The following is a 131127-nucleotide window of genomic DNA, read 5'->3' as shown; positions in this document are numbered from 1 at the left end:
TCCTCGGTAATCCACGTCAATACATAACGGATTTCAGTCCAGAGTTGTAATATTCCTCGGTAATCCACGTCAATACATAACGGATTTCAGTCCGGAGTTGTAATATTCCTCGGTAATCCACGTCAATACATAACGGATTTCAGTCCGGAGTTGTAATATTCCTCGGTAATCCACGTCAATACATCGTACTGGTTAATCCTTATAATTATGCAGAAGGTTGGGTATGTTATATTAAAACGATTTTGAATATGTAAATCAGCAAGGTACCTGACGACAAAATCCTGTGTAAAGGCGTTTCGTTCATGTAGAGTGTTGTTACCGAAACTTGTTCACTTTTTGGAAAGGTATGTAATAGCCCTTTCACACACTTAGATCATAAATATGTACTATAGATCATGGATTTTAAATTTACAATGCAAGGCTACCTCTTGTATATAGTGGAATTGGAAAGAAAGAAAGTCGATCGTCTCGAAAAACTACAGTTTCCTTCACGACATATCCGTCGAACGTCGCAAACTTTAATCGACTGGAGAAGAAAACGGGTATTTAAGAGAAAGACATATTAGTCAAGTCGCCAATTGATTTCTGTGTATCATGTTATTAACATTGACACTGAAAAAACCACAGTCCTTGTGCACTGTAAGCATTATGGAAAAGTCTGGGAGAAGTGGTGCTGTCTGGACATGATAGATTTTTGCCACTGAAGCTCACTGCATGGCTTTGGTTAAAATACACAGTCGTTAGGTAGAACATGACTGGACATGGCGATAGGGAATGTAACGACATGGTGACAGCCCTATATTGTTTAGTATAACATACTCAATCTCCGTAAATTAGAATATCTCTATATTGTTTAGTATAACATACTCAATCTCCATAAATTAGAATATCTCTATATTGTTTAGTATAACATACTCAATCTCCATAAATTAGAATATCTCTATATTGTTTAGTATAACATACTCAATCTCCGTAAATTAGAATATCTCTATATTGTTTAGTATAACATACTCAATCTCCATAAATTAGAATATCTCTATATTGTTTAGTATAACATACTCAATCTCCGTAAATTAGAATATCTCTATATTGTTTAGTATAACATACTCAATCTCCATAAATTAGAATATCTCTATATTGTTTAGTATAACATACTCAATCTCCGTAAATTAGAATATCTCTATATTGTTTAGTATAACATATTCAATCTCCGTAAATTAGAATATCTCTATATTGTTTAGTATAACATACTCAATCTCCGTAAATTAGAATATCTCTATATTGTTTAGTATAACATACTCAATCTCCGTAAATTAGAATATCTCTATATTGTTCAGTATAACATACTCAATCTCCGTAAATTAGAATATCTCTATATTGTTTAGTATAACATATTCAATCTCCGTAAATTAGAATATCTCTATATTGTTTAGTATAACATACTCAATCTCCGTAAATTAGAATATCTCTATATTGTTTAATATAACATACTCAATCTCCGTAAATTAGAATATCTCTATATTGTTTAGTATAACATACTCAATCTCCGTAAATTAGAATATCTCTGTATTGTTTAGTATAACATACTCAATCTCCGTAAATTAGAATATCTCTATATTGTTTAGTATAACATACTCAATCTCCGTAAATTAGAATATCTCTATATTGTTTAGTATAACATATTCAATCTCCGTAAATTAGAATATCTCTATATTGTTTAGTATAACATATTCAATCTCCGTAAATTAGAATATCTCTATATTGTTTAGTATAACATACTCAATCTCCGTAAATTAGAATATCTCTATATTGTTTAGTATAACATACTCAATCTCCGTAAATTAGAATATCTCTATATTGTTTAGTATAACATATTCAATCTCCGTAAATTAGAATATCTCTATATTGTTTAGTATAACATATTCAATCTCCGTAAATTAGAATATCTCTATATTGTTTAGTATAACATACTCAATCTCCGTAAATTAGAATATCTCTATATTGTTTAGTATAACATACTCAATCTCCGTAAATTAGAATATCTCTATATTGTTTAGTATAACATACTCAATCTCCGTAAATTAGAATATCTCTGTATTGTTTAGTATAACATACTCAATCTCCGTAAATTAGAATATCTCTATATTGTTTAGTATAACATACTCAATCTCCATAAATTAGAATATCTCTATATTGTTTAGTATAACATACTCAATCTCCGTAAATTAGAATATCTCTATATTGTTTAGTATAACATACTCAATCTCCGTAAATTAGAATATCTCTATATTGTTTAGTATAACATACTCAATCTCCGTAAATTAGAATATCTCTATATTGTTTAGTATAACATACTCAATCTCCGTAAATTAGAATATCTCTATATTGTTTAGCATAACATACTCAATCTCCGTAAATTAGAATATCTCTATATTGTTTAGTATAGCATACTCAATCTCCGTAAATTAGAATATCTCTATATTGTTTAGTATAACATACTCAATCTCCGTAAATTAGAATATCTCTATATTGTTTAGTATAACATACTCAATCTCCGTAAATTAGAATATCTCTATATTGTTTAGTATAACATACTCAATCTCCGTAAATTAGAATATCTCTATATTGTTTAGTATAACATACTCAATCTCCGTAAATTAGAATATCTCTATATTGTTTAGTATAACATACTCAATCTCCGTAAATTAGAATATCTCTATATTGTTTAGCATAACATATTCAATCTCCATAAATTAGAATATCTCTATATTGTTCAGTATAACATACTCAATCTCCATAAATTAGAATATCTCTATATTGTTTAGCATAACATATTCAATCTCCATAAATTAGAATATCTCTATATTGTTTAGTATAACATATTCAATCTCCATAAATTAGAATATCTCTATATTGTTTAGTATAACATACTCAATCTCCATAGATTAGAATATCACTATATTGTTTAGTATAACATACTCAATCTCCATAGATTAGAATATCACTATATTGTTTAGTATAACATACTCAATCTCCATAAATTAGAATATATCTATATTGTTTAGTATAACATATTCAATCTCCGTAAATTAGAATATCTCTATATTGTTTAGTATACCATATTCAATCTCCGTAAATTAGAATATCTATATTGATAAAAAGGTGCGAAAATGAAGTAAAAGCTAGGATGGCTAATGATAATCCTTCAAAAACAATACAAACAAGATAGTAAGGATGACATTAGCATCATCTCTAACGTTACAGCACAGGCACACAAAGTAGTAGAACATTAACAAAGGAAAATAGAATAAATAAAATTAGTTGTAGTTGAATAGTCATATATATATATACATATATTGCTAGATGTTACTTCTTGCCTGTGCTGTCAAGTAGAGATGATGAAAGTGCCACAAATATTATTTTTGTCAAGGTTTTATGTACATAGGCTTGGATTCTTTGGTGTCTTCTACAGTAGATGTCTGTGTTTGTGACTTGTCGATAAATTCGAAAAATAAACGGACACCACATTCCACTTGTTTTCAAATAATATAAATACACTGCTGGCCAAAATCTAAGATCCAATGAACATAAAGAACAAATATGCATTTTGCGATCTTAAATTCGACCGCTCATTTGAGTAGAGCTTCGAAAGATGAAAATAAGAAAAGGGAAAATAAAAAAAATAAAAACTTTTTTAGCATTTAATAGGGAAAATGTGAACACTATGAAATTAGCCTAAATACTAGCTGGTCAAAAGATTAAGACCATACCAAAAAGAAGTCCTAAACAGGGTAGGAAATGCCCAACAAGAGGTCTCAGTAGTGAGTTGAACGGCCGTCATTGCGAATAACTGCAAACATTCGCTTTGGCATGGTCAATATAAGCGTTTGCAGAAGGCTGGCTGGAATGTTATTCTAAGTGGTGAAGATGTTTGGAATTGACGTTCATTTCTATAGACTTTCCTTGCCATCCACCCCCAAACATTTTCAATAGGGTTCGGACGAACACGCTGGATGGTCCAAAAGAATCACTTTATTCGCCATGAAAAAGTCCTTTGTCCTGCGGGCATTGTGGATTGCAGTGTTGTCTAGCTGAAAGATCCAGTTTTTTCCACGCAAGCGAGGGTTTTCAGTCAATGAGGATACTCTCTCCAACATGCCAATGTAGCTAGCTGCTATTTGACGCCCCTGTATAACCCGAAGCTCCATTGTTCCATGGAAGGAGAAAGCACCCCAGATCATGATGGAACCTCCTTCACTGTGCTGTGTAGAAAACGTCTCTGGTGGAATATTCTTATCGTGCCAGTAACGTTGGAAGCCATCTGGACCATCCAGGTTAAATTTTTTCTCATCAGAGAAGAAAACCTTCGTTCACTTTTCTACGTCTCATGTTTGGTGCTTTTCAGCAAAGTGTAACCGAGCTGTTTCATGGTGTGGAAAGAGGCGTGGCCTTTGAAGACTTTACGGATTTTAAAGCTTTTCTCTCGTAGATGCCGTCTTATTGTTCTTGAGCTGCATTCTGCGTCCGTAAGGGCCTTAATCTGGTTCTACGATCGGCTGGTGTTTTGCCGGACAACCGATCGATTCTTCCTGCTCAATGCCGGCGAAATTTTCTTGGGCCGACCACTTGAAATTCTCGTTCCGTATCCCTCAGGGTCTGTTAAGAAATTTGCAACAGCAGTTTTACTTCGCCCAATCTCACCAGCGATGGCACGTTGACAGAGACCTTGCTTTTGCAGCTCGACAATTCTGCCACGTTCAAACTCTGTTAACCTTTTAGCTTTTGCCATGTTTTTACCGAATGTAATACAAGAGATGTCGACAACGCTAATGCCTGAACACAAATGACTAAATTTCGTTACGAGTTTATCGATTAACGCTTCATTTCAGTATTGTTTAAAACTTTTGACCAGCTAGTATTTAGGCTAATTTCATAGTGTTCACATTTTCCCTATTAAATGCTAAAAAGTTTTTATTTCTATTTTCCAGTTTCTTATTTTCATCTTTCGAAGCTCTACTCAAATAAGTAACAATGCAAAATGCATATTTTTTCTTTATGTTCATTGTCCTTAAAATTTTGGCAAGCAGTGTGTATGTTCCAAAAAGTGAAACATTTGTAAAAAAATTCTTTACCTTAGAGAATATTAAAGTTGAATCTGAAACTCTAAATAATTATCTTTTCTTATCAAAAGTCCACCTAGGCTGATTTAATTACTTTAGAATTCAACTGACAAGACGAACTATTTTTTTCTTCTTTGTTGATTACTGTACGATTTTAGAAAGATTCACTTACGTTACTCAGTTTCGAAATTTAAACAATTGTTTCCTTTTCGTCAAAGTCTACACAGATAGGTTCAGTGACTTTAAAACATCCTTTGACAAGACAGGTTATTCTCCTTATCTCTGTTAAACTTAAAATTCACTTTAAAATATCACTCTCGTTATAAATAATACTCAAAATCCGTCTAACTTCACATTTTCTAACTTTGTATTTTTAAGATTGACCTTGACTCATGCTCATTGGGTACTCATATATATTTTTGTTCATTGAGTCCTCAAACTACTTATAAACTACGCGAGTGACGCTATAACTGAACACTACTCACTTAATGTAACGAGAAAAGAACACCAAAGATTCGAGAAACTTGGTGCCAACGATACTACAATAATTGAACCACACACACAATGTACGGCTTTTACCGAGTTGTTGTTGTTAATTAAGCACAAAGCTACACAATGGGCTCTCTGTGATCTGTCCACCACGGGTATCGAAACACGGATTTTAGCGTTGTAAGTCCGCAAACATACCGCTGAGCCACTGGGAGGCCTTTACCGAGTTAAGCAACCAAACTAGCCATAACTATTGTCTTTGAAATAATTACATTTAACTCTCTCACCAAATAAATCAAATAATAACTGTTAAATTAGACAGTCTTGTATATCCAAAAGTCTTGTTTGCATTATTTTCGAAGGATTAATATAAGTAAACACTATATTTATTTCCTTTTTATACTTTTTTCTTTACTTGTTTAATGCAGTATTTCAATACATATAGGAAGGTTATATTTATAATCAGATCTTAAATTCAGTGAGGTCCCAACTATAATATTTATTGTTTATCAATTATTGGCTGGTAATTCCTGTTTCCACTTGTATGTAAATTTTAAAGGAACATCAAAATTATGTAACAAAACTAAATTCAAAGGGTCTTGATAATATGGTTAACACTAGAATTACGATTTCTCTTCACCACTACTAGTTATTAATAATACTTGGAGAGCACTTGGTTTGAAACTATGCCACCTCAGTGAAATTGACTGACATCATTGTTTTGATTATTGTTATGATTAAGTTATTATATATTAAACAATAAGCTAAAGAAAGAAAAACAAGAAATTCAAACCTTTTGTTACAATATTTACAGACGTTTCCAGAACTTGTGACTCAGTCATTAGACAGATATTGTTGTAAAAGAAAACGCTGTATAGTATTTTAACATTGTTACGACCTATTCAGGAGATATTTAAAATATCATTTTGATGAACAATTGGTACATAGACAGTGGTATCATCTTTCTGATGAGTTTGATTTGGTTTGGCTTTTTTAAACATAAAACTATACAATTGTCCATTTTTACTCTCTTCACCACAGGTGTTCAAACTCAAATTTTAGTGCCCTAAGCCTACAAACGTACCGCTAAGCTATTTTAGGTAATTTATTTGAGGAAGGGGCAGATCTGTATCTGTGTATATATAATTGCCGTCTTTTTTATAGCCACTGCTACTTTCTGTCGGATAAGCATTATTTTTAATATACAATATACATGAAGAACATGTTTTTATTTAAATACAATGAATTTTTTTCATAGTTCTGCAATAAAAAAAAATTAGCTTGATTGTAATTATTTTCATGTCTTAAAAAAGAAAAATAAACTTAAAAGTAGTTTACGTTATGTTAACAGCTTATTCTTCTGTTTTTAAAACTAAGAAATTTTAATAAAATCATATTCTAAGCTTTATGAAAATAAACACATCTACAAATGATACTTATAAGGTAAATAATTAATTTTTAAGTATATTGTAAATATATGAAATTAACTCGTTTTCAACCATGAAAAGTATTTTGTTTCCATATTAACATTAAAAATATTCGTGAAAGCACTTTAGCTTCATAACATAAAACGTTGACAATTGATATATTTGAAAGCAAAGTTACTTCATATTTTTGAAAGCTCTCCATAGTATTTTTTTTTCCATTCCCTTTTAAAAGTTCCGCCTAGGAATAAAGTACTCGCCACATCCTTACCAGTGGTGTACAAAATAATATTTAAAACGCTTTTGTTTGTTTGTTGTGAAGCGCAAAGCTATTCAATGCCCACCTGTGATATCGAAACTCACTTTCATTGGTATAAACCCTTAGATTTAACGCTAAACAAAGGGGCAAAACGCTCTTAAGTAAGGAGTCTAGACTACTTATTCCTATGGTTGTTTTATCTTGTTTATTACCAGAAAGTTAAAGTTTCAATATATGTTTTACAATATCATTTATCCTACCATAATTGGTGAACTAGATAGCAGGACGTTTAATGAAGTTACAAAATCATTTCTCTTCTTGGTTTGGTCAATAGAATTGTTTTCAATGATATCTGTATTCGTCATTCTGTTACAGCAATTCAGTTTGAAATAAAATCTCACGTTATGGCAAGTATGAAATTAAGAAACATACTATAAAACACAGAAGGGTGGAATCTGTTGTGTTTTTTAACACGCGTGAAATTAATATAACACGTATTAACTGCTTTTTGGTAACATTTTATCTTTGTTTGTTTCTTCTTGCTTGATGGTTTGGGAAATTGTTATTAGAAGCGTTGCATAGTCTAAAAACAACGACTGCCTAAGCTAATAAAGGAATTAGGAAAAAAAAAACATAGAAGTGAGGAAAAACAAGACGGTTATACTTTTCACCAGTGCGTCATTTATTACGCTCGTCGTTTCGCTAGTACACAAATAATAGTGTATTTGTGAAACGTATAATTGTCTTGCTTTTCTTCAATTCTCAAATTATGTTTTTCCACCAAGTACCGACGGTTACGAGTATCAATTATATAAAAAAGTATAATGGATGAACCTTAGATACTCTAAGTGATACAAGTTTCAAACATTTATTTCCGTTGGTGCACAAAAAAATAAGTCTTTAACTAACAATGTAATAGCAATCTACGTATAAACATGCATATTCCAAAAGGAGTCAAGGTCTGATAATTTTGTTGTTCTGCATATCTAATGGTTGCTTTTTATTAGAGGAAAAGTAATTCATTTCCATTAATTCACCATTTTTAACTTCACATTCGTATTTTCTTTTAATGTGACAATAAGTTTGAAGTATTTGAAACAACGCCCACTAAGAACGTTTATGTAGGACATTCCCCTGAAGAAGTAATTTTTTTTATTTTACCAGCATAATTCATTGTCTTTAATTATACTTTCTGGGTTTTAGTAAGTCAAGGGACCAGCCTTTTTGTCATTAACAGCTAATTCTTTTTTTTACTTTTTTTCGATTACCAAACATTTAATATAGACTATAGATATACATTTAAAATGTAAATTCATGGATAGTTTGCCTTCAGTGTAGTTTAGAAAAAATAACCTAAATTTACTTGACGTGATTGGGAATTATTTGTCACCTTAAACTTAGCATCTGACAGCACTTGCTTTTTGGTTGTATAAATTGTCAATAGATGGCAACGCATCGATGTTACCTTGTATTACGTAAGCTGCACACAAAATGGTACGTCATTTGTTCTTGCCAGCTACTAAGGTGCTTGGTAATAGAGATAATACTCTATAGGTGTAATAATGGACAAATTGTCTTTCTCAAAATTGCAGAGAAAATTCCTTTCGATAACGTTAAGTTCTACTCCAGGGAAAATGTTATACACTACTCAGAGAATCTCGCTCTAAGATGACCAAAAAAAAGAATCATTGAAGAAAAGCTATGTGGCAAGATGTCTGAAGAAGATTAATTGACAATAAGTGAATGAAAAGCTTTCTTGAATGGTGCACGAACAAAGCCAACAATAATATATGGATTCTGTAAGTAAAATGTGAGATCAAATAAGTTGAGATATGAAGGATAAGAAAATCATATTGTAACAATAGTTGTTTAAAGATGGAACATGGCAAACGTCACTATGGAATTGATCCTTCAACTAGATTTAGGTATTCAAAATTTATCCTTCACATGAGTTACGATATCAAAGAGTAAAAAAAACAAACAGTTGAATGAAAATAAAAGCGGTATATGAAAAGAAGATAGAGATATCACATGATTCTTAATGTTTTCTTTTGCAAAAAAAAAAACTAAGATATGTGTATATTTTAAATATTTTTCAATATTCGTGTGGAGTACATTTTTTCACTAATTTTGTTGTTGAAACAGATAAATATTTCAGGAACAAAACAAAAGAAAATTTACATAGTCACAACAATATATAGTAAAAAAGAACAATGTGTTTTTCTTATAACAAAGCCACATCAGGCTATCTGCTGAGCCCACCGCGGGGAATCGAACCCTTAATTTTAGTGTTGTAAGTCTGTAAACTCACCGCTGTATAAGTGGGTGAGTGGCAAAGAACAACCAATAAGACATTTAGACATGAAAACCTTTTGTCTTAAACAGTGTATATATACATTCAATATAATCACACTTGTGAAAAAATAGGTTAAAATCCAGTAAAATTAAAAAAGCCGCTGTCAAAAGTTATAATCATTGTTAATCTCAAAAGAAGGATTTGGAGCCAAAATTAGACTTTAGCATTATTTGAAAAGGTTGTTTGTCCATATGTCTTCCCGAAAAATAAAAAATAAAATCATTTTTCAGTAGCTTTAAAGTATTCAAAATATTTTAGGCTTATCAATAACAAAACTACAAACTTGAACGTATTTTATTTGAGTATTATCTGTGGAGTATACTAAAAATACAATTTATGAGGGCATGTGCTTTCATTATTGTGGCCAGGTGGTTAAGGCACTCGACTCGTAATCGGAAGGTCGCGGGTTCGAATACCCATTACACCAAACATGCTCACCCATTTAGCCGTGGGGACGTTATAATGTTATGGTCAATCCCACGATTAGTTGGTAAAAGAGTAGCCCAAGAGTTGGCGGTGGGTAGTGATGACTCGCTTCTTTCCCTCTAGTCTTACACCCCTAAATTAGGGACTGCTACAGTATTTAGCCCTCGTCCTCGTGTAGCTTTGCGCGAAATTCAAACCAATACTTTAATTTATATATTTAAATGGTACTTGGTTGTGTTTTTGAAGCAAAAATTTCTAATATATTGTATCCTATTCCTTTAAAAATTATTAGTTTTGTTATGTTAAAAGCATGCAAAAAAAATTACGTTTCTCATAACTTTTATCTTGTAAACCTCTCTTTATTATAATAACTGTACCCCGCTGGTACAGTGGTAAGTCTAGAGATTTACAACGCCACATTCACCGCTTCGATTCTCCTGGGTAGACTCAGCCAATAGCCCGATGTGGCTTTAATGTAAGAAAATACATACATTGTAATAAATATTTTTCCGCATGAATAATTAATTTGGCGAGTTTGCTTTTTATAAATAAATATAATAACAGTAGACGATTTATAATGGTTTGGCTTGTTTTGAATTGCGTGCAAAGCTACTCGAGGGCTATCTGCTCTAGCCGTCCCTAATTTAGTAGTGTAAGATTATAGGGGAGGCAACTAGTCATCATCGTCCACCGCCAACTCTTGGGCTACTTTTTACCAACAAATAGTGAGATTGACCATCACATTATAACGTTCCGATGGCTGAAAGGGCGAGCAGGTTTGGTGTGACTGGTCGCCCTCAGATTACGAGTCGAGTGCCTTAACCACCTGGCCATGCTGGGACACTTTATAATGAAAGTGCGTAGTATGGTCGTTGTTCAGAATCACCTCTATAGATATAGAGTTGAGCACGCTGCAACAAAAAATTATTTTTGACGTACAAACTGGTTAGTTATAGCCGATGTAAAGCTGCGGGGAGCATATTTTGAATTTGTTCGGCGTTACGTAAGAATTGTGATACCACTGAAAGTTGATGTCTTTTATAAAGAGTATGTAACAACTTTCTACGACGAAAAATACTGATATCAAATTGTAAAAATGTATTACGATGGAGGATTTAAAATCTTTAAGACTGTGAAATATCTTGTATTTAATGGGAGTAGAACTAGGACCACTCACTAAAAGACCTGCAATAAGTCGTGCCCCAGTCGTGGTAAGGAAAGTACCATGTTTTGCAACAGATGAGAAGCAGCAACAGAAAGGTCAGTGATAAAAAATACTGTTCACGTCCCCAAACTAACAGTGCACAACATAATCAAAAAAGAGCTCGATTTGGAAAAATGGCCTATGACACGTATATACAAGTTTATTCTACAAAATATCCTTTGTACTGTTTCGTACTTTAAGATATACTGGTCAAGTATCCACATAATCTAGGGACTTTTGAATGCTCAGACTGCTGAAACGAGCATTGAGAAACCGTTGTTCTCACAAAGTGAATGGATTAAGGAACGTCAACATGAAGGAGGAGTATGTTTTGGATATGACAGTCTTACGATAGAGTCTTTTGCAATGATTACTGCGCCTTAGAACTTCTGTCACGATGTACGTTCGTCAGATAGAGGTTCAGAGTGTCTAAAGCTTGATCCCTAACGTGAAACTGATAACGTTTCACATTGGGGGTCCAAAGCTCGATTCCTGACATGAAACTGATAATGTTCCACATTCTTATTTATGAAGACGTTAACGTTATTATCGTTAGTCCTGTTATCCAGTTTAGAGTGAATTTCAGCTGACACATCACCTAACGGCTTTGGCCTACAAAAAAAAAAAAAAAAAAAAAAAAAGCGAGCATGTTCAAGGAAGTATCTCGCATATTGTTTGTTGCAAACCCTAACCACCAGGTCCTAAATATTAAAAATTTATCAAAATTTCCCAAATGCACAGAATTTCATAACCATTAAATTTGATGTTAAACAATTTTTACTTTGTTATTTTGGCATTAGAAACAAATACATTGACACCATGTTAACAGTTTCAGATAGGTTACTTTAACGTAAAGAACGATTTGAAGAAAACTGCACTTCAAAAAATCTAAAGTTTCTAGCATTTCAAAACTCATGCGCTAGGCCTTTGTTGTTTTTCCTTCTAAAATGAAAAATATGTATATCCGATAATACGAAATTATCTTGAAAATACACAGATTACGCAATTTGGTTTGTTAATTAGAGAACGCTATGAACGGAAACCTTATGTCTTTACAAAAACAGAAACATTACAAGTTTTTATGTAAATATAAACTCCAGATGCAGCGAATGTGACCCATAAATATTTGTGTTATTCAACGTACTTTCATTTAAATACTTAGGCCTGGCATGGCCAAGCGCGTAAGGCGTGCGACTCGTAATCCGAGGGTCGCGGGTTCGAGCCCGCGTCGCGCTAAACATGCTCTCACTCCCAGCCGTGGGGTCGTTATAATATGACGGCCAATCCCACTATTCGTTGGTAAAAGAGTAGCCCAAGAGTTGGCGGTGGGTGGTGATGACTAGCTGCCTTCCCTCTAGTCTTACACTGCTAAATTAGGGACGGCTAGCACAGATAGCCCTCGAGTAGCTTTGTGCGAAATTCCAAAACAAACAAACAAACATTTAAATACTATGTATAACTCTATTTTATTACTGATGTGACTGAATTTACCATAACATTTTGGTTTATCAAAATCGATCATGGACTTTTTATTAATATTTTACCAAGTAGCCACGCACTCAAACTCTTGGTCCATTGAATTGAAGTATTTCGTTCATGCAGGCAATTCAAAATGTATTTTCTTATGACACTGTGCTTAAGTTAGTATAAAAAAAAAGCAATATAAAAAATGTATTCTTTGTGTAACTGAAGTGTGTTTCTTTGTTTTTCGGTATTCAGTACTCCAGCGTTTGAATTGAGTTGATTGGATGTCGTGAGTTGTGATGACGTAACGATCTACCTTTTGTGTATAAAATGAGAGGTATAAGACTGAGTGATACGTAAGAGAAAACGTGAGAGCCAATCTGACATACCAGTCTCGTGTGCTACATACAGGTAACACTTTCAACATTGGAAACTCGAACGTGTCGTAGTGAAAGTCGTTAGATCAAGTGCGTTCTGTCCCCGAAAAAAGCTGTGTACTTCACAACACCACAAACATCGCTTCTATTTTATATCATATAACTACTAAATATATCATAGATTGTGACTCGAATCCATGATGAAAACCACTCTCGTGACTGTCACATTGTTGCTCATCCTGTTGGTGAGTAGCACACCAGTAAATTTCAGCTTTCGTGATACAGGTAAGTCAAACGTAATTCTTTAAGGTTCTGATTTCTTGGACGCAGCTTAGGAATTTGAAAAGATAAATTACTTCACTAGGAAAGATTCAACAAACGTTCTACTTTAGCGAAAAAAACAATTTGGAGTCTCTGCTCGAAAATTCATCTAACTACCCTAAACAAAGTCCCCCAAAACAAAACAATAAAATGTATCAAGAAATTCAAAAGAATGTCTAACAACAATATACGACTCATTAAATATCTATCTAAGTCATAGTTTTTACCAAAATTTCTCTGCCATCAAGATAAACGTGCAAATATCTATACTCACAATAGAAATAAGTAGCTTTGATCATGTTTTAAAATATTTTGAACTTTTCCCCAGTGGATTATAGATTGAGGTAACATAAATTTTCTTTGACATTACCAAATAACTGCAGAAAAAGGCGCCTCGGGAAAACCATACTAACTTACAGACACCACCACTTGTACTAGATGAAATGAATTATAGTTTGTTAAAAGGGTGTTAACTCATAAAACCTTGCTGATACATTTAGTAAGCTTTATCTTTAATTCGAACTGTAATGTGGTAGAAACCTATTCTTAGAGTGTCCCAGACTAATGTTTTAGTTATTTTTAGGATTATCATTTATACTTGGCTGTAGTTTAGATTTTGTGTTGCCTGTAAAATGATGATTAGAACATTGTTGATGATTCAGTTAATTAGCAGAATACTCTTGTTCTCGTCTATGTCTATTTCTTCACGTTCCCCGATGAAACAGCGACAAATTTTGCGATTTAATATGCTAACATCTTGGAGTAGATTATCTACAATGGATATCGCAGAGAGTCCAAGATAGTTTTGCTCTGAAAGAAAACTATTACTTCGCTTAAGGTCTTACTATAAAAACCGCGTAAATCTTGCTATTTATACAATACATATGTGTAAGCTCAATGTCTTTATAGGTCAGCTCTCCTGGTGACTCAATGATACGTCTGAGAGTTTATAACACTATAAATTGGGTTTCTTTGCATTCAGAAACAAATTAGGAACCGCTATTATAAATAACAAATACATTATAATAGTACTCAGACAGTGCATTTTTAGTTGCAAAGCGAACTTAATATTTGAGGAACAAATTATCCATTTGCTTGCAATAGCGGTTCATTTGTTGCTAAATACTTTTGTCAAACAGAAGTATAAAATCTAACCTCTGCCATACAAGCCAACCGAGCATCATTCAGTTTTAAGACGAAGACGGCCAAAAGGAATTCGTTCAGAATAATGGCGATTTAGGATAATTTTGACAGACCTTGTTGAAAGAAATTTCGCACAACTTCTTTAACGAAAAACAAAATAACAATGAAAAAATATAATATTGATAACAATATGAAATAATTAAATCTATGTAGATTGTATTATGATGGTACACTATTGGGAATTATGTTGTCCTTCTTATATTTATTCTTCATTGCATAAATGGCGTTATTAATTTGATAATCGCCAGGGAAATCATTTTGTAATGCATCGTGGATTTACAACAACTTCAATACTGCATCTTTTGGACTTTAGTGGTTTCTTATACATAATTTCAATTACCCTTTTTCAAGCTAATGATACAACTGTGCCCGTTGTTCTTTTCTATGTTTCGCCATCAGTACAGTTATATCTTCGATTCAGCTCGTATGTGAAATTGATTGGGAGATCTTCGAATAAGTTATTCTCTCATCAGATCCTGACATATGGTTTAACTTAATCGTTACACTTAAACCATCACATCACAACCATATTTCAAGCATGTTACACATGTTACATTTTCCATGATGAATTTCACAGTCTTCTGTTTTGTCAAATCAAAACAACCCAAAACTTTAGAAATCACTTTTTTAAAAAAAAAATTCACATCATGATGCGGGCTGACTTGTGTACCAAGTGTTAAAATTAAAGATAAGGCGTCAATTTATTTTTCACACTTTATATTCACACGCCTATTGTTAATGAAACTTGTCAGTATATTGTACATTTGTTATTGTTAAACTTATAAAAAAAACTGTCCTCGATCCCCAATCAGTTCGTCTCTAAATATTATTAAAACCGTTTTATTCTTACTTTGAACACAAACAAATTTCATTCTATGGCGTAATTTTAAGATGAATGGCCTCGCGTTGGTGCCAAAGAAGTGATTTATTTTTCACAATAAACATTCCAAGGCTTGAATGTAAATGTATAGATCTGTCATTGCTTTTTCAGCTTAACTAAATGATTAGCTGACTAGCTCAAACTACTTCAGTGAAACGGTTTTATTGTTTGTTTATTGATAAGCACAAAGCTACACAATGAGCTGTGTGTGCTGTGTCCATCACGAGTATCGAAATCCGTTTCTAGCGTTAGAAATCCGCAGACAAGCCACACTAGAAAAAAATAAAATTGTGTAGATCACCAACTTGCTTATTATTTTAAAGTTTAAAAGTTTTTCTTAAATTATGTTAAATGTCACATTAAAGGAAACACTCATAATCTAAAGTTTCAATAACTAATAAGTTTGAATGACATATGTCGAGTTTCTAGTTTTAGTTTACATGTAGTAGTACTACCATTTGGAAACGTACTTTAGTACAATACGCTACTTGCACTGTGTCCATAACTGGTTCAGATTCTAAATTCTTGAGTATTAGAATACAATCGTATTTGGAGACGAACTTTTCCAAGGGTTTTGTTATATTATGATCGATGAATAATATCATTATTCCTATTATCTTTTCTTTGGGGAGGTCTCATTCAGTAAACTATCTTCCCCCAGTAGTTTAGTGGTAAGTCTTTTAGCTTCAGATGCTGAACGTTTGGTTTCAAAAGCTGTAGTGGGCACAGCACAGATAGCTCAGTGTATTGCTTTACGCTTTATAACAACTAGTCAACAAAGTAAAAATAATAATAATAATAAACTGACAGTTATATCTAGATTTTAAATTCCAGTGATAATTATTTCTCAAATATTGTATCTCTACATGATTCCCTTAATACAAATACAGGTGGAGCCAGTGAGCCAAACAATATCCGTGAAGAATCAATGGAAGGAAAAGTATTTTCACCATGTCGAGGCCTAACTTGCAAACTGTAAGCTCAAGTAGGGTTTTTTTTTTTTCTCTTTGTGGATTTTTCTAACAATAAAATAGAAATTAACAAAAAATATAGATATAGCACAAAATAAGTGATTTTAAATAAGTTTTACGCAATTTTTTATAATTATACAATTAAAGCAGGTTAAGAGATTGTTGTATAAGTTAAAAGCACAGGATCTTTTACTGTGTTTCTCGCAAATTAACGTACCTTTTATTATATACATACATATAAAATATTGGTTTCGTTACCAAATTGTGAATAATAATATATTTGTTCTGTTTCGTATTGATTGTTTCCCCACTATTGTATAATATTTGTTTGTCGTATCATAAGATATTTTACAATGAGATAACTTTATGAGACCATCTGTAAGCCATCCTTCATTTTTTGTAAGTTATTGTTGAAAAGCATTCGACGAGCGGACTGATCGTGAGTTACAAAATGATAGATTATGGTACTTTCACCTGTTTCAAGAAATGATAATTTTAAAACAAGTTTGAAAGTGAAATAACAGGAGTTTTGAAATATCTGTGTATGTCTTAGAGAATATAGAAGGCAAAGTTGTCATATCGAGATTATATAAAACTTGGGATTCCGTTGTGCTTTATAATCTGGTTATCTTACGATGTTGAGGTGGTTTTCATAAACAATCAGGAGTGATATTATGAAGGCATAATATTCTAGAGATTTAGAATCTTGTTATTTTATGATGTTGAGGTGTTTTCGTTAAATAATCTAAATTCATAAGATGGTGACGACTTTATATCCAACTGCTTTGGTTCTGAAGTATCACGTCAAACTGTTTGGAGTCACGTAATAATGATGAGAACTTTATATTATATTAATTTAGATTCTGGTTACTTTGTGGTTTTGAGGTGTTTTCGTTCAAAACTTGAGTCATATAAAAATTATGACTTCATATTCTGGTGCTTTATGATGTTGAGATGTTTTCGTTAAACAATTCGGAGCCGTTTTATTAATGATGATTACTCGTTTAAATGGATTAAAAAAAAACAGTAACCACACATTTCACAATTTATAACTTCGTAATTTAAGGTCTGTATTTATAAATAGTTTAGTGACATCACTAAAATAAATCAATAAAATAACACTTTTTTTTGTTTGGAATTCATTTTCTCTAACGTTTCAGTTTCATTGCACTGCATTGTTTCAAACAATAAAGTCCACATTTGGTATAGAAAGGAATTATTCTTATGAAACTTTGGATCAAATAGAAACAGATAATAAAAAACACAGTTAATTAGATACTTCTGTATGATACTTATATTTAAATGTGCTCAGTTATAATACTATAAGTATTGATTACATGGACTTTTTTTCTAATTTTGTTGAATAGCACATTTCTTTGTATCTCAATTACAAATTTATTATTGCATATTATTTGTAAAAATATTTATAAGTTTCTATGTTCTATTTACAATTTCTGATAAATTTACTAAATAACTAATTATTGATATTCATCTATATAGAAAACGTCGTCAAATGAAATTTCCTGAAATGAAACATTTCGTCGACTTTGATAAGGGGCAAAATCGTCTGGTAGAAGATGGCTCTGCTTTTTACAGTGGATGGTGAAAGTAAACTTACTATATTGAGAAGAAAATTCTATAAAATGTAAAAAAAATATACAAACTTAAACAAATTACTGATGTAACTAATCAATAAATATGCATATAAATGACTTAATAATTATTCCAACAATTTGGGCAAAAATCAAAACACTCATCATTTTAGTGTATTTAAACATTGAATTAATCGAATTATAAGATTTCTCCAATTGCTATTCAGTTTAAGATTTTTTTCACTTTTGGATACTTTTAATTAGTAAAAACAACTATTATTTGGGATGAAAATTATTCCAAACCAAAGAGTTACATAAACAGTTGTTTTGAGTGAACATAACAAGTCATTCACAATAATTACTGATGTTATTTTCTTATTTCAGGTTTAAAAATAATTACTTATACTTGCTTTGGAATTTCAGCCCTCACTCCAATGGATAAGTGGTAAGTCTCCAGACTATTGCTTCAGGATTCGATGCTTGTGGTGGGTACAGCACAAATAGCCTTGTGTAGCTTTGTGTGTAAAAATAAGCACAATTTGGATTTCAAACCATTCAAAGAAAAAAAGGTTTTTAAAAGATGTTATGAAAGAGGATATTTTCAAAAGTATGCACAGTATTAATTGATCATGAGTGTATAGCTGTCTGTGTAAATCAATCTGTACAGCACGTCAGTACCTAATAGACAGCTTAGATTGACATTGTTATGGAAAAAAATATAAACTTATTTGTGAACATTTGGATTTTTTTATAAGATAATGTTCAAATTAATTATACTTTCAATCTGTAACTATTATAAGTTGTTTTACAAACAGATGAAAACAAATATGAGAATAAATGGGTAATCAATTTCTAAAATACAAAAACTGCTATATCTTTTTGAGCTACTTCATCTCAGTAGTTAAAGATAATACGTAAGTTAGTCATTTGTTGGCAGATGTGAAATTAAGTACACGAATTTATGTATCCTTCTGCTGTTATATTTGATTCAATGATTGATTTGATACGTGGGGGGGAAAAGGATGTAAATTACATTTTTGCTTTATGTTAACCGTGAACAAACTCAAACATTTTACCATCAATCGTACTCAAAATTTGATCCTGACGTACATTTCTGTACTTGAGTTTAACTTTTTTTTCAACAGAGGCAAACCGAAAAAAACATTTTTAAAGGTTATAGTTTAATAAAGGTGAAACTGTTTTGAAAGTTTAGTAATTTTGTTGTCGTTGATTGTGAAAATAACAGAAAATAAAATGTATACCTTCTAGATCCAAGCTGTTTTAAACTATTCTTTTTTTGTTAGCTTTGTTTGTTGGTGTTGATAAACTAAACAGTCAACAAAAGCAGAGCTAATGTTTTATATGTTTCTCAGAAATTTGAGAATGCTAATTGGAAACATGCCTCATCTGATAATTTTAATGAATTAATACAATTCTCTTTAACTTTTAGAGAATAGAGTATCATTCACAATATCCTTTCATTTAAAATACAAAAAAACACCAAAATGCTGTACGTTCATACCGAAAGTAACTCTCGAGCACTTAACTACAAAATTATTACCAAATGTACTCCTGCAGTGTCCTCAAAAGTGTTCTGTTTCAAGAACAGGAAAAAAAAATTAACAAAATTTTTTATATTTTACTTTTGAAGCTCATATGTCATGTTGTATTGCAGTCTACAGAGTGTGTAATTCTTCTCTTGATTCATGGCATACGCACATTTTACTAACGTCGTGAAAGTACAAGTTCCAACACTCAGTGCCCCTTATGTGATGCCATTTTAGTACTTAATGACTGACTGACAGACACACACTACAGTATAATGGTACCAATAGTTAAAGTAAATATCCTTTCTACGCGACCTTCGGCCTCCTTTCTGCGAAATTAAAAAAAATATTAAAAGCCTAGATTCAGGAAAATATTAAATTTCAACTACAGGGTGCATAACAAAATGTATTCAAAATTATTTATTATCTTGAAAGCAAATTCAACAAATCTTTATTCTTCTATCATTTAGCAGTGATAGACTACCCACTGTCAACTTTTTTACCAACAAATAGTGGGATTGACTGCAATATTATAACGCCTCCACGGCTGAAAAGGCGAGCATGTTTGGTGTGACCGGGATTACAAACAAAAGATTTTAAGACAACACATATAATATTCTTATAGCACATTTCATGTTTTGTGTAACATATTTATAATTTTCAAAGCTGATTGACTGTTTTGAATTAAACACAAAGCGACACAATGGGCTATCTGTGCTTTACCCGCCATGGGTATCGAAACCTGATTTCTAGTGGTGTGTTTCTGTATACATATCACTGTGCCATGTTCAAAGAAATGGAAATGTCGACCATGTAATGATAAAATGAGGTCTGGAAATTTTAGGGTTAGTTTAGAAATTTGACCACGTAAAACATGTCTAAATTCTGGATTTGAATTTAACAATGATAAAATATAGTTCTTTACATGGAGTTGTACAAAATACATATGATTAACGATAACTAATTAATGCTGGTCCGTTGAAATGTTCAGTTATAACAAACTACTGGTTTCTTGTTAATTTGTGGTAATTTTATATTCTTTAAAAGAAAAGAATATAATTAAGCTTGAGTGAAACATGAATAATAATGAAGTTTAATTTTTCAAATTTGCAAATCATGAGTGATATATTTATGAACATCTTATTTTAATTTTATTTATTTATTTATTTTTATTATTTATTCCAATTTGATCATACGGATACTGGAAGTTAATTATTCTGCATATATAACTTACTTCAATAACAACTGTCCCTTCTCTAAGAGTACCCTCTCAAGAAGTAATGAAAAAACAACAAAAATAACACTAGCTATGCCATAAACTCACTCTGTGTAATTAAGTATATAAAGTTTGTGTGTGTGTGTGTAGTGATTTAAATAGATCTTTTGAGTTTGTTTGTTTATTCAGAATCAAGCAAAAAGCAACACAATGTGCTGTCTGTGTTCTGTGCACCACGGGTATCGAAACCTGGTTTTTAGCGGTGTGAGTCCATAGACATACTGCTGTGCCACTGGAGGGAGAAACAAGTCTTTTGAGTATAAAGGACTATTAAAGGTTACAGCTTATAATAAATGGGTTCAATACGTTATACAAAGACTATTTTGAAGCCTGGTCATCGGCCCAGTGGTTACGGTGCTCGACTCGAAATCTGAGGGTCCGAATCCCAGTCACACCAAAAATGATCGCCCTTTCAGTCATGGGGGTGTTATAATATGACAGTCAATCCCATTATTCGTTGGTAAAAGGGTATTCCAAGAGTTGGAGGGTGATGAAAGCTGCCTTCCTTCCTAGTCTCACACAGCTAAAAACCCCTGTGTAGCTTTGCATAAAATTAAAAACAAACAAAAACTATCCTGTCATACTCTGCACGTAGATTGTATAAGGTAACAATCAGCGTGCAGCATACTTTATATCCTTTTCAATAGTAGAGTCACGGAGAAATTAATAGATGCTGCGTCCAGTGATGTAACCAACATCTCTTTGAATGGAACAGCAAGAATGCTCATTTTATTCTCTTGCTGCTTGATGTACGTGATGGTTGAACGATAGTTATGACTCAAAGACTTATGTTATTGATTCAGTGCTCTGTTGATCTTGTTTGCAAACAGAGATCCTTCTTTATTATGCTGCATACTGTTGCCTGAATCACATGGACGAATTTAACCAGTTATAAAATACTGCATTTTGCTTACACATCTGGGACATGACTTGTTGCAGGTCTCCTTTTGGATGATACTGTTATCCCAAATTGATTCATGCTCCTTTGTTTCCAATGACACTGAGTACAAGGAATATCAAATAGATGCCTGGTATATAGTGATCCACAAGCAAATTCATATCCTATGTTGCTGATTACTCTGTCCTGTATTCCCTTATACAGTACACAGTGGCAGTACATATCATGTGTCTAGTTAAAAGACATTTTTTCTTACCAGTTAAGCTATGTGAAGCCAGAATAGGACCTTTCTAGATACTGAATTGACAAAATCTAGTTAAAAGAACAATAAGAAATAAAGGCTTTCTGAAAGTTACTGTAGCCTCAAGCTCAAGGAAAAACAAAAAGGCCACTGTTTAGAATCTCTCACTGGTGACTTATGAATAATGTTTAAAATTAAAATGTATTGATACAAAATATGTTATATTTAAAGCTTCCAATTAAGCACCTACTTTGTGAAATAATTCTTGAAAATATTTTGGAGGAGGGTTCAAACGGACTATGTGATCTCATTGTCATGGTTATTAGGATTTTGTACTTGTAAAGATATTGAACTGAACCAATATATAATTTTTGAAATTTTGTACTCTGCAGGCTTTTAAAACTATACACACGAGACTTAAATGATGTCAACAAACACAATGATTCTATTCAAACTGTATTTGTTTATAAAGATATGTATGTATAGTTATCACTGAAATTATTGACTATCCTTACATTATATTTGAGAAAAAGTCACCACAATTATATGAACACAGAAAAAAAAAAAATACATGGGGATACGTCTAGCTATGCCACTGTAATCTGAAATTATAACCAACCTCTTTAAGTGCAGAATAAAGTTGATCACAGAATACAAACCCATGAGTGTTAATGAATACCAAAATGCAGAAAAACATCTAATTGTTTTTTTTTATCAACGTTTCAAGTAAAATACCAGATAACGTTTGTTACATTCCTTGTTAGAATTTTGTAATTCAGATTTTAAAACAATAATATATACAACTACCATTTTAAATTACTTCTTTTGATACCTTCTATGGGCTAATGTATTTTACTGCCAATTCCACAAAATCTCGTTACATCGAACTGGTGAAAAGTGATTTGCTGTATTGTGTAGGTTTTACTCATTTATTATTTTTATCTTCATACACGTTGGTTTTACCACTTGACTTTATAGCAGCTGAACATGTTGCAGTAATTTATCTCAGATGCTTGTTTGTTTTGAATTTCACACAGAGCTCCAAGAGAGCTATCTGCACTAACTGACCCTAATTTAGCAGTGTAAGACCAGAGGGTAGGCAGCTAGTCATCATCACTCACTGCCAACTCTTGGACTACTCTTTTGCCAATGAATAGTGGGATTGACTGTCACATATAATGCTCCCATGGCTGAAAGAGAGTATTTTTGGCATGATGGAGATTTGAATCTGCAATCCCCAGATTACGAGTCAAGCGATTTAACCACCTGGCCATGCTGAGCCAAGTTCAGATACAAGATATTCTAGTTACAATGTTGGAGTCATTTAACAGGTTACTATTTGGAAATAATAGATTCACAGACAAGAAATACAATGAGAGATGCTGAATCAGGATGATACACCACTTGATTTGATCACATATTTGGACAAAAAGAGAAATGCTCAACTTTAATGATTGATATAACAACAGTGACTTCCTGATCTTTGCCGAGTTACCAGCAGTTAGGAAAGTCACTAAATATTTAAAAAAAAAAATCAACTGAAAGGAATCGATATTTTGTGACAAATACCGAGTACGTAGTCTTAACATACAATGTTGTTCCAGGAAGCCACCAAGTTCTCTCTCCCATGTTACCATGCTAGGTTGCTTACATATATACACAGAGTCTGGAATACAATTCACATATGTCACATGTATTCTCTGAGCATTGCTGTGCTAAACAAATGTTAGCCAATCCAAAACTGGAAATAATTTAAAAACTACTTGAAAGTTAACAGGTAAAATACATAAAATTAATAATTTTATCTTGTTTACTTTGTGAAAGGCATCAACACAACACAGGTATGATTTACTTGGCCAATAACAAAGGAAACTCAGATCCATGCTATGTTTCAAAATGCAGATTATGTCTTAAGATACACCTTGCCTGGTATGTTTGGTTGGCATGTTACTTTTAATCTTATAAAAACACTGTATATTTTAAAGAGAAAAGAAGTCTGTTACACTTTTGTCTTTGTTTAGAATTAAGCACAAAGCTAAACAATGAACTCACTGTGCTCTGCTCACCACAAAGGTATCAAAACCCAGTTTTTTTTAAATGATTACACAGATATACTGCTGTGCCACTGAGGGGCTATTGTCACTTATAGAAATGATCATATTATTTTGTGCATATTGTGAAGAATTAGTATCAAAGTAGAAACAGAATCTTGTCATATGGATCTAATCAGAAAAAATATTCAAGTCTTTTCTGAACATTACATTTCCTCTCATATTGTCACAAAGAATATTCTTCAGTCTCTACACTACTATACAAGTTCAGCAATTTGAATTCTTATGTTAGTACAAACAGCTCAATTGCCTCATGTGGCTTCCCATATTTTCACTCTACCATTAGCACTGAAACATAGCAATTTACTTGCCACCTTTAGCATTCAAGCACCACTACAACTGAACTGTCCTCTTTGCATCTCATATAAGCTGTTTTTGAAGTGGTTGTTAGTGCCCTATTATTTTTTACATTCTTTACAATTAGTTGAAGTGTCATCATCACTGAAGCAATTTGTGGGAAGATTACTATTATGACTGTTTGACATTTTCTGCAGACAAACCATATGACTACAGCTCTGCATACATAGGATTCCAAAAACTTCCTGACACATAATCCAATATGAAAAAAAAAAAAAGTGAATAATCCAATGACAAAAGTATCTAAAGATAATCTCTGATTTTGGCAAATTTGTATTGTGTCACTTGTAGTTTTTCTAAAATATACACACCTCAATTGGTCTATCCTATAACACAATTATAAATTTTGTATAAAACTGTAAAATGCAAACAGATTTCATAAAAATGCAATTATGCTTTTAGTGCAATTTTTTTAAAGTGTAAATGACAAAGTAATACTTTATCCTTGTGTGAAGATAAAACTTAAAAACATTATACATGCACTTAGAAATAATAATTTATAAAATAAACTGACAAATATATAATCAATTTATTGTTCATAAATGCAGGATTTCCACTGCTAGAACTACATCTCAACTTCAAACAATAAATTTCAAATGTGTACATGTGTATGGAAAATAAAACAGGCCTGCCCCCCCTACAGTCTTTGTGCAGACCATTTTGTCCACCTAAAACCCCAAATATTTTTTGACAGCTTTAACAAGAGCTAACAAAATTTATTTTTGTGATATATAACTTTTATGCAAGTTCAAACTTATAATTTCTACACAGTATATGTGAAACATGGCACTTACAAGTTTTCCAGAGTAAACATTTTTAGACTACTTGCCTCAAAAAAACTGGCAATATTACTTTAAAAATATAAACATTATCTTATTTTAATAGCCACTAGAAACCTACTGAACTTGTAATAGATGTAAAATAGTATAAATTTAAAGAAGTATTTAACTTATAAGAAGCTGTATTATTTGGTAGTTTAATTTTGTTTTTTGCTAAGTTAGCATAGATAAATTTTACCAAATCACACTGTCTGTATTACAAGATGCTATAAAAACTTTACATAATGGGAGATTTGAGTGATAAAAGTTATATAAAACTTATTTAGTAGACTTAGTTAACACTGTTAATTGTTTTAGAAAGATCTTAACAAAAAGTCTTAAGAAAGAGTTGATGATTAAAATAAATAAATCCTCTTAGGTAGAGCAACTAAAGAACAAATAAGAAGCTAAAGAAATATTTTTGAGGGTAAAAATATACTTTAGGAACAACACAAAAATAAGAAATGTACACACACATGTACATGAACAATTTCTGTGAAGTGCACAAAAGTGAATTTCAGCCCAAAACATCCATATTATTTATGCTAAAACTAAGTACTTGAAAAATCTCAATTTCTTAAAAGAAAATGTTCTTGACAAATATTTCTATATGCTTTTTATCCATCAAAGTTCAATAACATTTTTTCTTGGGTAAAACAATGAAATTAATGAAAACTTTTAATATGCTCTCATAATATTTCAGAATATTCTATAATGTTTTTAATTTAAAAATATTTTAACAGTTTAAGAACAAATTTAAAAGTGGCTGGTAAACATTTGTCAGTTAGCAAATGTAAATACAAGTAAAGGTATCTGAAAAATATTTAAAAAATACATTGTTGTGTAACCACCAAGGTAATGCTGTTTTTAATTTTATGGTATCAATACAAACCTATAATCAGCTGGAAATATAAATATAATTCTTTCTGCATGTGGGTTTGAGCACATTTACAACATTACAGGACGAGTCAAAATTAAACATACTTGCAAGTATATAAACTTTAATTGTTACTAAGTTTTGTGGTATTCCACTTATGTATCACAGTGGGCTGTACTACCATTCCTACATATATATATATATATATATGACCATGTATCATATTCTTCTCCATAGGCCAAAATATTTCCTCCCAGTAGAAAATACCATGGCAGTAAGTCCCATTGTTTCATAACAGTCAAAGATTTTCATGTATAACTAACAGTCTTCTTATCAGTGAAAAAGGTTTTTAAAATGATGACCTGGCTAATGCTAATAAAGAGAATAACCACAGCTTCACCAGTAGACCAATACAATACTTTAGTATTCAGGTCCTCTGCAAACTTCCGACCTTGGGCTTCACGTAACCGATGATGCGTCTGATAATCAATAATGGTGTTTAAATTCTCGTGAACCTGGTTGCTCGAAGATTCCATCTGACCAGAAAACAAAAGATTAAGATGTTAAAATAACTTCACAGTGATAAAATCACTAAAATAAAAGTAGACAAACTTACTTCCTCAAGAGCCCAATTTAGTATCTATATTATATATACACACACGCACAATTTGTTATTCAGACAGGTATTTAATAGATTATATTGTTGGTTATGAAATGCCAACATAAGTTAAATTTCCTCAGATATAGCTTAAATAAATTGATTTTATGCCATACCTAAGTTTCAGAACAAGTCCAGAGCATTAAGCAAATTTATAAACCAGACTCTTATTTACAAACCAAGAACACAACAAGAAAGGAAGAAGTGAGAGTACAAAAACTTCACCACAAAATAATTAGAAAAACAACAACAAATCTTTATGCTAACCACACAGAGAAAAAACAAAAACTAGAGATAATATACAAATATGCCAATCAACCCTTCTGCTATAGGCTTGGTATAATATACACAAGTTCATCTACACATTTGCACATGTTAAGTATTTGCATAAAATCTTTTGACACAGCATGTGTAACTTCACAAAATTTGGTAGACTTTTAGTAAAGGTTTTAAGTATTTTGTACACAAAAGCCAGTTCCTTAAATGAAATATTTTTACTAAAGATTTGTTCGTGAAAATTAGTCTGAGTGAAGAGTGATTTCATGTTATTAAAAAAATTATTGTTAGTCCCAAAATTTTCGAATATTATTGGTGTAATCTCTAAAACCATCTAAATACATTTCAAATGTTTGTTTTCAGCAAAACTTTATATTTTATGTTATTTTCTATAGTCTACTATGGCAGGTCTGTTACTTGACCAACCTCGTAACCATCATATAAATTGGGAAATAAATATAAATTATGCTTTTTTTCTTGCTAGAATGACTACATATTATAACATGAAAATACCAATGTTTAGTTTAAGTAGCTTAAGTCTTATAACACTGATATTTAGATATATATTTTTTATTATATTGACCTTCCAGTCATACTTAGCTTATATTACATAACTTGTGCTGACACAGTGCACGAGCACTCAGGTCAGTATCCAATAATATAAAACTGACATTTTGTCTTCCCTGTCTTGGTTGCATTTTACTGGACTAGTATTTTGTAATACAGTCACATTTCAATTATTACACATTACATACGTATATAAATTATTACTATTTAGAAATAAATTAAATTTATTTAAAAAAAATACAGAATAGTAAATCAAGAACTAGAGCAAACAACCATCTCTTTTCACTATGACCTTTTTACTTGGTTGCTGCTGGACATGGGTTGCTAACTAAGCCTTTCCAAATTTTGCACGTGGAAAATAACAAAAAACTTTATCAGGTCTCTCTCACATACACTCGAATAACTAAAAATTCACAAGTAACTACAATGATACCATATAATTTCACTATAATTTATTAAGCTCAGTAAGTAAGATTTATTTAAATTAAAAAAATATGAAACTTCGAGCAGACTACAGACAACACTTACCTCATTGAAATCTTGGATCAAAAGAACATTGTAGTATTTTCAAAAATTAAAATGGTGGGAAAAAAAACACACTGAGAACATTTTAAGCTGTTGGTTGGTTATTCACATGTCAAATTTTGAAATAAGTGTATACGAGGGACCGTTTCACAAAAATGTAAAGAGTTGAATGGACCCACCATGTATGATTTAGTACACAAGCCATATCTCAGTAAAATAAAAAGATACGAGGTTCTAATTTTATATTCTAGATTATTACTGTTAGTAATTTGAGTTCCTAATTTGTATGAAACTATAGACTTAATATTTTGACATCACAAATATCTAATTTTAAACAGTGCTGCATTCAACATACCTTGTGACTCACTAAAATATACATTTAAAATGTTATTTTAATATTTACTTTTATATTGAGAAATTAACTTGTATATATAATATTAAATTTTGAATTACAATCTACAATTTGGTTCCAAAGTTACTGATATAAATTCATAAAACAGTAGTTCAATAAAATTTTGAATTCAAGTCAACGAATACAATGACATGGCCTTTGAACCCTGACCCACTGCAAAAGGGTTAATAACCATAAACACAATAAAAAACATTAATCTGTTAAAACTATCTCAATTTCTAAAATACAAAAGTATAGCAACAAAGATTTTACGAAGACAAAAATTTACTAGTGAAAACAGAGAAATGATCACAATATAACAAAGAAAATAAAAATAAATCTGACAAAATCTAATCAAATATTTATCAAATGATCTTGTACAGAAAAATAAAGCAAGATAACCCTAAGTAAAAACACGTGGTTGGAAACTTGAAAAAGTGTCAATAAGAAAAAAACACACATTCACCATGAAATACACATAAAACGAAACAAAACTGGAAACAGAAACAGATTGCAACACAGACACACACACACTAAACTAAATTACAAGAGAGAGGTAACAAGTGAAAACAGTATACAAACAGAAATCACATAACTAGGTTTACACCACTAAAATCAATAAATAAAGGTTTGAAGGAAGTAAAGAAAGTCAATTCTTTCTGACATTTTCTATTAAATTATTTATAATGAATAGCAATTTGAGTTATTGTATTTTCTACTAATCTAACTCATTCTGATAAATTACTTTGAATTATTTAGCCTCAGTTTCATTGTTTACAGATCAGCCTTACATGCTAAGTGAATTTATTTAACTTATTTACAGCTTAGTGAGTAAACCAGTTAAATCACACCAATTTTTTGGACATTCTACTTCTTGTGCATATTATTTTGTGTCCTGAATTATATACTTAAAATAAACACTTTGCTCACAAAAAAACATTGTGAAAAAGAAACAGTGTCTTGATCTGTTGACACAAAGTATAAATGTTAGGCCCAGGCATGATCAGGTGGGTTAAGGCGTTTGACTGGTAATCTCAGGGTTGCGGGTTCGAACCCCGATTGCACCAAACATGCTATCCCTTTCAGCCGTGGGGGTATTATAATATGACGGTCAATCCCACTATTCGTTGGTAAAAGAGTAGCCCAAGAGTTGGTGGTGGATGGTGATGACTAGCTGTTTTCCCTCTAGTCTTACACTGCTAAATTAGGGACGGGTAGCACAGATAGCCCTCGAGTAGCTTTGTGCGAAATTAAAAAAAAACAAAAACAAATAAATGTTAGATAAGAACACTTACATAAAATAAAATTACTCATGATAGCATGTGCATATCGTCTCATGATATATGAAGCATGATTGTAATTTAACTGTACATATTGATAACTTAATAATTTGTTTACACAGAGGCCTCTCCCCGAATTACACATCTTTTTTGATACCCTGAGAAGGGTGCAATTGTTAAACAATAATTTTAAAAGATCCTGAGATTTGAAAAGCTAATCAGCCTTGACTGTAAGAACACAGTGTGCAATTGTCTGTGAAATACAGTCATTCTAGAAAGCAAAACGAGTAATCTAGACTTATTTCACCTTCTTCAGGTTTTTATTTTACCCCATAATAGCTAATTTCACTACATAGTGTTAAGGGAGAGAAATGGTTTTACTGAAAAAAGAAAACTTCTGGTATTTATTAAAGAGTTTCAGAAATTATACAAATGAAATATAAATACTAAAAGATGAAAAGAGAGATTTTTATTCTTAATGTATAAATCACCTTGCATTCAGATTAGTCAGAGCCTAATTCAGACTGACTTTATTTTTTGAAACACTGGTATTTAGTGAAACTGCAGAATTCATAGAGATTTTTACTACAAATACTTTAATGAAAATTTCGTTTTTCATGTAAAACAAACTTGTAATGTTTAATAAAAGCTTGCCAGATATTAGGAAGACATACATTAAATTCAGAATTATAGTGCATATTGCTGTGTACAGATTCATAGAAACAAACTGTTAATACAATGCACCAATGCTGTACATGTAACATTAATAAACACTATAAAAACTATACTGATATCACTATAAATCCAAACACAATAAATAATAAGAACCATCACAGAAACATAATATAATTCATAAAATGTAACTTTGTTTTCTGTTAAAAAGAGATTATGTTCATCAGAATGAAAATTATTACAATTTTTATTAATCTGGATATGGAAATAAAAGTGCTAACGAGAAATCATCTTAAATGGAACAAATCACAAAAAGACAAAAGATACAAGTATGAAACAATAGAATGATAAAAAAAACTTTAAGAATCAAGTAATGAAAACTAAAATGGCAGGTACAGCAGAATAAACCATTAATAATATATAAAAGTACCACAAAAAAAACAGGGAGGTTCCTGACATGGAACTTTTACACATACCACAATATGATTTAGAAACCAACAATAGAGAGGTGAGAAAATAACACAGCTGAGATGTTAGTATGTATCAGTTCAAAGAAGAGTTTTGTATGATATTAGTTGACCTTTTAAGTTTAAATGCCTTTATTAAAACAAAGAAATATGCAAGCAAAATGACAATTAACCTTTGTCATGGCTGAAAGATGTTCTCCCACCCCTGGGAGAGGTTTCTCATCACCCACTTGGAAGTCCATGTACACTAGCTTGTGGCTAAAAGTAGAAAACTCGTTACTGAAACACACGGTATATATACCTGTCTGGGCAGCCGTCCACGTAAAACTATCAAACTGTTTCTTAATACCTTTGTATAGAATCTGTCGAGTTGGAGATTCTAGACTCATATCCACGTCATACTGCCCACCTGTAACAACCTGAGAATATTAAAAAAGATCACATAACATTAGCTATAAATATTAATTTTGATAACTCTGTTAGTTACTATGTTCTGCATTTATATTACACAAAATAAACATGTAATTCCAAAACTTGTAATGGTGTCCACCAATTTGTCATTTACTTTTTGTATTTGCTGATGCACTTCATGATTAAACAACTACCAATTTAAAATATTATATATTTTCAAAACATATTTTAAGCTCTACTTAAAAAAATACAGGATAAAACAATATCACAGATTATACTTGAAATGTAATAACGAAGCAACAGACTTATAACAACAAACTTTAACTCACTTTTGCAAACCATTACAGCCATAAATTATAGTTACATAATGATGAAATTCAAATTTACAAGTTGAAACAACAATAACACTAATGAACAATTCTTTGCTAGCCAGGTGTGACTGTAGTTACAGTTGTAACTGGTTAGAAGCTGAAAGAAGCACAAGATTAATTAAATTTAGATAAGAACAGGTAGATACTGAAATCTTAATGACAAATCCCGAATAGAATTTAACATGTAATGAGTTTTACACGTACTGACAGAAGGAACAGGTGTTGTTTTCTTTTTATCTGACAATTATATTTACTTATACTTGTTTCAACTAGAGAAGAATCTTATTTGAAACTTTCACTGGTTTTCTAAAAATCATTTTGGAAATATGTTGAAATGACTGTGTATCTGGTGATATTTTTCAAACTGGCCAAATAAAAGGTAAATATTTAATTCCTTCTTTAGCAGTACTATATTTTAAAATGTTCTTGAAAAATATTTAACTATGTATCAAAGTATCACAGTCTAGAATACAGAAAAACTACCTGACTTTGTAACATTTATTACTTGGAAGAAAAATGTAAAAATAAAATGTAATTTGCCACAAAATACCCTTTGTCATTCTGTCAAGCAAAACCCTATTCATTAAACAGTCATATATAATATATTTGTGAAATTCAATGCCACTTTAATACATTGTTAAATGTCAACTGCTATATTTTTTTATTTTTATTACAATAGTAATTTTTTGTCAATTCATATGTACCTAATCTGTAGAAAAAAATTGATAACTTATAATTTGATACTCTGTCATTTGTGATTCATGAAATAAGCATTCACTGTAATAATTCTCTGCATTAAGCAATATTGCTCTATCAGAAAGCATCTGAAAAACCTGTAATAATTTGCAATGCAACTGTATAATTATACATAAGTATAAAACTATGGTATTGAATTTTAATAATAAATCATGTAACATTTTATTTCACACTCAAGTTCTCCTAGTAAGGTCAACAAGACAATTAGTAACCACAAATTTTATTCAACTACACAATATTTTTACAATATGTTGCTACATTACAAGATTCCCAGAACAATTAAATCACTACTTACATGTTATTTATCAAGAAATAGCTATTAATGCTAGACAACAATTTAATCTCTTATTTTTAAGTTTTAATTGTTAACATTCCTTGTACCATTTTTTCCATTAAAATACAGATGAAAATGCAGGCTTTTTTTAAACCATTTATTTTTACTAGCTGTATTTCTATATCCTATTTAATCTCCACAAGTTATTAGTACTATTTAAGAAATTGTAGCACACACAGTTACAATTTTGTCTAAGGCAGGCATATGTTTTGCATCACTCAGAAAATAATCAACAAGTAATGATCCCTATAAAATAGTGTATTTATCTCTTATATGCCTTATTACACATTCTACATAAATCCTTCCGTGTACAATATTTCTTGTTCTCTGTATCTGATAGTTAAGCAACTGTGTTTTTCCTTTCATAGAACTTGTAATTTTGGTATCTGCACATACAATTCCAACATTTTCCTTGATAATAAAATCTCTGTTTGCCAACACTAAATTTCAGGCAACAGTTTATAAAGCAGGTCATTGTGTTCAGTTATATATATATTTGTTACTTAACTGCTCACTCTAAGAATGTGAAATAAAATCTTAGACCTACTTCATTGATCATAAATTAAACTTAAAGATGTTACACTTCAGAACTTTCTAACTGATAGTAATATCTCTAAAATATATTTGGTATATTCTAAGTTATTCTGTTCTCTCCTATTTTTTGTAGCTGTCAAGAGAAATTAATTATCTCTTTCTAAGAAAATAGCCAGAAAATTACTGATTAATTAACCATGAAATTTGAAATAACATCGAAAAACAAAAAAGCATTTAGCCCTGTAATAATCTTTAAATATCTCTTCCCAAGTTCTTTAAATAAAACTATTTAATTTGAAAAAAAAAAGTTTGATCGTAGATAGAACGATTACAAATATGATTATAAATATACAGGAGACAATGGTTAATGAAATATTGCTTAAATTATTACCTTTGGCTTTATTTACTCGTCAGTGACGACACTCACTGGACTTTATTGTTTAGAAATTAAACGAGTATAAATATATATATATATTAAATTCCTACCTGGAACTCCACTGTAGACAAAGTATCTTTGGTTATTTCCTCGTGAAAACACTGCTTCGCGTTATCAGGTAATTCAAAAGTCAACTCGACAGCACCAACCCTGTGCATAACTTCCGTAAATTGAAAGAAGCAACACAAATAAAAAAATTGACTTAAATAAATTACGGGCCACATTCTACAGAACAGATTAAAAGTAAGTGTTATATATTTACCTACGCTGTAATTTACCGAATATACCTTAATGTCGGCGTTTATTGAACAATGAAGCAAACTATTTACTTTGACTTTAAGACGTGTCAAAATTTTACACAACATACAAAACCAACGTGGCGGTATACGTACTAAGAAGAGGAGCCATCTAGAAATCAGTTCTCATATGAAAAATCAGCTGTATTTATCATGTAAAAAACCCTTAAAACACAAACAAACAAACTAGAAAACAATTTATACCATAGTTTATAATCAAAGAAGTGATCTTTTTCAGGAAAGAGTTTGATTTAAAATTATTTCGAAAGCAATACCTTAATGATGCTTCTAATATATTTCACCCGATACAGAAATTATTGTTAATATCATCATACAAACACAATATGAGCCTGGCATGGGCTAGCGCGTTAAGGCGTGCGCTTCGTAATCCGAGGGTCGCGGGTTCGCGCCCGAGTCGCGCCAAAACATGCTCGCCCTCCCAGCCGTGGGGGCGTTATAACGTCACGGTCAATCAACAAATTTATTGTGCGCCTATGGGTCAATAGGTTTGTTTGTTTTGGAATTTCGCACAAAGCTACTCGAGGGCTATCTGTGCTAGCCGTCCCTAATTTAGCAGTGTAAGACTAGAGGGAAGGCAGCTAGTCATCACCGCCAACTCTTGGGCTACTCTTTTATCAACTAATAGTGGGATTGACCGTCACGTTATAACGCCCCCACGGCTGGGAGGGCGAGCATGTTTGGCGCGACTCGGCGCGAACCCGCGACCCTCAGATTACGAAGCGCACGCCTTAACGCGCTAGGCCATGCCAGGCCCCCAATAGGAATTTATAGACTTTCGACGTCAAAATCCTTAATCAATTGCCCACGATGAATAGAGCACATGTAGCCAAATGTGTAGCTTCGCACTGAAATAAACAAACGTTTATTTGTTTGTTAAAAATAATAATAGTTAATAACACATCGACAATAAAAAAAAAAGAGTTCTGGTTCAAAGAATAATTTTGACTTACAAATATTTGTCATGTATATCACAATTCTTTTAAATAAAAGAGACTTTATAAAATTTAATGTCAAATAGTAAAAACAAGAGAAAAACCTTTGAATATTTTCTCACATCGAATAGTCCTCCAGTGCGACAGCAGTAAGCCGTCGAATTTATAATGCTAAAATCAGAGGTTCGATTCCCTTTAGTAGACACAACAGATAAGCCGATATGGCTTTGCTATAAGAAAAACATCCACACTCAAATCACATCGACTAAAATTGATAACATGTTTGAAATAGCTGAATGTGTTACGACTGTAAAATGTGGAACAGCTATAAATTTTATTCTTATGTAATTAGTATAGAATATATCTGTATTCATGTACATTAAGATATATATATTTTTAATTTACATGCAGTTTCTGCATATTTTTAATAAGATCTTTAGCTGTTTGAAAGTAATAAGCATGTGCTATTCTTTTTACACAGCAATAACTTACAAACTGCATCATCTGTTCTTTATTCTTGAATTAATGTGTACATGTTTCCATATGAAGTTTCGAAATCCCCGTCACACAAAACACGTTTGCCTTTTCAGCCGTGGAGGCGTTATAAAGTGACGGTCAACACCACTATTCGTTAGTAAAAGAGTAGCCCAAGAGTTGGCGGTGGGTGGTGATGACTACCTGTCTTCCCTCTAGTATTACACTGCAAAATTAGGGACGGCTAGGGCAGACATCTTTCGTGTAGCTTCGCGCAAAATTAAAAACAAACCAAAACAATCCATATGGAGTTCTAAAAAGGTAGCTTATACAAAGATGTAATACAGAAATCTGACAAGGTAGCTTGCTATAGCTTAGACCTATGTATAAATTATTTGTTAAATTTTGTAAAGAGAGGTCTTGTGGCATATGTCGCTAAAACTTTCGTTTGAGTGTCAAAGTTGGTTATATATACAGGTCACATCTATATGAACACAATGATACCATGACGACTCTTACCCCTTAAGACAAGTATGCGAGCTCATCAGAAATTAAAACCAAGTGCCAAAATCATAGCCGAGAAAATCAAAATACTTCAATGTGGCAGAATTTTCAATAAATCAATATCATCCAAAGGCTTTATATATTTTTCTTCATCTTGGAACTCTGAATCAGCATGTACAATGAATGTCCCTGCTATTAGCCACTACATATCTTGTTATTATTTGGCTGAGAATTCTATATCTTTTTATAATTATCTAAGAAATTAAGCAAGCTCTGTAAAACGACATTTCAACCGAAATTAACGCAGCTCACAGAATAAGATCCAGAAAGACCATTTTGTTTTCAGAAAAATAGTGGTAAAACGGCTGCTAAATATTTTGAGGTGAATACTTTATAAAGTATTTCCACTTTGGAGCAGAAAAACTATTATTGACAATGAGCACAAACAAGCCGGGGATCATAATGTCTATTCCACGCAATTCTACTACCGGAATGACGCCCAAAACTAAAGCTTCACACAAATCCAGGTGCTAAAACAGACCAATAAATTCGATACCAATCAAATAGGAAATAATCATATTCACTTCCACTGAGAAACCTTTCATTTTCAGCCGTTGGGTCAAGACTAAAACAAGAGTCCAAAGCAAATAAACAAATCCCAAACTATACACCCATAGATCTAAATAACTGAAATAATCAGAATATGATTACAATGCCAATAGAGAACACTGCATGACTATTAATGTTGTCTAACCACATGGTTTACACTCAAGTTTATGCTTGATGTAAACGACTACGACGCCAAGCGAGAAAACTCCAAAGATAGCTTAACCATACCACAGCTCTCCAAAATTCTTTAATGACAACATCAGTGACGCTTCCATTTTTCTAATAACTCGTAATGTCTCCCATTCACAAAACGTTTAAACTTCATTTTCGACATTACGAGCAAGGTAAATGAGAATCCTTCAAAATAACAATAATTGCCACATTTTAAGCTGTCATAAAGCACTTATCTTACAGACCTACTGATTGGACAGATAAATGCAGATGCACATTACTTACTAGTTCTTAACATATGAGATGATTTCTTTTTCTTTTTTTTATCAATGAGATAAAATACCACGAAGGTATTCTAGGTGATTATTTGTTGTAGTTGCTACTAGATGGCAGAAGTGATTTCCTTAAAATTCTTTAAAAGTTAATGTTATATAACAATAAATATAAAATTACAAAAAAAACAACAACCATCTTTGTGAGATGTAAAAATATCTGCATAGCGAAATAACTAAATGTATCTCCCCGTAGCATAGCGATATATAGTAAGACTAATAATGTTGGAAACAGGGGATCGATACCCGTGGAAGACCGAATGCAAATAGCCAATTATGTAGCTTTCTACCTACTCCAGAAAAAAATACACGCATTAAGTTATAGAAATTTATTCTTTGAGATCAAAAATAGTTTTTAATTAGACGTAATTACTTACTTTTTATTTAAGGTATGATGTGATTAAAGTTAATTTGTAAAGTTTACTGTGAAATTTAGTGAATTATTGCTTGTTTTCTTCTACGTGAAATTATACACATAATCGTCTGTGGTTCAGACACAGCCGATTTTTGTTTTGAGCTACAGACCAGAATGAAACAAGTCAGTTCATCACACTCATTATATAATACACCTTCTGCTTAAAATGTGAAACATACTCTCAAATCTTCTTTTGTTTTTTTTTTTCGCACAAAGCCACTCGAGGGCTATCTGTGCTACTAGCCGTCCCTAATTATGCAGGGTAAGACTAGAGGAAAGGCAGCTAGTCATCACCACCCCAGCTAACAATTGGGCTACTCTTTTACTTACGAATAGTAGGATTGTAAATAATTCTCTTTTATGTCAAAAGTTCATGTAGGCTGTTTCAATTATTTAAGAACGCAGTTGACAAAAGGAATTATTATTGCTTACCCTGTTTATTATAATAAAATGTGCGATTATGCCATTAAAAGCTGCTACTATATACTATTTATGACTAAACTTAGGAACGCGTTCTAAATCTATGCCTCACATTAACTTTGTCTTACTTTCACTAACTCAACTTGCAATAACTTGTCTCCTATATATTGCCCAAATGAGGCCTAGAACTTTCCACAAACTACGAGACACTACGATGTAATAACACTCACTTAAAACAAAAAGAAAAAAAATACAGACCGTTCTAACAGCGGGACATCATTTCACAACAGTGAAACTACACAACAAATGATTCATAAACTGTCAAAACAAACTTACCATAAGTACTGTTTCTAAAAATAACTTACTTTAATGCTCGCACAATATAAACTAAATAATACTTTCGTATTAATCTTAAAATTGACAGTCTTGTATATCTAACTCCAAGTCGTCTTCGATAAAAACATTTACACTATTTTTACAAAGACTGTTTTCAGTTCATACACAAGCTCTACTCATGAAGTCTGCATCAACATTTGTAGTCCCCTTAAAGACTTTGATGCAAAATCTATAGTTCTGGAGATACAAAACCCTCTTAATGATACTTGCATTGTCGATTTTGCATCTCTGATGTATGCAAGTAGTTCATTATCTGTCTGGATTACAAACTCCTTACAATATAGATAGTTTTGGAACTTTTTATATAATGGTCTTGCATTCTTGTTTGATCCCATAGTAGTTTTTTAACTGCTCAGTAAGTTTTACTTAAATACATTATCCGAAACAGTCACTCATGTCCTTTTATATGTACTGACCCAATTTTGTTGTTTTAATCATCAGCCTGAATGATTAACAGCTTGTTGAAGTCTGGCGTTCGAAGGATTGGTGAACTTCCTAACATGTTCTTTTACTTCTGGATTGCCATCTGTTACTGTTGTTTCCACTTTATCTTGTTGGGTTGGCCTTTCTTGGTCAGGTCAGTCAATGGTGCAGCAACTTCAGTGTAGATTGGGACTAACTTTCTGTAATATCCTGTTAACTTCACGAAGAATATGACTTGCTGCTTGGTCGTCAGAATGTGTTTGGAATTAAACACAATGCTGCACAATGGGCTATTTGTGCTCTGACCGTCATGGGTATCGAAACCCAGTTTCTAGCGGCGTAAGTCCACAGACATACTACTGTGCCACTGGGTGGAATTTGTCAGAGTTGATGCATCTTGTATGCAAGTTAGCTTCAATGGCTATCTGTCGGTCACCCACTTGTGTTCAACAATTCCACCACGGGATAGCTGGCGTAGCATCTAGATGATCTGAACAGCTCCCTAAGTCTTTTCAGATGGTCTTCCCATCTGATTGTGTGTGTCAGAATATCTTTCACGTAATTCCCAATGTTGGTGGTGTTGTATAAGATTTTCGTCATCAATGTTTCACAAGGTCTGGTTTGTATGATCTATCAGTGAAGATATCTGTAGACGGGCACAGTTGCTCTTGTAGATCTTTTTTTCTGATTATCAGTCAGTTCTTCACTTGGTGTCCTTGTACATCCTATCTCCAACTAGTGACCTTAGGTCTAGTAGGTCTTCTCCTTGCATGACAAAATCACTGTCTTCCAGTTCCATATCTATGACAACCAGACCTGCAACGTCCATCTTGGTAAATCTTGGTCTTCTCATACACTTTTATATTATAGTCAATTTTCTTGACCTCTTTCTGTACTTCAAAAGGTCTTTTCCACAGCAGGGTGAGTTTGTTGCTGTCTGCAAGTAGCAGAATTAAGATCTTCTGTCCGACATTGAAACGTTGATCCTTGGTTTTCTTGTCATAGAAGTACTTTTGACTACCTTAAGATGCATACGAGCTCTCTTGAGAAAGTTGACAGGTCTACTTCAGCCGGTTTCTTATTTCTGATCCATACTGGTATGCGCTCCTCACTTCTGTCCTTTTTTCCTGTCCATGGCTTTTTCAATATCTGCATTAGACCTTGTACTGTTCTTCTGCATAGAGACTTAAAGGTTGAAAAACTTATCATGCTTGCGGGACATCTTGGTTAGCAAATAATCGGCCTGGCATGGCCAGGTAGTTAAGGCACTCGATCTTTCAGTCGTGAGGCATTATAATTGACGGTTAATCCCACTATTCGTTAGTAAAAGAGTAGCTCAAGAGTTGGCGGTGGGTGGTAATGACTACCTGCCTTCTCTCTAGTCTTACACTGCTAAATAGCCTTCGTGTAGTTTTGAGCGAAATTCAAAACCAAACCAAGCAAATAATATTGCCTGCAGGTACCTGCCCCAGTCACGTGGTCTCTTGGCACATCATCTTCAGCATGTTATTTAAGACTTCATTGACACTCTCACAAATTCCATTACATCTATGGTTGTATGGAGTCAAGAGCTGCCTAATACTGATGAATCTGGAAACAACTTGCATCAGTTCTGAAGTAAATGAGGTCCTTCGATCACTCAAATCTTCTTTCGAAAAGCCTACTCTCCAGAACACTTCCAAAAAGTATTCTGCTGCTTTTTACATCTACACCTTTACTAGTGCTAAGGCTTTTGGATAATGTGTTTTATTAGCCAATTACTGTTAATACATACAAGTTTCCCTTGCCAGAAGCAGGCATTAGTGATCCAGTCAACTCTACAGTTATTCTGGTGAATGGCTCTGCTATAAGAGGTATCTGGCTACCTTTCCTCTAGGTACTGTCTTTTAGCAGATGTCACATGACTTTCCGGCCAATTGAAGTTGCTGATAATCATGTCTGCCATCTTCTATGCTTCTCGATGTCTTCTCACAGTCGACTTGTGAGCCAACTTCATCAGTTGTGTCAGGTCTTCTGCTTTGATAGATTGTATACAACACTCTCTTCTGGTCCTGTGTTTTATAAGTTCCTTTCGTCTTACTATTGTGCTCAAAATTTTCTTGATCACGATTTCAAAGTTTCTGCAGTGAATGGTCATTCTTCTATGCATCTTTCGATTCTTGTAGATCTACACTTGGGGAATTATCTTTCAAGTCTTGATGCTTTGTTATTCTTTTTTTGAGCTCTTGTGGTGATTGCAGATGGCGTATCTATCTTATTTCTGTCTGGTTCCTTCAAACACCTACTGCTTGGTATATTTTCAATCCCAAAGCCATAAATGGTTGCTTTAATACATATGACCTCAAGGTTTCCCATATAATATGAATTGTTCACTTTTTTCTTGCTATAGGAAACCTTCTTATTGTTCCATCACAAGTGTATTTTGTCTGTCATCTGGTTATCAGATACTAGATTGGTTCTTACTGCTGCACTATTACATCCAATGTCTTAAAGGACTTTCAAATTCTTGTCCCTAACATTGCCTTCACCTATTGGCATGTTGTAATTTGTTATCACCTCTCGATATTTGTCACATTCCTCAATTATTACTGTCACATTTGATCTATTTGCTGAGTTGGCTTGACCATCAGTCGTGCACTGATTAATCAAAGACACAACATTTCCTTCACGTAGTAAACTTGACATGCTGTCTCTATTCTGTTTTTGTTTTTTCTATGGTAGCAGCATCCATGGTAATAGTCACTCTTTCTTTGTTACCTGCCATCACCGTTTTTGCATGTAGCTTTGTGCTGTTGCTTGTTGGTATCAAACATGCACTCACTTGCACTGTGCCACAGATTACAAAAATATAGCATCTCTTCTCCCTTTTGTCTGTTAACCTCCTGTCACCTTTGATAGACATCTTCTTTTGGTCATCCGTTAATGTTTTTAATTTTAACTCGTTATTCTTGGACTTACCAGTTATACATCATTCATGGGCTTCCATACATTGTCCTATCAGCTTGGTCATCTCGTCGACCTCTTTTGATACTTTCTTTTTAAGGAACAGTGACATATCGGTTGGGCACTCGATCATGAACTGTTGACGAATTACTGATAATAGATCTCCTAATTCTTCAAAACTATATTTACGTTTAGCCGTGCCAGTCCATCTCGTGAAATATCGCTGTAGACATGCTAAAAACTGAAACGTTTTCTCGAATGTCAGGTTTCTCTAAACATCCAATGAAAATCTTCTTCAGTAATTGTAGCAAGCCCGTTTTAAATTTCTCATATTCCATGGCATCTTCTGACGTCATGACTGCACATGCTTATAACTTTTTACTGTGAGAAGGGTTTGAAACAGACTGCCCAATCATCTTTGTCCTATTCTTGAATCCTTCCTCTTTCTATTGGATGAGTTTGACAGTATCAACGTATTCTTATACTCTTTATTTCCAGAATCCCTTGTCTCTCTCCTTTTCTTCCTTCAGTATTTCTTCCTCTCCTCTCTGCTCATGCTGTTCTCTCTCCAGGTCTTGTTGTTATTTAACATATTCACGTAGATCACAAGTTGCTCACCTATCTCTTTTTAATTTATCAAAATCAGTCAGCATGGTTACACATTGTGAATGTAATCTTTAAACTACTTTCGTCATATATAGATAACACCTGTCATTCACGTCTTTTTTCTTTTTTAACCATCGTTTACCATCATATAATCCTGGCTGGCTCACTAAAATTAAGTTTTGTAGAGGGCCAGATTGTTCACAGTAGGTGTCTGTGACTTGTTAGCAATAGATTTGAACAATAAACGGACACCACACATTTCACTTGTTTTATAATAATATATATACATCCAAAACAAGTCAAACGTAAGTACAAAAAAATCGTTACACTATTGGTTATGGCAGTTTTATTCAGAACTTTAAATAATATTTTGTTTTTCGTCAAAGTTCACACAGGATCATCCTCAAGGAAATCATTACTTTTAACTTCCTAACATATTCTGTCTTCCCTCCATTTCTTCCATTGTTTCTTTATTAATTCATATTTCAGAATACCAAATACTTCCATTATTAATGGATATTTATTTTTATCACTATATGGTTTACTATAAAATATTGCATTGTTATATGTTAGATTTTTTAACACGTAAAAGATATTTTGCATTTTATTCTATGTTTCAATTCTATTACGTTTTAGTCTTAATAAATGTTTTAATTTTCATATTTATGCTTTGGATTGTTGTTTTGGATTAAGCACAAAGCTATACAATGGGCTATCTGTGCTCTGCCCACCACGGGTATCGAAATCCGCTTTTTAGCGGACAGACATATCGCTGAGCCACTGGAGGGCTTATGCTTTGGAACATGAATGATTATTTTTATCATAAGCCTACCTCTTTTACTTTGACGGCCCGGCATGGCCAAGCGTGTTAAGGCGTGCGACTCGTAATCTTAGGGTCGCGGGTTCGCATCCCCGTCGCGCCAAACATGCTCGCCATTTCAGCCGTGGGATCGTTATAATGTTACGGTCAATCCCACTATTCGTTGGTAAAAGAGTAGACCAAGAGTTGGCGGTGGGTGGTGATGACTAGTTGCCTTCTCTCTGGTCTTACAATATTAAATTAGGGACGGCTAGCACAGATAGCTCTCGAGTAGATTTGTGCGAAATTCAAAACAAACAAACAAACAAATTTTACTTTGACCGTCTTTCCGCTACTACGAGGTCTGTTCAAAAAATACGCGGACTGACGTCATAAAACAAAATGTACTTTATTTAGAAGTTACAGGTCTGGGACCCCTTCAAAGTACTCTCCTCCCCAACGCACACACTTATCCCAACGGTGTTTCCACTTGTTGAAACAGTCCTGGTACGCTTCTTTTGTAATGTCCTCCAGCTCCTTCGTCGCATTCGCCTTAATCTCGGGAATCGTCTCAAATTTTCTTCCTTTCAAGGGTCAAGAGTTTGGGGAACAAGAAAAAATCACAAGGAGCAAGGTCAGGTGAGTAGGGGGAGTGGGGAAGAACAGTGATCGAGTGTTTGGCCAAAAACTCACGAGTTCTGAGGGCTGAATTTCGCAGCAACGCGGTGCATCTTCAATTTTTTGGTCAAAATCTCGTAACAAGATCCAACTGATATCTCACACTCTTCAGCAAGCTCCCTGACAGTCAGACGTCGATTTGCCCGCACTAGGGTGTTGATTTTGTCGACGTGTGGGTCGTCAGTTGACGTAGAAGGACGTCCAGGACGCTCATCATCTTCAATGGACTGTCGACCATCCTTAAAACGTTCATGCCACTTGAAACATGCCGTACGATTCATAGCAACATCACCGTAAGCCGTGTTAAGCATAGCAAAAGTTTCAGTCGCAGATTTTCTAAGTTTAACACAAAATTTCACAGCAAGTCGTTGCTCCTTCAGGTCATTCATTCTGAAATCCGCCAAACGAAAAAAATCGCACTTCATTTAAAACCGCGTAGCTAATACATAAATGAAGATATCTGCAATCGGGAAATGCCGTCGTAATCAGCTGATCTGTGCAAACCTAGCGACACCAAGCGGATTCCCCTGTAACCAACTGGAGCCGCGCAATTCAAACAGTCCGCGTATATTTTTGAACAGCCCTTGTAAGTTCTATATAACACTATACACGAAATGGCCAGGTGGTTAGGGGTCTTGACTTCCCGTCACACCAAACATGTTCGCCCTTTCAGCTGAGGGGGTGTCATAACGTTACGATCAGTTCCACTATTCGTTAGTAAAAGAGCAGCCCAATAATTGGGGGTGGATGGTGAGAACTAGTTGCCTTCTCTCTGGTCTTACAATATTAAATTAGGGACGGCTAGAACAGATAGCCCCCATGTAGCTTTGAGCGAAATACAAAGGAAACAAAAAAAACTATATAACTTTATAAGCCGCTATTAAATAGGCTTAAAAAGTAAGTTTTTCTTGTTCTGCTAAGATCGTCGAACAGCAGTCATGAAACTGAAATATGTCGACGTGATTTGTGAAGAACTCTTTTCGAGCGAACAAAAGTTTTTGAGTTGGTTCAATATGAGAAATAAAAATTAAAGATAGAGTATTATTGAGTCAGCGAATTGTGTAATTCAAAGCAACTGTAAAATACAAAACTCCTGTCGATTCATAAATGTATGCAAAGGTGGCGTATTAAAGACACTTGTGAAAGCTTATTTTATAATTTAAAATGTCCCTTACCAAAGAACAAATATTATGCAATACATATTTGTGTAGGAATGAGGCGAAGGAAGGAGTGTCACCGAAGAGGTTTATTTATAGAAGAGATTGAACTAACTCCATCAATAGTGACTTCCATCTCACATACACACAAACACATAAGCACGTGACAGAATAGCTTATATAAACAAAAGATTTATGCGCCATCGATGTATATACACAAAGATTATACTCTTCAAAACAAGAAACGCAAAGGGATATTTCTTTATTTTAAAGAGAAATATATGTAATAACGTTACAAGCTCAGAGTATGTGATGTTACACGTGTTAAGGCACTGATTGTCAGACCAAAATGACAATAAAAGTTGTGCACTTTGAAAACGGAGGAAAACATCGGATTTTTCGCCAAAACGCATTCGTGTCCAATAAATTTGTTTAAGAGATCTGCATATACTGCAAGTGCAACATGTGCAAAATCCCTATAAAAGTGACGGGTTCTCGGTTTCCATAGCTCAGTGTTAAGTCACCGACACGCAATACAGTTACGCCAAGACTGACTGAAGCACAACGCAACAACGCCATTGGTTGCTTGGAAGCAGGTGAATCTCGATCAGATGTTGCCAGACCTGTGAATGTTCACCCAAGCACCATCACAAGGCTATGGAATCGTCACCAACAACATGGATCAACTCGTGACCGTCCACGATCTGGCAGACCTCGTGTGACCACGCCCGCACAAGATCGCAACATCCGGTTACGTCACTTTCGGAATAGGACCATTACTTCGACGTCTACTGCCTCAACCATACCAGGGTTGCGTAGGATTACCGATCAGACCGTACGTAACCGTCTACGAGATGCAGGAATCCGACCTCGACGGCCAGTCAGAGACGTCATCCTCACCCAACAACATCGTCAAGCACGGCTGCAGTGGACTCGGGCACATCGGGTATGGCCTCATCGACGATGGAGGCATGTTTGGTTTAGCGATGAATCATGTTTTATGCTTCGTAGGCAGGATAGAAGGACCCGTGTTTACCGTCGCTGAGGTGAACGTTTTGCAGCAAACTGTGTGCAGGAAGGTGACAGACTTGGTAGTGGCAGCGTCATGATGTGGGCTGCCATCGCCTACAATGCCAGAACAGGCCTTTTGCACATTCGAGGGAATCTTACGGCTCAACGATACGTTGACGAGATTCTTAGGCCCCATGTGCAACCCATGATGGTGAACGTCAACGACGTTTTTCAACATTACAACGCCCGTCCTCACACAGCCCGACTCACCACTGTCTTCTTGAGACACCACAACATCAACGTTCTTCCCTGGCCCTCCAGATCACCAGATTTAAACTCCATCAAACATCTTTGGGACGAGTTGGACCGACGTCTGCGACGGCGACAACCTGAACCGCAGACTCTACCTCAGCTTGCAGCAGCTTTGCAGGCTGAGTGTACAGCCATTCCACAGGATGTGATTCATCATCTCATTGCTTCCATGGGCAGGAGATGCCAAGCAGTTATGGATGCTCACGGGGGGCATACTCGTTATTGACGTTGAGTGACGTTAAACTTCAACTAGTGAGCGTGGACTTCGCCTTTGCAAATTTTGGATGTTCAGCAGTGAATGTGCAAAGTTTCACACATGTCATACAGAACTACCTGGAATAAACTTGTTAACAATTTGTCTCAAATTTTGCCTTTTGCGTTTCTTTTTTTGAAGAGTATATTTACGTTTTGGTCTATTTCGTAATTTCTAAACCTGTGCTTCCTGCTGCAACCTGCGATCATGATAATTAAAACCAAAAAAATATACACATTAAAAAAACAATAAGCAAATTCCTATTGCGTATTATTAGACTAAACAATAACTGTGGCATTGTATTTATGTAGAATTAAGCTGAAAACAATACAGCATTTTGTGTTAATTTTTTAATGTACTATAAACTCCTCTAACAGCACTTGTAAAACAGCTAAATATTTTGCTAACATTGAAATACTGTTTTTCCCAATAAGCTTCCAAAGTCTACTAGTTATAGAGGGTCTGGCACGACCAGTCGGCTAAGGAACTCGACTCGTAATCCGAAGGTCGCCGGCTTGAATCCCCGTCACACCAAACATGCTGGCCCTCAGCCGTGAGGACGTTATAATGTGACGGTCAATCTCCTTATTCTTTGATAAAAGAGTAGCCCAAAAGTTGGTGGTGGGTGGTGACGACTAGCTGCGATCCCTCTAGTCTTACACTGCTAAATTAGGAACGACTAGCGCAGATAGTCCTCGTGTAGCTTCGCGCGAAACTCAAAACAAACCAAACTAGTTACAGACATATTTCGATAAAATTGTTATACTTGACTGTGATCGAAACTAGCTTAAAATGTACATAATACGTTTTGGGAACATTAAATCAAAAAAAGAGAAAAGTAATAGTGAATTTTAATATTAATTATTCATGACAAAAACACTATTTGATGCTGTTATAAAACAATGTTTGAACAAACTTTCAGATAAAATAATTCTAAACCATTGTTTGAATTATTTTTTTATTGCTACCATACGTGTGTACCCTTAAAAGGGTAGAAATACACATTTTCTACAACGTTTCTATTGTACACCGAATTTAAATTACAATGATTTCCAAATGCTATTTAATACTGATGTAACAATACCTGTGATGTTCAGGAATGTTACTGTGTGACAGATTGTTATGACTATTGTTGTTTTCAATGTAGTTTTGTGTGATCAACATTAAAATAATTTTAACTATATTCACCAGGAAAATAAACCTTTAACACTAAACAACAATATATTAGTTACAATAACACATTGGCACTTTCTTACGGTATTCACAAAACAGTAATTAGCTGAGCATTTTTCCATTCATATTATATTCACGAGTTATTATTAAATTTAAGCTCCATATTATTTTCTTAGGGTTTTTATAAAACATTATTTAGGCTTAGAATTTCTTGCATCCACATTCCATTCATTAATTTTTACTTGATTTTAACTGCATGTTACTGGTACTATTTTTATACATGTTAGAAAACAGTATCATAGACTTAGTATAACTTCAATATTATATTTACAAATTGACATTTAGCTACCTGTTAATTTTTTATAATTATTGCAAAGCAATATTTAGCTTTTGCATTTCTTTCATTCATGACTCGTTACCTGATTTTATCTTATTGTGACCGGAACTTCCTTAGGATTTTTGGGAAATAATACAATAAACGTAGCATTTATTTAATTTACACGTTGTTACTCAATGTTAGCTTCATTATTTTTCCAATACAATATAACTGTCTTAACTTTTATTTCATGTGGACCCAACTCGCAAGTCGTTATTTAACTGTAGCCTCATGTTACTAGTACTTTCTTGTGATCTTATATATTTATCCTTTAGAAAATAACATTTCAACTTAGTATTTCTTCTGTTCATATTTCATTATAAGTTGCTAGTTGACTTATCTCCCATTTACACAGAGTTCTTGCTTTATTTAAATAAAGTTTTTAATTACAACATAAATTATATATTGACTGACTAGTGTTCCATTATAGCGAAATTTAAACTCAAACATTGCAGTACAACAATGAATATTAAAAAGAACTATCAACATTATTCAGAAAAAAAACTTAACTGTTCACATAGTGACAGTGGTCTTTACGAACAAATATTTGGTTGTATTACTATATATTTTAATAACTCAAAACAAATAACCATGAACAGTTAAATTTGTAAGAAACAATTAAATACAATCTTGATAAAGTTTCACTCGTGTCAAAAATGTTAAGAATTACAATAATTTTAACAACTATTCAACCCTTCCATGAATACCAAACAGACTTGAGAACATTATCTAAAAAGTTCATATATATATATATATATCTACAATCAACAACAACCTGTAACTTGTATTTCATTCTACGACCTTTCAGAAGTTTTAATGGATGTATGAAATAACTGACTAAATTCTAGCTACTTGTAGCATCAAACACAGTTTATATCATTATTTCTCATACATTTTTGCCAACGTATCGTTTTCCCTTTTAGTATCCTCAAATTATAAGAACGGTAAAAACTAAATATGAACGACAATTAGTACAGCCATAGCTCATTGAAACAGCAACAAAAATACAATAAAAACTCATTTTGTTTGTTTACTAAACAAATAAACTTTCTGCTTACAACTGTTTCGTTGGACGACAACGTTTTGATAACCTTTGGTATTTATATGGGCGATACCATTTTTATACGCTAACACACTACAGAAAATTTTATTAAAGTTTCACCAGATATCTCTCACTTACAATGTCAGTTTCCATTTGGGGACGCATCTAAAACATGTTACTTCCGCTTTGAAACAGTCAGAACTCGATAACGTTTTACCTTTCAGTTTTATTTGTTTCGAAAAAACCTCGTCGTCATGGTTCTTCCCTTTGGAGTTCGTAAGCAATTTTAGTCTTTGAGTACAGTTCTATTTTACTTTTATGGCCTTTCTTACTAGCAGTCTCAAGTAAAATAATATTATTAATAAACTGAAGATATTTATTTTACTTAACTGTTTCAAGTAGAGCCCCGAAGTTAACATTTTAAAACATCTTAACTAAGATTGAATCATAATTTTTACAAATCAAAATTACTTACTGACAACATATTACATATTAACTAACACTGAGAACGACAATTCAAGAAACAATGAAAGACATACAATGACTAACAAATTTCGACTGATCCTTATGAATACATTTTATTTAAGAAATTAAATATAGAAATGGTTCTAAAATTATATTTAGACTTTTTAAAGTTAAGTAAAAGTTTAGAATGACGAAATTAACATTTGTTTCTAAGTTATATTACCGGTATGGGTTTCTATAGTAACCGTATGCCATTTTTTGTTTCTAAGTTATGTTACCGGTAGGGGTTTCTATAGTAACCGTATGCTATTTTTTGTTTCTAAGTTATGTTACCGGTAGGGGATTTTTATAGTAACTGTATGTTATTTTTTGTTTCTAAGTTATGTTACCGGTAGGGGTTTCTATAGTAACCGTATGCTATTTTTGCATTGTTTTTCATTTAATAAAACATCTTGAATTTAATTTGTATTGCTAAGAGAAATTCCTCTTAAGAAATATGGCACCTAGAGTAGAAATATTTATTAAAAAAAACAACACGCTTGTCATAAATTACTAATAAATGAAAATAATTCCAAATCAAAACCAAAGAAGTTTCAAGTGAGACATATTGCAAATCTTTTTTTTTCACATCAGAAATAAACTGAGAATTTTGAGAATACAAAACGTTTTTAAATAAGAATTTACACCTCTTGTTGAAAATGTATTAAATCAAATATTGTTAAATAAATCGTCCATTAGAAACAGCTGTCAAATTAACATTATATTTAGATATTTTATTCTTTAAGATTATTTTTATAACAGCAAATCCTGTTATTTTAGCACTAAAGTAATCTCAGTTACTCGTCAGCGGATTCTAGTCTTTCAACTTTTGAGAGAACTATGGAACAACAACAATAACCATGCTTTTTATCTGAGAAAAGTCTTTGGTTTGGTCAATTTGGCACATAGAAACATACATACTATAGACACATCCATAGTGTTATACACCTAAACAATGTTAATATACTGTCAACAAGGAATAACGCTGACTTACAATATCTATCTATAGACGATTCTGGAAGACTTGGATCAGTTGTTGGCCAGACCTGTTTTTAATAGTCTGTCAAGGCCATTTAAAACTATTCAATTAATAATATTCACATTACTTACACTATCGAACTCTTAACATGCTAGTGTTGACACTTATAACCTACACACACACACACACACTTGTTAGTAATTTTTAACGATATTACAACTTAACAGAATATGAAACTACAGAAAACGCTTGTTCATTAAGCATGTCAAAAAGTGTTTTGTTTCATATGAACCTTCTAATTCGCAGCAAGGTTATTAAATACTTAATCAATATAATAATAACCTAAAACCTACAATTAGTTGCGAAGGCAACTTTACCTTCGCAGCTATGGTCTATTTCGGAACATAAATACACATAAAAAAGGAACTTGGAAACCGAATGTGTTCATTTATGAAACAAAATTACTTAATCTCACCTTTGTCTGATGATACAGACAGAGGATAATATGGAAAGTTTCGTGTTTTGAATAAAGGTCGTCAGATATAAGATCGAAATCACACATAAATCTGAAACTAAAATATAATCACAAAAATGTCAAATAAAGCAACAACAAAACTTCAATTTCACATGAGAAACTGAATGAGTAATACTTTAGTCTTTTAATATGCATTTCTAACAACCACACTATTAAATCTTTCCTATGTTTTAACACTAACAACACAGTTTGGCAAAAAGATCTGCGTTTTTATAGATTGTGTCCAAGACGTTCTAATTCATCCAACATAAAATTAATGTCTTCTTTTTTGACTCCTGGGTTAGAGATTATGGCGCGAAAAAAGTTAGGCGTATTTCCAAGCGGTTGATAACCAATCATCAACGTGCCAGCGTCCATCATCCTTCCTTTCAGAGTGGCTGTGATCTAAGAGAGAGAGAGAGAGAGAGAAAACATGATTAATCAGTGAGTGAAAAGTGGCAGATTTGAACCAGTTTCCACAATTATAGTGAAAAAAGGTTTGCATTTGCAACTGAACAAATGAACAAGTAAATATTTAAGGACAAAGTTATGTGACAGCGATTAACAACAGTTTGTAAGAAACGCATTAAAAGTTAAGCAAGCCACAAAGTGTGCTTTAAAGGGGACTCCGTCATTAACATACATTTATTGTGTGTGGAAATAGTATGTTTGTTTAATTACATATGTTGGTTAAGTAACAAAAAACGAGATAATGAATGTGTTACTATTTATTGTCGCACGTAACACGATCCACATTAGATTGTGCTCCACAGTTAGCTCTGAATATGTGTTCGGAAGTGAGAATAGGCATCATTGATATTATTGTCTAATAACTCCTGTGCAGTAAGAAAATAAAGTAGTCTTTTTTGAAATTCAAAAGTTAAAATGCAGCTCGAATTTTTTTTATTTAGACCATTTGTCAGTGGAATAAAATAAAAGCGACAATTATATATATGTCTATAAAGTAGCGGAACTGTTTACATGAATTTCAAACTATTTTATAATAATAAAAGTCTAAGATACCATTTTCCTTCTTCTGGTGTCTATTTGTTCTTTCACTTTTGGGCCCGGCATGGCCAGGTGGTTAGAGTGCTCGACTCGTAATCTGAGAGTCGAGGGTTCGAAACCCCGTTACACCAAACATGTTCGCTCTATCAGCCGTGGGGGCGTTATAATGTTACTGTCAATCCCACTATTTGCCGGTAAAAATGTAGCCGAAGAGTTGGCGGTGGGTGGTGCTGACTAGTTGCCTTCTCTCTAGTCTTTCACTGCAAAATTAGGAACGGCTAGCGCAGATAGCCCTCGTGTAGTTTTGCGCGAAATTCAAAATAAACCAAACCATTTTTTTAATTCTTCCTTGGATCTAACAAAAGTTTGAGAATTTGGTGTAACCCCTTGTTGCGAGTACAACCATATCTCTGAAACTCAGTCATATGTTTCAGCATGCATGTCGCTGAAAAAAAAGACAAAGTCACGGATAGAGAATAGTCCAAAATCTCTCAGACAATTGAATTCCTCGTAGACTACTAAAACTACATGAAACTGTTTGTAGCTGTTCACTGCAATTAGTAGCTTTCTCTTAAGGCTAATTAAGAAATCGAATAAGTGCAAAATCTTTTAAAAGGAAGGCAGATAACAAAAAATAAAGAAACGAAGAACCCTATTGATGGCTTCTGCTACTGTACGCACTATGTTAGATAAACGAAGAACCCTATTGATGGCTTCTGTCACTCTACGCACTATGTTAGATAAACGAAGAACCCTATTGATGGCTTCTGTCACTCTACGCGCTATGTTGGATAAACGAAGAACCCTGTTCATGGCTTCTGCTACTCTGCGCGTTATATTAGATATTGTTATATTAAGTTAAAAATTGGTTAATAAATAAATCCACTGTTATAGATATAATTATTTCTTACATTTATATATGAACGTGCATGTGTTAATAGACAGAAAGAGCGAACGAAAATCGAAAGGTTTGGTTTTTGAAATTTCGCACAAAGCTACTCGAGGGCTATCTGTGCTAGCCGTCCCTAATTTAGTAGTGTAAGACTAGAAGGAAGGCAGCTAGTCATCACCACCCACCGCTAACTCTTGGGCTACTCTTTTTAACAACGAATAGTAGTATTGACCGTCACATTATAACGCCCTCACGGCTGGGAGGGCGAGCATGTTTGGCACGACTCGGGCGCGAACCCGCGACCCTCAGATTACGAAGCGCACGCCTTAACGCGCTAGGCCATGCCAGGAAAATAGAAAGGGAATTAAACGTAACATAAGAACGAAACTTGTTTGACCGTTAAGACAGCCATAAAAACAAAATGAGAGAAAGATGGTTTTTGTGAGGTTACTTTTTCTTGTGACTGGCTGAGAGAGAGAGAATGAGAAAGAAAGACTTGGCAGTTCAAGCAGTAAACTACTCTGATTGGTTACAATGGTTAGTTTATTTTGCAATATTAAACAGCATAAATACAAAGAAATACAGCAGAGAAACAAGAAAAGAGCTTTAAATAATTCGTAAACCAAATTATTGGAAATTATGTTAAATTATTAGTTACAAAAATATATGTAATTATTTATAGTCTAAGGATAAATTATAATTATTCATATTTCGTTTTAAAGACAAAATTGTTCTTGCATCAAATTGAAAATATTCTACTCATAAATTGTTTGTTAGTTATGTCTACTTGATTTGTATGTTTTTCTAATACACCATTATTCCTCTATTTAAACATAAAATAAGCTCTTTAGGTTTATGCAGAATTTCTAAGTTTCTTTTCAGTTATTTATGTAAACTTTCTGCATATTTTTGTGTATTTCCCCTTATATTTGGGAAGATCTTGTAACAACTAGTGAAGTGCATGCATACCGACGTGTAATACATTAAGCCAATTACATACGTTCACCTTAATTTACGTTTGTTCGTCATAACACAGGATATGCAGGACGAAGACAGAATTGCAGCTTCTAAAATCTGATTATTATACAAAGAAAAATATTATGGTTAATTGGATTAATTTCATTAAACTATTTTAAATGTCTTGTAAGCTATCTAGGAGTAGTTTCAGAGGTAAGAACCTAATAGTGTGTTCCTCCGTAGGACAGCGGTAAGTCTATGGACTTACAAAGCTAAAATCTGGGGTTCGATTACCCGAAATGGACACAGCAGGTAGCCCACTTTTGCGCTGCTAAAAACAAACAACGAAATCTTAATGGTGAAATTAAAATATAATAGATAAAAACTGTCAAGCAAACGAAATATCCAGGGCAGACGGAATAGCTTAAAATTATATGTTAATGAAATGACAGCTGTCTTCCATCAAGTTTATATATTGAAATTAGCTCAGAATTACTTTTGAAAAGTTATCTGTTGGTAAAGTTACTTATGTTTATTGAAATCTGTACAGAGTGATGCAAGTGAAATTATGATTAATTACATAATGTTATTTTGATTACTAGTTTGTGACGCAGGTATTCTGTTCATTTACAACTGATACTAGAATGTCTGTGTATATATATATATATAATATATTAATTTAAATGTGAACACACTGATGAAAGGAAATATTTTATAGAAGGCAACAAAAGTAATTATTAGATTTTTTTCTACATTCCTCTAAGTTTCTCATTTTATATTCAAAATCATAGGTACGTAAACAAAATCAGATTTAGCTTTTGTGTTCTATATGTTACTGCTTCTCGTGGACAAATTAAAACGAATGGGAAAGAAAACAACTTCTACAGCTCATATAATTTTATCAAACTTTTTTTGTCATATTGATGTCTTATGTTTTACCAGTGTTTAGAGTTTAAACCGTAAAAATGAACTTTCGCTTTTTGAGTTAATTTATATCTCAAACACGATTTTACATGATTTCACAATAGATGTTCTGAGAAGTAAAATAGAAGCAATTTCTTACCTGGCCGAGTTTGATTTCTCTTTCCCTGTTATGAGGTAATTTTCTGAGGCTAGGAGGGACATACCAGAAACTAACGTTCACACACTCAGGCTGTAATAAAGATTTAACCGTTAAACTACTTTAAAATCACTCTTTGGCTATCAATTTTATTCAATGTTTATGGTAACTTCACATTTACAGTAACTAAAGTCGATTTTAAAAGTTCACGTAAGCATGGTAAAAAAAATTGTAACCAGAGAAAGTCAAGGCACAAGTAAAACTATAGGGTTAAAACGTATAGAATAGTATCGCAATAGAGGTAAGGTAAGTAACAGTTCATAGAATAGTGCAAACATAGAAGAAAAGTGCATAAGAATACAAATTATAGTGTAGGTGGGGAGAGAAGGTACACTTAGAGTAGACTTAATATTACAAGGATAGAGATAGGGTAGATTATAATATATATAATAGTGCAATTATAGATATTAGGTAGTTTAGAATACATATAATAGTGCAAGTAAAATAATACTTAGAATAAGGCAAATGCAAAGGAAAAATAGATTTTGACACAGAATAGTGCAAATATAGAGACAAGATATATAGAAATAATAGTACAGATATATAGAAAACTCAGGCTAAAATAAAGAGACAAATAAAGATATGGAGATCACGTATATTAGAATACACAAAATAGAAGATAAAGTTAGATTAAAGTATAAATAGTAATGTGAATATTAGAGAGAACACACGAATAGTGCAGATATAAAAAGGAAGCTACATAAAACATGTGCAATCTTACAGATATGGAGCTGAGTCTGGCTAGAACACAAATAATAGAGAACATAGAGAGAAAGGGTTGGTTAAAATACATATAATGGTAACAAAATAAAACTATGGTTTGTTTTGAATTTCGCGCAAAGCTACTCGAGGGCTATCTGCGCTAGCAGTTCTTAATTTAGCAGTGTAAGACTAGAGGGAAGGTAGCTAGTCATCATCACCCACCTAGGTAGCTAGTCTAACCGAAAATGTAAAGAACAGCACAACGACAAATAAAAATAGAGCATTTTCTGAAATAGACAACACATGGATTAATGTAACTTAAAATACATGTACATATTTTAAACAATTCGGATTAATCAAATATAAAAGCGCAAAACTAAAGAGAGTGTGAGCTAGCGTTTAGCAAAAAGTAGAAACCAAGAACACTGTGTAAAAGTATACATTATTACATATAAGAAAAGCAATGGCGTGCATCTAGGCCTTAAAAACTATACTCTCGGTACAGAATGTTTTTAATGAAGAAACCAGAATAAAATATGAAAAGAAAATGCGAAAAAAATGGGTGAATAAGTTCTCAGAAACATAAAAATGAATTTGTTTCTGTTCGATCAAACGAAAAAGTTGATGTTTCTTGTTTAAAGACAAACAATCTTATTTTTTATACTAAAGAAAAAAATTGGGCAAAACGAGAGGAAAAGTACCAAAAAACTCACCTCTTCTAACACCATGTAAAACCTATCGCCTCTTTCCTTTATTTTTTTCACCATATAACTAAAAAAATATGTTAGTTTTATGTTAAACGTATAATTACAAGAATAATTAACAAATATATTGTTGTTTTAGGGTTAGGTTAAAATTACAGAATATTCTTGTCGGTTTAAGTGTAGATTATGTCCATAAAAAAATTGAAAAAGGATTAAACAATGCCGGTGGGACAGTAGTGGTGTAACTTCGAATTTAGAAAACTAAAATCAATTGTTCTATTCTCTTCGGTAGACAAGGTGATAGTCCGATTTGGCTTTGCTATGATAAAACACACACCCTGTGGCCAAGAGTTCGTGAAAATAATATCAAGACTCTGATGCAAGAATGTTTAGTTTAACAACATGAATTAAAGCTTCGTTTACTTGTGCTTTACTGATAATTATAATTTAATAGTGAAATGAAACAGCGATATAAAATTCTTACGAGTAAACAAATAGTCCAGAAAAACAAATGTATATGCATATCTATAACAGAAAATACACGAGATAGGATATACAAAAACGAATAATCATTGAAAAATTGAAAATATACTTCATTATTTGTACACACAAGGGTTGAATGGCCATAACAGAGACCGCTAGGGTTTAGGTATAACTGTTCCTAATTTTAAACTACTGACCCAAGGATAGGTAGCAAGTTAGCAGTGCCTGAAACCCTGGAACCGAATAACGAGATTCCCTATCACCTTATAACAAACCCACAAATGAAGTGTAAAGCGTGTTCAGTGATATCATACTTCGAACCATAGACCATGAGGTATGCAGCCCGGTACGTTAACTACTAAGCCGTGCCTGTCTTTAAAATTCTAATAAATGTTATGCACATGCGCATTTTGTTCCACAACAAATCTTGTACACGTGAACAAAATAATGATGTTTTAACATTATTTAAATATTTATTTCTAAACGTAATAGTAAATGTTTAGAAATGATCAAACAAAAATGTATTGGTCGTATAACAAATAACTTTTAATTTTTAAGCCAGGGAATGAAAGAATCGGTTTTACTGGTTTTACTCTTTCCATTTTCTTGCTCAAGTTCAAAGAGGCTTAGCTGCCATATCATTTAATTTATAATAACCTACAAATTTACACCTGTATTAAAAAGAGAAAATAAAACTTGAAAACACAGAATGTTTGTGAGTAAGATTGTTCTTTCCTAAATAATGTTTTGTGAATAAAATATAAAACATTTATGGTTTGTGCTTTTGAAAGTCGTAGATTATATTTGCAAGTAATCTCTAATAAAGTACTTCTAGTAACGTAGTAAAACATAAGTTTTAAAAGATTTGTAGTGGGACAAATAAACATTTTATTTAAGTTTTAACTTTTAACATATAACTTATTAAAAAGTTGCAGGTAACGTGTCAAAGAATTCTAAGATATATCTGTTAATACCTTGTATGATTCCGTTCCGTTCCAAAAAATAAATAATTCCCGTCGGTTTATTCACTATTTGTATTGTATATTTCTCTGAATTTGAATTTTGAATTTTATTTTTACGCCTGCATAACTTTAAAATAATATTATTTGAAATAATTATTAAATACATGTGTTGATATACTTACTGGGCCATGTCAAACAAGTGGTCAATATGCTTTTCGTATCCTTTCATGCCCTATAAAAAAGTTAACATATTAATAGCTTAAATTTCTAGTTGTTGTTTAAAAATTAAACATGTCTTTTTCTTTAATATTATATTACTCACTATTGTTAAAGAGCAGAAACCAAAGTAAAGTCAGAATCGACGGAGATACTTTATTGATATGACATAATACAAGTAAATTGCCTTAATATTAACAAAATTATCGGCAAATAAAAATCAACATCGTTTATGTCTTGTTTCATATCACTATAGTCCGGAAAGAAAAGTCAACTTTTACCACAGTGATAAGTAATAAAACAGACTACATATAAAGTAGGTGTAGTATGATAAGAAAGCTGAAAATCTGTGAAGTAGGAGTAATATGATAACAAAACAGAAGATTTATAAAGTAGGTGTATCATGATAAGAAAACAGACGATATGTGAAGTAGGAGTAATATGATAACAAAACAGAAGTTTTATAAAGTTGGTGTATCATGATAAAGAAAACTGAGGATTTTTAAAGTAGGAGTAATATGATAACAAAACAGAAGTTTTATAAAGTAGGTGTAGTATGATAAAGAAAGCTGAGGATTTGTAAAGTAGGAGTAATATGATAACAAAACAGAAGATTTATAAAGTAGGTGTATCATGATAAGAAAACAGACGATATGTGAAGTAGGAGTAATATGATAACAATACAGAAGTTTTATAAAGTTGGTGTATCATGATAAAGAAAACTGAGGATTTTTAAAGTAGAAGTAATATGATAACAATACAGAAGTTTTATAAAGTAGGTGTAGTATGATAAAGAAAACTGAGGATTTGTGAAGTAGGAGTAATATGATAACAATACAGAAGTTTTATAAAGTTGGTGTAGTATGATAAAGAAAGCTGAGGATTTTTAAAGTAGGAGTAATATGATAACAAAACAGAAGTTTTATAAAGTTGGTGTAGTATGATAAAGAAAGCTGAGGATTTGTAAAGTAGGAGTAATATTATAACAATACAGAAGTTTTATAAAGTTTGTGTAGTATGATAAATAAAACTGAGGATTTGTGAAGTAGGAGTAATATGATAACAATGCAGAAGATTTATAAAGTTGGTGTAGTATGATAAAGAAAGCTGAGGATTTGTAAAGTAGGTGTAATATGATAACAATGCAGAATTTTTATAAAATTGGTGTAGTATGATAAAGAAAACTGAGGATTTGTAAAGTAGGAGTAATATGATAACAATACAGAAGTTTTATAAAGTAGGTGTGTCATGATAAGAAAACAGACGATATGTGAAGTAGGAGTAATATGATAACAATGCAGAAGATTTATAAAGTAGGTGTAGTATGATAGGAGTAATATGATAACAATACAGAAGTTTTATAAAGTTGGCGTATTGTGATAAAGATAACTGAGGATTTTTGAAGTAGGAGTAATATTATAACAATACAGAAGTTTTATAACGTTGGTGTATTATGATAAAGAAAGCTGAAAATCTGTAAAGTAGGTGTTATATGATAAAGCAACAGACGATTTGTAAAGTAAGTGTTATAAGATAAAAGAAACAGGCGACCTGTAAAATAGGTGTATCATGAAAAGAAAACAGACAATATGTGAAGTAGGTGTGGTATGATAAGTAAACAGACGATCTGTAAAGTAGGTGTAATACATAAAGTGGCTTGAGTAGCTAGTGAAGGAAACTTTATTACAACTGTGCAACGTGATCATTAGGTATCAGGTAGGTGATTCATCTTGTAATATATAAACACTTTACTATTTCATTTGTGGATCATTTCGATACTCAATTTTCTAACTGTCAGAAAGAACAAACAACCAAAAACTAAGTGAATTCTGTGAATCTCTTTCACTTTTTAAACACTGATAAGTTGCTAATGTGGTACTGTAAAAATTAATGGAACCAGTGTTATTTACTTAGTTTTACTGTAGTCATTCAAATTTTGAGAAAATGAGGGAAGAGAGCAAAACGATAAGAAACTAAAGTTTCTCTATTTTATTCACGTTAATGTATGTTTCATAATTGTTTTATATCGGCTTTGTGTTTTATAAATACAAAGATGTAGACAACAGTCTTTGTATCACACGAAGTAAACTGTTTATGTGATCTGAGCAAGTGGTAAGTAACCTCAGGGCCATTGTTTACATCGCCAAATAATTTGAAACTACACGTTTTAGTAGTGATGTACAGGAGATATTTCTCTTCTGATTTTCCTCAACACTGTATTATTTAATCCTTAAGTTCAAATCGTTTCACTGCCATATCACATAGATCTTTCTTTCTAGGATACTGCCATATGACTTGAGAACTTTGTACTACAAAGAGTAGAAGGTATCCCCTCTTAAACTTCCTAAAGTTTGCTAATTTCAAGATTTAAATAAGTAACGAAATATTAAAACATTGGCTTTTGTGTTATTTATCTAATTACAAACCAGGCACTGGAAGGATTGTTTAGCTGTAAACTTCACAGTGAAAACAGTTAAACTAAACTGTCGTTATACATTCTTAGCCTAAATTTGTTCAATATATTTCTTGAAATTCATTTGAAGAGAGTCGTTCACTAGGCTTTAATACCTAGGTTCGAAGATACTACCCATGAGTTTAGTAACTTACAACAAGTAATATTGAGCTACCTTTGACTGCCACATCAGCCAGAGCTTGAAAATGTCATTATGCCGACCACACTGTATAACCTTGTCTCCAGTGTCGTAAGTGACGTCATAATGCTTGTCTTGTTGGAACAAATAATCTGCGCACAACATATTACAGCTAATGAGAAGACCCTATTGAAAAGAATAAAAACATTCTATTTGTTCTATAACTTCAGATAAAAAATCTTTGATGATTTATATATATATAATTAATTAATTAATTCAACGGAAATACATTTATTTATTATTTTACAACTGTTTTGAGCTCCATCTTTGAGTAATTTTTAAGCTATATTTTACCCGGTAACTTAATGTTGGATAATATTTATTTGATATTGTCTAGTAATTTTTACTTAAAACTAATATCTTGATTGTTATTGTGTCAGGTGATTCAGTAGCTAAAAGTTTCATGATGTTTTTTTTATTTCCTGGAGCTTATGGAAACTTTAAATTAGTTGGTAAGGTTTTGTATAAAACTTCACCAATATTTTAATAAATAATGCTTTATCATATTTAGTGTTCATACGTTATAGCACTGAAACATGACTTGTTAGTACCAAGTATACGATGAAGCATATTTTACGTTGATTGTGTTAAGCTTCTAGTACGACAAAGTGTTTGCTACCATGGGGTCCTATCTGAATAATACGAAATACAGTTGCATATGCAACGCACTTGAAGTTATTGTAAATCGAATATGCGTTGAATTCAGTCTTTAGTACTTACATCCTCCTTGAAGTGAACAGTTGAACACTGTAGCAGCGAACCCATCAACTTGTGTGGATTCCAAATAACTGACTGAGATCTGAATCCGGAGGGTATAAAAATATAGCTTATATATAAAAAAGTGTATTTCTTTAGGATAAGATATACACTGAACTCTATTTTAAAATAATTATAAAGAATTTTCAACAATGAGATACTCTGTTGTCGTACTTAAAGTCTATATAGTACTTTAATTGAAATGTCTTCAATGCCCAAACTCAAGTCATTTATATTTAGAATGTCTTTGATATTTCTAAGGATCCTTGAGTGAAAGTAAAGGACAATATGTTATAATATGTCAAACACATTTCGTATGTCACATCCAATGCCGAATAGGCCCTTCGAAAGTACCAAAATTCAACAGGCCGGCTTGGACATGAAAGACATAATAATAGTCTAAGCGATATACATGTCGTTATTAGTTTTCCTGAACAACAACTGTTATACTAGGAACCAGAGTAAGCGATTGAATTGTAATTATTATAAATTTTAATTAATCAATTTACTAATCAGATCTTAAAGGTATTAACACAAGTTGTTTATTTTAATTTTATCATCCATCATTAATTTATTATTAATACGTTATACGAAGAATTTTTTTTTACTGGAACAACATGCTAGATAAGGTTGAGGCTTATTACTGTGGTAAAAAAAACAAACTAAGAAACTTCATCATTTGGTAAAAGGTATTTGTAACTGTTCTGTATAAATAAATATTTAATTGGAAATAAGTACGTGAAAAAACCGCTAGGGGATTATTAGTACTGATGACGTTTCAGTCTTCGTGTTGATGCTTATTTTTAGTCTGGAAAGTTTGTTTGTTTTTAAATTTCACGCAAAGCTACACGAGAGCTATTTGCACTAGCCGTCCCTAATTTTGCAGTGTAAGACTAGAGGAAAGGCAGCTAGTCAACAACACCCACCGCCAACTCTTGGGCTATTCTTTTACCAACAAATAGTGGGATTGACCGTAACATCATGACGCCCTCACAGCTGAAAGAACGAGCATGTTTGGTGTGACAGGGATTCGAACCTGCGACCCTCAGATTGCAAGTCGAGTCCACCTGGCCATGGCGGGCCTGGTCTGTAACATTGTCAGGAATCTTCAAGCAGTCATTAGTAACAGAATAGTTTTTTTATTGCTGTTCCAAAGCCTAAAATTCATTGGAATAAAACATAAGTCTCCGTTTTCTTTTGCTTTAATTGAAAACAACATAAGGAAGTTTAAGATAAAACTCTAAATAAAGAACGGCTATAAATCACATCTTTCTGAAACCTTCAGTTGGAAACTTTAGCAAATAGAAATCATTTATTTACCAAAATAAATAAACACTTAAAAAAATGGATTCTTTCTTAAGAATTAAAACGTCGTATTATTTGTGACTTGATTTTATTAAGCAAATTATATTTTAACCGTTAGTTTTCAGGTATCAGAAATTTTGTTTTCACGAGTATTATTTTTACCTATTGTTTTAATATCTGTACATGTAATTATTGGTGTTGTTTAAAACAACAACAATACAATACCTTTCGATGCCAGCCAGACGAGACTTGTATTTTTGCGACAATAGACAGCCTCCACCCCAGGCAGCCTAAAATAAAATTATGACTTGTATTCGTAAGGAACGGTATGCTACATTTTATGAAAACTGTGTTTAGGTTTCAAGTGTGAAAACAATATTAATAAATGCAAAAATGAAGTTAATAAGTTTTTTTTATACTGTTATTGTTTAATTTCGCGCAAAACTACCCGAGGGCTATATACACTAGCCGTACCTAATTTTGACTAGAGGGAAGATTTTTAGTCAACACTTCCCATCGTAAATTCTTAGAATACTCTTTACCGACAAATAGTGAGATTAATCATCATACTATAATGCTCCAATGGCAGGATGAGCATATTCGGTGCCTGGTTTCAGTCAAGCCACCCGCAGATTGCCTTAACCACTGAGCCTCTCCAGGCCAGCTTCTTTATGAAAATAAAATAAGCTTTTAAACAACTGATATCAAAATAAACACCATGAATATTAACAATGAGGAGAAAAACATGTTAGAAAACTAAAATTTTCCTAATAATATTTTCAGTTAGTTGTTTCTCTTAAAGCTGTGTTTGTTTTTTAGAATTTCACGTAAGGCTAACACGAGAGCTATTTTCGCTAGCCGTCTCTAATTTATCAGTGTAAGACCAGAGAGAAGGCAGCTAGTCATCATCACCCACCGCCAACTCTTGGGTTACTCCTTTACCGAGATAGAGTGGGACTGAGAGCCATTCTATAACGCCCTCACAGCTGAAAGAGCGAGCGTGTTTGGTGTGACGGGGATTCGAACCCGCGACCTCAGATGCCGAGTCGAATGCCCTAACCACCTGCCCATGCCGAGCCCCTTAAAGCTATAAAGAACTTAAAATAGCAGTTTTTCGTCTTATTTACTGCTATGGAGACAAGTGAAAACACTCTTAGAAAAACAAAGCTTATAACTAGCTACACACGCTCATTTACAGAGATATTGCTTTTTATATGCATATGTATCATATAGGTTAAATATTCGGTCGCACATAATTGGTACGTGTTACTGCAGTAAAATAGTTATCGCCAAAAGTTATCCTTAACAATGGTTTCGCGTCTGATAAGCAGAGGAGCAGTTGGGAAGCTACAGGAGTTCTATTTGAAGGAGAAAGAATGGAATGTTGATGAGCACTTGTCAATAGGTAACTTGTGCCAATTTGTTTATGAGTTTTTACTATAATTTTTAGTATAATTCAATTTTATTATTGTGACTGTATGTAGATCTTTTTAACATATTCTAAGGTATGGACGTCAAAGATAATATGAAACGTTTTTCTTTCATTCTATACCCTAACTAATTTAAACTAGTGTATATATATGCAGTTTAATAGTTTGGTAATCCTTGCAATTTTACTTGTAGAGCTATTCATGTTATATACATAACAACAAACTCGGTACACAACTTACATCCACATGGAGCCACATGTCGTATTTTTCACAGATGTCTGCGAGGGGATGAATAGGATCAAATGCACCGAGTACTGTGGTTCCGGCTGTACAGTTAACAAAAAATGGACGCTGACCTTTAGCTTTTGCTTCTCGAACTCTTTTCTCTAGTTCTGCCGGAATCATTTTACCCCTGCAGCAGTGGAAGTGGTAACAGGAAATTAAAAAGGTGATTCATTGAAACCGTCAAGATATTCAGCAAACTGCGACTTTTAACGTTTTAACTAATAAGAAATTTGTCAATTTCACGAGTCTTTATTGTATGTTGTTCTTAGTTTAATTATTCCTATATAACAGTTGCATTATCATTAGGACAAACCTCTATTGAACTGTCGAAAGAGCCCTCAGTGGTTCGGTGGTAAGTTTTAAGAATTGCAACAGTAAAACCCAGGTTTTGATACCTTTGTGGGCACAGCATAGATAGCTTATTATGTACCTTTGAGCTTAATAACAAATAAATAGTAAAAAAAACACCTAATTCTTTGTTTTAACTCAATGAAGGATCACAAAATAAAATTGAAGCGATATAAATAATTCAATATTGTTTTTCGAAAAATAAAAAAATAACAACTCTTAAAATCACTCTTTGTGCAACATTTTATTTTGCTTTAGTCATTTTGTTGTTGTTGTTGTCGGCTGTTATGTTTTCACATCATTATGCTTTCATATTTTTCATTCTTATTGAACAGTTGCTGTCTTAAGAAAAACAAAACTCACTCTCCGAGCTATTGTTTATTTCATAAGCTGCTTAAACTATTTGCACAAAGCCAATCACCAGTTTTGGCTTCACTGAAGATATCTGTATGTCAAAACAACAACAAGAGGTATTATTTATGACTCTCACTGACCTGCATATCAAGTACATTTTGTATTTTGTTTATTTAAAGACCTGCGTGAAAGTATTCTTTTAAAGTTTTAATACAGAAAACTTATAAAACCTGATGTTCGAGACCTTGCTCTTAGTCATGCTACAAAATATAATGATTTACAGGATGTCGGAGTCTATTATCCCCCCTTTAACATACATTAATAACAATGAAAGGAAAGAAATGGGAGAGGCACATTATCAAAAAAATAAAGTACATCTCTTGATTTCCTAGTACCTAACATTCTTGTTTTCGGAAGCATTACACCGGAAGTGAGAAATACCTATAAAATACATTGTAAGCTTCTGAAAACACTTCCAGATTTCCCTGTTAGCGTGCATGACGTCACTTAAACTTTACTTTATCTCATATTTTGTTTTATATGGTCATTCCTAGTATGCCCCTGAAGAAGAAAGGTCCAGCTTTCGAAAGCTCTCGGGTTAAGGACATTGTATTTTTAAGTCAAATTTCTGTTTTGAACTAATGTGTTTTCCTCACATTACGAACATAATATTCTTACAATTTAAACAGCCATGAAGTTATATTTTAACCACAGTTTAAAATATCTAATCATTTGTGCTTCGTGACCTTACAATGTGTTTCTATAACTACGACTCGTTCTTTAACTGTTAAAACATTAAAGAAACATACTTGTTGTTTCCATAGATGGTTTATAAGAGCTCTCGATTAACATCTATTACTGCCTTGAACACAGAAAGAATTTGGAAAAGAAAGGTGTCTATTTCTATCCGAAAACCCTGGGGTATCTTAAGCTTAACAAAACCAAAATCTACAGATTTAAAAGTGTACTGTGGAGGGTGCAAACAAATTAACAGGTAACTGTAAGCATAGTTATTAGCACTAAGAAAACCTGTATTTGACATCAACAACACTAAAAGAGGAAAGTTGAAATGTGAATAGAGTTTCATGAATGTATCCTGCCTTGGTTTCGTTCCGAAACTTGATTAATAATTCAGCAATGAACTTGAGGCAGTTTTCTCATATTTTCAATTAGTTGTGCATTCAGTTCTTGCTTACTAAAGAAAGTTCATTGGATTTGGTCAGATTTATGCATCTAAACAAAACACGTCTGATGAATATATAAAGTTTAGACAAACCATTTTTTTCACATCACAGAAAAACAAAACTGTTACACCTATGGTACTGGTTTCTTTCGAAAGTAGTTCTGACGTACTATATTAAGTTTATACTTATTGTAAACAATCAATATAAAATATTAAGAACGATAGAAAAATAAAGGCGACTGTATATTTACCTCTCGTCACATGGAACCTCTATAACATTATCTGTACCTAGTCCAGACACCATTCCAGCACCTTTGATAGAATAATGACTCTAAGAAAAGAAAGAAAAAAAACGGGTTATATATATGTTTCTTCCCTTTATCGTGAAGATAATATTAAACCAGTTATCATTAAACTAAAACTAACATTAAACCAATTACTCTGCTACTCTTATTCTAATAATACTAACATTAAACCAATTACTATGCTATTTTTATTCTAATAATAGTAACATTAAACCAAGTACTCTGCTACTTTTACTCTAATAATACTAACATTAAACTAGTCACCGAGCTAACTTTATTCCCATAGTAATATCACTAACCCAATCAACAAAAATTGTACGAAAGGTTCCTAAGAATGTAACATTCTATTAGTATATGTCTGGATGCAAGAATTAATTAAATATTTTGGGTTTGTTTTGTCATATGGTTTTGTTGCAGTCGTGATGTTAATACCTCAGTCTTGAATTTTTAAAATAGGTGGCGTCCTAAGCATGTGCTACACCTCATTTCTGTCACATAACGAAACTCTTTAGTTAAGCAAACTTTGTAGGAAGTGGAAGAAAAACCTGATTGTTTAACATTATTTGAATGAAAAAAACAAAAAACTGGTTATGAGTTTTCAATGAACTGAGAGAAAGTGACAATAATCATTGTTCCATTCCAAAATAAAGATTTCATAATTATTAGCGACAACTATTAATTTAAATCTTAAAAGACTAAATAAAGTTCAATGATTTCTAAGAAAAGTATATTTAGGTTAAAAATTAAATTAAACAGTTTTAAACAACAATCTCTTGACAAATATACCAATAGCTTATTGGTTACGATTTATTGTGTCCTGAACCCTAGTTCTTACTCTATATTGTTTGTTATTAATTAGCTTAGTTAGTAATATGGCGGCTCAAAAAGTACTTTCGAACAAAATCATAATGTCGTTTTTCCCGTGATTCTGGTAAATGTTTCAGTTTGATTTTCTAGCTAAATATTTTCTCAACTAATGATGTGTTTTAAGATATTTTTATGCTTACTTTCGAAAACTCTAACGGATTTTATCACACTTTCTTACTGTCAGAACCACTAACTAGAATCGAATATCTTGGTTTTAACTTCACAAATTGAATGCGCTTTAACATTTCTTCCAAGGTTTATTACCATTTCGGAACGTTGCAGCACATTCATGATTCCTAGGATTGCATTACACTGGCACCTGGTGGTGGTTAAGAGGATTCAATATTTAGTTTGTGTTTTATTTCTAAACTAGTGGTTACATTAGTGTGATTTATAGCTCTCTGTTGTAAAAGTCAACATTTCGTTTGATTTATTTGTTCTTATTGTTTTTTATATTAGTGAGATGTTAAAAACGGCACTTCTTTCCAAAAAAAAAACAAAACGGAAGTATTTTGATATAATTCGGTAATTCGCTAGCAATAAATTATTGGAAACAGACAATTAATTTGTGATGACGAGAAACCCATTTGAAGTAAAAATGTATCTCAGGACAATGGTATTGGTATTAACACTTTTAATAATAAACCAGAGAACAACCTTTCGACCTTCTTAGGCCCAGCATGGCCAGGTAGTTAAGGCACTCCACTCGTAATCCGAAGGTGATGGGTTCGAATTCCCGTCACACCAAACATGCTCGCCCTATCAGTCGTGGAGGCGTTATAATGTGACGGTCAATCCCACTATTCGTTGGTAAAATAGTAGCCCAAAAGTTTGCGGTGGGTGGGGATGACTAGCTGTCTTCCCTGGTAAATTAGGAACGGCTAGCGCAGATAGCCTTTGAGTAGCTTTGTGCAAAATTAAAAACAAACAAACAATTTATCTTCTTAGATTATCTTCGGGTTTAGTTGAAGAGACAATAAATTTGTTTATTTTTCGAAAATCGGTAAAAAAAATGTAACAGACACTTCACATACTTGTGTTCTTCTTCCAGGAATATCCTGGAGTATCTTGAAGACACAACACAAATCTTCCGAGTTTTGTTTTCTGCTTAAGTGTGTTATTGATTATTTTGATAGTTTTAGCTAACTAAAGTTTCTTGTGCCACATACTGGCTAAATGGCCGAGTCAGAGAGGTAAGCCTTCCCTAATTTAGAGGTATATCCAGAAGGAGAGAATTTATCAGTCTACACGCCGACTGTTTTGTTTGTATTATCATTTGAATTATGGGATTGACTGTTAAAGCTAAAACAGCCTCGCAGCTGAAAATGCGAAGTATGTTCAGCAGTATATCTCGGATCGAACCTAAAATCTTTAGATTCTAAGCTTAGCGCGCTAATTAATAGTCCATTCTTGGCATATTTGGAAATTGATTTGTATTTTTAAGGCATGGTTCAAACATATCCAGAACCACAAGTTCAAGAAGAGACTATCGCTAAATGTCTAAACGATGTTTGATTAAGTTTTTCCACGAACCTTCCTCACTTAACCTTTGATGTTTTTCAGTTCTAAATATTTTCTTTCAACTTTTAACATTGCTTTAAAATTATAGCGGTCCATACAACCATTAGAGTTATTCGAATAAATGAAAACATTTTAATTCACAAGTTTATGATAAATTATTTATGCGTTCTAACCAGTGGTAAAAAGACATCAGTAAAAGATTACTCAAGTCTGCAACATTTTTACTGTCTTGAATGTTTTACATGTTATACAGTACTTTCTGTACACTTAACCCGAAAGTGATATCCATTTTTCAGCATCAAGTACAGATTTTTCACAAAAATTTATATGCACTTTAACATAAGTGAATCATTTTCACTGAAAGCGGGCCACATTTTGTTATGATTAAAATGGTGACAACCAGTGGCTATAGATTTCTCTTGACCAATCGCGACGTGAGAGTCTCATCAATCGTTCTAGAACGAAACATAATAAAAAAAATTAATTGTAGTAAACAAAATAATAAGTTGATCTAAATGAGAGTTTTCTTCCTTACATGATAGAAAAAATGAATATAATTTTTCGAAATTTTCGTTGCTTAATAATGGAAAATCTGTTATTAAAATTTTATGAACTTTAAATTTGGCCTGTGTTATTAGGCGTACACATACAGACTCTCAGTTTCTTTCATCATTACCAGTTTAAACAATGATTTACTTTAATAGTTCTTCTACTTATATTTATATTATGTAATAAGGAAAATGAAAGCTTTGATCAAATAAAAAATTCATCGCTGAACTGTCCAGAGATTATTGTTACTTTCATATTTATTCATTAAATTTGAATGAAAACCAAGCCTGGCTTATAAAGTAATTATAATTCAGTAATCTAAAATAGTATTGTTAATATTTTAGTCTTATCTTCAGGTATTACTGTATTTACACTAATATTATTGTTAAAATTATATTCTTATTATAAGATATTGTTGTATTTACACTAATAGTATTGTTAATATTCCAGTCTTATAAAAAAGTATTACTCTATTTTTATTAATAGTATTGTTAAAATTATAGTCTTATCATAAGGTATTACTGTATTTACACTAATATTATTGTTAAAATTATAGTCCTATCATAAGATATTGCTGTATTTACACTAAGATGATTTATTCAAATACCCGCAAATTTATATTCAAGCCTAGCTTGTTTTATCTTTAATTGTTGTTTCCTCATTATAAGTAAAACAGCATTAAACGAACGTAGTATACGGTATAATTATAAGCTGTAGGTTTCAAGACATATTTGAGCTTATATAATAACTGGTAAAATCATTTGGGAACACGATAAGATTGAAAGTACAAAACCTTACGTCAACACTAACTACAATTAACCAGTGAAAGTTTTTTTTTTCTCTTCATATTGCATGCTTAAGTGTCATGAAAAATTACTATCATATTTCTTATGTTTATCAAATCATAATTAATATTACGAATGGAAGAACCATATAGATATGACCAATGAAAACTGTCCTTACTTGTTCCGAGGTGAACATAACTAATTGGGGAAGAGTTTTTAATCCTTGTTGCTTGTAGTTAGGAAACATCTTGTGCCGGGCAACTAGCATTGCATACAGATTGGAGATAGCGCCTCCTATACAATGTTAATTAAGACGTTATATTAGTATGAAATATGATTATGATGAATGGCATATTTTGTTTGAATTGAGATTTATGCATTTAAATAATGAGAAATGAGAACAGTTACTCTTTTTCTTCAAATAAAGTAATATTACAAAAAAAAATACCATTATAGAGTGGAAAGTATTGTAGATACATGAATATTATTGATAAACATTTGTAGAATGGACAGCAATTGCCTGTTGTGGAGACACAAGTGTAGAGGACGACGTTTCGAAAGTCTTCCGCCTTTTGTCTTCAAGTCCAAAGGCGGAAGACTTTCGAAACGTCATCTTCTACACTTATATCTTCAAAACAGGCAGTTGCCGTCCATTCTACAAAGTTTCATCATGAATACTCTGCCTAAACAATCTATCAAAGAATGAAAATTATTATTGAGTAATAAGTAGACACAAGCTCACACATACGTATATATGTATACAGATATTTTATTACTTACGATTCAAATAGCTCATAAATTAGTGGAAGATAAATAAATACAGAAACGCCACGATGACTTTGAAGTGACAGGATCATTGTTTTGATCTTTAGTTTGTAGACATTAGTTTCTGAGGGAAGTGTTAATGTTATACGTTATTCTAAATAGAATGAAGAGCTAAGCCTCTTGATGCTGTGAAACTTTATTCTGTAGTTCTTTCAATGATGCTTTTACCTTCGAGGCAGAATTCTGATTCGTAACTTTAATCTGACATGATAATGTAAAGTAACCATCTGACATGATAATGTAAAAGTAACCATCTGACATGATAATGCAGAGTAACCATCTGACATGATAATGTAAAAGTAACCATCTGACATGATAATGTAAAGTAACCATCTGACATGATAATGTAAAGTAACCCTCTGACATGATAATGTTAAAGTAACCATCTGACATGATAATGTAAAAGTAACCATCATCCTTCTGACGTAAGGATCGATTTACTCAAATCTGGAGACAAAAGGCAGCAAATTTGTTGAGTCGTTCATGAATATTAGCCTTTTCAGAAATGAGGCAGTTATAAGTCTATGATATAATCTCAGTGAAAAAAAGGGATATGTACAAGGTATATTTTGGAAAAGGAATTTAAAAGAAACCCAAATCTGGGTGAAACGTATTTAAATGTCTGATAGTTTATTTAGAGGGGGGGGGTGATTTATTCAACTGGAAAATCTACTAAAATTTGAGCCGATGGATATTTGTAGCTCACTTTGAAACGTGAACGATTTGCTGAGTTATCAGACAACGCGATCTTTATTCACATACAAAAGGTATCTAAGGCTCTAGACTTTCCCAAAGGTTTATCACAAAAAGATACGTTTGATAATCGATGGTCATCACAGTAATAGTCATTAGTATGCCATATCATACGTAAAAATATTTGAATAATTCACAGATATCTTTTTGCAAGTTGAATTTCAACATCTAACCCAAAAAGCCATATAAATACATTTTTTCTACTTATATAATGCACCATTTCGATTCATATGTTAAAAACTGACTGATAAAAAAAATTAAAATCATGAAAAAACAATTTTGATAACTTCTACGTTATCAGAGACAGTATTTCACTATGGACATGTTTGAAATAAAGCTTTTACTAAGTAAGAAATGTGAAGTGTATTTACATTACAGTGCTCGACAGAACGGGGCAGTAAACAATGACTAAAATAGTTAAATAGAGTTAAATACAATTTATTTATTTCTGAAATATTTGAGATGAAGAAACGTCTTTTGCCTTTTGTATTGAACGTATATTTATACATCAACATATTATACTAAACCTTTTACAAACATTTTCACTGAAAGTGAAACATACAAAATTCTTATCATGTTCAACATTTTGAATACTTTTTACGTCTACTAAATAATAATTAAAGCGTGAGTGTATTTTTTAACAGTGATTTCCATTGGATTTCAACTGTTATTGTTAAGCGAGATGCTTTTGTGTATGAACTGGTACGTTAACAATAAATTAATAAATAGCTCTTTTGGTGTCCCTCAGTGGCACAGTTGTATATCTCCGAACTTGCTTCGCTAGAAACTATGTTTTAATACTGTGAGCGGAGCACAGATAGCACATTCTGCAGTTTTATGCTTAATTACAACAACAGCTCTTTTGCTTTTCTAAACAACTGCAATAATTTTCCAAACACTTATAATTAGAGAATGAAGCTCATATATGTATATTAGTGTGTGTGTGAGGTATTATTTCTCAAAAAAAGGGCCGAAGACCTCCTCGAAAAGTAACCTGATTTAACCATTCGCATCCCTATACAGTAGGGTGTTATCTGTAAGTCACTCAGTAGATACTAAAATGACGATGACGACACATAAGAGATGCTTATGCCATGACTCACGAGAAGAATTATGTACTTTGTAGACCACCACATAGTATGACAAATGAACTTCAAAGACAAGAAATAAAAATATTTGTTACTCTGAACAATGATTTTTAAAATGAAGAAATAGACACATGTTTGGCTTGTTTAAAAGTGAACTGACGTGCGCTGTTCACAATGGAGGTATTGACTCCAGAATTGTAGCATTGTAAGAGTTCAAACTAATCGTTGAGCTAGCAGGTGGCATACTAATATTTCAAAAATGCCGCTTCTGTGTTTCGAAATAAACAATGCGTGTGTGTGTTTTTCATAGCTAAGTCGCATCGGTCTTTCTGCTGTATCCACCGATGGAAAGCTATTTCCATGATTTTAGCGTTGTTAATCCGTAGGCTCACCGCTATCATGCGGGGACGTATGTAATGCAATTATTAATATAGTAAATGAAACATAATTTCATAGGTTTTAAATTATACATAAATGGTAAAATACGCATAGGTACAGTCCCAATTTGTGCACTAGTATTTGACATTTGACAGTGTATGCTTTTCCAATTGCAACTAATTTATGAGAATTAATTATATAGAATTAGCTCAGTTGTTTAAGGTTTTACTGTTGTAAAACTGTGCACTAAAAATAGGATTGTAGGATTACTTCAATTGTTTAACATATTATTAACCATATGTTAAGCTATAAATTATAACTGAGAATTACTAAAATATGAATTACTAACTTAAGTTTTTCTTACTTCCAAAATATTTTAGAAAATATAGAAATAGAAAAAGAAAACAATATAAGCTTTTAATTAGAATACCTCTAATACTATTCAAAAAGTAATTGTGTTTAACTACCTGGACCCAAAATGCTGTCACCTTTGGGAAAACCAATGATTTCTCTCATCTTCTTCAAAGTCACCTGTTCCATGAGGATGAAGACAGGAGCAATTTCATACGTGAACCTGAGTAAATAGTCCTAATACGTATAAAAACTGTGGACCTGAGCAAATAGTCCTAACGCATGTAAACACTGTGGACTTGAGCAAATATTGTGAGTATGTTTTCTTATAGCAAAGCCAAATCGGGCTATCTGCTGAGTCCACCGAGGGAAATCGAACCCCTGATTTCAGCGTTGTAAATCCATAGACTTACCACTGTATCAGCTGGGGACGAGCAGATAGTCTTAACACGTATAAAAATTGTGGACCTGAGCAAATAGCCCTAATACATATTGAAACTGACTTATTGTTACATAGTGTATTATATAAAAGCGAATCAATAATCTTATATTTAAAATTTATTTAAAAGAAACATATTTTAATTATAAAGTATCACTTCATTACTATCGTTATACATCAGTTCAACTCACCAGTTTACTATCATGAAGTAAGCATAACGTATGTATAAAGGTATTTGAACAGTCACGAAGCAAGAAGTTTTACGTTTCAAAAACCAAAACTATTAACAGTTACACAGCTCGTACAAAATCGTACAATTACACTGCACAACAAAGTTTTTACTTCTTGAACACTGTTGGGTGTTCCTTATAGATTTTTGGCTGTTGATCACGAAAATCACATCCAAATTTGCCCATCACGTACCGTTTCATCGAAATCTTCAGTTTCACCAGGACATTGCTACAATGGAAAAACGATGTCAGGGCAATTGTAATCTGTCATTGCTTGCTGACTACTGTTGGACATTGCAACGTGATGCACCGGACATTGAATACAAACGAAAACCAGGAGCAAAACACTTTTAATTATGTTGAACTTAACAGCGTATTAGAAACATAAACGCAATTAAATACGTTATTTTCGGTAAACAGTTAAATGTCTATTTCTTAGAGTCCCTACGTGATAAAGTAAAACCAAAACTATATTTGTGCATACCCACCTGTCACAATCAGCAAACACTTTTCAGGAAGCAAAACTTTTCAAAAAAATTGATGTACAGTGGTATCTTCCATTATGCTACAGTCCACAGGATGGACCGAACTTTATATATCGTTTTGAATCATCCAATGTATTAACTAACTCATCTATACTGTAAGATATTTTGGCATTCTGGCTAACTAACTATCCTTTGCCTTGTAGTTAACTCCTTATAAAAATATAGATAATCAAAAACCAATAAAAGTTTTATTATATTACACGTGTATCAAGACTTCAATACAATGAACAAAACCAATACATAAATAATGTAAGGACCTTTAATCGTAATATGAAAGATTATATTTATATACAGAATCAAATTTATGTCCTTTCAATCTAAAATATATTAGTGTAAGGTGATGTAAGCTTAACAATCCGCTTCTATCATGAATTTGTGGGATAAAAATTCTTTATATTTTTCGTTCATCATCAAAACACAAAACACGATTCGTGAAACACTGAACAAAAACTATTACATTTAACATTATCTGCTTGTTGCCCTGGGACAGTAATTTGGAATATCCAGATATTTTTCTGGTATTGTCAAGTTAGCTGTTTCAAATTTTAGAAATTTTCCACTCAGAAATATTTCAGATCAACAGAGGTAGAATTTAGCTGATAAGTTTTAGCTCTAAGGAAAATACACATTGGATTGGGACTCGTTGAAAGAAAAGAATACTTCAAAGTAATTAATGTTTTGATAAGCCTACTCGTTTAATATCTGTTGTTACCAAATGAAGAAAAGAAAAATGTTAACAAAAAAGAAAAAAAAAAGAAAATAAACATAAACATCTCTTATAATAGTTTAGTAAATCTCTTTGTATTTTAAGATTTGCCAAGGAACAGACCAACAAATTATCTATTGCTTATGCATAATGTTTGGATTTTAAGATCCATCAAGGAATATCCAATAAAAAAGATCTATTTCTTACATATAATATAAGATCCATCAAGGAACAGCCAAGAAAAAAGATCTACTTCTTACATATAATATAAGATCCATTAAGGAACATCCAATAAAAGATCTACTTCTTACGCATAATGTTTGAATTTTAAGATCCATCAAGGAACAGCCAATAAAAGATCTACTACTTACATATTAGTATTTGCGGCAGCTGTCAACCATTCTCCTGCTAGAGATATCATATCCAATCCACAGGACAGTTGATTAAAATAGTGAGGATGTGCTGTAAATAAAACATTCGTCGAATTATTTGGTTTGATGTTATGCAAATTCGTGTAAAATGTACATCTAAATATTATATTACTTTGTGTATTTTTTGCATGTTTATTTACAGATACATATCTCAAATTTCTTTAATCATTAATAATTATTTTCTGTTAAAAGGTTTATGTGTTTGTTTTGAATTAAGCACAAAGATACACAATGGGCTATCTGTGCTATGCCTATCACGGGTATTGAAACCCGGTTTTAGTGTGGAAGTCCGCTGTACCACTGGGGGCGCTGTTAAAAGGAAGCATGTTTTATAAACATTCTCCTTTTTTGCTTTTTTCGGTGTTTACTTCTCATATATTATGTTGATTGTAGTTGAAACTATTACTTATTTACAACGTGCTGTATTATTCAGTATTCGAGTAGAACTGCGTTCAGTCAACTGAATACCTAAAGTTGTTCTGATGCATTTTGTTTTGTGTTTGAAGAGCTATTTCAATCTAAGATTGTGGTCAACAATTCTCGCGTCTTTTGTGAACTTGGGTTGAACAACCAGATCACAGTTAATCTAATTTAGGACTGTTGATCAGAGAAATGACAAACAATTAGCAAACTCTCGCCACCTGAAGAACAACTTATGTGGACATGGATTAAGCAATCAGGTCACAAACAAACTGATTTGGAACTGTTGATAAAGAGAGGACAACCAGTTATCAAACACTCCTCATATATGCAGCTTTACTAAACCGAATAGCACAACTGCATTGTAACGGTCACAATGCACCCATAGATATATTGCTGTTGGAGCAATTTGAATTTCAAACCTAAGATGTTCCATACTAACCACTAGCCTAACTAGATCCATTATTAACATAAACTGGTAGTACAAAGTAGTTTATTGTTATTTAATTATTAGTGTTTTTTATTCAGGTGTTATATCCTTAGATTATGGTTATTAGTATTAATTATGCAGTTGTTATATCTTTAACTTATGGTTATTAGTATTACTTATTCAGTTATTATATCTCTAACTTATGGTTGTTAGTATTACTTGTTAAGGTTTATATCTCTAGCTTATGGTTATCAGTATTACTTGTTAAGGTTTATATCTCTAGCTTATGGTTATCAGCGTTACTTGTTCAGGTTTATATTTCTAGCTTATGGTTATCAGTATTACTTGTTAAGGTTTATATCTTTAGCTTATGGTTATCAGTATTACTTTTTCAGGTTTATATCTCTAGCTTATGGTTATCAGTATTACTTGTTCAGGTTTATATCCCTAGCTTATGGTTATCAGTATTACTTGTTCAGGTTTATATCTATAGCTTATGGTTATTAGTATTACTTGTTCAGGTTTATATCTCTAGCTTATGGTTATCAGTATTACTTGCTCAGGTTTATATCTATAGGTTATGGTTATCAGTATTACTTGTTTAGGTTTATATCCCTAGCTTATGGTTATCAGTATTACTTGTTCAGGTTTATATCTCTAGCTTATGGTTATCAGTATTACTTGTTCAGGTTTATATCTCTAGCTTATGGTTATCAGTATTACTTGTTCAGGTTTATATCTCTATCTTATGGTTATTAGTATTATTTCTACTTCCATATCAGTTTTATTGATATTACACCATTTATTCGAAAAGGGGACAATTGTTTTAATCACTCTGACCACTATACAGTTGTGCGCTGTCTATCAGCCAGTCAGTAAGCACTAATGTGACGTCACACAAGGGACGCTTAACATTGCAACTTGCATTGTCGTAACATCAGTGAAACCTGCGCCTGCCATGAAACACGATAAGAAGTGTGTACTCTGTAGGCTACAAACGACATGACACATGAGATTGCAAAGTAAAAATTAAAAGTTTTGTGACTTTTAATTTTGGTTTTGCTTACTTTTGAAACAAAACAGTTTAGGAAACTCTGATGAAATACATCTAGTTATACATTAGCTATTTGCGAATATTATATTCAACTCTTATTTGTCATTTATCAACAACTTTATACACGAAACATTGTTTTTTGGGATAAGATTTGTTCTTATATGTTCTCGATATATTGTTGTCCAGGTACAAACAGTAGTTTGAGTATTGATTATTTAGTACTAACTTTCGGACAACAGTGTATATTAATATTAAGATAAAGAGCTCCCCCTGGGGAGAATTTAATATATAAAATATTTCCAGGAAATTATGTGAGCTATCAATTATAAGTATGAAACATCTATCCACACGCAGACATATTGCAACAACTTTGCCGTGTACCCATAGTCATGCGTCCTAATCGATAACTTACTCTGTATTCTGAGCGCAGTAGGTTTCAAGCTGTAACAAACACCATATTGCTCGCATTCTTTGTTCCTTCTGTCATACCAGTTACAAAACGTCTTCTCCTCAGTACACCGTCCAATCAGCTGTCAGACAGCTGAACGTGCATGTCAAACATGTAATAGCAAAGCATCACGTACACAGGACAAAATAACAGTGTGAGCAATCAGTAACCTTTGTTGGCGTATCTAACATATTTTTTTTTTCTTTTACCCATCGTAAGCTAAGGGCAAATTATATTATCCATTATTCCAGAAGTCTTGCTATTACATTACTTACTCTTGGCTTGAAGCACAGATATTCAGTGAAAGTATTTTTTAGATTTTACCTGTTAGTTTTAATTTCGCAGTATTATAGTCAACGTGTTGCGGTTTCCATTAATATATGTATATATATAAGTGTATTTATACGGTGTAAAGGGTCTAGATATATGCCCACATTATACAAATATTGTAAATATTCAGTTTGTAGGCTCCCAGTGTTATGACTGCAGACTTAAAACGCTAGAAAATATGTTTCGATACCTGGCCAATTTTGTAGTTTTGTCAACGATAAACTTAACTTCAAAGAAAACGAAAGACGAAACGCTTCTTACGCCCCTTTCAAAAATACCGTTGGGCCCCACAGTTTGATAAACATGGTCATTAATAGTCTTAGAAACTGACCATCTTGTTTCACTCCTTTAATTACGGTAAACTTTCAAGCTAATCATTTCTTTAAGTGTGTCAAGCGAGGTAAAATCAAATCAATATTTTTCAAAATACTTAATGAACGTTTCGTGTTTTTAGTGATTGACACACTTGAAACTGACATTAGAAGACTATGACACATTAGTTGTATATTCAGACAGAGATGAAAATTATTTTAATATTAAGGTTTTCCTCTAGTTTTGGTTTGTTTTGCTTAGAATTAAGCACAAATCTACACAATGGACTATTTGTGCTCTGCCCATCACGCGTATCGAAACCCGGTTTCTAGCGGTATGAGTTCGCAGACATACAACTGTACCACTAGGGGGCGTCTTCCTCTAAGTCTTACATTATAATTATGCCCCTTTTCACATATTTTATTGTTGTTACTAGGTTTTCGACACGATTAACTTATTACTATAACTTTATGATTAACTACTCTGCAATGCACTTCTTATTTTTGAGCCTTTAAAATAGAACATGCGCAAATAAAATATTTATATTTTTTGGCTGAAATCAACGTAACATCATGTGGTTTGTTGTGCATGTTCACACAGTCTCTGTACGAAGATAGTATACAGTATCAGAAAGTTTGTACGGAAAATGTTATTCGAGGTGCATTTTAAATGCATTATAACGACAAATTATTTACGACTAGTCAAAATTGTTACATAAAACATTAAACAACACTCTCATAGATCAGTAAAGAGCGTGTGTTAGTGCAAAAAATGAAATTATTATCTACATCATTATCTATGTTTGTAACCAAAACTCATTCGCCATCTACTGAATGGCACAGCACACACACACACAAAAAATTCATATTTTGGGAATTCAACATTTAGACAATTAGAAAATAACTATCATACTTACAACAACCATATTTGTATAATAGAGCACAATTTTAATAAAAATATCCTCCTTATAACAATAACATGACTTTCACTGGGACAGCAACCGAGAGTTTGATTAAAATAATGTAGAGAACAATGTTTCGGCCTTCTTAGGTCATCTTCAGGTTAACAATGGGAGAGTTTGCAAAAAGTTACAAACTCTCTTTGTTAACCTGAAGATGACCTAAAAAGGTTGCAACGCTGTTCTCTACATTATTTTAATAAAAGTTTTAATACCCATATCAGCCTTCTTGAAAATACCTTTCTACTTCAGGTTGGTTCCTCGTAATCACGAGGGTTTGATTGTATATTTATTGATGTAATAGTGTTGAGAAATTAGATTTGTTAAAAAAACTATTATTTTTCAATAAAGGTTAGTACTTTTAATATAGTTATATATATAACTATATATATTATATATATAACTATATATATATATACGTGAAGTTATATATATAGTTTATATCAGTAACATTTATGAACATCTTGAGTTTTGCACATTGTATCATCTTGATGCAATGAGTTGCGCACAGCTAATGAGCACAATTCGAACACTTTTCCCGTACAGCACTTTCCAGGAAAAAATATGGTTTTCTTTAGGAAAAGTTCACTTTTTTAATTCTTTTAAAATGAGTTATGAATACTTCGGTTAGAAATTATCAGCGTGAAAAGCAGCCCGTAGGAAGACGTATCTGCTAGTAATACTAAATGTCACAAATAAGTTGATACAGATGGAATCATTAGAGTAAGTTTGTGTCTTGCGTAGTATAAATTAATTTCAAAGACGTTTACTTAAGCACTTCAGTTTCATCAAATCATTCATTTTAAAGCATCTGTTGTCCTGCTTAGCTCTCAAAGCCACTTCTTCAATCCTAAGATTTATCAACACTCTCGTTTAGAAGTTTGTACCTTATGCACAGAACCGTTACAGTCAACATATCACTCTATACGACAATTTCGATAATCCACCAGTAAGAGCAGGCACACAGAACTCCTGAGATGGACATCAAAAAGCTTTTTCCTCACAGATGACGGATTCCCACCCAGGCCACTGGAAAGCTTTAAGAGAAATATATTTATAGTGTACGAGAGCGATTTGTATCCTAACTATAAGACCTGGGTGTACTTGTGTGTCATACATTAACAAGAAATGGGAGATTGCCATCCGTCATTTTTCGGTAGCCTCGAACTTAGTGAACAAGAACATTCACAATGACGTATAAACTGAATGTTAACCCTTTTACCAATATTCCTACATAGTATTTTGATTTCTATTTTTTTCCTTGAATTTGACATATAATGTTACGACTAGTATTAAAAGTATTCAATTTCTCTTGGAAGCTTGATATCTTTTATTTGGCGCTATGATTCAGTGCTTCTATGAATTTAAATTTAAACCTATTTTTAACAACAGTAAACTGCAGGGATTTTAGCGTTAGAATTCGGTTTCCAATTCTTCGTAGCTGGACAGCGAAGATAGCTAACTGTGTAACATTTTTCCAAACCTAACTTCGATAAGTAAATAATCTTTATATTCTGGTTTTTATTAAACTGATCTGTCACAAGAACCTCTTAATAACTTTTGTTGAAGCTTTTCTTTAAGCAAAAATATCTGTGAAACAGTTTTGTTAGGATATCAGAAACGTCAGCACTTGAACAAAGAAGTCACGTGTCACAGTTCAGCAACGATGGGTGTAATGTTGTTGCTTAATGTAAAGTTTTGTGTCTCCGTATCGTTACTTAATATGAGAATATGTTACCGGACAGAAAGATCCAGAACCATTTTGTTTCACAAACAGTTCTTCATTGCTTCTGTTTAAAGATTCACTTATCAGAAAATATCCATGACTTTAATTGATTATTTCAAAGGGCCGACGCACGGACAAGATCCTCCAGCCGCAGAATAGTACACGAGGGATTAGCTTAGTACCCCCCTGGGATGTCGTTAGTGTTGTCACCTTTCGGACATTACTGTCCAACAGTAGCGTGAGCTATCATGATGACCTCGTTTGTCACCACTAAGGTAAAGTAATGCCAGATTATTACGTGGAATATATCGTTTTTACCGATATATATGACAGTATTGTTTTGTTAGAATCAAAGTTCTATATCAAAGGTTCCCGACGCTGTAGAAAAGTTAGAATTCAGTTTTACCAATTTATACGCAGAATGATAATCAACCTTTGGGTTTGAGTGCGAATGAAAGGCAAAAACGAACAATATTAATAAAATATTAGGATGTATACAATTAATAAAAGCCAAATTTTAGGCTCATTCTATGGAAAAAAATGTTTTTATAAATAAATAATTCCATAACAATTGCACTTTTTTACGCGCAAGTAAACGCAATATCTGATTTACAAGTAATAATTTATTTTTATTTGAGATTTGGAAACCAGAAATTTCAGTTTACGTTTATGATAGAAAAACTGAATAAAATTTGAAACGATAAGCTGTAAATTTGGTTAGTTTTGAATTTCGCGCAAAGCAACATGAGGGCTATCTGTGCTAGCCGTCCCTAATTTAGCAGCGTAAGACTGGTTGGAAGACAGCTAGTCGTCACCTCCCACCGCCAACTCTTGGGCTATTTCTTGACCGTCACATTATAACGGCCCACGGTTGAAAGGGCGACCATGTTTGATGAGACGCGGATTCGAACCCTCGACCCTCGTATGACGAGTCGAGTGCCTTGACTACCTGGTTATGCGAAGGTCGAAACGTTGTTCTTTGCTTTATTAGTGAAAGTGTTAATACTCATACCAACTGTCCTGAGATTCATTTTACTGAAAGGGCGAGCGTGTTTGGTGTAAGCTGTAAAAACTAGGCATATGTCGTAATGTTTCTTAAATAACTTTTGTATATGTAAGTGTTCATAACATTTGGGACACTTTCTTATTGTGTTTTAAAGGTTGGGGTATTAATACTAGTATGGGTTTTAACACTTTTACTGATAAGGAAAGAACAACGTTTCGACCTTCTTAGGTCATCTTCAGGTTAACCTTCTTTTCTTAACATGAAGATGACCTAGGAAGGTCGAAACGTTGTTCTCTCCTTGTCAGTAAAAGTGTTAATACCCATACCAACTGTTCTGAGATATACAATCACTGATCAGTTTATTGATAATAACTGGAGAAGCACTTAGTAGATCGCATGTCTCCGACAGGCAGCGTTGATCATATTGGACTCTCCAAAAATACAAAAACGTGTTCGTATGTTCTTCGTTATCAAATAACATAAACTATTTTTGACAGAAGAACAAAAGGTTACATCAAAAAGATGTTCACCAGGTTTCAGCAATATTCAGTAATTCTTGACTGAATTATAGATCAAATGTATTGTGAAAAATCTGTCCCGTGTTAACAGAGAGATATTTAACTTTGACTTTTGAATTTGTACCTTCAATACCACTTCTAAATTGGTTCATAGTCCAAACTGAATTTAAAGTAATCGCTAACTACTCGATTCCGTCAGGTGGTTAAAATAACTGCTTTGAATATCCATAGTACACAGAGAACCAATAAATACTGATGGATACGCTTACTTAGCTTCCACTAGCTAACTCAAAAGTGGTTTACTAAGATCAATGGTTTAGAACTCTCCTGCACACTTAAGTTCATCGCCTATAAAGTAATAAGAATTCGGAGTCCAGCCACATATGTAGGCGAATTTAGTCGGCCGATGTATGAACATTTCGGAGAACCTATTCGTGGCGTTACAAGTCTTAATAATGTAGAAGCCGTCGGTGAACGTTACATCAACTTACACGTCGTAGCTGATGAAACACCACATAAAATCGACATTTCCAGAAACTGCGAAAACTTTTGTGACTGAAATTGGATTTAATTAAATTTGAATGCCATTCTATCAACAGTTACAACACTTGACTTATGCAAATTATTATAATTAGCTGGTGTTTCTGTTCTCTGGAGGAAAATTGTGTAAATTATTATAACTAGCTGTTGTTCCTGTTCTTTGGAGGATAGTTATGTAAATTATTATAACTAGCTGTTGTTTCTGTTCTCTGGAGGAAGTTATGTAAATTATTATAACTAGCTGTTGTTCCTGTTCTCTGGAGGATAGTTATGTAAATTATTATAACTAGCCGGTGTTTTTGTTCTCTGGAGGAAAGTTATGCAAATTATTATAACTAGCTGGTGTTCCTGTTCTCTGAAGGAAAGTTATGTAAATTATTATAACTAGCCGGTGTTCCTGTTCTCTGGATGAAAGTTATGCAAATTATTATAACTAGCCGGTGTTCCTGTTCTCTGGAGGATAGTTATGTAAATTATTATAACTAGCTGGTGTTCCTGTTCTCTAGAGGAAAGTTATGTAAATTATTATAACTAGCCGGTGTTCCTGTTCTCTGGATGAAAGTTATGCAAATTATTATAACTAGCCGGTGTTCCTGTTCTCTGGAGGAAAGTTATGTAAATTATTATAACTAGCCGGTGTTCCTGTTCTCTGGAGGAAAGTTATGCAAATTATTATAACTAGCCGGTGTTCCTGTTCTCTGGAGGATAGTTATGTAAATTATTATAACTAGCCGGTGTTCCTGTTCTCTGGAGGATAGTTATGTAAATTATTATAACTAGCCGGTGTTCCTGTTCTCTGGAGGAAAGTTATGCAAATTATTATAACTAGCTGGTGTTCCTGTTCTCTGGAGAATAGTTATGTAAATTATTATAACTAGCTGGTGTTCCTGTTCTCTGGAGGATAGTTATGTAAATTATTATAACTAGCCGGTGTTCCTGTTCTCTGGAGGATAGTTATGTAAATTATTATAACTAGCCGGTGTTCCTGTTTTCTGGAGGATAGTTATGTAAATTATTATAATTAGCTGGTGTTCCTGTTCTCTGGAGGAAAGTTATGTAAATTATTATAACTAGCTGTTGTTCCTGTTCTCTGGAGGAAAGTTATAAAAATTATTATAACTTGCTGGTGTTCCTGTTCTCTGGAGGATAGTTATGTAAATTATTATAACTAGCTGTTGTTCCTGTTCTCTGGAGGATAGTTATGTAAATTCATGATTAATGAACGGTTATCTTAGAACATTAAAATTTGCTTTCGTTAAGGTGATTTATAAACAAAACAAACCCACCCATAGGAAATACAAAATACAAAATGTGAAACCGGAAATTTGCATGGATCTTCACATGGACCCAATAAACTTTCATACCAAATTTGATAACGATCCATGGACAGAAAGCGAATTAGTGGTATAAAACGCCTATAAAATCTGTAAAACGTAAATGTAAAACTGAAAATTCATGTTTGTTTCTTTGTTTTTGAATTTCGTGCAAAGCTATACGAGAGCTATTTTCTCTACTCATCTCTAACTTTTATAAGTTAAAGACTAAATAGAAGGCTGCTAGTCACCACAAATCATCCGAGACTCTCAGATGATTATAACTAGCCGGTTATAATGTCTGGCCCACTTAAGAAATAAAATTCATTTTTAGTGTAGGTGAAAAAGAGTTAGTGTAATTGAAGAATAGCTGTGTAATATAAGTGAATAAAAATAAAGATATAACGATATCAAGAATAGCGTGTTAAAAGTCCAATATCATCACCCATCGCCAACTCTCGGGCTACTCTTTTACCAACAAATAATGGGATTAACTGTCACATTATAATGGCCCAGAATGGCCAGGTGGTTAAGACACTCGACTCGTAATCCGAGGGTCGCACCAAACATACTCACCTTTCAACCGTGGGGGCGTTATAATCTGACGGTCAATTCCACTATTCGTTGATAAAAGAGTAGCCCAAGAGTTGGCGGTGAGTGGTGATGACTAGCTGCCTTTCCTCTAGCCTTATACTGCTAAATTAGGGACGGCTAGCGCAGATAGCCCTCTTGTAGCATTGCGCGAACTTCAAACCAGTACGTTTCTCCGTTTACTTTTCTGTTATATTATTCTAGTTTTATATTACTTTCAGTTACTATCTTTTAAACTATTTTCTTAGCTTGTAGCACTGATATACCTCGGAAAAAAACAAAGGAAGCTGAAACATCGGGTAAAATAAAAAAAATATATGTATTTAAAATTATTTATTGCCTTCCTTGAACGCGAAAGTTTTGGACACGTTAAATAGTCTTGGCTTTTCATAGCTGCGGAGTGTTGATTAGAGATGAAATGTAAAGCTACACCACTGTATATAAAACTTTAAATTAGTTAGGATGTATATATATATATATCTTCTTGTTTAAGTTAAATTTATGATGACGCGTTTGCTAGCTTAAAGTTTGGAAAAGGAACAAAATGAATACAAAACTTGCGTGAATACTGTTTTTGCGTAGCGTTCGGTGCGTAACGTAGCGCGCGTTTAGAATTACGTTCTTGCTGATGTTATTAAACCAAACGTCAAGAGCAAGCAATCACAGCGCAGCCCACAACAGGCGTGCAGATTAGATTTACAAATTAAATTTCTGCACTCAAGAAGCTATTCATTCTTTGATAGCATGGCGAGGGGAGAGAGTAGGGGTGAAGATCAAAGTTCGAAAGCCAGGAGGGGGGTGTGCGTGTAAAAGGGATTTACCATGTGGAAAATATGCCTAGAACTAACTTTCTGTGTCAGCCGAAGCTGACTTATGGCTGCATAATAATGCAATAGAAACAAGGCTTATTACTAATTTGTGGCTTCTTGAAATAGGCTTATTTTGTTATAAAATTAATAAAAAATATTAGCGTTGAAAGAATATCAGAAGAAAATTATTTTAAACATTAATTTAGCATTATTAAAAATTGTATATCAAATAGCTGCAGTTTTGGAAGAACTTGGAAAGCTGTTATAAATAAAACTCTGAAAAATAAATAGGAAAAGCTATATCGAATAAAACTAAAAAAATGCGAAACTCTTGTTAAATATATTACTGCCTCCTAGGGCACAGCGGTATGTCTATGGACTTACAACGCTAGAAACCTGGTTTCGATACCCGTAGTGAGCAAAGCACGAGCAGCCAAGTGCGCAGCTTTGTGATTAATTACAAACAGTTAAACAAACATTTTACTGTAAATGGCTCCCAAATTCTCCATACTTTACCCATCACAGAAATATATTCAATTCACTAGAATTTCATAAAATATAAAACGTCTCAAACCTAACTATTTCGACATATTAAATTGTTTTCTCTCTAGCATTCCATTAAAATATTTGCTATTATAGAATTTCAGCAACACAATTAACAAGAGAAAAACAGTCAAAACTCGCGTTGTTCAACGAAATTCCGATGAAGAGTCTCCTGGAGCGTCCAAAGTATCTATAGTATTTTTAAACTATAACATTCACGTAAACATACAGTCATGTAAAAAAGTTAGGACACCCTATGCAATCCTGTGTATTTGTGTAACATTTTTGGATATATAAATATTTTATTTAATTTCAACAATACTGAATATAACTAAACAATTAAAACTGAAGAAAAGACTTTTCAAGATCTTCTATATAAGTAATTCTAAAAAAATGCATATTCTATGTTATCCCCTTTGGCTGAAATAACTGCACTGAGACGCTTCTTGTAGCCATTTACAGTCTCTGACATCGGGCTGAAGAAAGTTTGCCCCACTCCTCAATGCAGAATTCTTTTAACTGTGAGATGTTTGAGGGGTTTCTTGCATGTACAGCCCGTTTCAAGTCACCCCACAGCATCTCAATGGGATTAAGATCTGGGCTTTGACGCGGTCATTTCAGGACTCTCCATTTCTTAGTTTTCAGTCAGTCCTTGGTGGATTTCCTGGTATGTTTTGGGCAGGGGCGTAGATTTTTACACCCGATGGAGGGGATGATTTTTGCAACCACTTATGTGGAGTGTTCAATTTACAAATTGGTAATCTCTGATTACGTGAACATGAAAGCTGTAAACATGCAGTCACAGAGTAATCTTGTTGCCACGATACTTGCATGTATACTTAGGCCTACTGACTGATACTTACGAACTATCGCTTAGATCAAAAAGCTTAGAAGCACGCCTAGATTAAAGATGTACATTTTGGCTACTGAAAAAGCCTACATCTAGGCCTAATTATGTGATTTGATTGGTAAGAACACTAGAATCACAAGAAAAAACACACAATTTGTAAGCCTGTGATGCAATAAAACAATTCAACAGACCAAACTGTAGGGGGGGGATGATTGTATGCACCATACCCCCACCTGAAATGAAGAGGGGATGTATCCCACCCATCTCCCCAGGATCTACGCCCTTGGTTTTGAATCATTGTCGTGTTGCAGGGTCCAGGTCCGCTTCAGCTTTACTTTTCTTACAGATGGTCTCACATGATCCTCAAGCACCCTCTGATACACAGTAAATTTCATGGTGGATTCTGTGATTGTGAGCTGTCCAGGTCCTGCTGCAGCAAAGCAGCCCCAAACCATGACACTTCTACCTCCATGCTTCACAGTTGGTATGAGGCTCTTTTTCTGGAATGCTGTATTTGGTTTACGCCAAACATGTCCTCTGTTCAAGTGTCCAAGTAATTAAAATTTGGACTCATCTGTCCAAAGAAAATTATTCCAAAAGTCCTGGTCTTTGTCTACATTCTCTCTGACAAACTTCAGTCTGGACTCGATGTTTCTCTTAGAGAGCAAAGGTTTCCTCCTTGCACACCTCCCATGTAAGTTAAACTTGTGCAGTCTCTTTCTGATTGTAGAAGCATTCACTTTCACATAAACAGTAGCTAGAGCCTGCTGTAGGTCCCGTGATGACATGTTAGGGTGTTTGGAGACCTCTTTAACATCTTGCGGTCTGCTCTCGGGATGAACTTGCTTGGACGACCAGACCTGGACATTTTGGCAGTTGTTTTGAAAGCCCTCCACTTGTTGACTATTTTCCAGACAGTGGAATGGCTGATTTCAAAATATTTTGGGATCTTTTTAAATCCATTACCAGACTCATAAGCTGCTACAATTTTCTTTCTGAAGACTTCAGACAGCTCTTTTACTCTCACCATGGTGCTCACTCTCACTTCAACAGTCAGGAGCACACCAAACTAAATTTCTGATGTTTAAATAAAGCAAACCTCATTGAAAATGCTGAGTAACGATCTTCTAATCATGTGCACCTGGTGTGATTTCAAGTGGAACTAAATGTGGGGGTGTCCTAACTCTTTCCTTAGTTAGAATATGCATTTTTGTAGAATTACATTTACAGAAGATCTTGAAAAGTCTTTTCTTCAGTTTTAATTGTTTAGTTATATACCTATAATTTCTCAGTATTGTTAAAATTGAGATTAAATATCTGTATATCCAAAAATGTTACAAAAATACAAAGGCTTTCATAGGGTGCCCCAACTTTTTCACATGACTGTATCTCTTCGTTCAATACATCAAAATTTATGTTTAATATTGTCGTAATACAATTTCGTTTTTTATCAAAACTTTCTAAGCCCTGTATCTCAGAACGGCTGGTATAGGTATTAACACTTTTTTTGATAAGCAGAAAACAACGTTTCGACCTTCCTAGGTCATCTTCGGTTGTGTTTGTTGAATTTCGCGAAAAGCTGATCAAAGACTACCTGTGCTTGTCGTCCCTAACTTAGAGATGATAGAACAGAGGGAAGGCAGCTTGCTAGTCAACCCGCCTACCACCAACTCTTGAGCTATTTTTACTAATGCAAAATGGGATTGACCATCACATTATGATGTCCCCATTGGCCGAAATAACAAAAAGTAAAGGAAACAAACAGAGTGAAACCACTCATTTTTAATATAAAATAAATAAATATAATATAAACACACAATAATTAGTGGAATTATTTTTAATGTTTTTGTTTACATCAGGGACCTTGTATCCAATAAAGTTATAATTCTTCAAGTGATCTGTAACATCAGAAGTTTGGATGTGACATGTGTGAAAGGTGGATGGTGTTGTACGTGGATCCTCACAGCAACTCAATGATCCACTGATCGCTCAACCCACGACAACAACACAGTATACTTCATTAAATATTCTAATAAGTTTGTGACTATACAGGAAAAATGAGGTTCTTAGACTAATACTTCCTGAACATTTTAATTTTATAACAAAATCATGTTGCTGATTTTTAATAAACAAGATGAAATTCTGGTTCTTATTTCTTTCATTTTGGTGTAAAAAAGGCAAATTATAAAGAGTTAAAGTAAGCGTTCTGTTGTGAAATGCTCGATTACTTCTTTCAGGTCACTACTGCTGTTATTCCACTTTGAAAATATGAAATAAAAATATTACGAATGAGAGAACGTCACAGTAGTTCTTTATAAATGTCTATCTGTTTTTTAAATGGATTTTGAAAATATTGCTTCGTATTGGGTCCTAAAGTATTGCTGGTAATCTTTTGGCGCGAGTTCAGTTTGTTTGTTTTTTAATTTCGCGATAAACTACTCGAAGGCTGTCTTCGCTAACCGTCCTTAGCTTAGAAGGTTCTAGTTGACTGCAAACTCTAGGGTTACTCTTTACCAACGAATAGTGGGATAGAACGTCATCTTATAACGTTTCCCACTGATGATAAGGCAAGAATATTCGATGAAATTATTCAAGCCTGAGATCCACATATTACGAGTCGAGTGCCCTAACCGTCAGCTCTACTAGACCGCAGGTTCTTTTCTACAGTTTTTCAATGATAGCTTGTAAAGCAGTCAGTGTTTGCTGTCTAACAATCAAGCTTACACAACCAACGAGTTTCGAGTATCGAGTTTCGCCTAAGAATGTGATATTTATCGACGGTTAAGGTGAATTTTGGCATTGTACTCAATACATGGACTAATGTATTTACTGTCTTCTCCTTCTCTTGGTTGACCTGAAGAAGAACTCGAAATGTAGTCTGAAACTATGTATCGGAACCAAGTAAAACGGGCTCCATGTCAGCTCTTCATTGGATCGGCCATTAAAACAAAATTGGGAAAGTCAACAGAAAACTCAATCCATAATTTTCTTATAATATCTAATTGATTAATTTGCTTTTACAGTCATGAGAGCAAGTTAGTTACAATAAATTAGTATAAGTACCTTATAATGAAACAATAGGTAGAATAGAGAAAACAAATGTTGATTTCAACACTTCAGTCTTTATTAAATAAGATGAAGAAAATCAATAAAATGAACGTAAAAACAGTTACCCATCCAGAGATACCTCATAAATCACCGGAATACAATTGTTAGTACCCTTTCATATCCTGCCCTTACCGAGGGTTACTTTTAGCGAAGAGAAATTGTCTGAGAATTAATGTGTGAAAATAAATGTGGATTAGAACGGTTGCGAGAAGTTTAATTTCAGTTTGGTTTTAGTACGACTTTTCTTTTTTTAGCCATAAACTTCCCATTTATGTGATGAGCACATTATGTAACAATTAATTAAAACTCGAAAATGACTATAGAATGTTATAGTCCGCGACAATGTATTATCTTCTAAAAATGATTTTTTTTTTTTCAGATTAAACGTTTCATTTATAATCAGTACAAGTCCTCACGAACGAAAACAAAGGTTTGGGTTTTGCGATAGCATATTATTCCTGGACCTCTGACGAAACACATACATAGTTGATTAGTTTCATTACAAAGAACACGCTGGTTGATGCAGAAGGAAGTGAACGACCAGAAGAGACATACCTTAGAGTAACATATTTCTCTTAAGCCACTGCACAGTAAAATGGTCCGTTAGTGTGCACTGAGAGAGAGAGAACGAAATACAAGAATGTCTGGTATTAAGGCGATCAACCGTGTGATAGCAGCTAAATGCACGGAGTTCCAATCGGATAGCCCAGTTTGCAGGTCAGAGAAACTGCCAGCCCTAGTAACCAGTGGAGCGGTTGCAGTTGCTAACTGTTATCTGTGTCGATTCACTTGCGCTACCGAGGCTTCGAAATCAATGCACCCTGTTCGGTGACAGATGACGCCGCCAGCAGAAGCGATTAGCTGCAGTATGGGACATTACAAACTATAGCTGCCTAAAGCTACAGATCTCTCATACTTTTTTTTATTGAGAAATGGAGACGGGGATATTATCCCCAGCAGGCAACATAAAACTAGTTCCAAAAACATTATCTCAGACCAGAGAAACAAAGCAGTAAAACGTCTGCATTGAGAAACAGCGCCTGCTCGTTAAAGAGCATTTTCAGTGTCAGAAATGTCTATAAATGTTATATTGGTCCAATTACTCTTTACCTTTCTCTATCGTAAATAGGGTCTCAGTTATGATACGTCTTTTAAAAGTTTATTTTTTTTGTCAAAATAAAATTGGACCTGGTGTCGAAAATGTGCTTAATGAAAACAATGAGTCGTTTGTTTTTATTATGTTTAGAAATGAAGTTAAAATATTAGATTGCACTCATTGTTTGAGACTGTTTTGAAAATGTATTCCACCAACATACGTATTTTGTTACTCAATAAGATTAACTAAAAGCTTTGCCGAAGAATGTTTTGTGGCACATTCTTTTCATTGAGTCATGTTCTGTTGATTTTTTAGTTTTGTTGGCTCTCCCTCTAGTGGCACAGTGGTGTGTTTGCTGACTCACAGTGCTAGAAACGGGATTTGAATACTTGTGGTGGATAGAGCACAGATAACGTGTAGCTTGACTACAAACAAACTACAGTTTTTTTCGTAGGACCGAGTTTTGTTTATCACTTTCTTTTCTGTATTTTTATTTCATGGATGTTTGTTTGTTTGTTTTTGAATTTCGCGCAAAGCCGTCCCTAATTTAGCAGTGTAAGACTAGAGGGAAGGCAACTAGTCATCACCCCCCACCGCCAACTCTTGGGCTACTCTTTTACCAACGAATATTGGGATTTCCAATCACATTATAACGTCTCCACGGCTGGGAGGGCGAGCATGTTTGATGCGACCCTCGGATTACGAGTCGAACGCCTTAATACACTTGGCCATGCCGGGCTTATGTCATGGGACCTCACAACATATAAATAACAAATTACATTTGTAAACGGTTAAATGATAAAAAATATTTGATAAAAACGTTACTTTTACTGAACGAAATGGCTCTTTAAAAGCTACAAAAATTAAAAGTGGAAGTTGAACTGCATACTGTTAGGTTTTGTTGTTTGTTATTGAGCACAAAGGTATATCATGGGCTATATGTGCTATGCTCATCTTGTGTTACAAAACCTGTTTTTTCATTATAAACTTTTAAACTTTCTGATGTGCCAGTAGAGCTTGTATATAGTTAATTTTTTATATATTTTATATATTTTAGAAATAAGTTCTATAACTAATAATTCTTGCTTTGTTGACAACACTTTGTGTTGGATAATATGTCTGATTCTTTTGAAGATTCAATAATTTCAATATTTTTAAAACGTTATCAAATTTATTGCTGTTTCCTCCTACATGACACAATATATTTAATAAAAAATTCCAAGTCTTCAATGAAAATTATTGATGCTTTGTTAAATGAAACCTTAGAGAATATCTTCACGATCTGAGAATATCTTGATTATATTGTAGTTTTCATTGAGAACTTCATAATTTTTTTAAAACCAGATGTGAAGTCTTGACGTCAGATAAGTGAAAAGGTTCCTCTGACTGTAAGCTAATGAGAGCTGGCTTCCTTATGTGTAATATTGTACAATCCAAAGTTAACAACAGACCACGTTTTATTTTGATAAACTGGTTGTGCACAAACTATTTTGTTTATATTGGCATCTATTATTCAGTTATATGTTTATCTTCCAGAAGTATTGTTTAACCTAGAATTAACGATATACCGTGTTTTATTTTGATAAACTGGATGTGCAGGAATTATTCTACCAGTTTTGGTTTTTAAAGTTCAACGATATGTTTACCTTCCAGAAGGTTAAATTAGAAATGCTGACAGAGCTATGGAAGCCCATATATACTATCATAAACGTTACTTAACACCTTAAGAGATCGTAGTAATTTATTTTTCCGAACGATGAAATATTAGACTTCATTGCCAGCTACTGATAAACCCTAACAAACCCGATATAGCGACTATCGTGTTATGATAGCCGAGGGACTTTTTGAAATAAGTTACTTTTGACTCACGTTCTCCAGAGCTCGCTTAATTCTCCGACTTCATAGCCGTAATTATTTTCTACTTATTCCGCACCAGAAAACAAGATAGCACAGCTTGGATAACAAATAAAGAGGGGATTTATCGTATCATTCTGACAGCGGGGGGAATAGGGCGAGGTAAAATGTAGTGAGCTTAGCAGCTCTTCCACACATGTAATGAAACAGCAGTTACTTGGAAACAGTGTGAAAAATGTAGTGAGTTTTCTATTAAAAAAAACATTGAGGAGCTTATTTGTAAAATGTGTGTTATAAGAGATATTATTAGGAACGATTTTAGTGTGATATAAATGTTTCCATGAACCCTTATTTACTGAACTAGGAATGCAGAACGTGTGAACTAAAAACTTACTTAAAAAACATCTTAAATAATAAACATCTAGAGATAACAACAACGTCACGATTTGTTTCTCTCTTTATTCATTCTTTTTTCAATTAATGCTTATTTTAAGCTCCCTTTTATTGATTGAGTGCTTATTTGCAATTAAGCACAAATCTACCAATGGGCTATCTGTGCTCTGCCCACTACTGATATCGAAACCCAGTTTCCGCAGACATTCCGCTGTGCCACTGGGAAGCTTGTTTGTTTGTTTTTGAATTTCGGGCAAAGCTACACGAAGGCTATCTGCGCTAACCGTTCCTAATTTAACAGTGTAAGACTAGGGGTAAGGCAACTAGTTATCATCACCCACCGCCAACTATTGGGCTACTCTTTTATCAACGAATAGTGGGATTGACTGTCATATTATGACGCCCCCACAGCTGAAAGAGCGAACATGTTTGGTGCGACGGGGATTCGAACCCGCGATCCTCAGATTACGAGTCAAACGCCTTAACCCACCTGGCCATGCCGGACCCCGCTGGGGACCACCTCCCTTTTATCAGTGTCCAATATAACAATGGTAATTCACTCGAGACATGCTAACAGAATGTGTGTGTGTTTTTCTTATAGCAAAACGACATCGGACTATCTGCTGAGTCTACCAAGGAGAATCGAACCCCTGTTTTTACTGTTGTAAATCCGCAGATATACCACGGTACCAGCGGGGAACTCTAACAGAATGACATCAGTTTCAGTGTGAAAATAGTATATTTTAGAAGACCACTAAATAGAATTACATGTATTCTAATTGTAAATTCACCCTATTATGAAGTTAAAAGCATGTATTTTTGGTTTAAAAGTGACTCTATCACTCTATTACTCAGTTAAATGCAAACCGTGAAACACAAGGAGTAACATTTTATCTTCCTATACAGAAAGATTAAACAAACAACATATGACAATAATTAACTTTGGTTAACATGACTATTAAGTGGACATAACTTTATTGTAATATCATAAACAAATTCTAAATGGTAATTTCCATTGTGGGTTCCAGCTCGATTTTAGCTCAGAAGTAAATCTAAGACCTTTTCAACCTAAAAATTGGGTTTAGATAATCATGCACAGCAATGTACTAACAACCCATTGTGCAGGTTTTTGATTAACAATGTACAATGAAACAAGCAACAAAATCCAACATACCATATAACTCTCTCTTTCTGTTGTTATTTCACAATTTTGACATTAGAGTACCTGGTCTGTTTACATATCCATGGATTCACTATTATTAATTTTTTGAATTAAAACAAAATGAAAAAAGCCAGGTTGGACTTCAAAAGATTCCATGGATTATTTTTCTCAGATATTTTGTCTAGAGTTATTTGGCAAACACCTCAAAGGTTCTTCAAAATAATTACAAAAATGTTTTTCTAGATTTATTAGAAGATATTTATAAAATACCCAAACATTTCATAAGAACTCATTTGAATTATTACGGCCTCCTGTGTTTCCGTCAAAGGAAAGCTTTTTTTGGCAGAAGGTTTGTCAGAAGCACTTTGTTGTTATTTTGTGTACGGAGTCTTGTTACAAACTTCAAAGCGTAACTTATTGTTTTGTAACGTAAGCACATTTTGTAATGCTTTGCAATTATGTGTCTAAAATTTTCCGACTAATGTCATTAAAGATGTAACGTTGCTATTTACGTGATTCTTGGTAATTAAATATATTTTTCATAATCAAGAATTGTTTAGGTTGTGTATGTGAGCTTGTTAAGAATTTTATAACGTGTCTGACGTCGAAGTGAGTAATAAATATTATTTGGAAAACGTCGCGGGTTTGAATCCCCTTCACCGAGCATGCTCTTCCTTTTTGCCAATAGAGCGTTATAAGTAACGTCTAACCTCACAGTTCGTTGAGAAAAGAATAACTCAAAAACTGGCTATGGTTGGTGCTGAATAGCTGCCTTCCCTCTAGTCTATAACTGCTCAACTAGGAATGGTTTACACAGATAGCTCTCGTATAGCTTTATGCTAAATTCAAAACAAACGACGGCCCAGCATGACCAGGTGGTTAAGAAACTCACCTCGTAATCTGAGGGTCGAGAGTTCGAATCCTCGTGACACCAAACATGCTCACTCTTTCAGCCGTGGGGGCATTATAACGTGACGGTTAATCCCACTATTCGTTGGTAAAAGAGTAGCCCAAGAGTTGGTGGTAGGTGGTGATGACTAGCTGCCTTCCCTCTTGTCTTACACTGCAAAAGTAGGGACGGCTAGCGCAGATAGTCCTGGAGTAGGTTTGCGCGAAATTAAAAACAAGCCAAATCAGTACAAACAAGTTACTATACAATGTAATAAATTATTGTTCAGAAGTTTTCTGCGTTGAGAATCACCAAAGAAAACTAAATAATTTTCATCCTTTTTTAGGTTATCTAAGAAATCAGAAAGAAGTTATATGAGTTGCTTTCAAGCAAATTAATATAGTTGTTTTAATGCCTATCTGAAGTGATTGTTGTTGCTGAATATATAAAATATTTCCCATATTTGTCTGTACGTTTGTATATTATCAATTTGAAAGTCGACCATTTAGATCTGGGGGAAAGCTCTAAAGTTCAGTATGGAACTATTAATTAATTGTTCAGTTTTTATTGTTAAGAAGTGAGTTGGATTGTTTGTTTTGAATTTCGTGCAACGCTACTCGAAAGCTATCTGCTCTAGCCGTCCCTGATTTAGCAGTGTAAGAATCGAGGGAACGCAGCTAGTCATCACCACCCACCTCCAACTCTTGGGCTACTCTTTTACAAACGAATAGTGGGATTTATCGTACCATTATAACGCCCCCACGGCCGAAAAAGCGAGAATGTTTAGAGGGACAGAGTTTAGGGAATGAAATGATGTTTGTCCCTCACCGTGAGAAAAAAAAACAGCAACAAACAAATCTGAAATTAAAGGAAAAGCTTCACAGATAATACATTGTATGTTAAAGCTTCACAGGTATTGTATGTTTTCCTCAGTGGAGAAAGTGAGTGTACAGAATTACAGTTAGATGTCTTGAGTTGACCAGAGTTCAGATAGCCCATTTTGCAGTTATGAGCTAACTAAAACAAACACTGACAGCACTGTATGTTTAATTGTCTTCTTCGATTCACGTTACTTTTGAAAATATAAATCAGTTGGTATGTAAGCTTCATTGGTAAATAACAGACTTAACTGTATCTATTTATTCGTAATATGTGTCTCATATCCATATTGTGAAATTACACGTTTCCTAAAATTGCACCGTACCGTATGATAGTTTTGTACTTCACAATGTATATGGCATTAACAGTCCTATATTTCTGTTTATGGTTTAGGTTTCGTTTTTCAGTCTTAACTATTATATGTATTTGGAATGGTTGATAGACTTTTTCAATCATTATTAGTTGCGTGATTCTTATCGTGTTGTTAGAATGGGTGAAATTACGGCCTATTTCAATCATATCTTTGCATTATAAGAGTAATCGCTATACTAGAGAGACTTATTTCGATCATTGTGTGTTTTGTTTTTGTAATTGTATATCCCTTTAATTATTTTGATTTTTACTACTGATTTGACTGCGGAACATCTTTTCACATATAAGATTAAACAAAAATTCTTTCAGAGCTACGACAGGACATGGAATCACTCAGGAAGTGGATAATTTCACAATGTGGATTGTTGTTGTTTTGGTATTGTAAAACTACACAATGGGTTATGTGCATTCTGTTCACCGTGGAGAATCTAAACCCGGACCTTAACGTTCTAGGTTCGCAACTTTACAATGTGGATACGATAAGTACATGAGTTACTTTGAAGGTACATTTTTAGAACTCAGTACGTGGTAAGAATCTTATAATGATAATTTAGATTCGTGACATACCATTAACAGTCTTGTACAAATTCAAAATTAAAGCTAAACATTACACCTAAAATACATTAAAACCAAAGCCAAAAACACGAAGTACAAAAAACCCATAAAAATCGCTTACTTTATTATGAGAAACGACAAGTTCAGAACTTCCAAGATACTTTACTCAATGGTCCAGCATGCAGCATGATCGGCTGGTTAGGGCTCTCGACTAATAATCTAAGGGTCGTGGGTTCGAAACCCCATTACACCAGACATGCTAGCCCTTTTAGCCATGAGGACATTATAATGGGACAGTCAGTTCCACTATTATTTGGTAAAAGAGTAGCCCAGGAGTTGACGGTGAGTGGTTATGACTAGCTGACTTCCCTCTGGTCTTACACTGCTAAATTAGGGACGGCTAGCGCAGATAGCCCTCGAGTAGCTTTGCGCGAAAATTCATAACAAACAAACAAAATCCTTCTTTACCCGTAATCTATCACGAAATATCCAAAAGGACAAAAACGGTTGTATCGCTTAAACATCATTTAATATTACATCAACTTTTACTCACGATATTTTATAATTAATAAAAAATTGTAGTACCAACAATAAAAAAGCGAAAGGAAAAAATACTTTGATATAAAGGAACTGCTAGAACTTTAATTGTCTTTCTAAAAAGTTTATATTAGTTACTACAGTGACTTATTAGATGCGTAGACTGTATCTGTCAGTTAAGCATATGTCATCAGCTGCACATGACAGAAGTGTACCGCCCATGCCTTGTATAGCGGTATTTCTGCCAACTACATTCAGTTAAATGTTTCATCTTCCTACCTGATGTATCAATAATAAGCACTGCTTGACTATTGTAATCAGTGCAGCTTTGTAGCCCTGAAACTTATTCACGTTGGTTGCCTCGGTAACATTGTTCTAAACAACTCATAATAACCAATGGTAGATTTGTTAAAAGGTTAAATATGATTCTATTGGAGAAAACAGTGGTGATTTTCTTATTGAATAATCATAACTCCAAGTAAGGTAAGATAATTGATTTGTTGTGAAGCAACAACGTTTTTTTTTCTTCTAACTTTAACTCTTTGATATCAGGTTCTTATAGACAACCTTGTTTTATCTATGAAGGTGCATGTAACAAAAATTTGTATATTCTTCGGGTATTATGCATAATAACCAATACCATCGAGAACGTATATAGCCTCAGAGTCTGTGAAACAAGTTAGTAAGTTAGATACTTCCTTAAACAACAGAAAATACGTAGCTATCTAAACTCTTTGGTTAATGAGCATAATGGCCAGTAAATGTGAACATTTTCTAAATTTCAGTAGGCTTAAAAATTCATGTAATTAGACATTAGGCTACAAAAGTATTTATCCAATTCTCTTAGATTTTTCATCAAGAATTTAATAGCGAATATGCACAAAACAGGATAACGTCTTTCTATCTTTTATCTACCACAAACTTCTGCAAAGAGACTATATCAAAACTCCTCAGCTAAGGTTGTTTGCAACTTAAGTTCTTATATGCTATCTCTGTACAGTGTGAAAAACACAATTGTAAACTGGCTTAAAAACATTCGACCTTGACGAAAACGTATCTGTGTAGTATAAACACATGTTTCAATGTCTGGCATGGCCAGGTAGTTAGAGCGCTCAACTCTCAATCTGGGGGTCACGGGTTCAAATACCAGTCACACCAAACATGCTCACACTTTCAGCCATGGGGGCGTTATAAAATTTCGGTCAATCTCAATATTTGTTGGTAAAAGAGTAGCCTAAGAGTTGGCAGTCGGTGATGATGACTAGTTGCCTTCCCTCTAGTCTTATACTGCTAAATTAGGGACGACTAGCACAGATAGCCCTCGTGTAACTTTATGCGAAATTCAAAATCAAACAAACAAACACATTTCAAACTACAGTTTGCTGGTTAAAAATATTTTATTTTGTTAAAAACTGAGATTTACAGTATAAGAAACACAACTGTAAAGCTACTGTATGCTGGTTTGAAAACATGTGAGTTTAAAGATACGTAATTTCTAATATCTAATCAGCATTTTAAACAATTTTCTCGGATATTCTAAAGGATATAAACTAACGGCTTTAATCATAATTAAGTTCTGTCTACCAGAAGATACTGCTTTAATACATACTACTAAAATGTTGATGTAATTATTCCCTTAAAATCTTGGTAGCAAACGTATTTGTGACAATTTGAATTTAACTCAAACGCAAGTGTTTTTTATAAACCATTCATCGGAACACTGGTGTAATACAAACCGATATATTATTCGTCTATTTATTCTATGACAACCAGTGATATTCTGGAATTCAATGGCTAGTAAGTTAATAAATACACTGCAGCTATTTAGCATTATACTAACAAGCTGTCATGGCTGCCAGTTCCATTGAAATAATGAAATTGAAACTTTACTGAATATTTCAATACTGGCCATCCTTATTATTTAACTAAAGAACCACACACATCTTTGCTTAACAAATGCTGAAACTGTATTGATATTAAGAAATTCAAATTATCGCAGTTTTTTCTTCGCATCGAGTATTTATTAGTCTGGTACTTATAGAATACTACCGTCTTTAGGGAAGCATATTGGTGGTTTTCCCCTGATACCTCACTTTCCTAGCAAAGATGAGACTGATCATGAAGTTTCAAGTGTAATCTGAATCATATACAGCATCAACTGTGTCTCCGCTCTTCTAGAAGACTGTTATTAGAGACAACAAACGAGGGGCTTAGTTGGAGATGCTGAGAGACAAATGATTCCCTTCGAACTGAGTGGCAGTTGAATGAGAAGTAATTGGCTCATAAATAACCATGTCTCTGGTCCATGTCAATGACAGCCTCCATGGGCGCTGGTCGGTTCTAGTTATTAAATCTGACTCTTCTGGTGAAGAGGAGAGGGCTAGTTTTGAGCCCGATGTGAATCATTTTTGTCTTCCGCTTTCAAACTTTTTATTTTTATTTTAGCCTAAACTTTTGGTATCAAAATTTTTAAAAATCTTGATTATATAAATATTTTTGTTAGATACGTAAAACAATTAACATTAACTGGAATTACGAAATTTAACAGGACATTGGAGGTTAGGGTTCATTATAAACATACGACCACTCCAGTTTAATTATTTTATTAGCCTCCAATGTTTCGTTTCCTGCGTGGATGCCTAACCTTAGAAACAACAACAACAAAAGTAATGTTGCACAACCATTAACAGAATCGTTTTTATACAACTTATGATCTTATTTGTAAGTAATATTAATTTGATGACAATAATTAGAATAACAAATCTACTGTTTTTGTGTTTATCATCAAGCTAAAATCCAATTTTGCACAAAACAATGCTTACTTAAACCTAAACAAATGTACTTGTTTAAAATTATTTCACTACAAAAATCGGATACGAAACTTCTGTTCTGTTTCTTTTAGTCAAACTTGTGATATCAAATAGTAAGTACTCAATCGATTTTATTCAGATATTAATTTGTTTGTTTTTGGTTTTGGATTTCGCACAAAGCTACAAGAGGACTATCTATTCTTTGGTAAAAGAGTAGCCCAAAGGTTGGCGGTGGGATTGGCGGCCACATTATATCGTCCCACGGCTGAAAGGGCAAAAATGTTTGATGTGACGGGAATTCGAACCCGCGACCCTCGAGTCAGATATTAGAGAGATATTTTGGATTTGATTCGTTGACTTTTTACATCCAAAACTTTATTTGCTGTATAGCCAGATGGTTAAGGCACTCGACTCATAACCCGAGGGTCGCGGGTTCGAGTCCCCGTCTCACCAAACATGCTCGCTCTTTCACCAGTGGGACGTTGTAATGTAACTATCAATCCCACTATTGTAGATAAAAAAGTAGCCCAAGGGTTGGCGGTGGGTGGTGATGACTAGCTCTCATTCCTCTAGTCTAACACTGGTAAAATAGGGACGGCTAGCGCAGATAACCCTCGTGTAACTTTGCGCGAAATTCAAAACAAACCAAATTAAACCAAACTAAGCATTTACATTAATGTTTCCTAAAAATTACAGAAATACCTCGCTGTCTTAATTCTGTTACTTTACCTTTAAACATTAAACAACATGTATAACTACAATACATCAATACATAATTCATATAACTGCATTCGAAACAAAATGTTATTCGGTATAACTCAAGAATTATGTGATGTGTTAGAATGTGTACACCACAATACAATTGATATTGGTGTAACTCACAGTTCAAACAGTTGTGTTGAATTATACAGCAACAGATGTGCCCCCTTCACGCATGCTTTCTACAGTCAAATATTCACCAGCAATACAGCTACTGATATATGAAACAAAACACCAGTCGAGTTAACTTAGGACTTTACTAATTTCCGCCAGTTCAAGCTTAGAATTATGAGTTTGATAACTAGCATATAGAAGATTAAACTTAAATTATTCCGCTCTACCAGCATATCAGATATTAATTACACCAATTAACTTTTAATTAATAAATTAGTAACACGCTCCACCTAATTAATACGTGTTTATTTTGATAAACAACCCACCAATATCCACTTGTTATACTTTGTACATTAACCAATGCATAAGGTATTAAATACACAAACAACGCACTAATACATTTCTCATATTCTGTATATCACGGGTACATAAGGCACAACCCGTTAATACTGATATTGTATTACTACAATCTCATAGAAAATACTAGATGTTAGCTATAAACAATAAGTAACTATTATTAAACTAAGACTATGTATGAATACCTGTTTTGACTTGATACTTAAGGCTGTCCCTACAATCAACCAAAAGTTGATCTAGAGGTTGAGGGTCGTCTGGAATTTCCATGTCCAGAAATTCTCTAAGTTGTTGGGGTTGGTGAAAATCCAGAACTTTGGTACTCCGGTCATTGGACTTTTTTAGAAAATCCAGAAGAATCTGAACCACGTGCAAAAGAAACTTTTCAGTGACGTCATACCCATCATTAGATACAGGAAGAAGATCTGAAAAACAAGTTATTAAAATTCTCAGTTAAGTCGTTTTACATCAATATCAACTTACTGTTTAACAGAAAGTAAGTAAAACATTCTGCACGTCTGATAATAAGGGTAATTTGGATATTTGTTTCTGTTTAATTCATACCTTAAACAGTATTTAGATAAAATAACATTTTCATGGCACTTTAATGAAATAAATGACGACCATAACATTTGATATTGAAGAGCGGAATACATCAAATACATAATATATGTAAATTTGTTTTATAGAGGAAGGATTATCTTTGTAAGTAAGACAGAATTAGGATAAAAATAAGCGTTTAAAAAACGTGAACTTTAATTATTTGTTTTTTCAATTTCGCGCAAAGCTACACGTGGGTTATCTGTGCTAGTTGTCCCTCATTTACCAGGGTAAGACTAGATGGGGGGCAGCTAGTCATCACCACCCACTGCCAACTCTTGGGCAACTCTTTTACCAACGAATAGCGGGATTGATTGTGACATTATAACGCCCTCACGGCTGAAAAGGCGAGCATGTTTTGGGGCGACGGGGATTCGCGCCAGTGACCCTCATATTACAATTCGAGCGCCTTTATCACCTGGCCATGCCGGGCTTGTGAACTTTATGATCACACAACATTTGTGTACTCAGCACATAGTCCAGTGTGGCTTGCCACAAAAAAACACACAACATTTGTCTACTCAGCAAATAGTTCAGTGTGGCTTGCGACAAGAAAACACACAACATTTGTGTACCTAGCAGATAGTCTAGTGTGGCTTGCCACAAGAAAACACACAACATTTGTGTACTCAGCAGATAGTCCAGTGTGGCTTTGCTACAAGAAAACACACAACATTTGTGTACCTAGCAGATAGTCTAGTGTGGTTTGCCACAAGAAAACACACAACATTTGCGTACTCAGCAGATAGTCCAGTGTGGCTTTGCTACAAGAAAACACACAACATTTGTGTACTCAGCACATAGTCCAGTGTGGCTTGCCACAAGAAAACACACAACATTTGTGTACTCAGCAGATAGTCCAGTGTGGCTTGCCACAAGAAAACACACAACATTTGTGTACTCAGCAGATAGTTCAGTGTGGCTTGCCACAAGAAAACACACAACATTTGTGTACTCAGCAGATAGTTCAGTGTGGCTTGTTACAAGAAAACACACAACATTTGTGTACTCAGCAGATAGTCCAGTGTGGCTTGCCACAAGAAAACACACAACATTTGTGTACTCAGCAGATAGTCCAGTGTGGCTTTGCTACAAGAAAACACACAACATTTGTGTACTCAGCAGATAGTCCAGTGTGGTTTGCCACAAGAAAACACACAACATTTGTGTACTCAGCAGATAGTCCAGTGTGGCTTGCTACAAGAAAACACACAACATTTGTGTACTCAGCAGATAGTCCAGTGTGGCTTGCCACAAGAAAACACATAACATTTGTGTACTCAGCAGATAGTCCAGTGTGGCTTGCTACAAGAAAACACACAACATTTGTGTACTCAGCAGATAGTCCAGTGTGGCTTTGCTACAAGAAAACTCACAACATTTGTGTACTCAGCAGATAGTCCAGTGTGGCTTTGCTACAAGAAAACACACAACTTTGGATACCTAGCAGATAGTCCAGTGTGGCTTGCCACAAGAAAACACACAACATTTGTGTACTCAGCAGATAGTCCAGTGTGGCTTTGCTACAAGAAAACACACAACATTTGTGTACTCAGCAGATAGTCCAGTGTGGCTTGCCACAAGAAAACACACAACATTTGTGTACTCAGCAGATAGTTCAGTGTGGCTTGCCACAAGAAAACACACAACATTTGTGTACTCAGCAGATAGTCCAGTGTGGCTTTGCTACAAGAAAACACACAACATTAGTGTACTCAGACGATAGACCAGTGTGGCTTGCCACAAGAAAACACATAACATTTGTGTACTCAGCAGATAGTCCAGTGTGGCTTGCCACAAGAAAACACACAACATTTGTGTACTCAGCAGATAGTCCAGTGTGGCTTTGCTACAAGAAAACTCACAACATTTGTGTACTCAGCAGATAGTCCAGTGTGGCTTTGCTACAAGAAAACACACAACTTTGGATACCTAGCAGATAGTTCAGTGTGGCTTGCCACAAGAAAACACACAACATTTGTGTACTCAGCAGATAGTCCAGTGTGGCTTTGCTACAAGAAAACACACAACATTTGTGTACTCAGCAGATAGTCCAGTGTGGCTTGCCACAAGAAAACACACAAAATTTGTGTACTCAGCAGATAGTCCAGTGTGGCTTTGCTACAAGAAAACACACAACATTTGTGTACTCAGTGATGTCTTAAACCCAAAATAAACCAATATAAAGGAACGCCTTCATACCTATGTTAAATATAATAAAATAAAATTATATATTCAAACATCTAACACCGCCCTCTACATTCCGATTCTTAGTTACACAACCCCTTCCAAACATGTTGTCAGCTTCCGGCCAATTACCTCCTTCTTTCTTTGTGAACCTGACGATGACCAAAGAAGGTCGAAACGTTGTTCGCTCTTCGACGTAAAATATTTTCTCAACCCAAACGAGCCGTTTTTTCATATATATTTCTCAACAAGTGGGTTTCTCGACATCACTGATTATTTGTGGAATACTATTCTTTATTAAACTGTTAAAAGGCTGTCACTGCACTTTTAAAATTATTGTTAAGAACTTAATTTAATGAAATTATATTATATATATTATTTTCAGTTGAAAATATATTTCATAATACGGAGGTCTAGTTTGTACAATTAGAGAATTGAAGTGATTGTTTGGAGATAAAAAACAAGCTACACGATAGGCTATCTGTGCTCTGCCCACCACATACTGCCATGTCAATGGGGGGGTTAGATGTGAAATTAATTAACAGCTTTAAAATAAATCTGTCTTTAGAGCTCATTTTTTACTGCACGATATGAGGATTATCAGGGAAATATGTTAATAACCAAAAATTATTTTTAATAATTACGATGTGTTAAAGTTAAAATTTAACTGTTTAATCTGTTTAATTTTAGATACCGTTTAACTCAAAGAAATATAATTTACATAACACATGAACCTATTATTGGAGTTAAATGATAAAAAAGTAAATATTTGTCGTTTCTTTACGTATCCTTTAAAGTAACTTACTTTAATAACAATCAAGTTCAGAAATAATAACAATATAATCTAGTTTAAGTATTGTCCAGGCATGACGAGGTGGTTAAGGCATAATAAATAGTTATTTATAACTTCTTGTTCCATGGGAAAGGTTTTTAGAATGTTGGTCCTTTCTACAGTTTACGTTTCTTTGTTTTTAGAATGTTGGTCCTTTCTACAGTTTACGTTTCTTTGTTTTTAGAATGTTGGTCCTTTCTACAGTTTACGTTTCTTTTTTAAAGTAATCAGACATTGAAAAAAAATAACATAGCTTTTGAAACAAATTCAAATTCTTTTAAATGAGTACCAGATATATAAAAGACTGAGATAAAAGAAATATAAAATTTACTAGAAAACATTTGATTTCCGTTGAGGTAAATAATAAAAGAAAGCTATTTACACGGAAAAAAGTTGTTTTCTTTTACCGGAACGTTTCATTTGAGTAATCAAACTGGCTGTATCAACGAAATGATTTATTCTGTGCTTTTATTTTGTACAATGCTATAAAAAATAAAACCAAGTGTTAGGTAGTTAATTATTTCACTAATATGTGTTTGCTGTTAAGCTCAGAGTTCCACAACAGGAAATAAGTTATACATGACAGTATCAAAATTCGATTTTAAGGGTTATTAGCTCTCACACTTAACTTGATTGATTAGTGTAGAAGTGCCAAGTGTCGCAATGTGATACTCAAAGTGCTTAAGTTTCATAAATAAGTATTTTTCAGAAGTTAGTAACTAAGAAGAGTTTTGTTATAATTTATATTATCATATCTAAACCCGTTGAAATGTTTTTTTCTAATGTTATAAAAGCACGAGCCACTTCATGACTGGATGTTGTTTGGTTTGTTTTGAATTTCGCGCAAAGCTATTCGAGGGCTACCTGCGCTAGCCGTCCCTAATTTTGCAGTGTGAGACAAGAGGGAAGGCAGCTAGTCATCACAATTCACCGCTAACTCTTGGGCTACTGTTTTATCAATGAATAGTGGGATTGACCATCACTTTATAACGCCCCCACGGCTGAAAGGGCGAGCATGTTTGGTGTGATGGGGATTCGAATCCGCAACCCTCGGATTACAAGAAGAGTGTCTTAACTATCTGGCCATACCGGGCGACTGGGGTGACCTAGTGATTAACCTGCTCCAAGATTCATGGTAAGTGAACCATTTTGTATATAAACTTATACTCAACATTGGGACCGTGGGTGGGTTATAAAAGAAAGGGTGAAATTTTACTGTTCTATTAGCACGAGTAGCCTAAGATATGGGGGTTATTGTTTCATTCCTAAAGACGACTACTTGTGTAGTTCTGTGCAAAATTCTGAAACAAACAAACCTCAAGCTAATGAATTATGTTAACAAAAAATTACAGAACTGCAAGCAAAATCTCTTTTAATATTTCAAACATTTCAAATCTCAAAACAAAAAAACAATAAACGAGAACGTTCAATATGAAAATCCAAGAGTTAGAGATGTCTTGTTTCACCGATTTGCTCTCTGAATCAATAGTATTGACGCTCCGATAAGGGTTGTTACTTCTTTCTTTTTATTTTCCAGTTAATCGTGTTGTTTGAACTCTTTCTTTCATTAAGATATATTTCATTTAACTTGCTAAACTACTTTTATTCACGTAAGCCACTTTTCATACACATCCTTAGATCAATACCTGATTTCACTATGAGTCAAAATCAGTCTAAGTTTAATAAATATCTCGCGGTAGTTCAATTTCTATTATACCCTATTGTATAACGTGTTAAAAGAAATTCGTCTTTACTAAACAACAAACGAATATTCCAGTATTAGGCGTTCATGCGGCGTCGCTTCAACGGCTTTTGCCGGTTGTGATTCGTTGCCTGTTGCCGGGTGATAACCAGGGTTCTTAGTGTTTGTACACCTCAGTACGGCTGTGGTGATTCTCTCATGAAAAAAGGAGAAAAAAAATAGAATATGATGATATATGTATTGAGAGATAAGGTGACAAATGTTCATATCTTCAGTACGTACACAAACACACATGTACGTACACTGAAACACCCACACACGTAGGTGTGTTTATATTATTTGGCAGTTTGTACCTTGGATTGTACACACGTCGATCACAACACATTTCCTTATCCGCTTAAATAAAATTGAAATATGATACGGATTAGTGAGGGTCGTTTCAAAATTCCACATCTGTTTTACATAGCACAACATAATAAATATATACTTTCAAGTAATCCTCGCTTCTCTATATCTGAAAAATTGGAGCTAATTTTGACCAGCAATTTCAACCTAGAATTTAGCCCCAAGAGACTGGTTGTTGAGTTTGTGATGAACGACCTAAACCGTCGTTACCTGACGCCGTGACTTCAGTGATCACTCTAGCGGGACAGCGAGGCTTTCGTCGCCGGTGAAGCTAGTTTTCAGCCCGGCTTAACGCATGAAACGACTCGGGGATTTCTCCCCCAGCTAATAACGTAGCCTCACAAAGGTGTCGCGTTTCGTTATCTAAGTCATTCATTCGAGTGGGTCGTAGCTATTCCCTGTGTGCAGTCATAAGGTAGACGTTTCTGGAGTTGTTATAAATCAAGGGAAATAGGCTTGGATAGTCCTTTTGAACCTTAAATAAACAAGCGCCATATTTTACATTACTGTTGAGATTAAAATTCTAACCACACATTTCAAGTCAAGTCGCACCTCAGAATAAGATCCTACCCAAGAGTTAACATTTTCACGTAGATAGGAAGATATCTTTTCAACCCAGTTGTTGAGGTCGTAAAATAAATTTATTAAATTCGTCTTAAGTAAACCCACACTATATCTTATTCTACAAAAATATTTGTTTTGTGTTTTAAATTGTGCGCAAAGCTACACTAGGACTATCTGCGCTAGCCGTCCCTAATTTAGCAGTGTAAGACTAGAGGGATGGCAGTTAGTCATCACCACCACCCACCGCCAACTCTTGGGCTACTCTTTCACCAACGAATAGTGGGATTGATCGAAACATCATGTCGTCCCCACGGCTGAAAGGGCGAGCATGTTTGGTGTGACAGAGATTCGAACCCGCAACCCTCGGATAACGAGTAGAGTGCCTTGACCACCTGGCCATGCTGGACTTGTACAAAATGAACGTACAAATTAGGTATTTTGAAGTGAAACGAAATTCGTGTCAGCGCTTTGAAACTTAGTGATCTTACTATATTTATCTGTCGAAAGATATTTTAGTACTACTCGAATAACTAGGTACATAAATAATTAGGTATTTAACCCAATCAGGTGAGAGAATGCAGCCTCTACATAGTGTTGTTTTAGCAAAAGTTCGAAGACAGTAATTACTTTTATAGCATATGAATGATAAGGGGTTTGGAAGGTAAAATACAAACCTACGTATAGACTGAAATTGCTTTGAAGAATCCATGTTTAATGCTGTTTCTGACTCCATGTTGAAGTGTAAGGAAGGCTCAGCACCGAGTGAAATACGATATTTCAAAATATAAGACATAGAATAAAAATAGACAAGAATTCTCAAGAGGGGTAAAAAAAACCAACGAAATTTGAGCCAAATATAACACTAAAGGCCGTCTCACTATTAGACCGTTTGCAACGTTACTGAAATTTGGGTAATGTTTATTTATCATCACATTGCTTTCGCTGTAACATGGGTGTGTTTTTCTTATAGTAAAGCCATAACAGGTTGTCTGCTGTTTCCACCGAGAGGAATCGAACCCCTGATTTTAGCGTTGTAAATCGGAAGACTTACCACTGTTCTAGCGGGGGACACGAGGAAATATGGTTCAGAAATGCCTCAATCTAAACAAAATAATCGATGCTTATAAAATATTGTACTGTGTTTAGTTATTATAAGACAAAACACCACTACCGTTACGCCTGATATCCTCATAACTTCCAGCAGTCAACATGAAATAAACATTATCCAAATTATTTCTGATAAGAAAAAGTATGCGATAGTTTCCTGTCATTGGCTAATAACATTTTAGGAATTTTCCAGGTTTCTATTTAAAACTTAATAAGCATTAAAATCCAAAACTTATTTAGTCACTATAGACAACATTAGGTCCATGCTTTATCCAACGTTTCGGTTCACTTCTTCTTTAGATAAAGTAATTTCATTAAATTGAAGTTAACAATAAGAAGAAACGTTATTTCTAAGCTTTTAATTTAAGACAATATCGTTTGTGAATATTCCATTGCATAATTTCAAAAGTCTAAGTTTGTCTGTCTTGAAGACTGTCTCGAAAAACTCCACAAATTTTATTTTCAAATATTTTATAAACAAAGAAAGAAGATTAAACCAGTATTTTATCGTAGAGTGACTCACAAATTGTGAACTGGTTAGTTATACATAGTACATTTTGTTTTGTACATTAACAGTTATTCAAACTGGTTTATCGTCAAGAAAAATAGACTCCAAACAGCCAACCTCAAACCTCCGTGAATTACTTTAGTGGGAAGAGGCAGTTTACGGAAATGAGCACACCGTAAGTTTTAGGTAGCGAAGGCACAGCGATAACGAAGCGTCATCTAACAACCCAACATTTCCGGCCACACACCAAACTCGTTGCCTCTTCAGAGCCTTATCTGCGGCGGCCTGCGAAGCGCAGTACCTGCGCCACGTGGTTCAACTGATAAGTCTAACTTTGCCTTAGCCGTTTGGTGCAGTAGAAAACAGGAACAATAAGGGAACCCCACTATTTCTGGTGCTTACATACCGCTTTCTCTTTAACAAAGACTCTGGCAGTCTATCTTCATATAGTTTGGCCATGAAACAGTGGTTATATTAGTAAATGAAATTTCTTGACGCCTTTTATAAGCTTATTATGATAGTATATGTAAGTACGATATAGCTTTGTCCTTAACTTTGTCAAACAGTTTTCTACCTGTGAGTTGTTTGAGTGCTTTATCGTATTGTCTTTTTCAACGGTGAGAAATCACATCTTCTACTGCAAGATGTTTATTTGGATAAAAATTTGTTTGGCATTAAAGGTAATACTTTGCATTTAAAGATAAGGTGTTGTTATGACTTATAAATTAGTTTGTGAAGATAGGCGGGTAAAACAGAGATCCTTTCATAGTTTTAGTACCAGTAAATCACTAATAACCGTCCATGGAAAACAGAAGTGAAACATATATCTATTGAAAATAATAATGAAATAAATAAGTATTATTTTTGTTTCTACTGATCTTGCCTAACAAGTATTATATTATTGTATAAGTATTATATTATTGTGTAAGTATTATATTATTGTGTAAGTGTTATATTATTGTGTAAGTATTATATTATTGTGTAAGTGTTATATTGTTGTGTAAGTATTATATTATTGTGTAAGTGTTATATTATTGTGTAAGTATTATATTATTGTATAAGTATTATATTATTGTATAAGTATTATATTATTGTGTAAGTGTTATATTATTGTGTAAGTATTATATTATTGTGTAAGTGTTATATTATTGTGTAAGTATTATATTATTGTGTAAGTACTATATTATTGTGTAAGTGTTATATTATTGTGTAAGTATTATATTATTGTGTAAGTACTATATTATTGTGTAAGTGTTATATTATTGTGTAAGTATTATATTATTGTGTAAGTACTATATTATTGTGTAAGTGTTATATTGTTGTGTAAGTATTATATTATTGTGTAAGTGTTATATTATTGTGTAAGTGTTATATTATTGTGTAAATATTATATTATTGTGTAAGTATTTGATGAAAAAGAGTCGAATATTCTGTTAGTTTTGAGAAGACGACATATTGACATTAAAAACTCTGCTGAGAAACCACCTTTACAGGCACTTTGAAGACTTAAATGTTATATTTAAAAATACTGTAGTTACTCATTTTCCGTGTAAAATTAAAATCAGACCTTTAGTGCGAGTTCTTAAAACAAACAATAGGTATAAGTCTGATGGTGAAAACTATTATTATAATTTGGTGAAATATTTATCACTTAAGAGTGGTTTATTTTAGTTGTAAATAAAATTATACGTTTTTACTTTTCACGATATTTTACGTTCGCTTATTGTTTTCTGAATTACTGCTGTTTAATAAATATATTCATAAAGCATTAGAACAATTTTTTCACTTAATCTCGTGATATCTTATTTTAACAGGATCTAAGAGGTCAGCGGAGTTGTACTAACGACATTTAGTTAATCCTCTTCTGATGTCCGTGTTAATCCGTCATTATCAATAGCGAGAACTTGTTATGGCCTGCAGATTGACTGCTTTTCTCAGACGACACCCCCGGAGCCAACATCGAAAGTATTTATAAAAGTTTATAACGTGGTAACTTCTAACAAACTTATTTACGTATCTGACAGAATGAAATCGTTTTAGATCTTAACATAATTGTTATTATGTTTAATTTTATGGTATTGTACAGGGTGAGACAAAAGTAATTATACAGTAATTTTATTTGAAATATTGATTAATTTATAAAGTTTAACTCTAAAACAAATAATACTCGAATTTGTTTGGATTGTTGTTGTAGTATTGTCTTAGTACTAATAGTATAATATTAACTGTATTTACTGTATGATGTGTTGGTGTATTTTCTTATAGCAAAGCCATCTTGGGCTATCTGCTGAGTCCACCGAGGAGAATCGAACCCCTGATTTTTAGTGTTGTAAATCCGTAGACAAGTGTTGTACCAACTGTATGGTAACTTTTGCTCTACCTTTTGTATACTTTTAAAACATTTCACAGTCTAATTGACAGCAAATATTTATGTTATTAACCGATAAGTTGCCTTATTTAGATTTTCTGCGGTTCAGTTTACGATTCTAATACTATTATGTGAAGTTCGTTGATTGGTTAATTCTCAGAAACATAGCAGTTAGTCAGGAAAGCTCAGTAAGCTAAAAAAACTGTGTTATATTTGTAATAACTGAATGGATCTGTTATTTTCTACTGGATCATTACCCTGTGTAATACTCGGGTCAAAGGCCTTTAAAGTTCAGACATGATCCTTTCTAATTCTGAACTATTGATTAAAGGTAAAGCAACCAACCAGCAGTGGTCATCAATTATGCTGCTTGTTTTAATTAAACAGTGAAGTTTATTGTGACATTCATAAGGTTACTACAGCCGGTACGCGCTCAACGGCATATCATAACCCGAGGCTTGGACCTTTGATCTGTAATTCAACATGCTAACCATTAGACGCTGCCAGATTCAATAGGTAAATAATGACTAATAATGTATTTCATAAGGGTTTTTTTTTTAAACAGTTCATAGGTTTCGTTATAAGAGAGGATCAGCCGTGGCAGTATTAACCAATAGACATCTTTTAGACATACTGGAGATGGCAGGAAACATCTCAAAACTACAGCGCAAATAGAATCCCCTGGCAGAACAACGGTAAGTTAACAGACTTAGAACGCTAAAATCCAGATCTGGGCTCCCCATCCTCAGTGTGACAACGTTCTAAACAACAAACAAACCTTGCAAGTAGTGGCGAAGGTTCAACAGTGAATTTGCGACATGTGAAATAAAATACATTTTCAAATCTAGAAAAAGCAGATAGAACTCTTTTCTTTTCCTTTATGGAAAAACTGTTACGCTAAATATAGTTATAATCTCTTGCGAAACCAGAAGGTATTAGAGCACGGTTTTTGGTGAAGTTAGATCAAGTTTTAAAGTCACACAAGCCCATGAATATAGATATAACAAAAATTATATTATTATTGCGTGAACGCTTCTTGGTGACAAAGCATATGTTTTTTTCTAAGAAGAAGAGTATATAGCACTATTTCGAACACACTATGTCCACCATATCCATTGCTGATGATCAGAGCTCACAGCGCGGACGGACATAGGGAAGTTGAAATACAGTAATACACTGTTCTTCTCGGAAGTAATCTAAGACACCGAATAAAAATGTAGTACTTGAAAATACAAAAAGCCTAGTACTATTTATTGTCTTATTACCATGATACATGATATAACATTATCATCTGTCGTTAACCATGATACATGACACAACGTTATCACCTGTCGTTAACCATGATACATGATATAACATTATAATTTTTCGTTAACCATGATACATTATCATGTATTAACATATACAACGTTATCACCTGTCGTTAACCATGATACATGATATAACATTATAATTTTTCGTTAACCATGATACATGACACAACATTATCATCTGTCGTTAACCATGATACATGACACAACGTTATCGTGACGTTACATGATATACATTATGATTTTATTTGATGTTGACCATGATGCCGTTAACCACATATATACCATTTGACGTTGACCATGATACATTATCATTTGATGTTGATAATGATATATGATACATTAACATTTGACGTTGGCATAATGCATTATTATTTGATGTTGATCATGATACATTATCATTTGTCCTACACTATCATACATGGTACAACGTTTCATTCGCCGTTAATGATAATACATGATATAACATTAGCATTTGTTGTGGCCCTAATTTAGCAGTGTAAGACTTAAGGAAAAGCAGCTAGTCATCACCATCCACCGCCAACTCGTGGGCTACTCTTTTACCAACGAATAGTGGGATTGATCGAAACATTATAACGCTCCCACGGCTGAAAGGGCGAGCATATTTGGTGCGACGGGGATTAGAAACCGCGACATCGGGTTACGAGTCGAACGCCTTAACCCACCTGGCCATGCCGAGCCTCTTTATTATTACAAACTGGCCAAGTCCCTATTACTGTAAATAGTAAATCTCCTCTGTTAACAACTGGTTGGGTACCTCCTAATCTAAGTAGCAAAGTTTCTTTATTAACAACTTTATTAATAATCAGCCATGCCCTTCTTAATATGATTCTTATTTGTCCATTTTTAACAGCTGGACAAGTTATTCCTGTCACAAATTTTCATTGTGAACAGCTGGTCATGTCCCTTAATATCTAATTTTCTAATTTCATGGATTCTTATAAGACGTTAAATTAAGCTATTATCGATCATTTGTCTGAATTATAGTCTAAACTCCTGCTGTATTTGTTTGTTTTATGTCACATTAGGTCTGAAGTATAGTTTAAACTCCTGCTGTATTTGTTTATTGTATGTCACATTAGGTCTGAATTATAGTTTAAACTCCTGCTGTATTTGTTTGTTTTATGTCACATTAGGTCTGAATTATAGTTTAAACTCCTGCTGTATTTGTTTGTTTTATGTCACATTAGGTCTGAAGTATAGTTTAAACTCCTGCTGTATTTGTTTGTTTTATATCACATTAGGTCTGACGTATAGTTAAACTCCTGCTGTATTTGTTTGTTTTATGTCACATTAGGTCCGAAGTATAGTTTAAACTCCTGCTGTATTTGTTTGTCTAATGATGATACCTATATTGTATGACGTCAGTCCCAGCGGTCAAGGGTGAAAGTCGGATTGCAGTCTACTTTGAAAGCTCTTACCCTGTTTTCACTTAGATATACACTTCAAAATGCGCCTAAGGTTTATTTCTTACGCCCTGGAAATTATTTGGGTACTCGACTTGTAACGTGAGGGTAGCAGATTTGGGTCCTTTCATTGAAAATGCTTGTTTTTACAGATCTAGGGACATTAAAATGTAACGCTCCAAGTAGTAGTTGGCAAAGAAATGGTCTAAAAGATGGCACGGAGCGGTATTAAATAACTGCCTTCCCTCTGTTTTCTAACTTCAAAATTAAAGACGGCTTGTGCGGATAATCTGTGTGTAGCTTTGCGTGAAACTGAACAGGCAAAACTTTTGTGTTCCATCAGAACCTTACATAATTGTTGCCTGGAAACTATTTCGAAACGGCAGGGGTGTGTAGGCGATCTAAAACGTAACTGTTACAAATGTTTACACGTGGTTCGAACTCAGATACGATTATAATTATTAATAACTCTGACGTCATAGTTTTGTTTTGTTTTTACACTGACTTACCTTTCAAACTAAGTGATTCTGTTGTTTGCCTGTTGGACACACGTCTCCCAACCCCCTGAAATCATTTGTCAGTATATAAGAGTACTAATATGTTAAATTCGGTGAAGGCCTATTAATTAGTGTCCACAGTTTGACCGAACAGCATTAAACGCTAACAATACCTTTCACAGTCACACATATGTCGCCCTCGCAAGTGTTTCTGAAAAGCTCGGTGAGAGGCGAACTACACAGCTCCTCTACGCCCCACCGGGCTTTATCTGACTCAGGCGGGTAACCACTTTACGCTCAGGAAAACGAAAAGGCAAGTAACAGTTCACGTCAGACTCTCTCGTAACGGATCAGATTGAGTCGAGTATTTAACTGTATACTGTGTTTCTGTTTTCATTAAGTCATGGATCACCTCTTCAAAACGTTTCTTGTTGCATCAGTTTGGACCTCACGGATTCAACGTTTTAAAAACTGTCGCGATAGACCTAAGCCTTAGCCTTTGTCCAAGATTGGTCTTCTGTTATTGTTACGTAATACTTAATAAATGGTTTATTTACTGTTTAATGTGTCACAGAAGTATTCATACATGAATTCTTGCTGAACTGCCTTATATCAATAATGCCATAATGTTTAATAAGTCGCCTATAATAGTCTGGATTTCTATAATAATGTCACTAAAATGCCGTATTTCTATCATGATGTTTAATGTATCTTAGCTCTATATTGATATAAGTAAATATGTCTAAAGCTTCATAATTATGTAACCCAAGTGTTGTATTCCAATCATATCTTATTATTTAATGTGTTACGGTGCTGTAGTGTAGCCATCTAAAGCTATATAACTGTTTAACCGAAGCGTTGTATTTCAGTCATATCTTGTTGTTTGATGTGTTGCGGTACTGAAGTAATGTAGCCATCTAAAGCCATATAACGGTGTAACCGAAGTATTGTATTCCAGTTATATCTTGTTGTTTGATGTGTTATAGCACTGTAGAGATGTTGCCATCTAAAACTTCATAACTCTGTAACCGCAGCGTTTTATTCCAGTCCCATTTTGTTGCTTGATGTGTTACAGAACTGTAGTGATATAGCCAGCTAAAGCTTCATAACTCTGTAAACGAAACGTTGTATTCCAATCATATCTTGTTGTTCGATGTGTTACAGCACTGTACAGATTTAGCCATCCAAAGCTTCATAACTGTGTAACCGAAGCGATGTATTCCAATCATATATTATTGTGTGATGTGTTACAGCAGTGTAGTGATGTAGCCATTTAAACATTCATAACTGTGTAACCTAATCGTTCTATTACAGTCATATCTTGTTGTTTGATGTGTTACGGTGCTGTAGTTATGTAGCCATCTAAAGCTTCATAACTGTGTAACCGAAGCGTTGTATTCCAATTATATCTTGTTGTTTCATGTGTTACAGTACTTAAGTTATTTAGCTATCTAAAGTTTCATAACTGTGTAACCGAAATATTGAATTCCAGTTATATATTATTGTGTGATGTGTTACAGCACTGTAAAGCTGTAGCCACTTAAAGCTTCATAACTGTGTAATCTAAGTGATGTATTCCAGTCATATCTTGTTGTTTGATGTGTTACGGTACTCTAGTGATTTAGCCATCCAAAGCTTCATAACTGTGTAACAGAAGCGTTGTATTCCAGTCCTATCTTATTGTGTGATGAGTTACGTCATTGAAGTGATGTAGCGATTTGGAGCTTTATAACTCTGTAACCGAAGCGTTGTATTCCAGTCATATCTTGTTAATTGATGTGTTACGGTGCTGTAGTGATGTAGCCATCTAAACCTTCATAACTGTGTAACCCAAGCGTTGTTTCCAATTATATCTTGTTGTTTTATGTGTTACAGTACTGTAGTGATTTATCCATCCAAAGCTTCATAACTGTGTAACCGAAATGTTGTATTCCAGTTTTATATTATTGTGTGATGTGTTACAGCACTGTAGAGATGTAGCCATTTAAAGCTTTATAACTGTGTAATATAAGTGATGTATTCCAGTCATATCTTGTTATTTGATGTGTTACAGTACTGTAGTGATTTAGGTATCTAAAGCTTCATAACTGTGTGACCGAAATGTTGTATTCCAGTCATATCTTATTGTGTGATGTGTTACTGTGCTGTAGTAATGTAGCCATATAAAGCTTCATTACTGTGTAACCTGAGCAATGAATTCGAGTCATATCTTGTTATTTGATGTGTTACGGAACTGCAATGATGGAGCCATGTAAAGCTTTATAACTGTGTTGTATTCCAATACCTTTCCAATACTTGACGAGGCACAGCACTCTAGCGATACGATTATCGAAAACTTTATTATTGTGTTGCTGTAATGTTGTATTGCAATAACCTTATATTGTTTAACGTGTCACAGTATTGTTATTGATGTAGTGATATAAATTGCAACAATGGTGCTTTGGTTCAGTTGTCTTTTGATTCTGATAAATTTGCAGTATTTTTGTTGTATGAACGTCTGAGGTTATGTGGTTTGCAGAGTTATTCCGTGTTCACGTTTTAAGAAAATTTCAAGTGTAGATTTGCGCTTATGTTTGACTTATTTTAACAAATAATTTCTGGTTAAAACAGACTGATTTCTGGTGGTTTTCCGTCGTTTATGACTGGCTTTTACGCTAGTGTATTAATAAATTCTGATTACATAGTTAAGTTTAGTCTTATAGTGATGTAAAATTTTGTCGTGGTATTATTATTTAGCATTTAGGTAATTATAGATTTAGTTCTTTTTTGATACAGCGAATCAATCTTCTGGCATTGCTAGGTTTAGTTCTTTTTAATATAGTACTTTACCATCACACTGTGATTCAGTTTTATGATATCGATACATTCAGTCTTATCACGATGTGGTATTTTACTATCATAGCTAGATCAGTTCTTCTGATATAGACAAGTTGTCTTAATATGATATAGTATCTTACTGTGATCCAGTCGTCCGATATTTACAGGTTTAGTGTTGTCATAATATACTATAGTAATACCATAATCTGATTTATTCTTCTAATATTGATAGGCCAAGTGTTATAATAATATAAGATATTGCTGTCATACTGTGATACATTCTTCTAATATTCATAGGTTAAGTGTTATAATAATATAAAATATTGCTGTCATACTGTGATATATTCTTATAATATTGATAGACTTTTCTTTAGTGATCCATTTTTCTGAAGCTGTAATATTTGGATAGGTTATGATATAGTGTTTTATTGTAATTGGCGTTATATTCTTAGACATTCCTGGACTTAGTTTTATTGTAATGTACAATTCTGCTGTCATAACGTGATCTAGTCTGCCGATATTGTTTAATGCAGTCTGAATATGATATAGTGTTTTGCACTCATATTGCGATTGTTCTTGATATTGTTAAGTCTAGTCTAATTGTGATACAATGATTTTATAATGTTTAGTTTAGTCTGATTGTGATAAAGTGTTTTGATATTGTTAAGTTTAGCTTTATTGGGATCGAGTATTCTGATATTGTTTGATCTAATTATGAAGTTGTGATTTGTCATTATATTTCGATCTAGTATTGTGCTACTCTTAAGATGAATCTTATTTTGAAATAATGTTTTATTATCATATTATGTTCCACTCTTTTGATGTTGTTAAGGTAAATCCTGTCATGACCCAGTCTTCTGATATTGTCTAATCTAGGCGTATTGTGATATAATGTTTTCTCATAATATTTAAGCCGCCATGTTTTTTGACATCATCTGATATTGTTAAGTTTAGTTTGATTGTTGTATATATTGTTAAGTTTAGTTTGATTGTTGTATATATTGTTAAGTTTAGTTTGATTGTTGTATATATTGTTAAGTTTAGTTTGATTGTTATATATATTGTTAAGTTTAGTTTGATTGTTATATATATTGTTAAGTTTAGTTTGATTGTTATATAGTGTTTCACTTATACATAGCAATCTCTTGATCTAATGTCTTTGATTTTTGTCTTATTTCAGTATAACATTTCGCTGCTATATGTTAATCCAGTATCATGAAACTTAAATTTATTCTCATATTGATATGCGATTTTGGTGCAAAGGGTAATTTACAGAATCCTCTAATTTCTTCAGATTAGTTTTAATGTTTTGCCATCATAACGTAACTGAATAAACTGATGTTATTACGTTTAGTTAAAATGTAAAATAAGGTTTTTCATAATCACTCTGGTATTTATGCATTATGATGTTTCTGCTTTTATTAATTTTAGTCTTATGGTGGCTAAAATTATGAACTTGCTAAGGTTAACCAGTCTTGGATGTTGTTAAATGTATTCTTGTTCTGAAGTTCCATATTTCTGTATTAATGTGCTCAGGTTTTCAACAAGTATTATAATGGTATATAGTGACTTGTGTTCGTATTAGAATCCAGATATCTGATATTGTTTAGTTTTATTGTAATACATCATTTAGCCGTCTTATTGTGGTCCAGTCTTTTAACAATACTAATTATTTCTGTATATGTGTATGTTAAAATGTTTTGTATATAATATAATCTTTTGATGTTGGTACGTTAAACTGGTTTGCTTGTAGTGTTTTGTCATTTTATTGTAACGCGCTGAATTAAGGTTCTTGTGTTTCGTCTGATTGTGACATAGCGTTTTCCATCACTTTGTTAACATCATTTCGATGATTTTAACATTAACTTTTTTTAGTATTGTACCTTTATGTTCTTCTCCAGTCATCTGATGTTAAGCTTTATCATTTTTGTGGTATCACAGTTTTCTGTCAGGTTGTGATATCACAGTTTTCTGTTAGGTTGTGATCATATCTTCTTGTACTGTTCAATTTAGACTTATTGTGAGTTAGTAGCCTAGTTTCTTAATATTAGTTTAGTTTTATTATTATTGTATTACATTTTATCGTCATAATGTAATGCAGTATTCTGATATTGTTTAGTCTTGTTGTAATGTAGTATCTTGCCGTCATATCAGAATCGAGTTTTCTGGTACTGTTAAATTTAGTTTTATTAAGATTGAGTTTGTTTTCACATTTTTATCCTGTTTCGTGATATTTTTATTTTAGTTTCATTGTGTTATAGAGTTTCTCCTTCGCAGGCTGCTGATACTTATCGGTTCAGTCTTGCTTTGATATCGTTATCTGTCGTCATATTGTAATACAGTCTTGTAATATTGTTTCGTCTTGTGTTATTGCGATATAGCATTTTCCTTAATATTGTGGTTAACTGTTTTTAATGTCCTTGAGTCTAGTCCTGAAGACGAACGACGAAAATCCCATACAACGTCGTCTTCTACCAACATTCTCGTCCAGGAGATTCGGGGTTTCTCAGGCCTTTGGAATCCGTAATAAATCTTCTCATCAAACTAAGTTTTATTGTTATATGTTTTGCTGTCAAACTAACGTTGTGATTTTAATTTTACGTTAACACACCAACTTCACCTAACATGAATGTAGTTGTCCTAAAATATATACGTTGAGAATATACAGTATAGAATTTCGTAACTTATATAAGTTTTTAACTCAATTAACATTCTTCATAATAAATTGCTCAATTTAGGTCAATCACTTTTATATGACTTAGCGTAATAATTTGTACCATAAAATGTATGTTTTTATTAATTAATTACATACACCTGGATTGTGATTAAAATCTTAATTAGTTAAGTGCTGAAAACTTTAATTCATTACATTTAGCTAAAGCCGTCATATTTCTAAACAGGTTATTTCAGTCTTATTCGTATAGAAGTGAAACTGAACATCTGTCATTCTATAAGTTCATAATTTACTACTTAACACTTTCTATAAATACGTTCAACTTACAGTTTTGCTATTTGAAATTCAATTTTTTTCTTTTTATAGACTGTATGCACCTTGTTTGTTTCTTAAAATTACTACTTTTATTCTTTCATGTGATAATTGAATGTAACATCAGCCAAATCAAAACATAAACCAAGTTCATGTTTACAGTTAGCGTAGTCAAACGTTAAATAAACTGTTGCTTACATTTTAACCTAAAACAATCCTATCGTAGGTAAATCATGTTATAATACATTTTAACGTAAAACAGTCCTATCATAGATAAGTCAAATAATACATTTTAACGTAAAACAGTCCTATCATAGGTAACTCATATAACACATTTTAACGTAAAGCAGTCCTATCATAGGTAACTCAAATAATACATTTTAACGTAAAACAGTCCTATCATAGATAAGTCAAATAATACATTTTAACGTAAAACAGTCCTATCATAGGTAAGTCAAATAATACATTTTAACGTAGAATAATTTCGTTTTCATTTTATTTAGCGTAGAATATTTCTACGTCACAACGTTTGTTTGAATCTAAAGTAATAAAAACATATCATGTAAGATAAAGTCTTCGTCATATTTTATAAAAATGTAAGTTTCCATACTAACGTAGAAAAATATTACGTAAATTTCTGTTTTTGTCATAACGTAGAAAACCTTCATGTAAATAACTGTGTTTATTCTGACGTAGAAAAATATCATGCAAGTTTTTGTCTTCGTTCTAATTTATAGAACTATCTTGTAAGTTCATGTTTTTATCTCGACACCTTGTAAGTTCATGTTTTTATCTCGACATCTTGTAAGTTCATGTTTTATCTCGACATCTTGTAAGTTCATGTTTTTTCTCGACATCTTGTAAGTTCATGTTTTTATCTCGACATCTTGTAAGTTCATGTTTTTATCTCGACAAAGAGAAATATAGTGTAAGTTAATGTTTTTATTCTAACGTACAAACTATTATGTAAGTTACTGTTTTAATTCTAATTTTCGGATCCAGGTCGCACCAAACATGCTCGTCCTTTCAGCCGTGGGGACGTGATAATGTGATGGTCAATCCCACTATTCGTTGGTAAAAGAGTAGCCCAAGAGTTGGCGGTGGGTGGTGATGACTAGCTTCCTTTCCTCTAGTCTTACACTGCTAAATTAAGGACGGCTAGCGCAGATAGCCCTCGAGTAGTTTTGCGCGAAATTCAAAACAACCAAACAATTCTAATTTATAGAACTATCAAATACGTTTCTGTTTTTATCTTGACAAAAAGTTATTGTTTTAGTTTTAACGTAACAATAACTGACATCATGTTGTTGGTTTTCATTGTAACGTAGAAATATATTTATTTCTTTGTGATGGTTTAAAGCCACCTACTGTATAGATCGGAAAGAATCGAACCCCCGATGCCAGTAGTATAAACTTACCGTCGTTCCATCGATAGACAGAGAATGTCACCTGAGTTACTGTTTTTATTATAATATAAAAAATATTTATTTGTTTGTAATAGAGCAAAGTCAGAATGGGTTTTCGGCTGTATTCACCGAGGGTAATCGAAGTCCAGGTTTTAGAGTTAGAAGTCTATAAACCTACCGCTGTTCCTCCGAGAGACAGAAAAATATCATTTCGATATTCATTTTTTATTTCAACATCGAATAATATTGTAGAAACTGTTCCTTTTATTTTAACATGGAAAATATTATTAATATGTGTCACTCCTGTAACTTTAAAGAAGTTTCGAATTTAGTCTAAATTTTTAGTTTTACATCAAAATGGAATACAACAATGCGATAGTCATTTAAAATATAATGATCCGTTTAATGTTAGTTAAAACATTGATTTCACCGTAAAATAATCAATTTTTAAAAATATATATATATATATTGCAGTCATCTGAACTTAAAGCAGTCGGTTAAACTGTAAGTAACAACATTGTATGTAGACTATTTGTACATAGCGTAACACCATTCTTTTTAGCGTAAGTTACAGTCTTCGTGTAAAGATAGAATAATAGTTTGAAATGTAAGTTACAAGGTTGAATGATATTACGTAGCACGAAAATACTATTTTCATGTTAATAATGTAGTAATTTTCTATTTAGTGTAACAACTGCCCTGTTTTAGCGTGACACAAGCTACACTGCTGGCCAAAATCATAAGGCCAATGAACATAAAGAAAAAAATTTGCATTTTGCGTTGTTAGACTCAACCACTTATTTGAGTAAAGCTTCAAAAGATGAAAATAAAAATAAAAAACTCTTGTAGCATTTAATAGAGAAAATGTGAACATTATGAAATTAGCCTAAATACTAGCTAGTCAAAAGTTTAAGACCATACCAAAAAGAAGTCCTAAACAGGGTAGGAAATGCCCAACAAGAGGTCTCAGTAGTGAGTTGCACGGCCGTCATTGCGAGTAACTGCAAACAATCGCTTTGGCATGGTCGATTTAAGCGTTTGCAGAAGTCTGGCTGGAATATTATTCCAAGTGGTGAAGATGGCTTCACGAAGATCATGCTCTGTTTGGAATTGACGTCCTTTTTTATAGACTTCCCTTGCAATCCACCCCCAAACATTTTCAATGGGGTTCAGTTCAGGCGAACACGCTGGATGGTCCAAAACAATTACGTTATTCGACATGAAAAAGTCCTTTGTCCTGCGGGCATTGTGGATCGCAGCGTTGTCCTGCTGCAGAATCCAGTCATTTCCGCACAAGCGAGGCCTTCAGTCAATAAGGATGTTCTCTCCAACATGCCAATGTAGCTAGCTGCTGTTTGACGCCCCTGTATAACCTGAAGCTCCATTGTTCCATGGAAAGAGAAAGCACTTCCACTGTGTAGTGTAGAAAATGTCTTCGGTGGGTTATCCTTATCGTGCCAGTAACATTGGAAACCATCTGGACCATCTAGATTAATTCTTTTCTCATCAGAGAACAAAACCTTCTTCAACTTTTCTACGTCCCATGTTTGGTGCTTCTCAGCAAAGTTTAATCGAGCTGTTTCGTGGTGTGGAAAGAGACGTAGCCTTTGAAGACGTTTTTAAAGCCTTTCTCTCGTAGATACCGTCTTATTGTTCTTGAGTTGTATTCCGCGTCCGTAAGGGCCTTAATCTGGTTCTACGATCGGCTGATATTTTGCTAGACAACCTGTCGAATCCTCCTGCTCAACACCGGCGAAATTTTTTTGGGCCGACCACTTGAAATTCTCGTTCCGTATTCTTCAGGGTCTTTTAAAAAATTTGCATCAGCAGTTTTATTCTGCCCAATCTCACCAGCGATGGCACGTTGAGAGAGACCTTGCTTCTGCAGCTCGACAATTCTGCCACGTTCAAACTCTGTCAACTTTTTAGCCTTTGCCATGTTTTTACCCAATGTAACACAGGAGATGTCAGTGGGAGATGTTGACAATGCTCATGCTTGAACACAAATGACTAATAATCGGACATTATCTAAGGTTTTGCTTTTATTCCAACGCACTAAATCCAATCACATGTAAATTAGATAATACATTTTAACGTGTAATAGCCCACTTTAGTGTATTTTTTCATTTAATTTTAACGTAGAATATTTCTATGTAATATGCTCTCAACTTTCATTTTGATCTCAACAAAAAATATTCTAGTTTAGAAAATCGTTGAGTAAGTTAATGCTTTCATTTTAATATAAGAAAATATTATGTAAGTTTATCTTTTCATTTCTTGACGTAGAAATATATCATTGAACTTACCCTTTTATTTCTATTTTTAACCCATAAAAATATCACAAAATTTTTCGTTTTAGCGTTGAAAACTATCATGCAAATTATTGTTTTATCATGATGTGAAAAATAAGATATAAGTTGTTGGTTTAGTTATGAGTTGTTGTTTTAGATATAAGTTGTTGGTTTAGTAATGAGTTGTTGTTTTAGATATAAGTTGTTAGAGGTATAAGTTATTGTTTTAGATATAAGTTGTTGGTTTAGTTATGAGTTGTTGTTTTAGATATAAGTTGTTAGAGGTGTAAGTTATTGTTTTGGATATAAGTTGTTGTTTTAGTTATGAGTTGTTGTTTTAAATGTAAGTTGTTGGTTTAGTAATGAGTTGTAGGTTTAGATATAAGTTGTTTTAGTTATGAGTTGTTGTTTTAGATATAAGTTGTTAGAGGTGTAAGTTATTGTTTTAGATATAAGTTGTTGTTTTAGTTATGAGTTGTTGTTTTAGATGTAAGTTGTTGGTTTAGTAATGAGTTGTTGGTTTAGATATAAGTTGTTGTTTTAGTTATGAGTTGTTGTTTTAGATGTAAGTTGTTGGTTTAGTAATGAGTTGTTGGTTTAGATATAAGTTGTTGTTTTAGTTATGAGTTGTTGTTTTAGATGTAAGTTGTTGGTTTAGTAATGAGTTGTTGGTTTAGATATAAGTTGTTGTTTTAGTTATGAGTTGTTGTTTTAGATGTAAGTTGTTGGTTTAGTAATGAGTTGTTGGTTTAGTAATGAGTTGTTGTTTTAGATATAAGTTGTTGGTTTAGTTATGAGTTGTTGTTTTAGATATAAGTTGTTGTTTTAGTTATGAGTTGTTGTTTTAGATATAAGTTGTTGTTTTAGTTATGAGTTGTTGTTTTAGATTAAGTTGTTGGTTTAGTAATGAGTTGTTGTTTTAGATATAAGTTGTTGTTTTAGTTATGAGTTGTTGTTTTAGATGTAAGTTGTTGGTTTAGTAATGAGTTGTTATTTTAGATATAAGTTGTTGTTTTAGTTATGAGTTGTTGTTTTAGATATAAGTTGTTAGAGGTATAAGTTATTGTTTTAGATATAAGTTGTTAGAGGTATAAGTTATTGTTTTAGATATAAGTTGTTAGAGGTGTAAGTTATTGTTTTAGATATAAGTTGTTAGAGGTGTAAGTTATTGTTTTAGATATAAGTTGTTGTTTTAGTTATGAGTTGTTGTTTTAGATATAAGTTGTTAGAGGTATAACTTATTGTTTTAGATATAAGTTGTTGTTTTAGTTATGAGTTGTTGTTTTAGATATAACTTGTTAGAGGTATAAGTTATTGTTTTAGATATAAGTTGTTATTTTAGTTCTAAAGTAGGAAAATATTTTATTATCACAGAACAGTACTCATAGCGGAGGATCAAAACCTGGATTTTAACAAGTAAAATAGGTAGGAAAAATATTATGTAAGATATTGCTTTTATTTTGACATAGAAAACATCATGTAAGTTATTGTTTTTATTCTGATGTAGGAAAACACAATATAATAAATGTCATTCTTGTAATTTTAACGTAGTTTCGTATTTAGTGTAAATTTTTATGTCAAAATAGAATACATCCATGCAGTACTCGTTTAAAATAGAATGATCCATTTATTGTTAGATGAAGCATTGATCTTATTGTAAAATAATCATTTTATAAGTATATATATATATATATATATACATTGTATTCATTTGAACCAAATTAAGTCAATTAAACTGTAACAAAATTCTTATTAATATAGAGTATTTATACCAAGTGTAAGTCCATTCTTTTGTTTTAGCGAATAATCATCCATTTTTAGCGTAAGTTACAGCCTTCGTGTTAAGATAGAATAGCAGTTTGAAATGTAAGTTACAAAGTTGAATGATATTATGCAGAGCAAAGTTACTGTTTTACTTTTGTTTCGTATTGACAAGCTATTATAATTTCCTCTTCTCGTGTTAATGCAGTGGTATTGTCCTATTCAATGTGACAAGTGTCCTGTTTTAACATGATATTTTTGAAAGTTAAAAGAGATACCACTTTCAACAACGCGATCGCCGAAATCGTAATACGGTTACGATTGTGATGTCTTGTTATGTTAAGTAAAATAAGATACTATTAATTATATGTGTCTGTGTATGTATTACAGATATTTTAATTTAAAGAATATAAATTATATCTCTTTTTTATATATATAGATATATGCTATACATTAGAGTTAAGGAATATATTTTATATTTTTTTACTTCTATACACATATATTTTATGGTAAACATGAAATACTTTTTTTTTAAGCAACTGATAACAAACTTAAATCAGATTTGGCGAAATCGACAACCGAATGGAATAGAAACATACGATTTTCAACTTAAGTTAAACTAAACCTGAACTCTAAAGGCATATTTCTTACTTTCACTAAGAATTATCGTTCCTAATATCAACGTGATATTTTTAAAATATCACTAAATCTTGGCTCACACCTTCTGAGACCTGGGTCAATTTGTAGTTTGAAGTTCAAGTATGAAGCAACGTGGTAGAGTCTTTTGTTATGGTGTTCGACTCGCACCCTGCGTGTGGCGGTTTCGAATCCCGTTACTGAACATGATCACCCCTTCTTAAAAAAGCCTAAAAGTTAACTGTAAGTATTATTCACTGGTTGCTACTTTCTCTCTACTCTGTCGCTCCAAACTACGACTGGATAGCAAATATCCATCAAGTGAAATTCTACAAACAGAGTTGTGAAACTTCTCGAAATTGTGACTAAGAACTTTAGAAATCCTGTATTTTTCTTCTTACATGGTTAAAATAATAAACAAAAATCAGTATCTACAACTATATGAACTCAATATGAAGAGCCCTTTGTAGAAAATGTATAGTATATACTTATTACTTACTGTTAACTTGTAGAAGATGTACAGTGGACCTTTATCAATTAATGTGAACTTCAGATTAAGAACTTACTGCATACCTGTGTACAACAACTTTCCAATATCCTTTTTAGGGGTTTTGAGATCCTGGGAGTTCATGATGGTGTCTGGCTAAAGTTTCTTGTCAGCAGTACGAGAAGAGACTCAGTCAGTTCGTCCAGCATTTATCGGAATGTTGGATGTGTATTTAAGAGTCACTGAGGATAAAATATGCCACGCCCTCCACTGCAGATAACGTGATATGTCAGACGTAGAAACTGTTCGTTGATTGATTGTATGTTCCGTATAATTCGCTGCCTATGCCTGACGTCACTTAAATTTCTCCAATCCTAGCATAAGAGACTTTGATTTTCGATCCAACATCCACCCACATCTGGGCCATGTCGTTGCAATGATCGACAAATGGGATGAATTCCTACCCTTTAAGCGTAGGATGAAACTGACGTCAATCTGGAACATGAAAGAAATGCTGAGCAGAATTATTTTCCAGGAACGATTGAATCCACTGACATTTAACTTATATATTTTTTTCTTCATATCTAACAATTTTAAAATACCATGACTTATTGAAATGTGTCACAAAAACATAGCTGAATAATCGGTCCTGATTTTTGTGATGTTGCAGTAGAAACTTTAAAAGTGTCTTTTTTTCTTTCAAGGAGAAATAGCAGTGAAAAGTGAAGATGTAAAGTCAAAATGGCCGATTTGACGTTCTACAAAAAGATTAGATTAGCAGGAAACTATTCACATTTATTACCAGTCTGTAAAAAGTTACAAGGAACATTTTTTCTTATTGTTTGGTGTTAGATTTAACCACTTCTTCTGCTAATACTTTATCCCAGTTCAGTGACATAAGTATAGTTAAACAGATGAAATTAAATGGACAAAAACATGGAGGACGACGTTTCGAAAGTATTCCACTCTTCTTCTTCAGAAACGTCGTCCTATACACTTTTGTTTCTACAATAGACAGCAGCCGACCATTCAACATCAGGAATACTATGTCTAAACAATCTATCAAATAATAACAATTTCATACATTTAAGAGTATCCAGTCGGTGTTTTGATGAGTATTGAGAGAACCAGTCGGAAGAGAAACCGGCCAGTGTTTCATAAGTATTGTGAGAAATCAGTCGGTGTTTTGATGAGTGTTAAGAGGAACCAGTCGGTGTTTTTGATAAGTATTCTCCTTAGTTCCCGGATGAGGTATTGAATCAAATTAATCTGTTAGTGTCATCACAATGCAGGGGTCGTTGTTTTCAGTGGAATGGTGTTACACAGGACAACATATTAAACCCAACACTAGCTATAGGAAGATCAGCACTGGCTATAGTTGAATTTTATTTCAAGTTATAGAGAACCTTTAACTTAAGGTTGAAAGCGTTAATATATAAACAAGAGCGAGAAATCAATATGACTACAATAAATGTTAGGTCACTAAACATAGTGAAATACATCAGTGTAAATCAAAATGTGTTAAATATAGTTTTTTGCGTTTTACTTAAGAACTCACTAAAAATGAACCAGGAGACGTGAAGGGATAATTCAGTACAAAAAACAAGAATGTGAAGTTTTAATATTTACTTAACATTGCAGGGGTGGCTTAAATATATGAATCATAAGCTTTAGAAGCTTTTCAACTCATTTTTATGTCTGTGTGAAGTTTTAATATTTACTTAACATTGTAGGGGTGAATTAAATATATGAATCACAAGCTTTAGTAGCCTTTCAACTCATTTTTATGTCTGTGTGAAGTTTTAATATTTACTTAACATTGTAGGGGTGAATTAAATATATGAATCATAAGCTTTAGTAGCTTTTCAACTCATTTTATGTCTGTGTGAAGTTTTAATATTTACTTAACATTGTAGGGGTGAATTAAATATATGAATCATAAGCTTTAGTAGCTTTTGAACTCATTTTTATGTCTGTGTGAAGTTTTAATATTTACTTAACATTGTAGGGTGAATTAAATATATGAATCATAAGCTTTAGTAGCTTTTCAACTCATTTTATGTCTGTGTGAAGTTTTAATATTTACTTAACATTGTAGGGTGAATTAAATATATGAATCATAAGCTTTAGTAGCCTTTCAACTCATTT

The 131127-nt window shown here is 33.3% G+C and overlaps 2 protein-coding genes and 1 long non-coding RNA gene across 4 annotated transcripts; 1 reads left to right on the top strand and 2 right to left on the bottom strand.

Moving 5' to 3' along the window:
- The first annotated feature begins 13090 nt into the window (after positions 1 to 13090).
- LOC143222509 (uncharacterized) lies at positions 13091 to 18206 on the top strand. 2 transcript variants are annotated; one of them, XR_013012282.1, is made up of 3 exons: positions 13091 to 13404; positions 16414 to 16498; positions 17995 to 18206. It is a non-coding gene; the product is annotated as an uncharacterized LOC143222509 (long non-coding RNA). The 2 variants fall into 2 exon arrangements; XR_013012283.1 differs by lacking the exon at positions 13091 to 13404 and adding an exon at positions 15989 to 16194.
- A 6820-nt stretch (positions 18207 to 25026) lies between these two features.
- On the bottom strand, positions 25027 to 34294 carry LOC143222510 (transmembrane emp24 domain-containing protein 7-like). The gene is made up of 3 exons (XM_076449112.1): positions 33940 to 34294; positions 31221 to 31466; positions 25027 to 26747 (listed from the first exon to the last, which is right to left on the bottom strand). The coding sequence occupies exons 1-3, from the start codon at positions 34252 to 34254 to the stop codon at positions 26520 to 26522; spliced, it is 789 nt and encodes a 262-aa protein (XP_076305227.1). The 5' UTR covers positions 34255 to 34294; the 3' UTR covers positions 25027 to 26519.
- A 13931-nt stretch (positions 34295 to 48225) lies between these two features.
- On the bottom strand, positions 48226 to 129228 carry LOC143222508 (glutamate decarboxylase-like). The gene is made up of 14 exons (XM_076449110.1): positions 129066 to 129228; positions 103277 to 103513; positions 76299 to 76389; positions 74124 to 74230; positions 70791 to 70906; positions 66837 to 66916; positions 64656 to 64827; positions 63211 to 63275; positions 61645 to 61723; positions 60901 to 61050; positions 58240 to 58289; positions 56622 to 56679; positions 55150 to 55239; positions 48226 to 51634 (listed from the first exon to the last, which is right to left on the bottom strand). Exons 1-14 carry the CDS (start codon positions 129121 to 129123, stop codon positions 51461 to 51463), a joined length of 1527 nt encoding a protein of 508 aa, XP_076305225.1. The 5' UTR covers positions 129124 to 129228; the 3' UTR covers positions 48226 to 51460.
- Between the last annotated feature and the right edge of the window lie 1899 nt (positions 129229 to 131127).

This window comes from Tachypleus tridentatus, chromosome 8 (genome assembly GCF_004210375.1).
Source record: "Tachypleus tridentatus isolate NWPU-2018 chromosome 8, ASM421037v1, whole genome shotgun sequence".
Lineage (NCBI taxonomy): Eukaryota > Metazoa > Arthropoda > Merostomata > Xiphosura > Limulidae > Tachypleus > Tachypleus tridentatus.
This window is presented reverse-complemented; position numbering and strand designations above follow the sequence as displayed.

Bases quoted from the DNA above. Each gene is read 5' to 3' on its own strand.
- LOC143222510 (XM_076449112.1), bottom strand. From the start codon at position 34,254: ATGTTGTGTAAAATTTTGACACGTCTTAAAGTCAAAGTAAATAGTTTG. The intron at 31,467-33,939 runs GTAGGAATTTAA...TAATATTCTCAG, and splicing joins TGTCTACAGTGGAGTTCCAG to GTTGTTACAGGTGGGCAGTA. The intron at 26,748-31,220 runs GTTAATTGTCAT...TTTTCTGGTCAG, and splicing joins ATCTTTCAGCCATGACAAAG to ATGGAATCTTCGAGCAACCA.
- LOC143222508 (XM_076449110.1), bottom strand. From the start codon at position 129,123: ATGAACTCCCAGGATCTCAAAACCCCTAAAAAGGATATTGGAAAGTTG. The intron at 58,290-60,900 runs GTAGCTCAATAT...ACTTTTTTATAG, and splicing joins GGCTGATGTGGCAGTCAAAG to GGCATGAAAGGATACGAAAA. The intron at 55,240-56,621 runs GTGAGTTTTTTG...TCTTTATTACAG, and splicing joins TTTACATGGTGTTAGAAGAG to CCTGAGTGTGTGAACGTTAG.